General features: G+C 38.1%; 3 protein-coding genes across 4 annotated transcripts; 1 reads left to right on the forward strand and 2 right to left on the reverse strand.

The window, feature by feature from the left end:
• Positions 1-26,166: 26,166 nt before the first annotated feature.
• Positions 26,167-47,929, reverse strand: ROBO3_1 (Roundabout, axon guidance receptor). Its single transcript, XM_051212842.1, has 4 exons — positions 45,029-47,929; positions 41,519-42,425; positions 33,364-33,957; positions 26,167-27,103 (listed from the first exon to the last, which is right to left on the reverse strand). The coding sequence occupies exons 1-4, from the start codon at positions 47,711-47,713 to the stop codon at positions 27,048-27,050; spliced, it is 4,242 nt and encodes a 1,413-aa protein (XP_051068763.1). The 5' UTR covers positions 47,714-47,929; the 3' UTR covers positions 26,167-27,047.
• A 9,259-nt stretch (positions 47,930-57,188) lies between these two features.
• On the forward strand, positions 57,189-71,275 carry LANCL1_1 (Glutathione S-transferase lancl1). Its single transcript, XM_051212843.1, has 9 exons — positions 57,189-57,221; positions 57,893-58,070; positions 58,106-58,214; positions 59,299-59,684; positions 60,593-60,784; positions 64,590-64,790; positions 65,942-66,118; positions 67,179-67,251; positions 68,587-71,275. The coding sequence occupies exons 2-9, from the start codon at positions 57,999-58,001 to the stop codon at positions 68,664-68,666; spliced, it is 1,290 nt and encodes a 429-aa protein (XP_051068764.1). The 5' UTR covers positions 57,189-57,221; positions 57,893-57,998; the 3' UTR covers positions 68,667-71,275.
• Positions 71,276-80,915: 9,640 nt separating this feature from the next.
• LANCL1_2 (Glutathione S-transferase lancl1) lies at positions 80,916-103,956 on the reverse strand. Of its 2 annotated transcripts, XM_051212844.1 has the most exons (9): positions 103,332-103,956; positions 98,927-99,104; positions 98,783-98,891; positions 97,313-97,698; positions 93,724-93,915; positions 90,845-91,045; positions 85,595-85,771; positions 84,462-84,534; positions 80,916-83,127 (listed from the first exon to the last, which is right to left on the reverse strand). In XM_051212844.1, the coding sequence occupies exons 2-9, from the start codon at positions 98,996-98,998 to the stop codon at positions 83,048-83,050; spliced, it is 1,290 nt and encodes a 429-aa protein (XP_051068765.1). In that variant the 5' UTR covers positions 98,999-99,104; positions 103,332-103,956; the 3' UTR covers positions 80,916-83,047. The 2 variants fall into 2 exon arrangements, with proteins under 2 accessions (XP_051068765.1, XP_051068766.1); XM_051212845.1 differs by having other exon boundaries at positions 82,765-83,127; positions 98,783-99,104.
• Positions 103,957-117,093: the final 13,137 nt, after the last annotated feature.

Genomic DNA, 117,093 nt, shown 5'->3' on the forward strand with positions numbered 1-117,093 from the left:
GTTGTATGCACGTGGCTATGTGACAGCATTTGGAGAAGGAGAGCTGACTTCCCTCACTCTCAGCCTTAACAGGGCGTTTGGGGGCTAATAATAGGGATAGGAGAGTATATAACTCACCTAGTACCTGTCAAACTATCTGCAAGTCTAGCTAAGCAACAAACTAATAATTATCATCCTCACCCACACATCAACTATATCGTTAGTATTTGATTTGAATAGAAATGAAATTTCTTCAATAGTTATTCTTTTACTATTAGTCTATTGTGATAACGTCGTTAGTAGTTGACTGTCTTCATAAATTCTGTTATCTTCATATGATCTTTTGTTCCATTTTACTGTATTTCTTCTGCTTGGCATTTATACACGTATCAGAAGGGGTTTTGTGGAGATTGTAATAATTTCAATAGTTGAGATCATGAGCCAGTTGGTGCTAGACCAACACGGAAAACCTGAAAGCAATGGACGGCCACTTCGTCCTATCGTGGGACTCTTCAGTAACGCATATCCACGATCCCGCCTCGTGGGATTCGAGCCCAGGACCTATCAGTCTCGTGCGCGAGCACTTAACCACTAGACCACTGAGCCGACCGGTATCCAATGGTGTTAATGTCTAACTTCAAATATGATTGATGCATTCATAAATTTATTGTATGTCAATATGTCTATTGATTTCAGGGTGATTCGAATAGCTTGCAAATGTTCTGATTTAACGTCCTTGGTCCAATCTAAAAAAAGCCCATGTCTTCTCGAAGCAAACAACGTTGCTATCAAGAAAGATACTAAAAGCTTTACAATTGAACTATTCAACTCACAAAAGGCAACAACATCAAAACCATTTATATAAGCTACAATATCATGGCCGCTTTATCCCAGTATAGAACAGCTCAGCAATGAGCATCCACGATCCTACTCACGGGATTCGAACGAATGGCATTCAATCTTTTGTGCAAGCGTTTAATCATTAGATCACTAAGTCAATGATTGACTTGTCCATCAAACTTTCATATTATCAATTAATGTATCTATGTTTTCATGAATCATTCATCAGTATGTTCATAACGTATGGTTGACATCTTAGGGTTCATAACTATTCATAACTATTAGTTGATTATAAAAAAAATAATAATTAACCTTACATGAATTTTCTAACTAATAAATAGTGAACTGACAATGGTCTTAAGTTAAATAACAACCTTAATAACTTTAAACAAAGAACAATATCAAACTTGTTTCAACTTGATTACAATGTGTTTTAACTACTGTACTTGTTCATAACTTTAACCAATCAATGATAAGGAATACAAATGTATATTCATTTCTATGAATCATTTTTGGGAAGGTAAGTTTGTTCAATTTAGAGAATCATTTACAATCAGTTGAATCTTGGAAAAAGTACTCACTTACACTTACACTTACCCCTCATGGAGGAGTATAGGCCGCTTAACAGTAGTATTCTTTATTCTGTAGAAAACAACCTTGCTAAGAGAAAAAAATGTTAACCAGAATAAAAAAGTATTTATTGTATAAATATCAAAGTTAGAATCTTCAATACAAACGTCAAGGCAGTTCTACTGTACGGAACTGTAACATGGAGAACTACCACAACCATCATCAAGAAGGTACAGATATTTAAAAACAGTTGTCTACATAAGATATTCAATATCCGTTGGTCGCATACTAACAGCAACAGCCTTCTGTGGGAGAGAACAAACCAGCTTCCAGTTGAAGAGGAAATTAGGAAAAGACGATGAAAATGGATAAGACATACATTAGGCAAATAATCGAACTGTATCATGAGGCAACCCCTAACTTGGAATCTTGAATTGGGATGTAAAAGTGGAAGGCCTAAAGACACATACCGTCAGGAATAGGAAGCAGATATGAAAATGATGAATAACAACTGAATGGAACTGGTAAGGATTGCCCAGGACAGAGTTGGATTGAGAGTGCTGGTGGGTAGCCTATGCTCCTGGACGAGGGGTAACAAGCGTAAGTAAGTAAGTATAAATAATGATGATTGTTATTCAGTTATTCAAACAATCAAAATAATAATTCGATGTCAATTTCTTTTAACAAATTTATTTAACTGTGAAGGAAGCAAACAAATATAATGAATTCATTTGGTATTGGTTAGTTTATTCTTCCCATTGATGTTTCGGACTACAATTGATCAGGCCCTTATTGGCATATGTGCATACTGTATGCGTTGCCTTAATTCACTAGCATTATAAGCAAAGATCGATAGTGGTTAGCAGATGAATCTAGGACGTGTGTTTCGTCCTATTTGAAACTCGTCAGCTTTATCTACCTGCATCTCAGATTTGATGTTCACTCTAGGACTTGAACGCAGTACTATTCACTTCAAACCTCATCACATTATCCACTTAGTTACTAAATCCTGATAGCCACTTACTTTTCCATCTTTACCTATAAAGATAATGAATTCTTTAAAGCGACTAATCACATACACTTATTAGAATCAACTAACTTAACATTTATAGAAAAATTCGTTTCTGCTTGATGTAGATGCCTATAATTTTGTCCAGAATAACGATAAACTTCTTATAGTTAAGTTATCTAGAACAACAACAACTACTATTACTACATCTAAATACACTTACTTGATGAACTAAGTAATATCGATTTAACCTATTTATGGAAAAACTGGATAGAAAATAATTAAGACCCAGTGCTTGATTTAATCTTTTAAAAAAAATTGTCACATCTTTATGATATCTATAAGATTAGCCTGAAAGTAGTTATCAAATGATGTCTAACAGTGGAATCGAGGACGTACGTTTCATTCTATTTGGAATTCGTCAACTAGATGTACCCGAATTTCAGAGTTGATGTCCACTCCGTTCGCTTCAAACGCCATCGCATCATCCACTTAGTTACTGAGTCCTGACAGACACTTGCTTGTGCAATAGGGTGAAATTTAAATTCACTTGGTGTTGTTTTACTTGCATCTTCCCATTGTTATTTAGGACTGCAATTGATCAGTCTCATGTTGGCATATATGCATGCTGTGTGGACTGCCTCCATACTTGCCGCCTTAAGTCTTAAATAGGATGAAACGAGCGTCCTGGATTCTATTGCTAGCCACTAATCATATTCGCTTATCATGTTTGTAACTTAAGGCATTCCGTACAGGATGAAAACATATACCAACAAGTGGCTGATCAATTACAGTCCTAAACTATAATGGGAAGATAGAAGTGAATTTAGTTTAATCTAATTTAAGGATACTTTATGTATAAACTATTGAATGTCGATTAAAAATCATTCGAATTTGAACTAATTACCAACATAATTTAACTTGCAAACAACACTCTAATCCATTCTTTGGTGTTATTCAAAGACGATGTTCAATCATTTATGTTTATTCATTTGACAAGTTCTTACTTAAAATCTAATTAATTTATTGAATATAATATGACATTTAACTGTTCATAAACAATTGTTTATTAATAGGTTCATATTAGTTTATTTATATTACTAATAAATCATTCGTCTATTAGAGGGTACATCAGATTTAATGACTGATTCATGGACATTTATTTCAACAGAAAACTTACTTACTTACACTTGTTACCCCCCGTCCAGGAGCATAGGCCACCACCCACCAGCACTCTCCATCCAACCTTGCCCTGGGCAATCCTTTCCAGTTCCATTCAGTTGTTATTCATCCTTCTCATATTTGTTTCTATTTCCCAACGTAGTGTATTCTTTGACCTTCCACTACTTCGTTTCCCTTTAGGATTCCAAGATAGGGCTTACCTTGTGATGCAATTTGGTGATTTGCGTAATGTATGTCTTATCCATTTCTATCGTCTTTTTCTAATTTCCTCTTCAACTGGAAGCTGGTTTGTAGACAACTGTTTTTAAATATTTGTACCTTCTTGATGATGGTTGTGGTAGTTCTCCAAGTTTCAGTTCCGTACCGTAGAATTGTTTTGACGTTCGTATTGAAGATTCTGACTATGATATTGGTTGATACTTGTTTTGAATTCCATATGTTCTTCAATTGTAGGAATGCTGTCCTTGATTTGCCAGTCCTCGCCTTTACATCTTCATCTGATGCTCCTTGTTCATCAATGATGCTTTCCAGGTACATGAAGGATTCTGCGTCTTCCAGAGTTTCTCCATCAAGTTTGATTGGATTGCTGTTCTCCGTGTTGTACTTGAGGATCTTGGTTTATCCTTTGTGTATGCTGAGGTCTACTTGCTAAAGAAACACTAACCAGAAAAAAATAATTCAAACCATTTGAACACAACAGAGGATAATCATTACAAATTGGATAAATTAAATAGAACTAAACGACTGTCCAATCCTTCTTGGTCATTAATAATTGTTTAACTATGGTGAGCTGGTGATGTAGCGGTAAATAAATTTCCGAAATCAGTAGTTTTTGACATTTGAAGCTGACCATATCAGTTTTAATCGACTCACCTAGCTAAAGGCGCTTGGTCATGCATATCCTCTCCAGAGCACGAATAAGAACGCTGTGCTCAACTTCACTTGCAACTGCTAGTCAGTTTAAATTGGTTACTTTTTGATATATTGATAACTTATCAAATATACCTTTGAACCTCCTGGCTTCTGACTTTTGATTTCACTATGTCGGCATGATTCAATTATAGGTGTTACTGGCTAAAGTGTTGTCAAACTTTAAATACTTGTAGCACTTTCAGTGATGTACAACTAAAAGATTAACCAACATTTGTAATCTACTTTGCTAAAAAAATTATCATATGCCTACTAATTACCAACTCTGAGAGGTACTTGTCAAGGTGCAAGTGAGAAATCGTGATCGGTGGAGTTTCATAATGTCGTGTATAGGACAAATATCATTATTGACAGTGGATGTTGGTAGAGGAATGTGGAGAATTTAATGAAGATAAAAATATAACCCATTGTATCCAAACTCAGTAATCGTAAAGTTAAATACTAGATTCTGGATTCAGCTCCTGATATGGACGTGGGTTCACACCACCAGTTGGGAGTTTCATACTAGGGCCAAAACTTTCTGACTATCAATGATGTTTTAACAATTATCAGCTTGTAGTGCAAAACTGTCTTCAGTATAACCAGGTTATTAAAATTCATAGACGAGGAAGGCTTTAGTTACTTCTATCTGAAGTTCGTGCTGATGTCGTTCAGAAGAACGATGAAAGCTCCACGACCAAACCATCCAGCTCAGAGAACAAAACTCCACCAAAGTCAGTCATTCAGCTACAATGTAGGACCAGGCACATATATGCATCAGTCCAAGTTGCCATACCTTACTAGCACAGCAATATGAACGCCGGATTCTTAGAAGTAGTTAATTCAGTGGTGGTAATATATAAAAGAAAGATTGTAATAAGGATATAGTACAGGAAGAAAGAATTAGTTGGTTGGAAGAAAGATATGAAGCGATTTTAATCTAATAGTCTAAGGGAAGACAAAGAGTGTATAATACCTACGCCATCGTGATCGATTTTGAGCCATGTCACCTAGTCTTCAACCATTGATTACGATAGTCACGCGGACCCCAACCAAGTAGTCTGCATCTACCAGCATGGCTCAGACCAGAAGTCAGTGACTTCAAGCACTGATGCCACATTTTGGTTCGGCAGCCCCTAACTTTCTTTCAGCCATCCCCAACACTAGTCAACATTGTGTGTCGTAGTAATCGGAGTTCAGTTGTGCGTAACACGTGACCCAACCATCTCAGTCGATGTAGATTCATAACCTCATCAACTGGTTTACCATAGTTCCGTAATACCTTGCGTGGTAGGTAGCATATAGTGAAACGAACTAATGAATACATCATTCGTTTCATGATGTAAATATATAATCATTTAACTCCGTTGGCGGCATCTACCATAATCCTGGCATTAGCTGACTTATACAATTAAAACTGTTGTATATCTCAACTTATGTGATATAAGTAAAGTATGAAATACCTTATTTGGCGAGACTATAATTTATGGACGAACCAATCAGATTTAAAACAACAAGTCTTGTAGTTCGGCACGAAATTCATTCACCCGTTTGTCTAAATAGAGTCTTGGTATTAGAGCTAATGTCAGTTCGTGATGAAAACCCTAAATATAATTCCGAACTCTAACCATCAACTGTAAATCGTAATCCTTATTCTTCAAACTGCTTTAAATCCCTCTTTAGCCCTAGTATGTAGGTGGACACTCTCAAGGTTACTTTAGTGTCGCCAAAAGGTCGTCCATAAACTATAGTCTCATCCCTTGTTTAGCTTAAAACTGAAACTTTGGACCTAGGTTTCATACTTTTTGACATGCATCAATGAGCCGTATCTAATGTCCTCAGGAAATTGACACTAAAATATATCAGAAGGGGCTTTGTGCAGATTGTAGTAATTTCAATAGTTAAGATCATGAATCAATTGCAGTTAGACCAACATGGGAAACCTAGAAGCACTAGACGGCCGTTTCGTCCTACTGTGGGACTCCTCAGCAGCACGTACCCACGACCCCGCCTCGTGGAATTCGAGCAGAAGACCTATCAGTCTCGCACGCGAGCGGTTAACCACTAGACCACTAAGCCGGCCGGTATCCAATGGTGTTAATGTCTAACTTCAACTAATTCACAAAATTGAGCGACACATCCACCATAGCTATCAGTGAGTTACTATCTCATAACTGACCCAGTTGAACTCCACTGGTCACTGTTTCTCATTAAAATTCCAGGAAATACCTCTTGGATACCGTCACTAGTGAGCGTATGTTGAAAAATGTCGGTTATTTGTCCATTTCAATCCTAGGTTTACTACCGATTGACCCCAGCCCCAGTCAATTAACATCATACAAGGTACTATGTAAGTCACTTAGCCTAATTATCATAATGTAAATTGATCGACAGTAATCAGTTAGTTCTGTCAATTTGACATAGTACTTAAGTGAATAATCAATGTAGATCTTTGTAATTAACTAGTTGATTAATTATTTTTCCGAATTGGTACAAATCATTAAATGAACAGAGTTGACACAAACCCTAAAATAGGGTAACAAAACAATAATAATAATAAACATTCGAGATTTTCGATTTCTCCGGAACATTTACTTCTTTACCTACACCTTTTACCCCTCGTCAAGGAGTATAGGTCATCCACCAGTATTTTCCACTCAACTCTGTCATGGGCAATTCTTTCCAGTTGCTATTCATCCTTTTGATGTCTGTTTGCAATTCTTGACGAAGTGTGTTATTTGGCCTTCCACTTTTCCGTTTCCCTTCAGGAATCCAAGTAAGCGATTGTCTCGTGATACATTTTAGTGATTTCCGTAATGTATGTTCTATCCAATTCCATCGTCTTTTCCTAATTTTCGCTGCAGATGGAAGCTGGTTTGTCCTTTCTCATAGCAGGCTGTTTCTGTTCACTAAACTCATCAATAGTAATTTCATATAAATGGTTCTCGAAGATGCATTACTGTTTCTTTTAAAATACATAGATCTGATTTTAGATGTTTAATCGCTATCGTCTTAGCGAATTTCAGAAGATTTGAGTTTGATTGTTTATTAATCACCTTGAAAGACTTCAGTGTATCGACTTGATGTCCTGTGTCGAGCAGATGTCTTGAGATGGCACTACTGAATGCTTTAAATACATTTGACCTTAGAATTTCTGGGATATGTCATTTGAATCGAACGTAAATCGTCCTTTCTGTTTTAACAATGTAACTTCTTTAGAAAAAGCATGCGAATTCACATACACAGTTGGTGGTCGATAGGATTCCATCTGCACTAATAAGGACCTGATAGCTCAGTGGTAACTGTGAAGCTGGGTGACATGAGATCGAATTCGTCAGGGAGCATCAATTCCCTCTAGATTTCAGGTACACCTTGCTGAAGAGTGCCAAGTGGCAGGAAACCTAAATCAATAGTTATGTAACAATTTCACGTATCATTAAGTGATAAATATTTTAATTGATGAAAAATTCCCATTATATTCAAAACACAATTGTATGAACGAAGAATATTCTTTTCAATAATTTCTCATCAGGTTCTACAATTATAAATCCAGATTAATAATCCATAAAATTGGTCAGATTTAAGGCAGAGAGTACATCATCATTTGGAAATGGTAATATGTGAATCAGGAATTGTTTGTTATATAAAAATAAAATCGTTAATGTTGGGGCTGACTAATATGAAGTGTTAACTTGAATCAGTTTATAAGCGAAATGAAATTGTGAGATAAATTATCAGAATAAATATGGTCAACATGGGGTAAGAGAGAGAGAGAGAGAGCTAGAGAATATTGTGATTACAAAATGGAAATTGCGTAATATGTAAAATAATCAGGTCAAATATAGTAGGTTCAGGGGTGGATATTGAATAAATTCCTCAAAAAGGGTTTATCAAGTGTAAAGACAATAATAGTAATAATAATAGTAACAATAACAGTAATAATAATAATAAGTTTGGGACATAAAACGAACATTAATCAGATCACGTCACCATATTATAAGATTGATTATTAGCTAGTTGGCCAGGGTAAAAGGAGAGGCTGAACATACTTCTTTTGGATACAAAGCTCTGGCTTTTTGATCCGAATAGCAATTGCTTCAGCCGTCTGTAGGATTCGCAGTCTGACGGAATTAGGTAGACTGCTGTTGACACGATAAACTATTGCAAAAGATTGCTCCATGTTTGCTGTATGTCCTGTTTGGACTAAATGGTCAAAGATGGAGCTGTTAACAGTTTTGACAACACCTTTGCTTAACCACACGGGTAGGTGCTCACCAGCCCGAATGTACAAATTCCTAGAACATCTGCCAATATAACTTGCTCCACAGGAGCAGTTGAATTGATAGATACAGAAGGAGGTGGCTAGTCTAGGTAATTTATCTTTCAACCTCGGAGTGATTATTGGTCGTGTGGAGAATACTAGTTGTAGTTTAGCTGCGTTAAAAGTCCTTTGAATTGATCTACTTAACTTAAGTCTTAACATTTCACTCGGCGCGTCTCCTCTGAATTGTAAGCGTATATATATAGGCTTTCTATTTACTGTTGGACATTCTCTACGCTGTCTTTTATTGGCTAAGTTTTTATTTATAAATTTCTCTGGATATCCATTTTCTTTCAGGGTTGTAAACAATCTCTTTGTTTCATCTTCAATCGTATCCGTAGTGCATATAGTCTTGATTCTATGATGTAGTGTCTTGATAAGGTTCCTTTTTTGTTGTAGAGGAACGAAACTGAAAAAGTTAGTATATTGACCCGTCCAGGTCATTTTCCTGTTTATGTTTCTTTTTAGAGATCCATCTTTTCTCCTTGTAAGCAGAACATCTAGGAAGATTATTTTACCCCCATTTTCTCTCTCACATGTGAATTTTATGGACGGGTGGGCTGTATTGAATTGCTCGAGTGTTCTTATCAAGTCCGTACGCTCGTTACAAAGGATAAATGTATCATCCATATATCGACAGTACAATGGAAACTTATCGATCTCTTGTGCCAGTGGGCCGTTTTCTAGTTTAGAAAGGAAAATGTCTGCCAATATGGGACCCAGGGGTGAACCCATCGCGACGCCATCTATTTGTCTGTAGATTTCACCATTGAATTTAAAATGTACATTCATAGTGCATTTTAGTAATAACTCTTTGATCTCCATAGGGATCGTCGTTTCTAGTTCCTGCTTTCTAAGTTGTTCACAAATATATTCTACAGTTTCTCCGAGTGGGACATTTGTGAACAGTGATGCTACGTCAAAGGAAATCATCGTCTGATCTTTCATGTTTATGTTTTGAATCCTGCCAACGAATTGGAATACGTCCTTAATACCATGTTTTACCAGGCGATTATGGAGTGGTTTCAAAACAGTTACTAGCCACTTTGCTACAGTATGATATGGGGAATCATACATGTCCAAAATTGGCCTTAATGGGATATCCGGTTTATGTATCTTTGGCAGTCCGTATAACCTAGGTAAATGTGTACCTATTGAAAAGAATATTCTTCGTTCATACAATTGTGTTTTTGATAAATATTTTACCGATTCCTTGACTGTCACTCATTAAAATTAACAAATACTAACTGTCATGCTTAATTATAAATAATTGTTTATTATTAATAATGTTTTTTTGGTTAGCCAACCAAATAAGTACATTAAGTATAGTTTATATAGTAGAAATGGATGATAGATAGCAGTAGAATCCAGGAGGTGAGTTTTGTATTATTTGTGACCCTTCAGTTGAATGCACTTGCATCTCAGAGTTAATGTTCACTCTAGGACTCCAACACAGTACCGTCCGCTTCAAACGTCATCAAGTTATACACCTAGCAATTGAGTCCAGATAGCCACTAGCTTGTGCGATAAGGTAAAGTTTAATTCATCTGTATAAGTTATTTTAATCCTTTCATTAATGTTTACTATTGCAATTGATCAATCTCTCATTGGCATATGTATATCCTGTACAGATTACCTCAATATTTACAAACAATATAATCAGAGATGAATGATAGTGATAAGTCTTGCAGATTGGACGCTATATTCGTCTCTTAAGCTATTCTGTAACCCCCAAGCTAGAACTATACAGTGACCTGAACACGAGAGAGAAGACTCAAAGTATGCGAGAAGTAGTTTACTACAAGGTTTTTTATAATGTTTTAAATGTCCTTGGGTTGCTAGAAGATTCCGGAATGCTACTAAACATAGTAGCAGTGTAGCAGCCAACCAATCAAAGCCTCTGCATGTGACGTTCCGCTTCCTTGATATTTTTGGCCAAGTGAACGTTGATTGGATGAAACGCTTCTAGGTGCTTCCTGATCCTTGCTTGTCTTTAGCAAGCAATTTTCTGGATCACCTCAACAGATAGCTAACAGTGAAACCCACGACATCCATTTCTTTCAACTTCAGTCCTAAATGTTAATGGGAACATTCAAACAACCAATACAGAAATCAATCATATATAGTTTCTTTTTCATAGATAACTCTTTTAAATTACTTCCCTGTTTCACAATTACCTCTTAACTTCATTAATTTCAAGTGGTTATTCAATTTTATTTTATTTCTAACGCATCGGTTACATGTAGCTGATGTATAACTGTGAAGTAGAAGCCCTTCTTGGTTATCAAAATAAAGAGTATACAGTTCTACATTATTGATTAGATTATCCGTTTTTCAGTCATACAACAAATGACAATCACATCATATAGATATATTGAGAATGATTACATAATACGCATCGAATGACAGATACCATAAGGTCAATATTCAATAAAAGGCAATGTTTTAAAAATAATAATAAGGGTACATTATTTGAAATCATCTTCATGAAACATTTGTCACAAAGAGTTTTAATAACCTGAAACAAGTGAAATGCATACATGACAACATAATAGAGTACAAACAAAGATGGATAGTGGCTAGCAGTGGAATTCAAGACGCGCATTTCTTCCTATTTGAGGCTCGTCAACTGGATGTACATGCATCTCAGAGTTGAAAGTCACCCTGGGACTCGGACCCAGTACTGTTCGCTTCAAACACCATCGTGTTATTCACTTAACTACTGATTCCTGATAGAGTACACTATTGTTATCTGAGCTTACATTGTAGTAATCATCAGTTTTTTTAAATTGAATAGTGTTCATTATATTCAATGGAGGAAGAAAATTCGGCGTAACTATAATTTATGGACGAACCAAACACGTATAAGACAATAGGTCTTAGATTTTGGCGCAAAACTCATTCATACATTTGTGTAAACAGAGTTTCGGTATTATAGCTGATGTCAGTTCGTGATGAAAACCCTAAATATAATTCGTAATCCTAACCATCAGCTGTAAATCGTAATCCTTATTCTTCAAACGGCTTTGTAACCCTCACTGAGCCCTAGTAAGTAGGTAGACACTCTCAAGGTTATTTTAGCGTTGCCGAAAGGTCGTCCATAAATTATAGTCTCAACATTTAATCGCTTATTAACACTGACTTTTTTTATATGATTGTATGTATGTTAATTGCTCACCTTATTCATGATGTGTCTATAACTTATTTTTGGTCTGAATATCAATATCCAGTCATGCTTGATTAAAATGGGTTGGTTCACTCACCTTCTCCAATCCATTCTGTTTCGCTTCGACTTCTCCACGAAATTCATTCTCATATTTGACTTAGTTAATTAATTTTGTTATTCACCAATACCATTTAAGTCGATGAAAACATACGACGACCAGAGGCATGTATGTTTCGATAACAATCAGAAACGATCTAACTTGAGCCAGATATAGAGCCACTGAAAAGCCTATATATTCTCAGTGCAAGTACATTGTTAATAACTTTAAATGTATTTTGTCAATATTTTTTTTAACTGTTCCATGTCGAAGCCAAACTATTCATTCTTTTGTTTACAACTAAAGCTTCATGAATATGTATATCAGTAATTACCATCAAAGTATATGCTGTGACTTTAGTATCTCATTCGTTATACCAAACAGTATAGCATCAACCGCTACACTATTTTGTTGTTAAAATGTTTAATATAGCTTGTAATTTTTCATGTCCAAGTTTGATTGAGAATACTTATACACACTTAAATACAGATGGGAAGGATTGCCCACAACAGGGTTGGATGGAGAGTGTTGGTGGGTGGTCTATGCTCGTGAACGAGGGGTAACAAGTATCAAAAAGTAAAGTACTAACTATTCTACAGTTATTACTAGACAAATACATCACATGTTTCGTTGGTATACTTTGTGTTTTATTCCACACACAGAACCGCATCTATAACATGAAATGGATGAAGAAGTTTAAAATTTCCTTTTTAGTTAATAGTTATGCCCTTGACCTCTTTACACTAACGAAATCGATTTTTTTGTAGATAAGAGGTTAATACGTGGAAACTAATCAAGTTACTTGCTCTCAATATAACTTTCCAAATGACCTGATGAATTGTTGAAATAAAGGCGACTAGCTACGCATTTCTTTTTAATTGCAAAATAAATACTATGGGAGACTTTATGTCAAGAAATAGTTCAGAATTAAATAAATTTCTTCTGACAGTTCGCTTCATAAAATATAGTTGAAACTATAATTACATGAGTCAATTAAAGCTAGACCACCATGGACAACCTAGAAGTACTGGATGGCTCTTTCATCCTAATTTGGGACTCCTCCGCAGTGCGCATCCACGATCCCGCCTCGCTAGACGTTTGAATTAATTAGTGTATATTACCTGATGGTATACTAACATAACAGGTAACAAGCAGTATATGATTATCTAGACTGTAATGCAAAAACTTCATTACTTCCAATGTAGTGTAGTGAGAAAACTCTCAAATATTCTAATCACCCGTAAATGTTTTACAATGGGAATAAGATACTTGTTCATAACACGTCAAGATATAATAAACTGAACAAAGGTGCATAGGGGTTAGCAGTATAATCCAGAGTGAACATCAACTCTGAGATACAGGTACATCCAGCTGACGAGTCTCGGATAGGACGAAACGCGCGTCCTGAATTCCACTGCTAGCCACCATCCATCTTTACTTAGAATCATAACTTAATCTGAAGCTTTCAATAAATGTAACATCACACAAGCTTGCTATACATATCTTTAGTATAATGTAACTATATATATAATGTAACTATAAAACAAATATCCTATGAAAGCGAGAGCTTCCAAATTTTACAGTATAACTCGAATGATAAAAACTTAATGGATTCTTAATAAAACATTGATAAGTTACATAACAAGATAGTTTATAAAGATTCTATTACATCCAATACAAAAGTGGAAGAAAGAAATCTTTATCATATCATTTGAAGAACTATTGAATAATTTCAATGATTAATATCATGAGTCAGTTGAAGCTAGATCACCATGGAAAACCTGGAAGTACTGGACGGCCGTTTCGTTCTATTGTGGGACTCCTCAGCAGTGCGCATCCACGATCTCGCCCCCTGCGAAATTTAAACCCACCGCCTACTGGTTTCGCGCGTGAGCACTTAACCACTAGACCAATGAGCCAGCCGGCATCCAACGGTGTTAATGTTTAACTTCAACTAATCCACCAAATTGAGCAACACATTCACCATTGCCTTCAGTGAGTTACTATCTCACAACAGACCTGGTTGAACTCCACTGGTCACTACTTCTCACTAGAACTCCAGGACATACCTCTTGAAGCCAGTCACTAGTGAGCATATGTTGATTAATATCAGATGGGTTTTGTGGATATTATAGTAATTTCAATGGTTGAGATCATGAGTAAGTTGAAGCTAGACCATCATGGGAAACCTGGAAGCACTGGACGGCCGTTTCGTCCTATTGTGGGACTCCTCAGCAGTGCGCATCCACGACCTCGCCCCCTGCGAGGTTCGAACCCAAGACCTATTATATAAGAATCAATTCAGAACCAATTACATTATCAGAAGGGGTTTTGTAGAGATTTTAGTAATTCAATAATTGAATTCATGAATCAATTGTGAAGCTAGACCACCATAAAAAACCTGGATCGTGGATGTGCACTGCTGAGGAGTCTCACACTAGGATGAACCAGCCGTCCAATGCTTCCAGGCAATTACATTATCTTTAAACTAAACTTTCCTATGAATATTCCATTTTTTTGTAATGAAATACAATCAATAATTCATGTCTTATTCAGGTTTTCTATTGATTAATCTAAGAAAATTAGTTCATATGAGAAAAGCAAATTTTCTTTTTAGATTGAATATAAATCAATAAAGGTTAGAAGAAAATTACCCGTTAACCGTTTATCATATGCTCAAATTATGATCAATTGAAGTCCTTAAATATCAATGAAAAGATTCAAGTAAAACAATATCAAGTGAATTTAAACTTCATTCTATTGTACAAACAAGTGATTATCAAAATTCAGTAGCTAAATGAATAATATGATAAAGTTTGTAGTGAATAGTACTGGGTTCGAGTCCCATAGTGAACATTAACTCTGAGATATAGGTACATCTAATTGATGAGTCCCTAAATAGGAAGAAACATGTGTTTTCTAAATTCCAATGTTAGTCACTATCTAACTTTGCTAATAATTAAAAAGGTTTGTTTTTTCTTTCTTTTTTTTTTCTTTTAATCTATCAATAAATATAGGAGATTTTATTGATTGATTCTTGTTACAGAGAGGTTTATGTATATAATTATCGATTTTACTTTCATGGGTAGAAGTAATCTTAAACAAAAACAACAAAAAAGAATATTGTTTCTAGTATAGATCTTTCATAAGGTTTTTTTAATAATGATAAATATTCTGACTTAAATGAGAAGTTAAACTTGGATTCATAGATTAAAATGTAAACCATAACTTTTAGATGTAGTAAAGTATTTAGTTGCTTAAATATAAATATCAGAAGTGTTTTTGTGGATATTATAGTGATTTCGATGGTTGAGATCATGAGTTAGTTGAAGCTAGACCATCATGAGAAACCTGGAAGCACTAGACAACCGTTTCGTCCTATGGTGTGATTCCTCAGTAGTGCGCATCCACGACCCCGCCTCGTGGGGTTCGAACCCAGGATCTACCAGTCTTACGCGCGAGTGCATAATCACTGGACCGGCCGGCATCGAACGGTGTTAATTTCTAACTTCAACTAATCCACGAAATTGAGCGACATATCCACCATTGTCTTCAATGAGTTACTATCTCAAAAACAGACCCGGCCATTCAGTGCTTCCAGGTTTTTCATGGTGGTCTAGCTTCAATTGACTCATGATATCAACCAGTAAAATTACTATAATATCCACAAAACCCCATCTGATACTAATGAACATATGCTCACTAGTGACGGTCTGCAAGAGATATTTCCTGGAGTTCTAGTGAGAAGCAGTGACAATTGGAATTCAACCGGGTCTGTTGTAAGATAGTAACTGACTGATGACAATGGAGACTGATAAGTCCTGGGTTCGAATCTCGTGGGGTGGGATCGTACATTCACACTACTGGGGAGTCCCACAATGGGACGAAACGACCGTCTAGTGCTTCCAGTTTTTCCTTAGTGCTCTGGCTGCAATTAATTCATGATCTCAACCGTTGAGATAAATATAAATAGTTGACACAAAATTTGAACATATAACTCAATGGATAGGTTGAGGTTAATTATGTAATCCAAGATTCGTATTTGGTATTCGTCAGTTGGAAATATTTACGCCGGCATTGTTGGTGCTCATATTAGATCTTGATCCTAGCCACTGAGTCGAAATACTAATATTGTAACAATGCACAAAAATGTACATATTTTAACAAAGGTTGATCGAAATTCAATCCTGAATATCAAAGGCAGAATAGCTCACTTATTGATACTAATAATATCTAACTTCTCAATGGTTTGAAGTAGAATTCTTTAACCACTGAACTAATTTTCCATTACACATATATGTGTACTACTTACTTACTTATGCCTGTTACGCCTCGTCCAGGAGCATAGGCCACCACCCACCAGCACTCTCCATCCAACCTTGCCCTGGGCAATCCTTTCCAGTTCCATTCAGTTGTTATTCATCCTTCTCATATTTGCTTCTATTTCCCAACGTAGTGTATTCTTTGGCCTTCCACTACCCTGTTTCCTTTTAGGATTCCAAGTTAGGGCTTACCTCGTGATGCAATTTGGTGATTTGCGTAATGTATGTCTTATCCATTTCTATCGTCTTTTTCTAATTTCCTCTTCAACTGGAAGCTGGTTTGTTCTCTCCCACAGAAGGCTGTTGCTATTGGTATCCGACCAACGGATATTGAGTATCTTATGTAGACAACTATTTATAAATACTTGTACCTTCTTGATGATTGTTTTAGTAGTTCTCAAAGTTTCAGCTCCGTACCGTAGGACGGTCTTGACGTTTGTATTGAAGATTCTGACTATGATATTGGTTGATAGTTGTTTTGAGTCCCATATTTGCATATGCTCTTCTAGACTTTAAATGAACAATTGACTATTTTTTCACAATGAAAATATTATATACATTACATAGTCTATTGTACAGTAGTCCTAGTAATTATTTTTCATTATAAAGAAAACTCGTTTAAACCTTGGCGCCAATCAAACAAATGTATAATTAGTTAAATAAATGAATAAGTAAACAAATATAGTCATGAAAAATATATAAACAATAGTCATTTATATTCACTTGGTATTGTTCAGCTTGTATCTTCCCATTGAGGTTTAAGACTGCAATTAATCAGTCTGTTATTGACATAGATGCATTATGTAGGTATGTCTCGATATTGCCTTTATTCACAAGCAAGTGGCTATCAGGACTCAGTGACTGAGTGGATAACGCGATGGCGTTTGAAGTGAATGGTACTGGGTTCGAGTCCCAGAGTGAACGTCAACCTTTTGAGATGCAGGTACATCCAACTGACGAGTGCCAAATAGGACGAAACGCGCGTCAAACTGCATTCCACTGCTAGCCACTATTCATCATTGCTTACAAATAGTCATTTATATTTATTGTTAAGTAGAATAATAATAATAATAATCATTAAATAGTATGATACAATGGATGATTTAAATCATTCTTTCTCCAGTATTACTATACTATGTTAGATTGGATACTTAAATAGTACACAATACAGAGGTCAGATCATATTCTATCTGATATATAGTACACTACAAAGAATAGAGAACTTGAATTACACTAGATAATACTTCATTCAAACACAATGATAAGCAGTTACATTAAGCGAGTCCAAAGTAGAAATCAATAATCAGGAAAGGAAATCATATATTTAATAGTTAATAGGTTAAATACCTGTTTGTCCACATTCAATGACCAGTTTATATTTCAATCTCACTATTACATATGACAATATCATTAATATCTACTAACTTTATAGGTAGTAATACTGTTACATAAACAAGTACCGATTCATGCATTTCATTATAAGCAACATTATTGATAGAATAACTAATGATGTTGTGGTGTATGCTACTTATATAGACATAAGTAATATATAACAATAGTCAGGTTTAGAATGTCTGGTATCAGAAAGTCGAGAAAGAAAGAACGGGAGTACAAAGTGATTGGTATGGAAATGAAGGAACAGTGAAGTCTGAGACGACTGATTGATATTTTGCAAATTAAGTATTTACTATTTGGTTCTCAGATTTTACTAAGAGTTTCTGTAATTTTGTGTTCAATTACATTCGATTGTCCCCATGTGTGTTCTCGTTCATTAAAATGTTATCAAATTTCTTGAAGTAGACGAAACGAATTATAATGGTTGAAAGTTGACTATTTAAACTTATTCATATTTGAACACATGAGCAATGGTACAAGGGAACACAAAATACATATGCATCACACAATGAGGTCAATAGTAGTTATCATTGATATGTGTGATGCATGTGATACTTCCCAGGTGCCCAAACTGAAGCAGGTGGTATTCTTAGGAGGCTACACCAAGAGCTTTTGACCTAGAAGTCTAAACCACAAAGCAGTGAAACAACTTTGGGAGAGCAGTCCTATCATAGCTGGTGACCAACAATTGGTTCATACGCCATTTGTTACCTCAGGATCCTGGAGCCCATGTGCACCATTGGTTTGGAACCAGGGTTTCTCAACTCCCCTAGGTGAATCCTCTGTATCCACCGACCCGGTTGAAGCGCCGGACATTCGCTTTTCGTCCTGTCAATTTTGTAAACAACAGTAATGCTATGCTGCGAGAAGGCAGTGATTATGACTTCCCTGACATTGGTTGTACATGCGTGTACATGTAAGAGCACTTTGAGAGGGAGAGCTGACTCTCCCTGCTCTCGGCCGTACCAGAGCATTTGGGGGTAAAATATGTGTCGGGGGTGGGATCCCGGCTCACGCTCACTTCGCGAACTGGGACTTGAGCCTGGCATTTTTAACCGCTCAGCCAGTCCAACGTAAGCCAGAAGCCCATCACTGTACAAATAGATTCAGTTTTTTTAGTTTTAAGTTGTACCACCTTGTTTGTAGTTTTAATCACACTACCTGATTATCCAAATCAAAGCAAGCACAACCGTATCCAAACTCAGAAACCAATCGTTAAGATTTGAATAAGGTATTGGAAAACAAAACTTTTACCTTGCAGTACAAACATTATTCGGTTATTTACTGAATAATTAATTTTAGAACTAATTAACAGAACTCCAGAAGCTTTACAAGTCATAATTGTCCCATTAAGTGAGGACTGAACAGTCACTATTTTCTGACGTTATCCACGTTAGTAATATTCCATCATGAAGAAAGGCAAAATATTAATTGTTGAATTTTAACCTAACTAATCAGTTTTGTGCTGTTTATCGCCATGATAAACTTAGGTTCCTACAGAGGTCTATGGTACATAACGATAAACACGATCGAATAGAGGGAATTCGTATTTTACAGTACAGATTGATTAGAGTTAGATAACTACTGAGATCAACCAATCAGTGGAAGGATGTTTCATTCTAGTACGAGACTTATCATTGGTAGTGAACATCCACGATCCCATTGGATATTGAACCGAACACCTTCGGGTTTGGTGGCAAGAGATTGACCTTTATACCATTGAGCCGACAATTGATGGTTTACGTGCCTAATTTCTAGACGTACTTCCCAAAGTTTTGATAAGAAATCGTCCCATTCTAGAATAAAACAACTGGTTTTCAACAGTTGGCTAACTAAGATCAGTTTGTTACGTCAACTATAAAATTCAAAAGTCTCTACAAACCCTTTATAGGAAACTTTCATTCTATTCTCCTTAGGCTTTATCAAATTTTTTGTCGATTTAAACACCATATTGTGGATTGGTTGAATTTAGACATGAACATCGTCAGATACCGGCCAGCTCAGTGGTCTAGAGGTTAGGCATTCACGCGTGAGACCGATAAGTCCTGGGTTCGAATCCCACACACAGGATAGTAGATGTGCACTGTTGAGTAGTCCGATACTAGAATGAAACAGTCATCCAGTGCTTCCAAGTTTTCCATGGTGGTCTAGCTTCAATTGACTTATAAATTCAACTGTTAAATATACATCTATTTCTCTAAGATTCTTTATTTTGTAATAGACTCAGCCAAAAAAACAACAGGAATAAATACCCCCCAACCTATCTACCTACTTAGTGATAGTATTCCACAGTAAAAAAATATATATATGTAAAACAGATAAATAAACTTATTGCTTATCAGTTGCTATGGTTCACATGATGAAAAACAAAAGTTCCATTTATATTCTATCAACAACAAAAAAAAAACAAGAATAAAATTCAATCTTATATGTTCATTGATTTACAATTTGTCAGACTAAACATTGAAAATTTTTAGGAAAATAAACCATAAATAGACAAAACAAAAATTTGTAACTAACTAAAATTTAAATCTAAGTAATGTGTTTAATAATTATTTCATCAATTCATTAATAGTTTAGATTATAGACTAATCTTAATTGGCAAACCTATCATACGCTCATTGATAACTGGCTTCAAGATGAGTATTCTTCGAGTTCTAGCAGAAATTCTTAGCCAGTGAAGTTTAACTGTGTCTATTGTAGAGGCAGTTATTCACTGAAGACAATAGTGGACAGTTACATCAATCAGCTACAACGTAGGACCAGACACATATATGCATCGGTCCAAGTTGCCATACCTCATTAACACAACAAGATGAACACGGGATTCATAAAAGTAGTTAATTCAGTGGTGGTAATGTATAAAAGAAAGATTGCATATAAGGATATTGTACAGGAAGAAAGAATTAGTTCGTAGAAAGAAATATATGGAGCGATTTTAAACTTATAGTTTAAGGGAAGACAAAGAGTGTATAATACCTACGCCATTGTGATCGATTCTGAGCCATGTCACCCAGAGTCTCCGACAGTTACGTAATATATCATAGATTGGCTGAATTTAGACAATAACACCGTTGGATGCTGACCGGCTCAGTGATTTACAAGTTAAGCGTTCAAGTCTCTTTAGTGTGGGATCGTGGATGCGCAAAGCTGAGGAGTCCCATACTAGAGTGAAACGGTCATTCAGTGCTTCGATGTTTTCCATGATGGTCTAATATTCATGATATCAATTGAAACTCAGTGATCTCCATAATCCTATACTGATATATCAGTAAATACTAGCCAACTATTTCGTGCTATTACCGTTTCAATAGTTAGTTTTATGAAAACAAATAACGATTTTGTGGTTTAATTTCTTAGATCTATCATCTATCAATATACAGAAGATAACTCATCACTAAATTGTTTCCGCTTCAAGAACTACTAGTATCAGTTAAACTGTGGTGCATGCTACTTATATTGATATAAGTAGTATATGATGCGAGTCAGGAATGTAATGTCCGGCGGCAGAAGATAGGGAAGATCAAGAAAGGAAGAGCGGGAATAGAAAGCAATTAGTATGGAAATGTAAGAACAATGAAGTTCGAGACAATTATTGAACATTTTGCAAATTAAGTATTACAGTGTGGTTTTTCTGTTTTACCAAGTAACCCTGTAATTTTGTGCTAAATATAATTGGGTTGTCCTCTTCTATGTTCACCTTAACTACAAAACAACATTTGATACTGATAAGTGAACAGAGAAATCATTGAAGTTCTGTAGACCACATATAAACTAACAGGATATTGAAACTTAAACGAATTATTCTGTAATTCAGTTATGTATTCAAAATATATGGAAATCGCTTTTAATTACTGTTAACAACAATCCTTATCATGAAACGAAACTCTTCTAATACTAACCCATCGTTTTAGACTCAATAATGTTTATAAGAGTATTTAAAGTAGAAATGAAACCAAATCAATACAAGAACTACTTTAATTTTATTCAATGATATTCCATACAATACAAGGAGGATCTGATGCAGACGTAAACGTAAAGATTGGTAAAGCAACAACAGCATTCCTACAGTTGAAGAACATATGAAACTCAAAACAAATGTCAACCAATATGATATTCAGAGTCTTCAATACGAAAAAACGCTAATTAAAATGCAAAAATACTTAATGTAATTTTTATGAAGTATAAATATCAAAGTTAGAATGTTCAATACCAATGTCAAGACAGTGCTACGGAACGGAGCAGAAAATTTGAGAACTACTAAAACCATCATCGAAATGCACAAGTATTTATAAACAATTGTCTACGCAAAATAATCAACATCCATTGGCCGGATACTATCAACAACAGCCTTCTGTGGGAGAGAACAAACCAGCTTCCATCTGAAGAGAAAATTAGGAAAAGACGTTGGAAGTGGATAGGACATACATTACGGATATCATCAAACTGCATCACGAGGCAAGCCCCAACTCGGGATTCTGAAGGGAAGCGGAGAGAATGGAAGGCCAAAGAATACTGCTTCAGAATTGGAAACAGACATAAATAGGATGGATAGTAACTGGGAAGGATTGCCCGGTACAGAGTTGGATGGAGAATGCTGGTTGGTGGCCTATGTGAAAAAGTCAGCTTTTTAGAAATACTACATAAAAAATAATAACAATTCGAAGAGGATTAGTAAATGTATAGTGAATACAGTATTAAGGAACTACTTGGTTGTGAAATATTTTCTCTTTAACTACAGTACTGACTAACTAGCCTAGACTAGAGAAAGTCATGATATATATATATATATATATATATATATATATATATATATATATATATATATATATATATATATATATATATAAACCTTTACTAATGAAATAACTGGTCACTTGCCAAGCAACGAGATTATCCTAGTGTAACGTATTTGAAATTTTACCACACTCAAGCCTCCATTGGCTGAGCGTCTTATTTTCACGTTAACTTTGTCATCGTTGTATTATTCTGGATTGCTTCATTAATTAAAATCAGTGGATCTTAAGTACTCACTGAGTTGTTGATTAGCTGTTTCTCTTATTCTTCCCTGTTCCAGATTCTCATAGATGTTAATCTGCGGATACTTCTTCAGAATAAAGGAAACCTCCAGATTAAACAATCTACCACAGTCTAAACGACACATGTCTAACAAGCTTTCTCATACTACTCTTCTACTTTATAATGGTCTACTTATTTAGTGGAATCGATTAAAAACACTACATAAAGAAATGAAGTATTCAGTGTCCAAAAATTTCCGATATGTTATAACTTGTCAGTCGAATGCTACTTTTTATATCTGATCATCGCTGATTGGTATGTCGGAAACTTATCACTTATACTCGAAACGAGGGACCTCTGCAATACCCACGACACGAAGACTGGTATAAGTGAAGATTTATTAACGCCCAAACACGATGACGACGACTCGAGTCGAAAATACACTCATTTATATATTGATTGTACACCCATTTTGATTAATAATTAGGATGAAATCACATATATAAACAATACTTACTTACTCATTTAGGCCTCTTACCCTGTTACATAGTTCATGTCAATTAAATACAAGAATATCGTATATTATTCCGAATCAAATGTCATATGGGGAAACAAAACCGAATAATACTACACTAGATTGAATCAAAACGGAAGTAATGTTGAACCAAAACTCATAATGAGTAAATCAATCGAATCTTGACTTTTCTTCCCGTCATATCACGATACAAGTAAACATTCGAGTTAGGTTAGTTTCCTTATTTAACATATAGAGTAAGATCAGGTATATTGCATAATAATTCTCAGTTTAAAAGACAAAACTATATTCACCATATTTATCTATTACTATGACTAATATTGCGATCATTCCTATTCCTCTAATTCTCACATTGTGGAATCCCTCAACTACTGCTCATATGAAATGTGGTTAGAATGGGGGATCGTGGAGATCTAAAGTGGACCGCATGTGGGACTCGAACCCAGGACCTTTGGTGACTCGCGCGAACGCTTAACTTGAAATGTAAAAATGTCAATTTATGCCAAATCTTATGATCCTTACCACTAATTGACATGTCTGAGTCTAATCTCATCAGTAGCACATACAAACCACTTCATATATCACACACTGTAATTATTATATTTACTACGATCACTAATACTTGTCTATCAGTAAACTTGATAGTAGTAAAGCAGTTTCAAAACAGACGACACATTTTAACCCAGCTATGTTAAAGCTCACAGAAGACTATGAAATATTGAAAACTAACTGCATAAAACTAGAATTAATATACCATAAATTTCAACAGAGTCCCACAATAGGATGAAACAGGCGTCCAGTGCTTCCAAATTTTCCATAGTGGTCTAACCTTCAATTGACTCATGAACTCAACCATTGAAATTACTATAATATCCACAAAAATCCCTCTGAGATATAAAATGGTCTATGATTACCACACACACACACACACACAAAAATACACTTTATCCTAGAAGTCGTCTAGTACATATAAACAACTTCAGCGAGAACAATCAATAGATATTGAACATAATCGTCCAATGTGTCCATTACGTGAAAATCATCATACAATATTACCAATGAAATCAAAACATATAACTAATGAACAACGAATGACTTCTATAATAATAACCCACTCTTCATCGATCTTAGTACACTTGAAATACTATAGGGATAAAAAGAAGAGAACACAATGACAACTCTAATTTGCAGTAAATTAATGCATGTATATTTATCCAGATATATATATATATATATATATATATATATATAGAGAGAGAGAGAGAGAGAGATTCATTATACAATTGGCTTGTTGTGTTCATGTATTCGCCATTCAAATCAAATGTCATCGGTGAATTGAAAATTAAAGAAAAAGCATACAATATTAAATAGAGTAATAATAATAATAATAATAATAATAATAATAATAATAATAATAATAACTATTATTATCCATATGATTTGGAGCATTTAAGTAGTAATAGCAATAATAAATGTTATTATAATGCACTAAATTGATAGAAATAGTTTATTTATCCATAGTAATTATAAGCTTGACTGATTGTTCACTAAAAATGAAGTGTAAAGCATTGTTCAATTCAACCCTATTTAATAATAATAGTAATAATAAGAAGAATTAAGATAGAGATAGAGGGAATATGAGGTTAAAGGTATCAGGAAAGAAAACAAACAAACAATTAAGAAAAGTATTAGAAAAATAAATATACAACATGTACATATACGGTTATTTCATTGTCACATTCATGTGCACACATACAGCTGTGTGTGGTAGGTACGCAAAGGTATATATATATATATATATATATATATATATATATATATATACCAGTTACCATGTTGAACTAATAACACTCTATTTGTGCATGATCTAATGACAATAAAATAACACAGAAGACAGTAAGAATTTCATTGAAAAATCAAAGTATAGTAGAAGAAAACAAGGATGTAATATTGTTATATATGTGTGTATATATAAGGATAAAACGAAGACAGTAAACATCATTAGGAGAGGTATGGTTTCACACAAACACAAACACACACACACACACACACGAAGTAATGATCAAAAGAACACAACAAAACAAATATAAGATAAAATTTCATTTTTCCTATACAAAAATATATGGATAATATATAAGTGTAATGAGCAATTTAAGAATAAGCAAAACGAGAACAACATATATAAACATTCCAATTGAATAGATTCATAGAATATTCAATGAATTAATGGAATGTACCAATACTTGGTTATAGTTTATTATTATTATTGTATAATTTGTATAATATGTATCAGCAGTACAAACAATATACATGAATAAAACAAATATGCATTCACAATACAACAAAACATTGTATAGAAATTAAAACCAAAGAGAGGGGGGGAGAAAGGGAGGGAGAGAGAGAGGGAGGGAGGAAAACAATACGAGATCATAAACATAATAATCCAAGCATAGATACATTTATATGAATTGGATAAATATTAAACGAAAATAACCATTCACCAAAACCGAAAAGAAAATATATCATAAATGTGAATACATCATTGAATAAAAAAAACGAAAAAAAAGAAAGAAAAAAAAAGAATCAAAACACTATTCCATTACATCATCGACAACAAAAAAAGAAAACAAAAAGAAAAGGAAAGAAGAAATCTTGTCAACAAAAAAAAATTCAGAGATTTACATATCATTCTACTTGTTTCATATTACATACTATAACATAATAGAAAATGAATCAATAATTGATTCAATTAATTGAATAAACACACATTCATTTATGAATTGGATTCAGGGAAACAATCAGTTAAAAAAAAGAGAAGAAATCATTTGAAACCGGTAACAATAGAACAACATTGACAATTGAATGAATAAATGAAGTAAAAATAATTAAAAAATAAAGTTTATTTTTTCTCTGTTTTTTTTTCTGTTTTCTCTCAAAATAATAATAGAAACTAAGCGAATCATCATCTTCCACACACACACACACAAACACAAAATAATAATAATAATACTAATTACAGTAATGGTAATAATATTTGTTTATTTATTCATCCATCTAATGACGACAAAATTATCATTATTATTATTATTATTATAGTTATATCGGAAATGCCTAAAGAAGTTACAAAACCACAAAAAAAAAACAAAGAAAACAAGCAGTAAACAATGTCTGAAAGCCTTAGACACACGCACACGCACTATAAATATATAGTCGTTATTTTTGTTGTTAGTCTCCTGTTTTTCTTGTCCCCCGCGTCACAATCCCCACGTAATTTACAATACAAATGACATGTAGTCTACAAACCTATATGTCTATACCCGTACAATCTTTAATGATAGCAATAATAATAATAATAACAATAATAATAATAATAATAACGTATACATGTACATATGTGGATATCTCAATATGAAATCTAATCACCATATTATTTTAATCAAACATTATAAATCAACCACAAAATGACTAACTTAAATCCACAACATTTAATGATGACGCTGATGTTGGTGATAATGATACAAGAAAAGAAAAAAAACAACATGAACAAAAACAGAAGAAAGAAGAAAAAAGGGACAAGAAGGAGAAAACTAATGATTGAACATAGAGTATCGGATTAAAGAGTAATAAAGATGCATAGGAATAGGAAGTGTAACATACCTTCCTTTAAAGAAAAAAGTATATGATTATCTATCAGTCAATTTTGTTAACATGCCACATGTGAAGGTTGTATCGTTGATAATGATGTTGAAGGATTATGAGCTACAAAAAAATTGATTGTAAAATTATAAAGAGAGAAAAGAAAATAATTAAAATAATATGGTATTTTCATTGATAGATCATTACTGAATAGTAAATGAAGAATGTCATATTTGTATCTAGCTATTATTACTTGTTTTAAAGAGTGTTAACCGATTTCTACTGACCAGTTATAACGTGGTGGGTTGAAGATGCTCGACTAGCTTTTGCCAAATTGCATCATTTATGGAGTAGGGGAGAAATCCGTCTACCAACCAAAGGATATTTTCACTGAGCAGCAGTTCGTTACGTCCTACTTTATGGCTGTAAAACATGACCGATAAGAGTAGAGGATATTCGTAGGTTACCATTATTAGATCATAGGTGTCTTCAACACATTGCTCGTATATCCTGGGATCACCGAATAATTAATGCAGTTGTTAGGAAACGGGTATTGGGTGAGGATGGCAAATCAATTGATAAATTAGTGAAACTTCATCAGTTGAGATCAGTCAGTCAGCTACAACGTAGGACCAGACACATATATGCATCGGTCCAAGTTGCCATAACTCATCAACACAACAAGATGAACACCGGATTCATAAAAGTAGTTAATTCAGAGGTGGTAATATATAAAAGAAAGATTGCAATAAAGATATGGTACGAGAAGAAATAATTAGTTCGTAGAAAGAAAGATATGAAGCAATTTTAATCTCCTAGTTTAAGGGAAGATAGAGAGTGTATACACCTACGCCATTGTGATCGATTCTGAGCCATGTCACCTACAGTCTCCAACCATTGGTTACGATAGTCACGCGGACCCCAACCAAGTAGTCTGCATCTACCAACATGGCTCAGACTAGAAGTTAGTGAATTCAAGCACTGATGCCACGTTTTGATTTGGCCGACCCTAACTTTCTTTCAACCATCCCGAACACCGGTTAGCATTGCACGTCGTGGTAATCGGTGTTCGGGCATAAGTAACACATGGCCCAACCATCTCAGTCGATGAAGATTCATAACCTCATCAACTGATTTACCATCATTACCTAATACCCTGCGTCTAACCTCACTATTACTTACCCGGTGATCCCAGCAGACGCCAGCAATATTTCTAAGGCATCTGTGGTCAAATACTAGTAGTTTACGAGTGTCTCCTACTCTTAATGGCCATGTTTCGCTGCCGTAAATTAAAACAGAATGGACTGCCGCGCAGTATACTCGTCCTTTTATCGAGATGGCTGGGACACGTGTTACGTACGCCCAACCACCGACCGCCCCGACGTGCGTTGTTTTATGGTGTACGAGTAGGTTAGGAGAAAGCTAGGGACGGGCAGACCAAAACATGGCACAAACCCATGAAGTCACTGACAAGTGGACTGAGTCATGTAGGTAGGTGTAGACTACCTGGTTAGGATCCGGGAGACGATAGCAGCTGAAGGTTAGAAACCTTGAATGACATGGCTTAAAATCGTTTGCAATGGCGCAGGTGCATCCACTCTTTGTGTTCCCCCAAGTTCTAGTCTTCTGAATTCTTCATGTCCTTTATTTTCTTTTCAAATATATTTCACTGAATTATACTTCTTGAATAACATATTCAAACTCAAATCTTTCCGATTACTGCTTATACTTTAACTACCTCTACCACTATGGGATTTGAATCGACAATTGTATCTGTGTGCTAATGTGGTATGGCAACTCGAACTGATGTACGTACGTACGTACGAAGTTCTACGTTGTTGCTGACTGACTGGGTTGGAGATAGTTGATAGGAAATCCTGAACTTAGATTTCGTGTTATTTGGTACTACTCAGAAATGTGTACTAGTAATTTTTTTGGGGGGGGGTTGAATGGGTGCTACCTGGCAAATTCGATTCCAAAGCACTGAGCTTTAAGTTTAGAGATGTTACAATTGAGCTATCCAGGTTGCAACTGATCTCCTATATGACTGAGATGTACACACAATTAATCGATCACTGAATAATGATAAATGCCATGTATGTCAAGCCTATTTTAGTGCAAATCAAATTCTATCAATCAAGTTGCAATGTGACTACCAATCGCGGCCCGTATAGTTCAGTGGTAACGTCCCTGACTACAAAGCTGGGTGACACGGGGTCGAATTCGCTAAGGAGCATCAGTTTCTTCAAAATTACTGGTACAACTTGCTGACTATCACCAAATAGCATGAAACCTAAGTTAAGGATATCCGGTCGACTACCTCCAACCACCACATTACATATTAACATGGTGTATGCGATATCGAGTCACCTATCTATTTGAAATAAGAAGGATCTGACATACATGACATTGATCACTACCCTGTGATCAACCAATTGTAAAAAAATTAATTAACTTGTCTAAGAGGCTAAACATCACATTCACTGTTGATGTAAAATGATTGGAGCTAGTAACTAGAAAAAACCAGTATTTAGGTTTCGTATTAGTATCAGTAATGCATACCTATATCGTCCCAGACTTTGGAGCTAGATGAAATAAATTCGAATCTCAGAGGGACAGTTGAGATTCCCGGTACTGCTCCCCGGCAAGTACCATATAACACAAAATCTAAATAAATGATTTCTTCCCAACTACCTTCAATCGCCCGACAATTGTCATTTCATGTAGCCGTAGCTCAGTGGTTATAGCATTCAAATTTTAGCCACCAATATTTAGATTCAAACCCTGCTCCATTTGCTTCGGTTCGGGCAACCAGGTAATACCACTAACCCCCATACTTAGAAAATGGTTAAAAGAATATGTATGTGATCACTGACTTATCGTTTAAATTATCATTACTACTTCCAAGTTGATCAATTAGGAATTTATCTGTTACATTAAAGGGTTCCAGATTCACATTTCAATTCACTTATATAGACTTTTCCAACTGGGTAGGTATCATTATTAGCTTTGATACATAAAAATACGACCCAAAATCGAGTGCATGTACGCGTATATAACAGGAGATTTGTTAGTTTACTCAGAAATCGAAAATCAAAGGAATCGGTGTACAAAAAACATCAGTCAGTAAAACTAATAAAAATAATTGCATATCTAAATTGCCATAGATCTATGTATGCTCAAGAAACAAAAAATCGAATAACACATCTCATATACCATCAGTTAACAGTAAGTACTGAAATCTTAGGTACAAGCTAATCTATTTAGCTTTGAGTAACACTGTTTTGTGTGAGGGCTATTGGTACTAATATTCCAACCTCAATGATTCGATATTTTGTAATAAATATCAAATGGAGCAGTGACTTAATGATTAAAGTGGTGAAATTAAATTATACTTGAAATATTGAGAGACTTCAGGAAGTGACCTTAAGAAATTTTACCCATTTATTAGCTGAGTAGAAGGCAAATGTTATAGAGGAGTAACCGGTTGATGGGATTCAAAATCAAATTATATCCTATACAAAAGAACTCGTTTATATGACTCTAGATTGTTTTAACTTTACAGCATTTAAAATGGGGGGAAAAATTGTTCTTTAGATATGACTATATTGCTTCAATATTATTAGTGTAGATACCAGTTATAGAGTCACACAATTAACTAATTATTATGATCATATATCGGGAAGCACCTATACGTTATTCAATTATCTGTATACATGGTAGTCCTCCATTGCACACGTCATACATAAATGAATAATTTTTCTGTATCGGTTAGGCTATAACAAATAGACAACCTTGAAAGATCTAACAAACACTCTTGACTAAGTCCCGAGTTACACTAAGTACACCCTTACAAATACAATCTGCGTCAGAAGTAGACTTTTCTTGGAATTTAGCATTTACCGTAGTTACACTATATATATATCAATTTTGAGCAAAAATTTGAAACACAGCTATCTTACATCTAATTGATTCGTCAGTATAGTATATTTCTGTCATTAAAACATTCAGGTTTTACCAGTAGGTCGAAGGTTTCAATGCTTCTCTACTTTGGTTTGAGGATCCAGGTAGCAGATCATAAATATAAAGTGTAACTCAATCTACGTTATATAAACATGTACTTACTAAGTTAGTTAAATCTGTTCAGTAAATATCGAATTTACTATTTCTGAGCACACATAGAAATATAACAGTAACTTGTGTCTATCAATAGATAACAATTATTTGTAATTGGGTCATCACGTCAACCAGGCATATATGTTGGTATATGTTCATCCTGTGCGGATTGCCTTGATATTACCATCTTATTTATTTATTTATTTAAACACATAAACACTGGTACAAGGAGGCATCAAATACATATGCACCAAATAAATCATTCGGTTTGTTTGAGGGCTGGGATACTGCCCGGGTGCCCTAATCGAAACAGGTGGTTTTTTAGGGGCAACACCCGGAGCCTTTGACCTAAAAGTCTAATCCACAAGGCAGTGGAGCAACGTCTGGAGATGCAGTCCCATGGTATCCGGCGACCAACAATTGGTTCATACGCCTATTTTTCCCTCACGATCCTGTAGTCCATGTGCACTATTGGTTTGGAATTGTGGTTTTCCAACTCCCATAGGTGGACTATCCGTGTCCACCAAACCGGTTAAAGCGCCGTACATTAGCTTTTCGTCCTCTCAGTTTCGTCAACAACGCCCTCGTCGCGAGATGACAGTGAGTAGGACTTCTCTGGCGGTGGTTATATGTACGTGGCCATGTGAGAGCAATTCAATAGGGAGAGCTGACTCTCCCTATCAAGTTACAAGCATTATAAGCAGAGATGAATAGTGGCTAGCAGCGGAATTCAAGACGCGACTTTTTGTCCTATTCGGAACTCGTCAAATGGATGTACCTGCATCTCAGAGTTGATGTCCAGTCTGGGACTCCAACCCAGTACCGTCCACTTTAAACGCCATCATGTTACCTACTTAGCTACTGAGTCCAGACAACTACTAGCTTGTGCAATTGGGTGAAGTTTTAATTCATTGATGTTAACGACGACAATTGATCAGTCTTCATAGCTCATTCAAATGAAATTTGTGATTTTTAAATAAAGATTTTAAAAAAAAACACGAATGGGGATTATATGTCAAATAAAGATTTTTAATAGTTGAATCCAAGAGTCGATCTATGCTTAAAAAAAAGTTACTATAATCTCCACAAAACGCCACTGTAATAAAATAAAGATTTCATATATTCTCTGTCTGTTTCTATGTGTCTCCTTCTCTCATGTATTGACTACTTTCAAAATAACGACAATATGACCTTTGTCTCTTTCTTGTTTTGTTTCATTAGGTCAACTTAAAACAAATATCATAGAAAAATGTGCGTATATATATATATATATATTCAACGGAAGAAATGAGAATAACATAAGGAAATAATTCAGATATCAGCAAGCCTATAAGCACATACACACACACACACACAATGTGTGATTCAACAGGACATAAAAACGATAGCCAAAACAACAACAAATAAATAAATAAATAAATAATGATCAAATAAATGATAAGAAATTCTTGTATACATTTGTAATATTGCTTGATTTGTAATGTCGCTAGTTCCACAATTAGTCATTTACAACTAAATGGGGAAATCAAAAGACTTAGTCAGTCATACAAGGATTAACGTTATTAGTAACGTTTCAATTTCAATAATTGTGTTGTATCGAACACATTATTTTCATCTAGTGACCGAGTGTTGTATGTTGGAATGTTATTTTTACTAAACATTCTATTTCGAGTCTCTGAAATTATCGGCAACTATTTGCTATAAACATAATAGCGTGACGCAGTCCTACATGTCGAATGGAAAACACACATATGTTGCAAAAATTAGGGTTTGAAATGGGATCTCGGATGAAAATTACACGATAACAGCTAGCATCAGCCCGATTAATGAACAGAACAGAGGTCAAATGTGCTGGATATATTCATTAATAGGTATCCGCTCAGTAGTTGAAAGGTGATGTCTTAGCTGAGACACTTGGAGCTCAATCCCTAGTGTGGTCCTGAATGTGTAGTGTTGCTGAGGAGTAACATACCAGGACGAAACAACTGTTCGTTACTTTCAAGTTTTTAATGATCCTCCGACTGAAATCAATCCATAACTGTTGAATATAAAATGCTCAAATCAACTACATAAACCATAATACAATATTTTTCAATCAGCTTTTACAGTAGTTTCTATTATTATAAGGGCTAACCTGTACGAAAAAAATTTAAAAAATTACTGTGGGCAGAGCAGCATACAATTACAATGAGAAAACATGAAATCATGAGTCAAATTAAATCGGTGTTAAAAAAAAGGTAGATTTGAACAAAAAAGACAACACTTACCAAATATATGTTGATCTGTAGAATGAGGTGTTGACAGACTTTCATGATTAGGCCACTCTGATGAGAGACCACTGGTTTTTGATAGAGAATGTGAAGATGTTGGAAGAGCACTATTACTTTCATGTTGTGATGTTAACCAGTTGTGATTTGAAGAAGAAACAGGCGGACCACTACCACCATTAACGTCACAACCACCTTGATGTTGAGATGATGATTGTCGAAAATCACTATAGGCTGAATCCTCACCGCTACCCGAACAAGGTGCGTCACCTAGAGACCAACTTGTAAAATGATGTGGAACCGGAGAGAAAGACGGAAGTGACGGGGGTGGGTAGTCTGGAGGAGGAGGTATAATCTCTGCAAGTGACAGTTGTCTACCACGTGACGCCTGTTGCATAACACCATAATCCATAGGTGCATGATCAAATATTACAGGTTGAATCACTGATACACTAGCATACGGTGTAGCATGATCTTCTGATGATGGATTACGTGAACTATGAGTAGGAGGCAAAGGTAAACATCCATTCGGTAATAAATGAGTTGTACCATTGTGCATAAGCTCTGATGGACAATGAGTGCCTCCAGATAACACTAAAAAGTAACGATGAAAGAAATCGACTAAAATCACAAACGATAATAGTTAATTGTCAACAGTGAAATTATTAATATTTAGACAAACTTACTGACTTAAATCAAAAAAAGTTTTACCACATAAACCTTAATTTATAATGCTTCATACGATGTTATTTATTTATTTATTTGAACACATAAATATTGGTACAAAGGGGCAATATATATATATATATATATATATATATATATATATATATATATATATATATATATATATATATATATATGTATATATATATATGCGCCACACAATAACAATGAGAATGTGAAGTTCAAATAGCAAAAGTACAGTCACAAAGAATTCTTCCACTTAAGGAGATTACGTCTTCTTTTATAAAAAAAAAAGTAAAATAAGGTTACAGCAGGATACACAAACTTCTCGACTACGTCTATCTGCTCACCATCCAGAGTGAGTACAGGATTGGAATCCTGCCAGCCTTGTAGAAGTACTTTGCACTTCGAAGGTGCAAAGCACATACCGTACTTACGGACATTGATTGCCAACTGATTAAGTGCGGATTGCATGCCTTGGGCGTTATCATACAGTAAGACAATATCGTCCGCATACTCAAGGTCAAGAAGTCTTTCTCCAGGCAACAGATCCACACCACCATTACTTACATCCATCAGAGCTGTTTCCAGAATGTCATCGACGGCAAAGTTGAAGAGGAATGGTGAGATTGGGCAACCCTGTCTGACTGCACTGCTCCAATGGAACAAGGGAGAGAGGTGGTTGTATGCCATCATTCTGCCTGAGGTGTTTTTATATAGGGCTTTTAGGATGTTAATAAACTTCTCAGGCACACCCTTCTTCAATAGACAATCCCAGAGAACAGTCTTATCCAACGAATCGAAGGCAGCCCTGATGTCCAGAAACACTACGATTGTTGGTCTTTGATAAGTATGACGGTGTTCTACCGTTTGGCGTAGGGTGAAGATATGATCAATACATCCTCGACTGGAACGAAAACCAGCCTGCTCCTCGCGAGTCAATGTTTCTCACGTTTTGAACAACCTACGAAGTATGACGGAAGCCAACAGTTTGGATGCAATCGGAAGTAGACTTATCTCCCGATAGTTCTTACAGGAACGACGTGAACCCGTTTTAAAGATAGGGACAACTATCAACTCATTCCATGACGTTGGTACACTCTCTAGTTCCAAAACCTTTGTAAACAACGTCGTCATTTTCTTAGCCAGAAAGTCACCATCATCTTTAAAAAGGGTCAGAGGTGAGTTATCTGGGCTCGGTGATTTGTAGCGCTTCAAGAGCTGGAGTTCCTTGTGGACTTCCGTCTCATTTGGTGGATCAGTCGTCACGGACCATGGAGGGAAGGACAGACTGATTGATATTGTCGGGGCAGCAGACCATTTGAACTGCCCTTCGAAAAATTCTGCTTATCGTCCAAGACGTCGATGGATGTTAGTGATTGGCATCCGGTCATATTCATAGATTATTCCGCTCACACCAGACTTCTTGCTGCCAATGGCTCGGATGACTTGAAAAAGCTTCCGGTAGTTACCACATGCAGCTGCTACTTCCAACTAGTTAACGCGCTCCGGACCACCAGGTTTCTCGGTCCTTACGCACGCTTTGCCCAATTTCATTACGTAACAGTTGTCGTTTGTGGGCTTCAATTATTTGTAAGGAGCCTGAAGAAGCCCAGTGCTTATAAGCGGGACGTTTCGCGAAGCCGCATGTGACTTTACTCGCCATTATCATGGCGTCGTGCAATTGCAACCAATGCTCATCTATACTTTTTGGTGGAATGGAAGCTAGCCTAGAACCTAGCTCGGTTCGATACTTACAACAGAAATTGCAACCAATTTACTAACACATCAATCCGTTTAGGACGATGAATTTATTGGCCACTGAAAAGTAAGGTAAGATTGGACGAAAAAGGGTATGATCAGAGTCCAGATAGGTACTCCAAAAAAAGCGGCAGTCTTGTACACAACCACGTCAGCGGTAGCTGGTTGCGATGTGATCATTTTGAGTCCAGGCTTGAGATGCAGATGGAGGACTCCAGGTGGCACATAGGCGATGACTGTGCCGGTAGTTAGTGCTAGCCAGAAATAGGTTGTGGTCCGTGCACAGTTGCAGTAGACGGTCCCCGTTATCTGTCCTGTGACCAACAAGTTCCCATCGGCCACCTAAACGACTCTCTTCTGTGCCTGGACACCCGACCTGAGCATTCAAGTCTCCGGCTAGTACTACAATATCTATCGAACGCACTTTCTGGAGAAGAACAGTTGCATCCGGGCTGCAATCTGTTGGAGCATAGGTGGAGATGACGAAAAGATATCATTTCTCACACCAACTTCTTCTACTTTGATGGAGGTTCCTAATCTAACAGCACATAACCGACTGTTAATGGGGATTCAATCAATTAGTGCTGCTCAGCTCTAGAGCTTAGTGCGACAACAACGCCTGCAAGACAAGACGAAGATGCCACAGGGTCCCCGGATAAACGCACATAAAACAAGCTTTTCGAAGCGAAAGATGGGGAGCGAATTTATAGTACTTTACTAGAGTCTTGAGTACGGGTCTCGGATAGACAACAGACGTCGATATTAAAACTTTCTAAAGATATAGCCAAGCCTGTCTGTTGTCCGATCTGCGTTAGTGTGTGAACGTTGAAGGAGGCCAGTTTGAATGGTTTACGTGGTTTCAGAAAGACTGTTTCAATATTCGTAGTCGGTGGTAGCATCCAACTTCCAACCAATCAGTGTCTTGAGGTTGTTTAGATAGGACAGGATTTCCACCATAGGCGAGCTGCTGTATAAGTCGAAAAGTAAAATACGCAAAACGAGAATAAAGGAAAATACATGAGTGACGTAGTATAAAAGAAATAAAAGCGAATGCTATCAAATGATTGTGATTGAGATCTGTCTAAATGCGAATTGAAGCGAGAATATTTTTTCCAGTAGTAGTCATCATTTGGTTTGTGTGAGGGCTGTGATACTGCTCGGGTTCCCAAACTGAAGCAAGTGGTTTCCTTAGGGGGCCCCACACCCAGAGGCTTCGACGTAAAGGTCTGATCCACAAGGCGGTGGAGCATCGTAAGGAGGTGCAGTCCCATGGTAGCCGGTGACCAACGACTGGTTCATATGCCATTTTCTCCCTATGGATACTGGGGCCCATGTGCACCATTGGTTTGGAATCAGCATTTTCCAACTCCCCTAGGCGAACTCTCCATGTCCACCAACACTGTTAAAGCGCCGGACATTCGCTTTTTGTACGATGTTGGAAAACGGTTACACTTATATGCATGACAGTTTTTTAGACCGATCCGAAAAAGAACAAACGCACTAATCGACGAAATTTACGAATTTGTGAGTGATGTAAAATGGACGAAATTTTGAAAAATGTTACAAAGACGAATAGCATTAAACAAGTTGGACTTATATAGATACATTTAAATATTAACTGAGAATGAAAATGACAGTATTAGCTTTTGCAACATAATGTATGTGAAACATTATGCTATCACTTACGATCACAAAACGAGGAATTAAAATAGCGCTAACTTTTACAAAACACTTAATGAATACTTAATCAATTGGTTAATGAGAGTATGGTTTCATCTTAAAGGGAAGTTAAATAAGCTGAAAAATCATTTAAGAAACGATGACTCAGAGACTAACTCATTTAATTTCCAGCCATAATGTCGTACATTTGATCTCGCCCCACCTAGTTCGTTATGGTCAATCGTGGATAGTATTAGTAGCCACCCATACTTGCAGTGCAGTCTGAATGTGATGGAAGAGTTGAACTACGAGAATCACTAAAACCAGCGATCGATGAGACTAGCCGTTTCGTCTTATTTCAGGAACATCTTTCACAGAGTATAATTTAGGGACCTGAATAGGATAGCCCAACCGTTGCTGCTACCTTGACGTGGCGGTCGGGCTTGCTTACTGTGATGAATCAATCGAGCTATACTGGCTGGGACAATCATTCTTCAAGACCATACCAAGACAGACAGGTCGGTTGAAGACCAAAAGCACCAAACCGAAGGTCCGAAGGCGAAGTCGTACTGCTGACTGTACAGAGGTGTGACGGCAGTGAGATGTTTCCTTCAGACAACCAGCATAACAGCGATACTGCCTTCCCACAAGGAGGGGTGGAGTTAGAAAAGGTCGACACTAAAAAATGTACATCTCGCCTTATCCCACGGATATCCGTTTCCGGCGGGAAGGTTCCAATAAGTACGGAGCTAACACGAAAATTACTCATAAAAAGGTCGTATGTGGCCGACCTCAAGCAGTTGTCCCTCGGGCATTGTGGTCACGCTCTCAGGTCACCAAGACCAACTCTAACCCAATTTCCTTTTCAGGTACCTCTAGAAGAACTGTTCCACAGTGTGGACAACCATGAAGTGATAACCACCCTCATACATCCAACAGCACTCAAGATCACTATATTCATAATCAATCTCCCTCTTCGATTCCTATTATTCCTCCTTCTTTGACTTTTAACTCTAAGCTTGCTCTTTTGACTTCCTCCTCAAGTGTCACCATAGCCAACGATTCTAGTGCTCAAAACACTGTCCCAGGTCTACTGAAACCTCGCTCCAAACTACACATTGGAGCCTTCGACTCACGCGCACTATGTCAAATCAGTCAACAGGCTTCCTTGGCTAGAACCCTGAAATCTCGTACCATTGATCTATGTTGTGTCTCTGAAACACGCATACAGGATCCTAGTGTGGTCATCATCCATCTGAACTTCTTCAGAAAGCTAAACATTCAGACATAGTACTCTTAGCAGGTGACTTTAATGCTCAGGTAGGTAGCTTAAACCAAGCAGAAAGACATTTAGGTGGGCATTTTAGTATTCCGGCTCAGCGAACAGATAATGGTGATCGTCTGCTGCAAATGTGCTCAGACAATCGTTTATTTTTAGCAAGCACTAATTTTAAGCATAAGGAGAGACATCGTCTAACATGGCGACCCCCTGCACCAAACTAGCGATAGACTTAAATAGACCATATTGCCATCAGTCATCGCTGAAGAGGCTCAACAGAAAACTGTCGTTCGTTCTGGAACACCTGTTTGGACTCCGATCATGTTCTAATACGAGCACGGGTTTACTTGCACCTCAATGGACGCAAAGAAACCACATTAAGAAAACCCAATAGTCTAACTCAGTGACGAGGAAGCCAAAAGTAGATTTCAGGAACAACCAGGGTCACAGGTAGTTCTGAAAACGAGGTTGACCCAAATGTTGCTTGGAAAGATATGCGAACAGGTGTGGAAACAGAATTTACATCTATTAATGATTTGAACCAGAGGGTTACGAAAAACCAATCGATCTCTACTGAGTTTATTGCACTGATAGATTCTCGAACACTCATCCCATCAGGCTCTGAACACGATGAAGAGCGAAAACAAGACAGATATAGGTTAAACAAAAGTCTGTGGAACGACCGTGAGCGGTGGTGGGCAACGAAAGCAAAAGAGATGAAAAAGGCAGCGACTGTAGGTAACACCAGACGGCTTTTCAGACAAATAAAAGAAATTGGAATTAATAAGTCAAGTGTAAGTCAGACTATTTCGGAAAAAGACGACACTCTCATCTGCTCTCAGTCCAGACGTTTAGAACGATGGGCAGAACATTTTAGAGAACAGTTCAACTGGCCTTCAGCTACTCTACAACTACCCTCCATTCCCAGACAGTGTGAATACAACATTGAAGTAGGTCCCCCAACTCTAGCTGAAGTCCAAGACTATAGCTAATCTGAAACGAGGAAGAGCAGTTGGTCCAGATGGGTTGGCTCCAGAGGTCTTTAAGGATGGTGGTCCAATTTTAGCGATTAGGTTGACTAGTACTTTAGCTAAAATCTGGGAGTTAGACGCTATCCCATCTGACTGGTCACAATCACTGATTGTCCCAATATGTAAGAAAGGGTCAAGATCATCCTGTGATAACCATAGAGGGATTAGTTTGACTAACATAGCATCTAGAATAATAGCCTCAATAACGATCGGGCGCCAAACTAAGACTCGTGAACTGCAAACACGAGAAAATCAGGCTGTAGTTAAACTTGATCGTGGCTGCATCGACCACATATTCACCATTCGTCATGTTCCAGAACATAGGCATACTTATCGGCGTCCGACAATGGTGGTCTTTTTTGACTTAAAAGCAGCATTTGACTCGGTAGACCGCGAGATTCTGTGGCAGTGTCTGTCATTGAAAGGCATACCTCAGATGTACATAAACTTTGTGAGTGCACTCAACTCTAACAATACTAGTCGAGTCAGAGCTTATGGCGAACTGTCATCTACTTTTGCAACCTCAAGTGGTGTCCGTCAAGGCTGTCCACTTTCCCCATTTTTGTTTAACTTCATCATAGATTTACTGATGGAAATAACTTTCTCGTCGACTGAGTTCTCGGGCATTGATCTCCATCCAGGAGGTCCACTTATCGACTTAGAATACGCAGATGACATAGTCCTGTTTGGTGAAGACGCTGACAAAATGCAGAGTCTTTTGGTAGCACTGAGCAACAATGCCAGAATGTTTGGAATGCGCTTCTCTCCCTCTAAATGCAAGTTGTTGCTTCAGGACTGGTCTGCGTCAACACCTGAACTAAGGATAGGGAATGAAGTAGTGGAACGCGTTGACAACTTCACTTATCTTGGAAGTCTGATCAGCCCTAATGGGTTGGTGTCTGACGAAATCTCAGCAAGGATTCGAAAAGCTCGTTTGGCTTTTGCCAAATTACGTCACCGATGGTGAATGCGAGATATCCGTCTATCAATTAAGGGACGAGTATACTGCGCAGTAGTTCGTTCTGTTCTACTTTATATCTGCGAAACGTGCCCATTAAGAGAAGATACTCGTAAGTTACTAGTATTTGATCACCGATGTCCTAGAAATATTGCTCGCATCTGCTGGGATCAACGAGTAAGTCATAGTGAGGTTAGACACAGGGTATTAGGGAATGATGGTAAATCAGTTGATGAGGTTGTGAATCTTCATCGACTGAGATGGTTGGGTCACGTGTTATGTATACCTGAACACCGATTACCACGACACATAGTGCTGACTAGTGTTGGTTGGAATTAAGTTAGGGTCGGCCAAACCAAAACGTGGCATCAGTGCTTGAAGTCACTAACTTCTGGTCACAATTAAGGCGCGTGACCACCACTGATATCCAGAACGCTAATCAGTAAAGGCTTTAACATAACCAAACTTAAACTCAATGACCAGATGAAGATTTATATACATCAAGATACAATGTAAACCTATTTTCAATGTAAAAATGCATAATCTAGTTCATAAAACCCTAATAAACCGACTAGTTTATCCGTTGGTTTATACGTTTCATACAACAGACTGATCTCAGTTGGGATACCAGTGAAAAATAAGAAGATCTATTCCTATTATTACATATAGTTTTAATAAAATCTCTTTATAAGACTGGATGATTAATAAAACACTGAAATTCGTTAATATACATCGCATGATAATAATGAAACTTGAATAATTTTAAAATAATAAACTTACATTGAGCACTACCAACTGGGATATTTGGAACTATGACAGCCGGATTATTGAATGAATGATTCTTTAAATTATCTATAGGCAACACTGGATTACCAAGAGGGTACTGTGGTAAATATGTTGGCACTGACTGTAAACTCCCATCATTTGTTAAGGAAAATCCATTGGCCATAGACACAGAGTATGATGGGTCCATTGGACGAGTAAAACCATTTCCGTAAGATTTCTCACAAAATATAGGATCGCACAATTTTGGTGCATGGTTTCTGTCAGATATCATAGATGCATTTACAGAGAGAGGTTCCACCAAAGTAAGAGATGTAGCTTCTGTCTCCGTGGAAGTAGAAAAATTACCCATGTAAATCGGAGGCGAAGCTGTACCCGCTCCCTGTGTGGAATCAACAACGCCAAGACGTCCATTTTTGGCAATTATTTCAGCATCCATCACATCTAAAACAGCATGTCGGCGCCTTTGTCGCTCGCTTCTGTGTCGTCCATATATGATAAGAGCGAGACAAATGATTACCCAAAGTACACTAAACATAACTGCACTAACAATGAACCACGGTTCTCTGGTAAGGCTACCCTTTTCTTCGTGAATATTGGTAGTTTTAGAATTCATTTGTTCACTAAGCCCCTGTGGTGATGGACTTCCTGGATATAGGCTCCTTCCGTCATACAAAACCCTTCGGAAAATATTTCCAGATTCATACAGATTCGGATTCATTACTGAGAACTTTGATGGTGCTACACCTAATTCTGGAAAATGACCTCGTGTAGGATATGCAAAAATGTAAACTGGTAGTGATCTAACCCCTTCACCATGACAAGTAACTGCAGATAGATAAAGTGTATAATTAGACCATGGATCGAGATCATAAATGTGAAAAGATGACTGTTCAATCCCCATCTAAAATACATGAGTAATAAAATAATTTGGATATTTTCTACAAAAAATTTTAAACGGATATTAGTACTATAATTTGATATAAATCAAATCGTTTAATTTTTTTTGAAACGATAGAAAGAAATTAGAGGAAAGTTATTAAAGACTATTTATTTTACACTATTATGGACCTCAAAAGATGCTCTAAGCAAAGACAAGAATTACTCCAGATTTGCTATATTCACAAAATTCAAGCACGAAATTAGTATGAAAATCAATTTCCAATAGTAAGAATTAAGACTGTTGAACAGTTTGAAAGAAAATAGACCACTATAAATCCGAAATGAATTCAGAACAATTTAGCTTATTATTCAGAGTGATGAGGTTTTAATTTCTTTTCACATTATTTCTTTATTATCCTCGTCTCCTCTTACCTTCCATTTCTAGTCTAGTTGACCTTTTATTTTTATGTATAAATGTTCTTAACAAGTATATTATGCGTGATCAGACTGTTCGAAATGTACTGTGCTAATACATAACATAGTTCTGATAATTTTTGTCTTCTTATTACACTATCGAAATTTGTCAAATGAACTAAATTATGAATAACAGTAAAAAGGACAAAACTAAATAATAGTCTATTTTGATGAATAAACACAGCTTCAGAAAAATAGTAAATGAAAGTCAGTTACTAAGTATAGATTATGTTTATTTATTTATTTTAACACATTGATATTGGTACAAGGAGGCACCAAATGCATATGCGCCACACAAATCTCATTTGATATATGTGAGTGCTGTGATACTGCCCAGGTGCCCAAACCGAAGCAGGATAGATTGTGTAGACAACTTTAAACAACACTGTGACTGTTAATGGCACTATTCGGTTGCAGAAACCGAAGTTGGATGGGGTTTGGACCTGTGACCTACTAATTGGAAGCCCAATACTTTAACCAGTCAGTAAGGGTAAACTTTATATTAACTCCAAAAACGGACAAAAGCTGGGAGACTGTAAGTAGCTAATCACACAATTATTAGCACTGTGTTGTTATTTTTGAAAGAAATAAAAACTGCTGCTCATAATTAAATTAACTCGAAATAACATTGTCAAATAGAACGTTCGATAACAAATAAATAATTAATTTGTCAAAGCAGAATGTCGAAAAACCTGAACGTTACTAAACGGTCAATTAATTCTTACCATTCCTTATAAGGTTACCTTTCCTATCATCATGAAACACTATGATCAAAAAATTGCATTCTTTTCATAGCAACGTTCCTAGGAGCTCTGATATGTAGTATTTCTTCATATCTCTTGTATATCTCATGTATTGTTTCCGTTATTGTTTACTATCGCTGCTAAATAGTATACAATTATTACATTTTGAGATGACTTACTGATGCTATATAAACTCAGTATTCAGTAATTATAGCTTGTGTAGTGGTGGGTTAGTGATTAAGTTATCTGAATCTCATCCACGAAGTAGCAGTTTCAAAATCCACCCCACCTAATTCGATTTTAGTAACCTGATAGTATCAACAGTCCTCACAATTAGTATAGAGCGAGCGAAACCAAACACATGAATCTGTACCTGATGGTAAACGAGTATATGAACTAATAAAATAAAAACATTGATCCCAGAAATAATGCAGGCATGAAGTGCCAGGCAGTAAATGCCAGCTTTTCGTGTTTTTTTTTGGTTAATTGGAATATGGTAATAAGAAAATATCCAAATAATTGATAGTTCATGATTTTAAATAACAATTACTATAATTTAAGTTTTATCTGGATAATGAAATAAAGTTTAGCGGCTGAAAGCGTTAAACTTTATGTCGTAGGCTCGAAACTCAGTTGATCTATTACACTGCGCAGCCAATTATTATTAGCCCAGATATCAGAACTATGACTTAAAGTCAAGTATATAATTCTCTGCTTGATGAAGTTAAACTGATTTTTCATGCAACAAAAGTTATGTATATACAAACAGTTAAATTTAAACTGATACTGATATGCATTTACTAATATTTATGCGACGAGATTTATCGTAGGAAAACTCCAAATCAACATAAAAAAGTTGTTTCTCGTACACCACCAATCAAATATTCAAAAGCAACTTCGAAACTGGTACAAATGTGCATGGGCCCGAGCTACTACAGTACATGACCACAGCTTTAACTGTATGTGGGATTAATCGATATTTTGAGGGTCTAAGTTTATGGCGCGAGGCAATAAAACATATATTTTCCAATCTTATGAAGATTGTTAATGATAAAAGTTATTGTATACCGTTATATGCCTCTGCAGCTTGACCCGAAGCATAGATTTATGTTCCCAGAATATACATCTAAGCGTTAATCGTATAAAATCTAGGCTAATACTTCCAGAAATTAGTTATTAACTATCATTATAGGTTATAAATCTACATGTAATATTACAATTTTATCACATAAACAGGTGACTTATAACTAAGCCTCTGTACATATGTATGTGATGATTGAGTGTCTGATCTATTGAATATGCACAGTGTTACCCTTATATTTCAAAATTAAAACTAAAACCACTGATACATGAAAATCCGGAAAATTTTATATTTAAATTAAGTAAAAATATAAGTAAAGTAACTTACATTGACAGTACGACTAAGTTTTAGTGCAGTACTTAATATTTTTAAAGAATATCCCGTTAAAATACCTCCACGCTCCCATTCATTTGGTGGATTCCAATCAAGTTGAAGTACAGTTCCATTTTTAAGCCAACGGACATTTGTTATTTGTGGTGCACCTGTTGGTGTGCTGTCATATGTAAGAGCAACTGAAACCTGACTTTTCTGTGAGAAAACCCTGCTATGATCTGGATGGTCAACAAATGTTTCAATACGAATAGCGTAGCATATGAAAGGTCGTAAATTACTAATCGCCATTTTTATACTTGTAGTAGTCACACCTACATGGATGTAGTAATCAACCTTTTCACCATTTAGAAAACTGGGTGGGTTCCAGTCAAGCGACTGCTGTTTTGAAATCCTTGGTAAACTGCACGGAGTTAGGTCATCTTCATAAGAGTCTAATAGATTTTCCATAGATTCGTCTTTAAAGGCACATGAATTGTGGTCTGCTTTAGGATAATGCGTGATGCCCTCTTTGATGTAATATCCATTATTATTGCTGTTAGAATTTATGCACCTAGACATTGGTACACTTCGGTAAGTTGCTTTAAAGCCGGTAATAAGAACCAAAACATCTGATGGACCACATAGGAACCACTCTGCCAACAACTCAGAAGGTGAAATCGCTCTAACATGTAGAGGACTAAAGTCTACAGACTGCAATTTTACGACCAACTCAGTTGGGAGATAGTTACGTGTTGATTCAGAAATTTTAGTAAACACCAATTTATTCAGAATGAAAGGTTTACCCACTCCATAATGATTTATGTAGCGGACAAGAATGTGGTAACCAGTCTGTGGTAACAAACCGTTTACACGAACCGGATTATATGGACCAGATGATTCCACAACACGCCAACCATTAGAAGTGTTGAACTCTGTTACTTCCACTTGCACACCTGTTATAAATACATTTTCACCAAGGCTACGCTTCTTTATAACGTCCCCGACAGAATAATCGTTAATTAAATTCAGCACAACCCATGTATCACCAATATTAGTGACTTTAACATCTTTTGGGGGATCCGGCAACAACAGATCACCTTCATCTCCAGGCAACAGGTACGTGCTACTTCCAGATGAACCCCCTTGAATTACTTGCACGAAAGAAGTCCGTGATGTAGAGCGTCTTGAAAAAGATGAAGAATCTTGAACTTCAACTTCACAGGTGTAAAAACCAGTGTCTGATACACGAAGAGCATTGATCTGAAGAGATCCGGAATTTAATATCACAACTCGAGGATTAGAGCTAGTGGAAACAGCAGAATTATTAACTAACCACTGTGTTACAATAGGTGTGAATGTATCAATGTTGGAATGCACTAATGAGTTTGAAACCTGTAAAGTATACTGGAGAACAGTTGAGTGGCACGGTAAAGTTGCAACCATCCCTTGAAAAAATGTCCGATTTTGGGGTCCGATTTCGATAAGCGGTAGGGATATCACAACAGACTCGATGAAAAGCTGAGCTGTTGACTTGACAATACCGGCTTTTTGTGATGCTTTGCATTCAAATAATCCTGCATCAGATAGCATAGTTGAGTTTATGAAGAGTGTCCCATTAGGAAATACCGAGTACCTGCCTGCTTGTAGTGGTTTCTCACTCGGCTTTGGTATCCAGAATGAGAATTTATCATGTAACCATCTGACGCTAGGAGGTGGGGACCCAGAAGTTAGACAATCAAATGAAACATGTCCACCAAGTGGTACTGTCTTATCCTCTGGTGTGATCACGAATATTGGTGGTGAAACTACAGATAAATGTGCGACAGCCTCTACATTACCGGCAACATTTTTCGCCTCGCATATATAATCACCGGCGTCGGATAACTGAACATGCTCTATACGCAGTGTCTTTCTATCAATTAAAGATGCTTGAATAATCTTGTTGCCTTCTCGTCTCCATAAAATTGTAGAATTGGGATCTTCAGAAGCCAAACACTGAAATTCTACAGAATCCCCAACAACAGCTTGCTTGCTCATCGGCGTAAATTTAAAACGAGGTTTACGACGAATAGTGAGTGTAGCTAACTTACTTTCCCAATGACCAGCAGAATTCTCAGAAAGACACTGATATGTCCCAGAATCTTGACGTTTAGCGCCATCAATTCTCAAGCCCCCGCTTTCCATAACCCTAGTCCGTGAACTATCAACTATTTTCTGATTATTATGTTTCCAGTACACCGTAGGGGATGGTGATCCGATGGGTGGGATGCACTCCAATAAAACTGTCTGACCGAAATGGGCAGACTTACTTTCAGGACCAGATGCACTACTGGCATCAAAAAATGCAGCTTTCACAAGAGCGGAAGGTGAACTAGTCCAGCCATGGACATTCGATGCATTGCAATAGTAGTGACCCTCATCCTCTTCACTGAATGAAAGGAAAAGAAGCTCGCCAGCATTTGTAATTCTGTTAGATGTACCTGGTTTGTGCCGTTGAGTTTCAACAACTTTCCCGTCTTTATACCAAGTGATGGAGACTATAGGTTCACCCTCAGCACGACAAAACAACCTAAGTTGTTGACGATGAAGCGGAAATGCATCTCTAGGATATTCAGTGAATAAAGGCTTTCGAGGTTCATCTATGCAATCTACAGTCCACAGAATTACGATGAGCACGTAACTCAACAGTATAAAGTACATTAATTGAAATTATCCTGACCAGATATTATACCTGGTTAGTAAGGAAGGAAAAATGAAGAGCGAAATAATTCCATGTACATGTCCACGTACAAAAAGCTTAATTAAGTTCATTTAAGATCCACTAGTAATGAATTATATTCAACATCATAATTAGACGAAAACAAATACTTCCCGCGTTTATTTTAAGTCCAACACTGCGCTTCAGTTGCTACTTTTGCTAAATGCTGTGAACAAACAAACGTCACTAAAAAGCCTACATCTTTATACAACTGTTGATCATTAGGTTAAAAAATTGGAAGCAACTCACAAAACGTCTCAGTAATACTATAAAGTGAATGAAAAAGCAGTCACAGTAATTCAGTAGTCCTAGTAAATGTAAGACGATAAATCAGTTTCAGATCAGAAAGGACAGGAGGTAAGATGGTCTATGTTAGACTTGGTAATGGTGGTCTCTTAGTTGGTTAATTTTTCAACTGTTGAAAGATAGAGTTTTAAACAAGTGCTGAGTTGATGAATTCAATTCGTTGATTATTCCATTGGAAAGTCGGTATTCAGCTGACAAGTATTTTGTTCTGGGCTCATGAACTTTTATACAATGTCCTCAAAAATTCTCCGTTTGGAGAGCAAGAAAATCGGGGGCACATCAGACTCGAGTTTATCACTAAGTTACTTAAAAATTGTGGTCAAGTCGCTTCTGGTTTTTCTATATGACATGGGAAATAAATTAAGCCAGTCTGTCATCATATGGGAGCTAAGTGATTCCATTAATCAAGTTGGTTGAGATTCTTTGAACATGTTCTTGTGGCTCATTGTCTCTTTTTATGCAGGGGCTAGCTGCTTGTATCCAATACTCCAGTTTAGGGCAAACGAATACTGAGTACAAAGTTACAAATGTTTCGGCGTCGACATATCTAGAGGTTCAACGTATTGACCTTAAGGTTAAAAACTTTTGACGGCTATCATATGGCAACGAGCAATAATTTTTAAGTCTTGCCCGACAATGACTCCTAGGTCATCGTTTGTCTGGAAAACAAACAGCTCAATGTTATTCACTGCGTGTGTATTTGTACCGTGGTGACAAATATTCATCATACTATACTTGGAAGTATTTACCGAAAACTGCCGAATTCTGAGCTATTCGGATAATTTCCACAGATCATTTTGAAGCTCTTAATTGTCAGAGTCACTTTTACTCACCTTCCATATCCTAACATCGTCAGGAAAACCAATTATCATGAGAGACTAAGAAGGTCATTTATATACAGGATGAACAACAGTGGCGCTCAAACTGCACCCCTGAACACTCCAATGAGCATTTTTTTCAGCTAGACAACTTTAAGTCCGCCCTCACATTTTTGACGCCCAATTAAGAAGTCTGTTGAATTATGGTCTATTTCGATATAAGTAATAGTGTAATAATAGACCTAATCCCGAAATTATAGATATGTTGCAATGTGACTGCCTAATCTTACGTGGAAGTAACATCATTTTCTACACTGACTCATCGTATCGTAAAAATCACCAATATATGATGGAGAACACATCTCGACTGGAAACTGAAAAGGTATGGGCTACACAAGAATACAAGGCCGAGCCATGCCATTCAGTGGTGTAAATCATCAGCGTAGATGATTTATGTTGAAGACTGGAGGCCTACTCAATTTAGACGGGAATTGTGTGACAAACCAGCTAACTTCGAAGTCACAACTCGCGGTCAGTATCCAACGTGAATTACTCCTTCGTCGTACTATGGATGCCTCGAAGACCGTACAACGCAAAGGACGCTATTACGAAAATATATTAGTAAGAATGAGTACAGAGAAGATAGCAGGCCAGTTCATGACATACGATTAATTGATGCGCGTTGGTTGTTCTTAACCTTGACAGCAACTGATAATCTGTTCGATATTCAGTGATTCATCTGCCGGCTGATTTGGCTTGGGCTCAGTGACATTGCACTGGCCCTACAATACTCCCCCACCAGATTGAACGGCTGCTTGACTCGACACCAAACATATTGGGAGCAGTCGCGCGCCGGAGGTCACCGAACGATTATTATGAATCCTCCGGGTATTGCCGAGCTGCATGACAAGTGGAAAGGAGGCGGCATGATCGGGAAACAGTGATTAATAATATGTTAGTGGGACGTTGGTAGAATATAATGCGATAAGCCATAGAAATAATAGAAAAAACATAAAGCTTTAAAGTCATGTAACGGTATTGGGCGCTAAGCACACAATCCTCACAGCTGAACACGAGACATCTGGAAAAATATATATTCAGCATTTAATGCATAGAAAAACCCAACGATGGAGAGAGCGGGAAGAAGGAATTCAATTAGTCCGAGTTGGTTAAGCGGCGTAGCTCGGCTTTGCAGGCACGGTCATACTCATGCAACAATTTTTATACATGTCAAATATGTTGTTCTATCACCAGTCTAAATGTGTTTTTCATCACACTGATAATTGTTACAATACGATGAGTCAGAATAGACAATGATGTGACTTATACATAAGATCTTATAGATTAGGCAATCATATCATGACAAATCTACAATTTTAAGATTATGTCTATTATTATTGCAGTACTAACAACGAAGTAAACCGGAATTCTACATTTGTAAGCGCGACTAAAGAAACGCAACGTATTATTACTAATCCTTATTTCCAGTTTATTTTTCTCGATCGATTTTTACCTATGTAAACCCATAATTCTATTAGCCCCCTGATTATTGTTCACATGCACTATCGTATTGTAAGGTTGATCGGTACTCATAACTTACTAGTTCAATTGATACTAATAACAGGTCATTTATATTAATTACCAGCTACCATGATTTAATAGCAATTACATGTTTCAGCGAAATAAACTTTTTTAAACATCAAGCTCTAGCAAATATGGCCTTTAAGTGACATAAATAGACATTGGCTAGCAAAGCGAGCAAGAACTGAATGGTTATCTAGTTCTAATTCTAAATATTGTTCCTTCACACTTCTAAACTATGGACTATCCTGTAATATAAATTTTCGACCACTGCCTGCTTAATTTCCAATTTTCAAGTTCCATTGCCAAACAACAAGGATAACATCGTAGGAAATTACGATGAAACACAATTGTATGAACGAAGAATATTCTTTTCAATAATTTCTCATCAGGTTCTACAATTATAAATCCAGATTAATAATCCATAAAATTGGCCAGATTAAAGGCAAAACACATAATTTGGAAATTGTAATATGTGAATCAGGAATTGTTTGTTATATAAATAAAACCGTTAATGATAGGGCTGACCAATATAAAGTGTTAACTTGAATCAGTTTATAAGGGAAATAAAATTGTGAGATAAATTATCAGAATAAATATGGTCAACATGGGGTAAGAGAGAGAATATTGTGATTACAAAATGGAAATTACGTAATATGTAAAGCAACTAGGTCAAATATAGTAGATTCAGGGGTGAATATTTAATAAAATCCCCAAAAAGGGGTTATCAAGTGTAAAGACAATAATAGTAATAATAATAGTAACAATAACAGTAATAATAATAATAAGTTTGGGACATAAAACGAACATTAATCAGATCACGTCACCATATTATAAGATTGATTATTAGCTAGTTGGCCAGGGTAAAAGGAGAGGCTGAACATACTTCTTTTGGATACAAAGCTCTGGCTTTTTGATCCGAATAGCAATTGCTTCAGCCGTCTGTAGGATTCGCAGTCTGACGGAATTAGGTAGACTGCTGTTGACACGATAAACTATTGCAAAAGATTGCTCCATGTTTGCTGTATGTCCTGTTTGGACTAAATGGTCAAAGATGGAGCTGTTAACAGTTTTGACAACACCTTTGCTTAACCACACGGGTAGGTGCTCACCAGCCCGATTGTACAAATTCCTAGAACATCTGCCAATATAATTCGCTCCACAGGAGCAGTTGAATTGATAGATACAGAAGGAGGTGGCTAGTCTAGGTAATTTATCTTTCAACCTCGGAGTGATTATTGGTCGTGTGGAGAATACTAGTTGTAGTTTAGCTGCGTTGAAAGTCCTTTGAATTGATCTACTTAACTTAAGTCTTAACATTTCACTCGGCGCGTCTCCTCTGAATTGTAAGCGTATATATATAGGCTTTCTATTTACTGTTGGACATTCTCTACGCTGTCTTTTATTGGCTAAGTTTTTATTTATAAATTTCTCTGGATATCCATTTTCTTTCAGGGTTGTAAACAATCTCTTTGTTTCATCTTCAATCGTATCCATAGTGCATATAGTCTTGATTCTATGATGTAGTGTCTTGATAAGGTTCCTTTTTTGTTGTAGAGGAACGAAACTGAAAAAGTTAGTATATTGACCCGTCCAGGTCATTTTCCTGTTTATGTTTCTTTTTAGAGATCCATCTTTTCTCCTTGTAAGCAGAACATCTAGGAAGATTATTTTACCCCCATTTTCTCTCTCACATGTGAATTTTATGGACGGGTGGGCTGTATTGAATTGCTCGAGTGTTCTTATCAAGTCCGTACGCTCGTTACAAAGGATAAATGTATCATCCATATATCGACAGTACAATGGAAACTTATCGATCTCTTGTGCCAGTGGGCCGTTTTCTAGTTTAGAAAGGAAAATGTCTGCCAATATGGGACCCAGGGGTGAACCCATCGCGACGCCATCTATTTGTCTGTAGATTTCCCCATTGAATTTGAAATGTACATTCATAGTGCATTTTAGTAATAACTCTTTGATCTCCATAGGGATCGTCGTTTCTAGTTCCTGCTTTCTAAGTTGTTCACAAATATATTCTACAGTTTCTCCGAGTGGGACATTTGTGAACAGTGATGCTACGTCAAAGGAAATCATCGTCTGATCTTTCATGTTTATGTTTTGAATCCTGCCAACGAATTGGAATACGTCCTTAATACCATGTTTTACCAGGCGATTATGGAGTGATTTCAAAACAGTTACTAGCCACTTTGCTACAGTATGATATGGGGAATCACACATGTCCTAAATTGGCCCTAATGGGATATCCGGTTTATGTATCTTTGGCAGTCCGTATAACCTAGGTAAACGTGTACCCCATAAAGGAACAGGAACCGTCTTACTTAACAAAAAAGATTACATTGACAAGATGAATAACATCTTGAATGATCTTCAAAAATTTCAGAAACTGAATAACCGAAAAGATGTCAATAATAAGATAGATAATGAACTGACCCGGACCTTAAAAAAAGCTCAGAGATCAACAGATTCAAGTTAACACGTTATATTAGTCAGCCCTAACAATTCCTGATTCACATATTACAATTTCCAAATTATGTGTTTTGCCTTTAATCTGGCCAATTTTATGGATTATTAATCTGGATTTATAATTGTAGAACCTGATGAGAAATTATTGAAAAGAATATTCTTCGTTCATACAATTGTGTTTTAATATAATGGGAGTTTTTCAGCGATTAAAATTACGATGAGTTTAAGCTGCAAACTTTATGCAATCATAAGGTCAATTTAGACGGTTCAGAATTATCTGGACTCGTTCATTTGACAAAATTGTTGACAGAACCAATCACTTTGGAATTTGTTGCCATACTTCGTATTTCAATCTGGTAGCTTTTGGATCATTACAAATTGTCATAACTGGTCTCATATACGTCAAATCTATTGGATGATCTAATTCCTGAAAATAATCCAGGCGAATTTAACTATTTCGCTGGATAATTTGCTGTTTTTGTACGCAACATTTATATATTTTCACTCAGAATGTCCGTATACATTTTATCCAACCACTTCCAAGAAGTTTTCGGCATAAGATGCATCTAGTAACTTTATACTGAATCATGCTACAATGAAAAATCATGTTGTTTACAGACAAAGCTTATTCCATTCCGAAAAATTATTTGACATTTCTTAGTTCCAAATGCCTTTACCACATATTTGTAAATGTCACTAGGCTAACTGCAATAACTTCTTATGGAGAGTTCATAACTCTTTATATTCCTTAATGAAGTTCCATAAGTTGCCCCAACTTATTTTTGCCAAGTTTATCATTTTCAAGCTGTCATATACCTCACAAACCGCCATGTTAACCTGGTCCGTACATACGTTGTATTATTTCATCTCTGTGTCGTTTGAATTTATTAATTAGCAGAACTGCCTTTAACATTTTTCACCAAACTCATCATAGTCCTCATTGCTATACGTATTTCGGTTTATAAATTGATCTATCATATTAGTTGCCTAATAAGACGAACATAGTTCACCGGATTTAAGTAGTCTCATATTACCCTAGCATAATAACAAGAGTATCAGGTAGTTTTTGACCAGACAAATATTTTACATTGAAACTCCGAAGCCTACTATTAGGATTAACAGTTTGTAGATAAATATTTCCATGTTAATATCCTGTTTAGGTTTATATAAATATTAGGCAACTGAAAGCTAGCAGGGGACCAGTCAAACTGTTCTTCAAGGCGTCCCACACATCGTTCTAATCCTCCTGATCTAAGAGTGGATCACTATCTCACACTTTGTAGAATTAATCTCACTACCGCTTGAATTTTTGGTCTTTGTCAGTGTGATAAGCCTGATAATTCGTATATTGTACCAATTACCTCTGCCTTTCCTATCTATTGTGCCTTCGCTGCTCATTAATTTGTCGCAGCAATTATGGTATAAAAACACTACAACCCACTACAAAATTAATGATATGTAGACGAATATTTTCGGATCGCAAATTATAATATAATCAGGTAGCTTGCATCAGGTGGTGCTACAAACTTCTGCTACCTCAGAATCACCTTAAAACAACAACACTTATTTCTCACTGGCTAATCAACAATCAACAATGCACCTAGTTATTCACATTGGTTCCAGGATATCGTCATAAAGCATTGTCATGACTTACCAATCACCTAATATGACTGATGACACTGATGAAACTATCGACAAAGTCGGTCAACAAATTGACATGCAATTATCACTGAATAGTGTTGCCTTCTCGCTAACTTCATCTATTACAAATCATTTCAGCATGTTAATCTATCAGTTGCTCATTCAGTAAGTTAAAACCTTGGTGGTTTGATTGTTGGTTCAGCGACAAAAACACGCATGCGAACCATCAGTATAAGCAGCCGAGCAAGCCTCCTACAATCTGAAAATATTGCTATTGAATTTATTACAACACCGACTACAGTTCATATCATTATCAGAGACATGAACTGGTAGTTGTAGTTCCTTTGGGTACAACTTATGTTCTCCATTATAATCACATGAGCATCGCTCTCTATCGATCATCTTGTAAAGACTTATTTAGCCAAGAGCATCGCACAACAACATGTCACCTTTATTTGTGGCACATAGGCATCGTCGATTTCAATGATTACTAATCAACATCGACAGAACATGGATTCATTTTCTATTTCTAAACACAAAATAGTTGTACTGCCTACAAGTTAAGTTATTACCACACATTTTACTGCGACTTATTAAAATACCTTCACACGAAATCATTCCTAATTATTATAATCCCACTTTGCATAGCTCTTAAGTAATCTCCACCAAAATTTCCATTTTGCGCGCGTTAAGAACTAAACCAAACAGTTTGAAATGATAACGTGTATTTCCCGACCAGTTGCTGCAAGCTTTTTTCTGATTTATCTTTCGGCTCATCAACAACCGAAGGATTCTTATTATTCTTTGTAACTCCCGGTGCGCGACAATCCCATTCGATATGGCATCGAAACAACATCATTCTGATTCTGGTGGGAACGTGGTGTAGTGGCACTGGTTCTTAACTACGCGACCTTTAAAGCTGAGCATATAAATACTGAAAAGAATTAGTTTCAACGACTGACACGAAGAGAAGCCTAACTATGGAGAACGCGGAAACATTAGTTCAATTCTATCGGATGACATGGCTCAGCCTTGCAGACATGGTCATTCTTGTGTGACTTATCTCTTATTCGTATTGGATATATATTATTCTATTTTCAGCCTAAATGTATTCTTCAGAAATATTAGACCTAATATTGCTGATTCTTATGATATAGTGTAGGAAATGGTGTGACCTCCGCATAAGATGTTACATATTGGATGGTCACATCTTGACAAATCTGTGTTGTAAGGATTAGATCCATCATTGCAGAAGCATTAATAACGAACTTACACAATAATTCTACGTATAAACCTCACACAACAACTTCAGACAGTATATTACGTAGCACTCGTAATACTTTATCTTGCCTGAAAACTGACATCCTTCACGTAACAAATCGTAAGTTAGAAACGAGTAATCAATATTATTCATACTAATACTGTTTAGCAATCGAAACGCTAGTCACTTTTACTTGAAAATTCAGTGATGTACACTCGATGGAACAGTCGTGACTAGTTTGGCTAAGTGGTTAGCAGCTCAGTGCAGAAATTGATCAATCTGTATTCATTGGGCTCAGATAATTATGAATCTAGTGTCCTGAAATGCAAAAAATAAAGATAAAATTAAAAGATCCCCAAGCAGTCTAAGCTATGATTGTCTTGAACTGTAGCCATATATGTATGAAGTTCATTCAAGTTTAATTAAATTAACCTCAAGCGTAGAAACTATGGACGTAATTTGTTGCACTTGGTGGCAATTTAACTAAATACTCTATCATTCATGATGAGTCAACCGCCATCGCACAGTAGCCAGACTTAGAGCACACAAGCTTTTTACAGAGAATAACCATTGGATAGCCTCTGATTACCTAGAACCCTCTACAATTCACTTGAAACTCAATAATCAAGACAGGTAGAGCATCTGCTTAGCCCTCGCTCCTTGTCACAAACCAATGGAATTTATAAAAGCTCGATTGACCACATGTCTTTCTGCTTGATGAGAAACACAAAGCATGTTGAAATCACGACAAACGTATACATAAAATGATTCAAGACGTGGGGAACCATTTTTTGGGCCATTTATTTAACACTGTAGACTGCATTGAAGACAAACGTTGAACGGTAGGAAGTGAAAGGGAAAAACTCCAAACACGTAGCAGCTGTTTTGTGTCCCTAAATCAGCCATAATCACAACAGCACTACGAAGCGAAATGATTAAAAACCAGCAAATAACATCAATAACATGGAATTACAATTTTAGAACATTTGAAGGATGGAGATATACAACACAATAAGGACACTATCTCTGGTCCGCCGTGGAAAACCAGGATGAGCTTGATCCAGATCATATGAAATAAATGAGCAACATGAATGCGATTATAAGGAGAACATTCAAATCGATCCCAACAACGGCATTTGCAATGAGAATTTAAACCAAGCGAAGCCAAACACAAAGCAATATATGCCATTCACTAAAGCTTACAATGATGGTAGAAGTGTTGCAAATGCTGCCATTGGCAAGCGAATTTTTCGCTCGTTATCATAATTGTCAGAAACATGTTGATTACACCTAGACCTTGTTATAGATTTATTGAGCATTAAAGTAATTAGGGTGGCGCGCTGTGGAAGGTTATTCATTACAGTGAGTTTCTCCCAAAGTTGTCCTATATTTGCTAATTACTACAGAAAGCGACTACTCAAGTCAAGGAAGGCTTTTTGCATCTTCGTGGTACGTAATCTTGACAAATATGATAGTTCTTCACTACGCTGTGATAACGTTCGTTAGGGCTTGAAATATGCTGCAACCGCCCAATCTCAAGATTGGGATAGGGGTCCCCATTTTGGGGAAAGTTTTATCCGTTTTGGGGAAATTTTAAAGAATCTGCTATATGAAACTCCGGGGAAATGGCACAACAATCCCAAAATTTCCCTTGATCTGAGAAATTCCCCAAAATTGGGAGATTGGGCAGGATTGCTATCAATTTATCAAAAAGATGTCTTGGTTAAAATCAAAGTTAAGCTGTAAGCTTTATTGCTTTACAAAAAAGTCACAATACTTATAATGTTTACATCACGAACTGTCGTGCTACCAAAGATCTATCTTAAATCTTATCGGTTCGTCAGTCTCGTCGAAATTTCAGACGATAATACTTTATAGGTCTCGAATATAAATCATTTTTTATCGGTATTTGATAAAGCCGTACCAAATGTATAATGATCTTGTGTAACAGTTCGCCCTCTTTGTCTGATTCTGATATTAGTTGGTATTTATATTGTTACTCTCCCATTAAATCTACCTGTCATTGTTTTAAGATTCCGGCATTTAGCACAGAAGATTCCAATCTAATCTCGACAAACTCAACTTAACCCTATCCTTTCAAGGATCCATTCGTGAGTAAAATCCAAACGCGTAAAGAAGATGGTTGAGGTTAACGATGGTCGCCATTTTAAAAATCCTTACCAGGATTATATGCCTGGAGACCAGCTTAAAGTACTTTCAGTATTTACTTGTGCACCACGTTCCAGGTGGGAGATACAAACATCCCAAACAAAATTGTCGAACTGTTAAATGTTCTGAATTCGAATTTCGAGAAGTTATCGTCGTCTGACGTATCAATGTACACGGGCTTGTCAGGTGAGTGTTATGTGTTTTATCATCCTCAGTCAGTGAATCAGTCATATGCAACGTCAAACCTGACATATTTATGAATCGGTTCAAGCTGAAACATACCATCAGAACAGCGAAACGAGACTGTCAGGGCATGTCTCAGAAAGGTAGATATAGTAACAGTATTAGTGGTAATGGGAGAGATTATGTGTGGAAAGTACAATTCGAGAAAATATGAATTTGTAGAATGAAAATATGTAAAACAGTTTAGAGATTTCATATCTAAAGAAATACACCTGTGACATTGCGAACGATTTTGAGCCACGTCACCCAAAGTCTCTAACAATCGGTCAAGACAATCACGCGGACTTAACCAGACAGTCTGAACCTAGTAACATGGCCCATTGCAGTGTCTTAATGTATTTGAACTAAGCCATGGTTTCAGATTGAATTAAATGACTAACCAGAAATGTGAAGACTTTTATGTGTGTATAATGAATTTTATGTTTTCCTTTGTTTACGCATACAGGTATTGTATTTTTGTAAGACAGTAGGTGTGGCCCACCATGTCACATCAGTATATACGTGCTTCCACCACATCTATTCCAACTTATTAATCATTGAAAGTCAAGTGACTGACTGGCTAATTCTATCAAGTGTTGATTCATATACCACATATCTAGTCATGTCATTTGAATAAATGTATCAGGATATGCCCTTCAATTTGAAGTAACAAGTCATAATCAGATTCTCGGAGAAATCCACCTATTTATATTCTGTACTTCTACTGATGAGCTACACTAAGTGTGAAAGAAATATAATATATGAACCACTGAGTCGACCAGTGAAATCCGTCACTGATCGTTGTTAGTGTAGTTGAACTAACGATGTTCATTTGTAAAACCTTTCATTGAATGTTGTTAGTATTGTGTTCCAGATTGGTCGTCTCCCATTGTTTTGATATCGTTAGCAATTTATTTGGGACCATTCAAACCCACAAACAGACGTTGTCTATACATTGAGGTGTAAGAAATGTAGTTGTGTACTTTAGAATTTGTGAATAGTATGCAAACCACTCGATCAACTTGTGTTTCTTTCTATTTGTTTGTAGGTGTTGGACTATTCTACAATTTCCTATCACAATGCAAATGTGAATTATTAGACAGAAAGATACGTGAAAATGGTGTTGTATGTACTGAGAAGTTGTTAAATCGATGTCTACGTCATATGGACTTGAAGAAGTTATCTAAAAATATCAGTGTTTACACTAGCCCGATCGGTCCACTGTGTTTAGGTGCTTTATCATCAGTCAAGCATGGAAGTGAGAATACAGAGGCAAAGAAGTTCGTAGAAGACATTTTGTCGGCGAGTAAATATGGCTTGGATGTGGACTGTGGGATGCCTGATGAAGCGTTATATGGACGTACTGGCTATCTAAATTGTTTGATAACACTTCGAGAAAATAATTTCGACATCCCTGTTTCTGTTGTCTCGTCGGTATGTGTTTGTGTATTTGTTACTGCTTTTGAAGTGTTTATTAATGAATTGTTTGTGCTTGATTGTGCAGAGGTGAATTACTAGAGAAGTGAATGGAAAGGTTTATTGCTCCAGTGTTGTTCTAGATAATTTGTCGGTTTATGAAACTGGTTCAGTTGAATAATCCTTACAATGATGTGTTTGTGACCACAACACCACAGGCGAGTTATTGCAATGCATGGTATAAATTCGATTCTCATGACCAATACTAATCGTTAAAGTACAATCATCCGTTTTACGACCCATGAAAATATTCAAGTGACTCATACTGTAACGTTTTACTCATCTTTTCAAGTATTATCTCTTGTGATTGTTTGTGCATAAAGTTACGGCCAAACCAAAACGTGGCATCAGTGCTTGAAGTCACTAACTTCTAGTCTGAGCCATGTTGGTAGATGCAGACTACTTGGTTGGGGAACGCGTGACTATCGTAACCAATGGTTGGAGACTCTTGGTAACATGGCTCAGAATCGATCACAATGGCGTCGGTGTATACACTCTCTATCTTCCCTTAAACTAGGAGATTAAAATTGCTTCATATCTTTCTTTCTACGAACTAATTATTTCTTCTCGTACCATATCTTTATTGCAATCTTTCTTTTATATATTACCACCTCTGAATGAACTACTTTTATGAATCCCGTGTTCATCTTGTTGTGTTAATGAGGTATGGCAACTTGGACCGATGCATATATGTGCCTGGTCCTACGTTGTAGCTGACTGACTGACTGTTTTACTCATCTCTTCAAGAATTATCTCTTGTGATTGTTTGTGCATAAAGTTGCGGCATTTCACTATCTGATTTATGAATTTATGTGTTTTTCCGTGATATGAAAGTAGTAACATTAATGATAACAGTTTTACTTTAGATAACAGATGCTATATTGAAGTCTGGTCAGAAAACAGCTGGTGCTTACAAATCGAATGGTTTTTATAATCGATTGATGTATCAGTCATCGAAACGAGATTTGTGCATGCCACCGTTAATATTTGAATGGTGTAATGAATGTTATCTTGGGGCGGCGCATGGTTTTGCTGGTATCTTGACTACTCTACTGAAGGTAAGTTATTTGAACATGATATTTTTTGGTTGGTTTCTAATAGAAATCATTGGATAACTCAGGTGCTTATGGGAAGATTGTTGATGAACATAAGTTAAATAAGCTTCACCAGTGAACTGGCTACCAGTAACCCATAGAATTTGATTTTGTGGAAAGTATGTCTTGTAACTAATTCATAGCTACTAAAATAAAGAAGTTTGACATTCTGCTCTTAGCTTACTAGGGCTTGGATTGTGTTTGTTGATTAACTTTGTCTTCGTTTTATTCATCTTAGTTTTGATATCGAGCATTCATGTAAACTTATCAGACATAAGACAAAATAATAATGTTATATACTAGTATATTATCTATGGTGGTCATTATCTTCACTAGAGAAAATTAGGACTACTAGGATTCAGTCAGTCAGTCAGTAACAACGTAGAACTTCGTACGTACGTACATCAGTTCGAGTTGCCACACCACATTGGCACAGAGATGCAGTTGTCGATTCAAATCCCGTAGTGGTAGAGGTAATAAGAGTATAAGCAGTAATCGGGAAGATTAGGGTTTGGAGATGTTATTTAAAGAGTATAATCCAGTGAAATATATTTGGAAAGAGGAAAAAAGGGACATGAAGGATTCAGAAGATTAGAATTTGGGAGAACACAGAGAGTGGATGCACCTGCGCCATTGCAAACGATTTTGAGCCATGTCATTCAGGGTCTCTAACCATCGGTTGCTATCATCTCGCGGTCCCCAACCAGGTAGTCTACACCTACCAACATGACTCAGACCACTTGTCAGTGACTTCATGGACTTGTGCCATGTTTTGGTTTGGCCGCCCCTAGCTTTCTTCCAACCTACTCCTATACCACTGAACATAGCACGTCGAGGCAGTCGGTGGTTGGGCATACGTAACACGTGTCCCAGCCATCTCAACTGATGAAGTTTCACTACTTCATCAATTGATTTGCCATCCTTACCTAGTACCCGTTTCCTAACAACTGCATTACTTACTCGATGGTCCCAGGACATACGAGCAATGTTTCGAAGACACCTATGATCAAATACTAGTAGCCTACGGATATCCTCTACTCTTACCGGCCATGTTTCACTGCCATAAAGTAGGACGGAACGAACTGCTGCGCAGTAAACACGTCCTTTGGTTGATAGACGGATATCTCGCCTACGCCATAAATGACGCAAGTTGGCAAAAGCTAGTCGAGCCTTCTGTATCCGTGCTGAGATTTCGTCACACACTAAACCACAAGGGCTGATGAGACTTCCAAGATAAGTGAAGCGATCGACACGCTCAATTACTTCACTCCCTATCACTAGTTCGGGTGTCGATGTAACCCAATCCTGAAGCAACATTTTGCATTTCGAGGGAGAGAATCGCATCCCGAACATGCTTGCATTGTTGCTTAGAGTGGTCAGAAGACTCTGCATTTTGTCAGCGTCTTCACCAAATAAAACTATGTCATCTGCATATTCTAAGTCAACAAGTGAACCTCCCGGTAGAATTTCAACCCCTGGAAATTTAGATGAGGAGAGTGTTATCTCTAAAAGTACGTCGACCACAAAGTTGAACAAGAATGGGGAGAGTGGACAGCCCTGACGAACACCACTTGAGGTAATCAATTCTGATGACCTCTCGCCATAAGCTCTCACTCTACCAGTTGTGTTCGAGTAGAGAGCCTTTATAAGGTTAATGTACTTCTTTGGTACTCCTTTCAGTGACAAACACTGCCATAGAACCTCACGATCAACAGAGTCAAATGCCGCCTTAAGGTCGAGAAATACTACCATTGTGGGGCGTCTGAATGTGTGTCTGTGTTCTAGAACCTGACGTAGTGTGAATATCTGATCTATACAACCACGTCCAGGTCGAAAACCGGCCTGGTTTTCTCTAATCTGCTCTTCACGAGCTTTGATTAGGCGTCGAAGTGTTATTGAAGCTAATATTTTAGACACTATATTAGTCAAACTGATTCCTCTGTGATTGTCACAAGAGGACTTTTGTCCTTTCTTATAGACAGGCACAATCAGTGATTGAGACCAGTCAGATGGGATTACTTCCAGTTCCCAAATTCTACCTAAGACCTCGGTTAATCTCATTGCTAATACTGGACCACCATCCTTAAAAATCTCAGGAGTAAACCTGTCAGGGCCTGCTGCTCTCCCTCGTTTCAGATTTCCTATGGCTTTTTCAACTTCGTAAAGGGACGGAGGACCTACATTAACTTGCCATTCAGGTTGACTAGAGATCGTGGGAAACCGAAGTGTGGCTGAAGGCCAGTTGAACTGATCCCTAAAGTGTTCTGCCCATCGATCCAATTTCCTGGATTGAGAATGAATAATATGTCCATCTTTTTCTGAGATTGTTTCGCTAACGGTCGCGTTCCTAATTCCGGTTTCCTTAACGAGTCTGAACAATTGTCTGCTATTACGTATTGCCGCTGCCTTTTCCATCTCTCTTGCATTCGCTACCCACCACTGTTCACGATCATTGCGTAGACTTCTTGTCAGCTTGCGCTTAAGCTGACTCCGCGCTTCATTATGTTCAGAGCCAGGTGGAATGAGTTTCCGAGCATCTATCAGTGCGATAGATGCTGCTGAGATCCAGTGTTGCTCCCTAACCTTCTGGTTTACCTTACTAGCAGATATCACTGCTGTTTCCACAGCTTTTCGGATATCATTCCATGCTGCCTCGGGGTGGGCATCACATACATGGCTGCCTAACTGTTTTCCTAGTTGTTCCTGAAATATACTCTTAGCTTGACTATCATTAAGTAGGCCCCTAAGAGGTTTCCTTGCAGCGTCTTTCCTACGTCCAGTAAGACGCAGACAGATACGTGCTCGTACTAGAGCATGATCTGAATCTAGGCATGTGCTCCAGAATGAGCGACAGTCTTCTATCGAGCCCCTCCATCGGTGGCTGATAGCTATGTGATCTATTTGGGTCCAACGTTGGGACGAATTCGGGGGTCGCCATGTTAAAATATGTCTTTCCTTATGCTTAAAGTTAGTATTTGCAAGGAACAGGCGGTTATCTGAGCATAGCTGAAACAGACGGTCTCCATTATCTGTTCTTTGAGCCACGACACCATAAGATCCACCTAGGTATCTTTCCCTATCGATAAGTTTACCTACTTGAGCATTAAAGTCACCGGCCACTATTACTACATCCGAGCGCTTAGCTTTTCGGAGAAGGTCCGAAAGCTTTCTGTAAAACTCATCTTTTACATCATCTGCGCTGCAGTCAGCGGGAGAATAGGCAGAGACGACGAAGAGGCAACGACGAGTGTCCCTATCTTTCCGGATTCTCACTGTTCCGTTCAGTCGGACAGCGCACAAACGACTGTCTACTGGGATCCACTCTAAGAAAGCTAGTTCTGCCCTAGGACTCAATGCTATACTTACGCCGGCGAGGCCACGGGAAGCAGAATCAGGGCTTCCAGATACACGACGTGTGAATCGAGTCGGTTCTTTATTTTGGCATGGTGAGGTCAAATGAATGACGCTACTTGGATCCTGTATGCGCGTTTCGTAGACGCAGCACACATCGATGGCGCGGGATTCTAAAGTCCTAGCTAAGGAAGCCTGTTGTCCTATTTGGCAAAGTGTTCGTACGTTAAAAGCTCCTACGTGTAGTTTAGAGCGTGGTTTCAGGAGACCAGGAATGGCGTTCCACGTACTCGTACTAGGATTAGTAGAACAGTTTTCTAGAACTCTGCTGTCTACTTAGGCAAAGTACGAATTACTATTTATATTATTGTTGTTGAGTCTTGTATCATTTCAGTTTCGATTTTCTTTTCTTTTGAAGGTATATCGTTTGTTTCCTGGTAGTATATCATCACATTCCTTAAATCAGTTAATTCTACCTACTGTCGATTGGATGAGTCAACTTCAGCTATCCAACGGAAATTGGTCTCCTAGTTTAGGTGATAGCGAAAGTCATGACATATTGGTTCATTGGTGTCATGGTGCAACGGGTGTTATTCCACTTATGCTCTCAGCTTACAAGGTAGGCTATAATATTTTAGTGAATGATTTAATTATCGTCAAATAGTACATCCTATTGCAAAAAAAGCATCTTAGACGTTTAAATATATAACTATCATTTTCAAAAAAGTATGAAAATCGGATTCGCAATATGTAGTGTACATGAACTCAATGATTTCAACGAGATAACTAGTATATAAACTGAATCTAATCATCATTTGCTATCGGAATGCATGTGCTGACGTTTCTTATTCGCCTCATGATTAAGTGATTATCCAAGAAGGCCATTTATCTTGAACATTCATTTATTATTACCAAATACATATGCGCCATACAAATTTCATTTGATATTTGCGAGAGCTGTGATACTGCCCGGGTGCCCAGAGTGAAACAGGTGGTTTTCTTAGGGGGCCACACCCAGAGCCTTCGACGTAAAGGTCTGATCCACAAGGCGGTGGAGCAATGTCAGGAGATGCATTCTCATGGTAGCCGGTGACCAACGACTGGTTCATACGCCATTTTCCCCCTCAGGATACTGGGGCACATGTGCACCATTGGTTTGGAATCAGCATTTCCCAACTTCCCTAAACGGACTCTCCATGTCTACCAACCCTGTTAAAGCGCCGGACATTCGCTTTTCGTCCTCTGAATTTCGTAAACAACACCCCTGGTGTGAGAATGCAATGAGTAGGACTTGTGTGGCAGAGGCTATATACGCGTGGCCATGTGATGATAGCATTTGGAGAGGGTGAGCGGACTCTCCGTACTCTCGGCCGTACCAGGGAATTTGGGGGCAATCGTGAACCATATAACCGGGTAGTATTGCGTCTTACATAAAATGCTGGATTTTTCGAAAGTACTCTTAATACACAAAATAAATCATAATGCATAAAAACCTATATGTACTGTCTCGTGACAAAACGTTTTGTGGAAACGTTGTTAGACGAGAGTTTCCTGAGCAAGGCTATGAGAACAAACATTTCGTGTCCAATCTGTAATAGGATTATTATTATCAACCACCAGTGAGTCAATGAAGTGGCGAAATAGGAGTTAGAAACTAATCAAACTGCACTTAAAATATTCTCCTTTTATTTAGATAGATATGTATGATGTTTAAAGTTCATCGGTAGTTTGTTTACTGTTATTTAACCTCTGTGTTGTTACATTCTATAGATTACAGGTGAAAATAAGTATTTGAAGTGTGCATTAGATGGAGGAGAAGCTGTATGGACTCGTGGTCTACTTCACAAAGGCTGTGGTCTATGTCACGGTTCAGCTGGTAGTGGTTTCGCTCTATTAGAGATTTATCAAACAACTCAAGATCCCAAATATTTGTATAGAGCTATAAAGGTTGGTGTCAGTTCAGTGACAGTGGTAGTTCAATGCATTTAAAGTATATGTATTTTTTCTTTTGTTTTCTGAATATGTGTGTATTACAAACTTTACAATGTGTCATTATATTTGTTCTGTATACTGTGTATAGTTTGAAGTACAACATTGTAGTGTTTCACTTGAAATCCTCATTTTTCTGTTCACTATTACGTGTTTTGAGTGGACGGTGTCTGAATCCACTTACCTTTACTCTGGTTTGTAATGATATTGTAAGTTGGTGAGGTACTGGTGTATTTTCACGTTACTCCATAATTATCATACTGTTATATTTTATAGTGTGAATGAATGTATTTTGTTAGGTTATTTGTGTATAGTTGTGGGTAGATGATTTATGTTATGATCTGTTGAGTCAGGGGTTGAAAACCATTGAACTGTTCTATGTTTATGTAGAACTGTATTACAGTCATAACAAATATGTATCATAGATGCAGTTTGTGGCTGAACTTACGTGTGGTCACTGTGTTTTTCAATCATTAGATAGACGCAAAGCTAGTTGTATTTGTACCGGATTCTATGGAAATACCGGTTCCCCAATGTGTACCGTTTAATTTGTGTCCAAATAAAGTGAGTTCCTTGCCTGGATTCCTTATTTACCGTCTTCAAGGTTCTCGTTTCCCTGTTGAACACTACCTGTCATAGGTCTCACATGTTTTCATAAGCTCGTGTTGTATTTAAATGGTCGTCACCTATCGAGGCGTTCGACATTGGAGCAATTGGTCGCCACTCAGTTATTTGTCATTAAGAACTGTTTATCGACCCATTGATTTGAACTGACTGCTTCGATGATGATGTTAAGTCAGCTGTTTAACTGGTTCCATAATCATAATAGCGGTTACCTTTGAGTGATTGTTTAGTCAACATCTCGATGATCAGGTCGATGAACATAATATTCATTTGGCATGATATTTTTCTGTCTTAACCATCTGCGAAGATTTATGTGGCTTTTAGAATAGTCAACCGGACAATTTAAATCAAAAGAAACTCATGATTGTTCAATGTTTTTACATTTGCTTTCCAGTTCGCTGAATGGTGTACCGACTGTTTTAAAAATGCTACTCGCGTTGCTGATCGTCCGTACTCACTTATGGAAGGTTTGTTTAGTGTGCTTTTCCATTTGTAACTAAGATTAATCCCTCTTGTTGCTAATATAGTTTTACACTAATATTACACGTTAGTCCTCACTTAAATGGTACCCACCAGGAGTTTGTGGAGTGTTGTGGAAGAAACTAACTTCGCATTGATGTGTCTACTTTTGAGTAGTGATATTGTGATAGGAAAGTCACATCTTTTCATCGATTAATTGACAGTGACTCGCATCCAGTTGTTAAAGTGATGATAGCCTACTGATCGGAATATGAATGGTCGATGTATTTTCGGTGTGCGGATAGGTGATATATCGGAATATCTAGAGAGTGTGAACACAGAATGAATGTATGGAAATAGACCTAGAATTGTGTTGAGTTTTGCAGTTGTTAGCAATTAGTAGTGTATTGCTCAATTGAAACTACTCACTTTTCTGATCTGTTAGGATTTTCAGTTGAAATGATTGAATAGGGAACTACTTCCAATTTCCATCTCCGTACGTAATGTTTTCTAGTGCGTAATCAAGTATCACTGTTCCATTCATGCCGTGTGAATTTGTCATAGAGAAGGGTGTTAGTGATTTGATTGGATCGAATTTTCGACTGTTAAATCAATGAATAGAATGCTAATCGACGGATGGACACGATGATGGCGAGTGTGACCGAGTGGTTTGCTAACGTGACTGTATTACCGACGGAAGCCGCCAAGTGATTATAAATCAGAGAGAAAACGACTAGTCGGATGAATATCTTCCATATGTGATAAAATAACATGGTTATGTAGAGACTATGAACACACAATAAGCACGACAAACTGTCGCAACCAATTGGAGTTAATTAACATGTAGGTCGTCGATTCCGCAATCAATTAAGGTTTGACTGTTAATCCTAGTCTTTGTGCATTGTAAGAGAAGTGTAGATGTATGATGGATTGTAAAATGTTATGTGTTAACAATGAAGTCATGTGTGAGACAGGTGTCCACCACAGGCAATGAATAATGGGGGTTGTGCGACATTGTGAATTGGTTGAAGTTAATCATTCACACTGTTGGATGACTGCTGGTTTCGATTTCCGTGTTTTGAGTTGTGGATGTGCATTCGTGAGGAGTAGTCTCTAAGTAGAGTGAATAATGGATGCCATCGTCACAGTGTATTCTCCTCCTTCCCTTGTCATGAATACTATTCTATCGTAAAACAACAAACTATTCGATCTTCTCATTTCCAGTTTGTTATGTGGGAAGTTGACTATTATTTATCGGTTTGACTGAATTGTATTTATTATTTTGAAGTGATAGTTAGTTCAGTGTAACAGTTTGTTTTTGTGTTCATATTGTGTGTGTTTAGGTCTTGCTGGGACACTGTACTTCCTTGTTGGTATTTTGGATCCAGTTAATTCGAAGTTTCCTCTACTAAGTGGATTGTGAATAGAAAGAAACAATGATTTTATTTATATCTATTCAATTAACTTTGTCTGTCATTTTGTACTCACATCTATTTGTTCATCATTCACTTAGTTTATGAGAAAATGTTATTTGAGTTTCATGTCTGCCGAATAGTTCACATTTGTTTTAACGATATTATATTCAGTGTATTTTGTGTTGTATACTCTGTTTAGTCTAAACCCGTGTGTGAAAATGCCAGTTTAAGGCATACTGTGTATATTTAATGGTGTTGATTGTTTGAATATTTGATGAGCATCGTACTGTGTTTGCGTTTGTTTTCTTTAAAGTTGATAGGAGAAGTGAGTAGTCTGACAAGTAATGGATATGTAGAAGAGACGTGGATGAGTGTATACATATGGTGAAAACATTGTTAACTGTAATGATGTGTCATGTTTTTGTAATTGCACTCACAGTATATTTAGAATTGCGATTTTTGTTGGACGTTGAGAGCTAGATCATAGGAGCGAATTTTTGTTAGTGTTGAAAGATAGTTGTTCGACCAACATGGTGTGTGTATAGGTATGATGATATGAGATTTGTTTTGCCTCCGGATCAACATTTCGACAAACTAAGTCAACACTTAACAACTCATGGTTTGTAGTTTAAAAGTCATTTTAATATTTCATACATGTATTGTTTGGACGTATTTTACAATGAAACATGCCCCTCGAAAAGTCATTAAGTGCCCAGTAAACTCTTGGGAACATTTTTTCGAATCAGGATTGAATGAGCATTTCTTCGGAATATTTTAAAGGAAAGTCATGGTCAACGTAATAAATATAGTGTGGTGTGTGCTACTTATACGGACAGATATAGGTAGTATGTGGTGGTTATGGGAAGTTAATTCCTTGCTGGGAGAAGAAGAGAATGATGAGGAAAAAAAGAAAAACAGAGCACTGGTAGTAGCAACAAGAATGGAGGCACGATTGGGTTTGTAAAGGTCAACTGAAGGAAGATGTGCAAATGGTGTGTTGGATGTATTGTCTTTATATTTTACGAATTCAGTATGTAATTAAAGACAGTGCATTTAGTTCACACCTTCCCATGTCTTTGTACTTAATAATCGGTGTCGCTGTCACTACGCAGGATGAAGATTCCGTGGTCACTGGAGTTCGAGGAAGGAGATGTACGGAGTGTGTTGAGAGAGTTTGGGACTGGTGCGTAGATGGCAGGTGTGCAGAAGCCTAAGGTGAAGGTGTTGGTGCTGGAGACGTTACTGCGAGGCAACGGAATGGGTGTATGACAGCGTGGATAATGCCGGCGGGAAGACGGCATGGGAGGTAGTCACGGAGCGGTTGCTATAGACTTTGGCAGTCAAGTTTACTGGAAGAAGGCACTGAAGAAATTTACGGTGAATTTCGATCTGCTAGTGTTTCCAGCGTGTCTAATCTTATTGTTACTTCGTGAGCCATCGATTTTGTATGAGTTGTCTGGCTTGCTGGCGTCGAAGTTTATTGAGGACTACAGCATGAGTTAGCTGCAATACGAATAAACAAGTACAGAAATAATATATTTTAATCTTGTGAGGGAACAGGCCATTAGAAGAGAGACTGAAAGCCGAAACACACTGTTTGCATATTTTCCTTGAGTTGACCATTACAAACACTACTGTTCTTTCATTCCTGTTGCTAGCACCATTGCTTTCTGTTTTTCTCCTCTCTTTATTATCCCCTTTTTCCAGAAAGAGATTAGCTTCCTGTATCTGTCCGTATAAGTAGCACGTACCACAGTATTTATCATGATTGTTTGACTCTACATGATCAAAGTATGATAATTAGAAGTATTCGAAATAATGTAATAACTAAGGACTTTTGAAATAGAGCTATATAATGCAGGTAGATCTAGTTTAGCACAAGTGTAAATCTGATCCCCCCAATGCCCTGGTACGGCCTAGGGTGGGAAGTCTTTCTCGTGGCGGCGGTGTTTGAGAAGTAGAGAGGACAAAAAGCGGTTTATCGATGCACTAACTGGCTTGTTGGTCACGGAGGGTCCACCTGGTGGTGTTGAAAAACCCTTATTCTAAGCCAATGATGCGCATGGGCCACAGGATCCTGAGAGAGCAAATGGCGTATGAACCTCTCTTTGGACACCGGCTACCATGGGACCGCACCTAAGTTTGTTCCACTGCCTTATTGATTAGACCGCTAGGTCAAGGGCTCGGGGAGTATACCCCTTAGAAAACTATCTGCTATGATTTGTCCGCCCAGGCAGTATTCCAGCTCTCACAAATCGAATGACATATATATTTAGTGCCTGCCTGTACCGATGTTCATGTGTTTAAATAAATTAACATTTGATAACAGGACGAAAGGCGAATGTCCGGCGCTTTAACCGGATCACAAACCAATGGTGCACATGGGCTCCAGTATCCTGCGAGAACAAATGGCGTATGAACCAATCGTTGGTCACCGGCTACCATGGGACTGCATCTCCTGACGATGCTCCACTGCCTTGTGGATCAGACCTTCAGGTCGAAGGCTCAGGGAGTGGCCCGCTAAGGAAACCACCTGCTTCAGTTTGGGCACTCGGGCAGTATCACAGCCCACACACTAATGATGAACTCTCTATGTCTATGGAAATTACTTCTCTCGCTTCGAAAAACAATCAGTTGATTCAAATTATTATCATTACAATTATTGTCATTATTATGACTATTATTATTATTATTATTACTATTATTGTCATTATTATTATTATTATTTTCCACATTATTCACCTTCTTTTACACTTATACAGCGGCTCGTCTTTGGTGGAAATTTCGACTGTATCTAAACGTTCTCGAGTCACTGTCCGGTTGAAAATTGTATGCTACCACCGAATATGAGTACTGAAGCAGTTTTTCTGAAATCACGTGCGCCATTCAAACTGGCTGCCTTCAACGTTCGCACACTCATGCAGATCGGACAACAGATAGGGCTGGCTATGTCTTTCGAAAGTCTTCATATCGACGTTTGTTGTCTATCCGAGACCCGTATTCAAGACTCTGGTGAAGTACTACAAATTCGCTCTTCATCTGTCGCTTCGAAAAGCTTGTTTTACGTGCGTTTATCCGGAGACCCTGTGGCATCTTCGTCTGGTCTTGCTGGCGTTGGTGTCGCACTAAACGCTAGTGCTGAGGTAGCACTAATAGATTGGACCCCCATTAGCAGTCGGTTATGTGCTGTTAGAATAGAAAGTTCCATCAAAGTGAGAAGAAATCGGCGGGAGAAACGATGTCTTCTCGTCATCTCCGCCTATGCTCCGACAGATTGCAGCCCGGATTCAATCAAGGATGAGTTTTACCACCAGTTATCTGTTCACCAGAAAGTGCGTTCGACAGATATTGTAGCACTGGCCGAAGACTTGAATGCTCAGGTCGGGCGTCTAGGCACAGAAGAGAGTCGTTTAGGTGGCCGATGGGGACTCGTTGGTCGCAGGTCAGATAACGGGGACTGTCTACTGCAACTGTGCACAGACCACAACCTGTTTCTGGCTAGCACTAACTACCGACACAGTCATCGCCGACGTTCCACCTGGCGTCCTCCATCTGCATCTCAAGCCTGGACTCAGATTAATCAAGTCGCGACCAGCTACCGCTGACGTGGTTGTGTACAAGACTGCCGCTTTTTTTGGAGTACCTATCTGGACTCTGACCATGCCTTGGTCTGCGCCAATCTCACCTTACTTTTCAGTGGTCAACGAAGTGACCGCCATCAAAGGATTGATGCTAGCAAGCTGGTTGCAACTTCTGTTGCAAGTAAGTATCGAACCGAGCTAGCTTCTAGGCTAGCTACCATTCCACCGAAAAGTATAGATGAGCATTGGTTGGCGAGTAAAATCAGTTGTGGGTTCGCGAAACGTCTCGCTTATAAGCACTGGGTTTCTTCAGGCTCCTTACAGCTCATTGAAGCCCGTCGGTCTACTCCGGGTGACCGTGAGTTTGACCATAAACGAAGGCTGTTACGTAATGAAATTGGGCAAAGCTTGCGTAAGGACCGAGAAGCCTGGTGATCGAAGCGTGCTAATGAGCTGGAAGCAGCAGCTGCATCTGGTAACTACCGGAAGCTCTTCCAACTCATCCGAGCTACTGGCAGCAAGAAGTCTGGTGTGAGTGAAACAATCTGCGAGGATGATAGGATGCCAACCACTAACATCCATCGACGTCTTGGACGATGGGCAGAATTTTTCGAAGGCAGTTCAACTGGCCTGCTGCTCCGGCAACATCGGTCAGACTGTCCTGCCCTCTATGGCCGGTGACGACTGATCCACCAAACGAGGCGGAAGTTCGCAAGGAACTCCAACTCTTGAAGCGTTACAAATCACCTGGCCCAGATGACTTACCTCCGATCCTTTCTAAACGTGTTGATGACTTTTTGACTAAGGAATTGACGACGTTGTTTACAAAGGTTTGGGAACTAGAGAGTGTACCAACGTCATGGAATGAGTCGATAGTTGTCCCTATCTTTAAAAAGGGTTCACGTCGTTCCTGTAACAACTATCGGGGGATAAGTCTACTTCCGATTGCATCCAAACTGTTGGCTTCCGTCATACTTCGTAGGTTGTTCAAAACGTGAGAAACATTGACTCGCGAGGAGCAGGCTGGGTTTCGTTCCAGTCGAGGATGTATTGATCATATCTTCACCCTCCGCCAAATGTTAGAACACCGCCATACTTATCAAAAGCCAACAATCGTAGTGTTTCTTGACATTAGGGCTGCCTTCGATTCGTTAGATAGGACTGTTCTCTGGGATTGTCTATTGAAGAAGGGTGTGCCTGAGAAGTTTATTAACATCCTAAAAGCCCTATATAAAAACACCTCAGGCAGAATGATGGCATACAACCACCTCTCTCCCTTGTTCCATTGGAGCAGTGCAGTCAGACAGGGTTGCCCAATCTCACCATTCCTCTTCAACTTTGCCGTCGATGACATTCTGGAAACAGCTCTGATGGATGTAAGTAATGGTGGTGTGGATCTGTTGCCTGGAGAAAGACTTCTTGACCTTGAGTATGCGGATGATATTGTCTTACTGTATGATAATGCACAAGGCATGCAATCCGCACTTAATCAGTTGGCAGTCAGTGTCCGTAGGTATGGTATGTGCTTTGCACCTTCGAAGTGCAAAGTACTTCTACAAGACTGGCAGGATTCCAATCCTGTACTCACCCTGGATGGTGAGCAGATAGACGTAGTCGAGAAGTTCGTGTATCTGGGTAGCTGCATAAGTGCTGGTGGGGGTGTGAGTGATGAGATCAATGCACGTATAGTGAAAGCCAGAGCGGCTTATGCCAATCTGGGCCACCTCTGGCGCCTTCATGATGTTAGTCTGGCTGTAAAAGGTCGGATCTACAACGCGTCGGTGAGAGCGGTTTTGCTCTATGCTTGTGAAACGCGGCCTCTCCGAGTTGAGGATGTTAGACGACTCTATGTTCGATCATCGTTGTCTCCGAAGGATTGCAGACATTCAGTGTCAACACCATGTCAGTAATGCAGAGGTTCGGCATCGTGTGTTCATGCACATAGATGATAATCCAACTGGTGTCACCATCTTGAAACACCGACTTCGGTGGCTAGGACATGTTCTACGAATGTCGTCCCAGAGAATTCCACGTCGTGCATTATTTGCCGACTCTGGGACTGGTTGGAAGAAGCGGAGAGGTGGTCAGTGCATGACATGGTGTCGTGGCATGAAAGAAAGCTGCAAAGGACTGGCTTGTGTTGGTCCTTCACGACTCCCTGGTTGGGGTCTGAGAGATGGTGCTACACAGTGGCTAGAGACGTTATCAGATATGGTTCAGAATAGAAGCCAGTGGCGATCCTGCTGTAACCTTGTTGGGATATTCAGGAAAATATCCCAAAAATTATCCTGTTAAGCCTAATGCTATCCTTGGACATGAAATGGTATCATCTTATTGGTCGATATTTACTTAACGTGTCATCTTCCTGTTGGCCAATATTGTACAATGTTATTTTCTATTTTATGGTACGTTGTGGTCTGCTTGACTGGTATATAAACAAAGTATGTTTGAAATATAATGATTCATATATCTGAGGCTGAAACTTGTGTTCTGGACTCAACTGGCTGGGTTAGACAGGGAAGCAGGATCAATCAGAACCCTAGGCCGTTCTACGTGTTTGTGCGTCTTTGGTCCGATCAATAATTCGCTACCCCTTAATCAGCATCATTTTCACAGTCATAACAAACCTTCTTTTACTTTCTTCATAAAAAGTGGTTGTGTCTCCCTTACCTGAAAGATTTCTTCTGATTGTACCTTTGCGTCCCCTCATTACTACCACACTACCTTACACCAATCTCTTCGTTATTGTTCTTTATTTTGCGCTCCTTAGCTTTTTTTTCTATTTCTCTTCGAATTCTCATTGTTTTGTGTGGCGCATATATATTGGCGCTCTCTTGTACCAATATTCATGTGTTCAAATAAATAAATAAAACAGAATTATGAATTCTGTTAAGAAACACTTAGTGGCAACATTCTGTCAATCCTAATTAGTTAATCATATTTATTTAGGCTATCTTTGTTATGACGTCAACTATTATGTATGCGTCGCCAATTGTTACGTCGTTAAAACCAACCCTAATCCAACTGCATTTTCAGGTTATCCAAAAAATACCCTTCCACGGTTTGGGCAGTCCTCATATCCATAACAGCTCACGAGACTATGTTGGTCACATTCAAATCCTTCCTACACATAACACTCTTTTCTTTACTCCTAACCCTTCTCACATTCCTTTATCAACTCGCGCTGCTAATGCAAACGATTCGAGTACGTGGAACGCTATTCCTGGTCTCCTGAAACCACGCTCTAAAGTACATTTAGCAGCTTTTAACGTCCGAACACTGTCAAATAGGACAACAGGCTTCCTTAGCTAGGACTTTAGAATCCCGCGCCATCGATGTGTGCTGCGTCTACGAAACGCGCATACAGGATCCAAGTAGCGTCATTCATTTGACCTCACCATGCCAAAATAAAGAACCGACTCGATTCACACGTCGTGTATCTGGAAGCCCTGATTCTGCTTCCCGTGGCCTCGCCGGCGTAAGTATAGCATTGAGTCCTAGGGCAGAACTAGCTTTCTTAGAGTGGATCCCAGTAGACAGTCGTTTGTGCGCTGTCCGACTGAACGGAACAGTGAGAATCCGGAAAGATAGGGACACTCGTCGTTGCCTCTTCGTCGTCTCTGCCTATTCTCCCGCTGACTGCAGCGCAGATGATGTAAAAGATGAGTTTTACAGAAAGCTTTCGGACCTTCTCCGAAAAGCTAAGCGCTCGGATGTAGTAATAGTGGCCGGTGACTTTAATGCTCAAGTAGGTAAACTTATCGATAGGGAAAGATACCTAGGTGGATCTTATGGTGTCGTGGCTCAAAGAACAGATAATGGAGACCGTCTGTTTCAGCTATGCTCAGATAACCGCCTGTTCCTTGCAAATACTAACTTTAAGCATAAGGAAAGACATATTTTAACATGGCGACCCCCGAATTCGTCCCAACGTTGGACCCAAATAGATCACATAGCTATCAGCCACCGATGGAGGGGCTCGATAGAAGACTGTCGCTCATTCTGGAGCACATGCCTAGATTCAGATCATGCTCTAGTACGAGCACGTATCTGTCTGCGTCTTACTGGACGTAGGAAAGACGCTGCAAGGAAACCTCTTAGGGGCCTACTTAATGATAGTCAAGCTAAGAGTATATTTCAGGAACAACTAGGAAAACAGTTAGGCAGCCATGTATGTGATGCCCACCCCGAGGCAGCATGGAATGATATCCGAAAAGCTGTGGAAACAGCAGTGATATCTGCTAGTAAGGTAAACCAGAAGGTTAGGGAGCAACACTGGATCTCAGCAGCATCTATCGCACTGATAGATGCTCGGAAACTCATTCCACCTGGCTCTGAACATAATGAAGCGCGGAGTCAGCTTAAGCGCAAGCTGACAAGAAGTCTACGCAATGATCGTGAACAGTGGTGGGTAGCGAATGCAAGAGAGATGGAAAAGGCAGTGGGAATAGGTAACATCAGACAACTGTCCAGACTTGTCAAGGGAACCGGTATTAGGAACCCGACTGTTAGTGAAACTATCTCTGGAGAAGATGGGTATATTATTCACTCTCAGTGCAGGAGATGGGATCGATGGCAAGAACACTTTAGCAACCAGTTCAACTGGGGTTTCCCCGCATGGGTTCGAATCCCACCCCTGTCGCCAATTGTTGTAACGTGTGGACTGCAGGTTAGATGCGCAGCGTTTTATTGATCGATTCAGTGACACGTAATGAACGGCCTAGAGTCTCAATTGGTCCCGCTTCCCTGTCTAGCCCAGCCACTTGTGTCCAGAACGCAAGTCTTAGCCTCTGAGATACGAATCATTATATTTCAAACATACTCTATTTATATACCAATCAACCAGACCACATCGTACCATAAAATAGAAAACAACATTTGTACAGTATTTAACAAGTGAAATAAATATCGACCAATAGGGAGTGTAAATTTAAAGTCCAAGGCCACCATTAGACTTAACATGATAATTATTGGTATATTTTTCTGCAAATCCCAATACCTTCAGCCACACTTCGGTTTCCCACGATCTCCAATTGACCTAAATGGCAAGTTAATGTAAGTCTCCCACACCTTTACGAAGTTGTAAAAGCTACAGGAATCTTCAAGCTAGGGAGAGCAGTAGGCTCTGACAGATTTACCCTGGATACTGTAGAAGATGGCGGCCCAGTATTAACGGTGAGATTGACGGATGTCTTAGGTAAAATCTGGGAACTGGATGCAATCCCATCTGACTGGGCTCAACCACTGATTGTGCCAGTCCACAAGAAAGGACAAAAGTCCTCTTGTGACAATCACAGAGGAATCAGTTCGACTAATATAGTATCTAAAATATTAGCTTCAATAACACTTCGACGCCTAACTAAGGCTCGTGGAGAGCAAACTAGAGAAAACTAGGCTGGTTTTCGACCTGGACACGGCTGTATAGACCAGATATTCACACTACATCAGGTCCTAGAAAATTGAAACACATCTAGACGTCCCACAATTGTTATATTTCTCGACCTTAAGGTGGCATTCGACTCTGTTGATAGTGAAGTTCTGTGGCAGTGTTTGTCACTGAAAGGAGTACCAAAGAAGTACATTAACCTTATAAAGACTCTCTACTCGAACACAACTGGTAGAGTGAGAGCTTATGGCGAGAGGTCATCAGAATTGATTACCTCAAGTGGTGTTCGTCAGGGCTGTCCACTCTCCCCATTCTTGTTCAACTTTGTGGTCGACGTACTTTTAGAGATAACACTCTCCTCATCTAAATTTCCAGGGGTTGAAATTCTACTTGGAGATTCACTTGTTGACCTAGAATATGCCGATGACATAGTTTTATTTGGTGAAGACGCTGACAAAATGCAGAGTCTTTTGACCACAGTAAGCAACAATGCAAACATGTTCGGAATGCGCCCCCCCCCTCGAGATGCAAAATGTTGCTTCAGGATCGGGTTGCATCGGCACTTGAACTAATGATAAAGGGTGACGTAGTTGGGCGAGTCAACCACTTCACTTATGTTGATTCTCATAAGCCTTTGTGGTTTGGTGTGTGACGAACTAACTTTTGCCAACTTGCGTCATTTATAGCGTAAGAGAGATATCAGTCTGCCAATCAAAGGACGGGTTTACTGCGCAGCAGTTCGTTCCGTCCTACTTTAATGGCAGTGAAGCATGGCCGGTAAGAGTAGAGGATATTCGTAGGTTACCATTATTAGATCACAGATGCCTTCGAAGCACTGCACGCATATCCTGGTACCGCCGACTAATTAATACAATTGTTAGGAAACGGGTACTAGTGAAGATGGCACAGGTATTCACTGTTTGACAACGCTTTAACCAGTAACGCCTTCTAATATAACTCGTACCCACCAAGAGAAATCAAAAGGCAGAATCGAGGAGATCGGAAGATATATTTGATGTGATATCAATATATCTAGAATCGTCTGATCTAACCTGGCTAGCGATTGTAGTAGATGTTGAGCACGGCGTTCCCACACGTGATCTGGTGCGGATGCATGACCGAGCACCTTCAGCTAGGTGGGTCCATTAAAAAATGTGGTCAGCATCCAATGTCGAAAACTTACAGAGCTATTTATTTTGGGGACTTATTTACCGCTACACTAGGTAAGGCTGGCAAATCAATTGATAAAGTAGAGAAACTTCATCAGTTGAGATGGCTGAGACACGTGTTACGTACGCTCGACCACCGACTGTCCTCTCGAATTCTAGTCTTTCGAATTTTTCATATTCCTTTTTGCTCTTTCCAAATTTATTCCACTGGATTATACTCCTTGTTAGGAAACGGGTACTAGGTAAGGATGGCAAATCAATTGATGAAGTAGTGAAACTTCATCAGTTGAGATGCATGGGAAACGTATTACGTATGCCCAACCACCGACTGCCTCGACGTGCTATGTTCAGTGGTATAGGAGTAGGTTGGAAGAAAGCTAGCGGCGGCCAGATCAAAACATGACAAAAGTCCATGAAGTCACTGAGAAGTGGACTGAGTCATGTTGGTAGGTGTAGACTACCTGGTTGGGGACCACGAGATGATAGCAACCGATGGTTAGAGACCCTGAATGACATGGCTCAAAATCGTTTGTAATGGAGCAGGTGTGTCCTCTCAAATTCTAGTCTTTCGAATTTTTCATATTCCTTTTTGCTCTTTCCAAATTTATTTCACTGGATTATACTCCTTGAATAACATCTTCAAACCTTAATCTTTCCGATTACTGCTTATACTCTTACTACCTCTACCACTACGGGATTTGAATCGATAACTCCATCTCTGTACTAATGTGGTATGGGAACTCGAACTGATGCACGTAAGTAAGAATTTCTACATTGTTGCTAACTAACAACTATTATGAATGCGTCGCATATTGTTAGGTTGGAATCGTTTATTACTTATACTCGTAAAACGAAGAGCAACTGCATTTTTCACAACGCGATGTAAAGACATCAAGACTGGCACAAGCGATGATTTATTAACGCCCAAAACACGACGACCACCCTAGTCGGGATGAGGCTCGGTACCTGCTATGTTAGAAATGAGGATAGTCTAAGATGAAAGCGGCCATACTAGACGTTGACTCAAAACTCCATACCTATCTCAGGAAGCTGAGACCAAACGAAGAAAACAAGCGAACGAATCCCATCTCGCCAAAAGTGTTAAATACGAACAATTTACACAAAGTACTGGAAAATTGAGCAGCCATCAAATTCCAATATGTTATAGCTATATACAAATATCCAACGAATCCGATGAAATCTATCTTGTTTATTCGGACAGAGTGGATTTCACATGCAGAAAAAGTATACACTGTTTCAATAATTCAATGTCAGTCCGATTGCAATATACCTGTATGTAGAATGCAATTACATACTGATCCTAACGAGTATGATCCAGAAACAATGTCCCGTTCAAATGCTTTGGAGACAAACCGAGCCTACATGAATCACATGCACTTTTACTGACAAATCGGAATGTAAAATGTACTTAGTCGTATTGTGAATTGAATAATTGCATTGATTTTTTGTAATGAAATGCAGAGAAATCACCATAAATAATATTACCCATACAGACCGAGATCTTACACAAGGATCCTTCAACCTTCATGTATACCTACACATCTTAATACTCTATTATAATGAAGATGTGAGTAGTGTTAAGACAGTTCAGGTCAATAAAGTCACATTATATGTGACGTGTGTACATAAAGATCCAACGTTGTTTCGTAGGGGAGAGAGAATCGTGTATGCATTGAACGAAGGAGCAGTACATAAAAATCAGAAAGTTAATTAAATTTTTTTCTCTAAAATGAAGACGAAAAACCAACTGGAGGCTGAAATACGATCACATGATCAGCCACGTTCACTGGAAATAGGAAAAAGAACAAAAACCATTCAAATAGACTCCTCTCCATAGAAAACTCATTTCTTCGCATTCCATTAGAAAGAAGGGGAAGTGATATGATGGAATTAAGAAGCGAAATTGCATTCTTTCATTCATTGTAATTTTTTGTACAATATTACTTCTGTATTTTTAATTCAATGTGATAACTACACAATGTAGTATTTTGTTTTCGTTTTCCAGTATGATATATTATTCAGCATAACAATGATTTATCTGAGTGTAATGTTTGTTCAGCATACGATATTCCTTTATTGAATCCACATGAAATATGTTCAGCATAAAATGCAGAATGTAATTCATTATAACTTGGGGTATTTTTTTAAAAAAATATGTGATTTCACCCTTATTCATAATCAAAATGGGTGTACAGTCAATATATGTAACAAGTGTATTTTCGACTACAGTCGTTGTCGTGTTTTGGGCGTTAATAAGTCTTCACTTGTGCCAGTGTTGATGTTCTTACATCGCGTTGTGGAAACTGCAGTGGTTCTTCATTTTAAAAGTATAAGCGATTCCAACAAAACAATTGGCGATGCATACATAATAGTAGATGACCAGTCATGAAACAGCTAATATAATTACATATTATTAATTTTTTGTGGTCATTATTCAATATAATCATACTTTGATCATGTAGAGTCAAACAATCATGATAAATACTGTGGTACGTGCTACTTATACGGACAGATACAGGAAGCTAATCTCTTTCTGGAAAAAGGGGATAATAAAGAGAGGAGAAAAACAGAAAGCAATGGTGCTAGCAACAGGAATGAAAGAACAGTAGTGTTTGTGATGGTCAACTCAAGGAAAATATGCAAACAGTGTGTTTCGGCTTTCAGTCTCTCTTCTAATGGCCTGTTCCCTCACAAGATTAAAATATATTATTTCTGTACTTGTTTATTCGTATTGCAGCTAACTCATGCTGTAGTCCTCAATAAACTTCGACGCCAGCAAGCCAGACAACTCATTCAAAATCGATGGCTCACGAAGTAACAATAAGATTAGACACGCTGGAAACACTAGCAGATCGAAATTCACCGTAAATTTCTTCAGTGCCTTCTTCCAGTAAACTTGACTGCCAAAGTCTATAACAACCGCTCCGTGACTACCTCCCATGCCGTCTTCCCGCCGGCATTATCCACGCTGTCATACACCCATTCCGTTGCCTCGCAGTAACGTCTCCAGCACCAACACCTTCACCTTAGGCTTCTACACACCTGCCATCTACGCACCAGTCCCAAACTCTCTCAACACACTCCGTACATCTCCTTCCTCGAACTCCAGTGACCACGGAATCTTCATCCTGCGTAGTGACAGCGACACCGATTATTAAGTACAAAGACATGGGAAGGTGTGAACTAAATGCACTGTCTTTAATTACATACTGAATTCGTAAAATATAAAGACAATACATCCAACACACCATTTGCACATCTTCCTTCAGTTGACCTTTACAAACCCAATCGTGCCTCCATTCTTGTTGCTACTACCAGTGCTCTGTTTTTCTTTTTTTCCTCATCATTCTCTTCTTCTCCCAGCAAGGAATTAACTTCCCATAACCACCACATACTACCTATATCTGTCCGTATAAGTAGCACACACCACACTATATTTATTACGTTGACCATGACTTTCCTTTAAAATATTCCGAAGAAATGCTCATTCAATCCTGATTCGAAAAAATGTTCCCAAGAGTTTACTGGGCACTTAATGACTTTTCGAGGGGCATGTTTCATTGTAAAATACGTCCAAACAATACATGTATGAAATATTAAAATGACTTTTAAACTACAAACCATGAGTTGTTAAGTGTTGACTTAGTTTGTCGAAATGTTGATCCGGAGGCAAAACAAATCTCATATCATCATACCTATACACACACCATGTTGGTCGAACAACTATCTTTCAACACTAACAAAAATTCGCTCCTATGATCTAGCTCTCAACGTCCAACAAAAATCGCAATTCTAAATATACTGTGAGTGCAATTACAAAAACATGACACATCATTACAGTTAACAATGTTTTCACCATATGTATACACTCATCCACGTCTCTTCTACATATCCATTACTTGTCAGACTACTCACTTCTCCTATCAACTTTAAAGAAAACAAACGCAAACACAGTACGATGCTCATCAAATATTCAAACAATCAACACCATTAAATATACACAGTATGCCTTAAACTGGCATTTTCACACACGGGTTTAGACTAAACAGAGTATACAACACAAAATACACTGAATATAATATCGTTAAAACAAATGTGAACTATTCGGCAGACATGAAACTCAAATAACATTTTCTCATAAACTAAGTGAATGATGAACAAATAGATGTGAGTACAAAATGACAGACAAAGTTAATTGAATAGATATAAATAAAATCATTGTTTCTTTCTATTCACAATCCACTTAGTAGAGGAAACTTCGAATTAACTGGATCCAAAATACCAACAAGGAAGTACAGTGTCCCAGCAAGACCTAAACACACACAATATGAACACAAAAACAAACTGTTACACTGAACTAACTATCACTTCAAAATAATAAATACAATTCAGTCAAACCGATAAATAATAGTCAACTTCCCACATAACAAACTGGAAATGAGAAGATCGAATAGTTTGTTGTTTTACGATAGAATAGTATTCATGACAAGGGAAGGAGGAGAATACACTGTGACGATGGCATCCATTATTCACTCTACTTAGAGACTACTCCTCACGAATGCACATCCACAACTCAAAACACGGAAATCGAAACCAGCAGTCATCCAACAGTGTGAATGATTAACTTCAACCAATTCACAATGTCGCACAACCCCATTATTCATTGCCTGTGGTGGACACCTGTCTCACACATGACTTCATTGTTAACACATAACATTTTACAATCCATCATACATCTACACTTCTCTTACAATGCACAAAGACTAGGATTAACAGTCAAACCTTAATTGATTGCGGAATCGACGACCTACATGTTAATTAACTCCAATTGGTTGCGACAGTTTGTCGTGCTTATTGTGTGTTCATAGTCTCTACATAACCATGTTATTTTATCACATATGGAAGATATTCATCCGACTAGTCGTTTTCTCTCTGATTTATAATCACTTGGCGGCTTCCGTCGGTAATACAGTCACGTTAGCAAACCACTCGGTCACACTCGCCATCATCGTGTCCATCCGTCGATTAGCATTCTATTCATTGATTTAACAGTCGAAAATTCGATCCAATCAAATCACTAACACCCTTCTCTATGACAAATTCACACGGCATGAATGGAACAGTGATACTTGATTACGCACTAGAAAACATTACGTACGGAGATGGAAATTGGAAGTAGTTCCCTATTCAATCATTTCAACTGAAAATCCTAACAGATCAGAAAAGTGAGTAGTTTCAATTGAGCAATACACTACTAATTGCTAACAACTGCAAAACTCAACACAATTCTAGGTCTATTTCCATACATTCATTCTGTGTTCACACTCTCTAGATATTCCGATATATCACCTATCCGCACACCGAAAATACATCGACCATTCATATTCCGATCAGTAGGCTATCATCACTTTAACAACTGGATGCGAGTCACTGTCAATTAATCGATGAAAAGATGTGACTTTCCTATCACAATATCACTACTCAAAAGTAGACACATCAATGCGAAGTTAGTTTCTTCCACAACACTCCACAAACTCCTGGTGGGTACCATTTAAGTGAGGACTAACGTGTAATATTAGTGTAAAACTATATTAGCAACAAGAGGGATTAATCTTAGTTACAAATGGAAAAGCACACTAAACAAACCTTCCATAAGTGAGTACGGACGATCAGCAACGCGAGTAGCATTTTTAAAACAGTCGGTACACCATTCAGCGAACTGGAAAGCAAATGTAAAAACATTGAACAATCATGAGTTTCTTTTGATTTAAATTGTCCGGTTGACTATTCTAAAAGCCACATAAATCTTCGCAGATGGTTAAGACAGAAAAATATCATGCCAAATGAATATTATGTTCATCGACCTGATCATCGAGATGTTGACTAAACAATCACTCAAAGGTAACCGCTATTATGATTATGGAACCAGTTAAACAGCTGACTTAACATCATCATCGAAGCAGTCAGTTCAAATCAATGGGTCGATAAACAGTTCTTAATGACAAATAACTGAGTGGCGACCAATTGCTCCAATGTCGAACGCCTCGATAGGTGACGACCATTTAAATACAACACGAGCTTATGAAAACATGTGAGACCTATGACAGGTAGTGTTCAACAGGGAAACGAGAACCTTGAAGACGGTAAATAAGGAATCCAGGCAAGGAACTCACTTTATTTGGACACAAATTAAACGGTACACATTGGGGAACCGGTATTTCCATAGAATCCGGTACAAATACAACTAGCTTTGCGTCTATCTAATGATTGAAAAACACAGTGACCACACGTAAGTTCAGCCACAAACTGCATCTATGATACATATTTGTTATGACTGTAATACAGTTCTACATAAACATAGAACAGTTCAATGGTTTTCAACCCCTGACTCAACAGATCATAACATAAATCATCTACCCACAACTATACACAAATAACCTAACAAAATACATTCATTCACACTATAAAATATAACAGTATGATAATTATGGAGTAACGTGAAAATACACCAGTACCTCACCAACTTACAATATCATTACAAACCAGAGTAAAGGTAAGTGGATTCAGACACCGTCCACTCAAAACACGTAATAGTGAACAGAAAAATGAGGATTTCAAGTGAAACACTACAATGTTGTACTTCAAACTATACACAGTATACAGAACAAATATAATGACACATTGTAAAGTTTGCAATACACACATATTCAGAAAACAAAAGAAAAAATACATATACTTTAAATGCATTGAACTACCACTGTCACTGAACTGACACCAACCTTTATAGCTCTATACAAATATTTGGGATCTTGAGTTGTTTGATAAATCTCTAATAGAGCGAAACCACTACCAGCTGAACCGTGACATAGACCACAGCCTTTGTGAAGTAGACCACGAGTCCATACAGCTTCTCCTCCATCTAATGCACACTTCAAATACTTATTTTCACCTGTAATCTATAGAATGTAACAACACAGAGGTTAAATAACAGTAAACAAACTACCGATGAACTTTAAACATCATACATATCTATCTAAATAAAAGGAGAATATTTTAAGTGCAGTTTGATTAGTTTCTAACTCCTATTTCGCCACTTCATTGACTCACTGGTGGTTGATAATAATAATCCTATTACAGATTGGACACGAAATGTTTGTTCTCATAGCCTTGCTCAGGAAACTCTCGTCTAACAACGTTTCCACAAAACGTTTTGTCACGAGACAGTACATATAGGTTTTTATGCATTATGATTTATTTTGTGTATTAAGAGTAATTTCGAAAAATCCAGCATTTTATGTAAGACGCAATACTACCCGGTTATATGGTTCACGATTGCCCCCAAATTCCCTGGTACGGCCGAGAGTACGGAGAGTCCGCTCACCCTCTCCAAATGCTATCATCACATGGCCACGCGTATATAGCCTCTGCCACACAAGTCCTACTCATTGCATTCTCACACCAGGGGTGTTGTTTACGAAATTCAGAGGACGAAAAGCGAATGTCCGGCGCTTTAACAGGGTTGGTAGACATGGAGAGTCCGTTTAGGGAAGTTGGGAAATGCTGATTCCAAACCAATGGTGCACATGTGCCCCAGTATCCTGAGGGGGAAAATGGCGTATGAACCAGTCGTTGGTCACCGGCTACCATGAGAATGCATCTCCTGACATTGCTCCACCGCCTTGTGGATCAGACCTTTACGTCGAAGGCTCTGGGTGTGGCCCCCTAAGAAAACCACCTGTTTCACTCTGGGCACCCGGGCAGTATCACAGCTCTCGCAAATATCAAATGAAATTTGTATGGCGCATATGTATTTGGTAATAATAAATGAATGTTCAAGATAAATGGCCTTCTTAGATAATCACTTAATCATGAGGCGAATAAGAAACGTCAGCATATGCATTCCGATAGCAAATGATGATTAGATTCAGTTTATATACTAGTTATCTCGTTGAAATCATTGAGTTCATGTACACTACATATTGCGAATCCGATTTTCATACTTTTTTTGAAAATGATAGTTATATATTTAATGATCTAAAATTTCTTTATTCATCTTTAAATAAAGTCTTTTGTTTTCATGTATTAATTTTACAGGATGATAATAATACTGATAATAACCTTCTGTTAAGCATGTTGACAGTGAGGTTAAATAAACAAGGTTATTGAAAGAAAATTCTTTTAAAAACAAGGAACGTTTAATAATCGTTTGATTTTTAATGGCATAAGTATTCATCAAAAGATAGATAGTGAAACGTTCAGCTCAACATGATAAGATAAATGTTGAAATTGAGATTAAATACAATGAGGATGATCGTGGAAACAAAATGAACCAGTTTTGAGCAGAAAATTTAAGGGGAAGATGGAGGATGAAGCAGATGGCTGTAAAAGAAGAAGAGTGTGAAGAAAGAGAGAAATTAAAGATAAAACATCAGGACCATGGTAGAAGAAGTTGTACCAGTCGTTTTTGCACACACAATTCTGGTTTTTCCAGATGTATGGCTAATGCTTCGGCAATGTAAAGAAGATGAAGTCTAATTGTCTTTGGAAGACTTCTACATACCTTGTAGATGACTTTGAACGCAGAGTCTGTCTTGATTGAGTGACCTGTGTTTACAGGGTGTTCAATTACTGAGCTTCTTATTAGGCCGCTTCCTCCTCTTTTTAGCCATGCCGGACAATGTTCTTGAATTCTTTTGGATAAAGTACGCATTGAACGACCTATATACCTAGCTCCACATGAGCAGGTGAACACTCGCAACAAGAATACGACGAATTTGTAGTCACGACGTCATAGAGGATGAATTCGGCCACCTGAAGGAGATACTTATGAAAAACGGATGTCCTTCGATTTTCATTGATAAGAACATAAAGCCGAAAACACAGATAACTATAGTAGAGAAGAAAATTTTATACATCGACATCGAATTCAAGGGCGACAGAGCCACACACATCCTAATGAGAATTTCCAATTCTTTAAAAATAACATTCCCCGCAGCAACATTGCGAATAGTATTCTCCAGCCGATCATTGTTCACCAATAATCTTAAAGATAAATTATCGCATCTGACCAACTCAATGTGCACTTTTTTATTGGGATCATGAACCGATTGGTGTTAGAACACCATTGAAAACCTGGAAGCACTGGACGGTTATTTCGTCCTATTATGGGACTCCTCAGCAGTACGCATCCACAATCCCGCTCGCGAGATCAGTGGAGCTAATCCGTGTCGAGTGGAAACACGTGTCTGCCTCAGTACAATGGAAGATGGTCGCGCAACTTCGTGAATTGGTTGAGGTTAGGTATTAACACCAATGAATTTCGGCTCAGTGGTCCAATAAGTTAAGCGTTCGCGAGCGAGACTGAAGGCCCTGGTTTCGAATCCCGCGAGCGGGACCATGGATGAGCACTGCTGAGTAGTCCCACAATAGAAAGAAACAACCGTCCAGTACTTCCAGGTTTTCAATGGTCGTCATGGTCACCCGCAGTAGACCGACGGGCTTCAATGAGTTGTAAGGAGCCTGAAGAAACCCAGTGCTTATAAGCGAGACGTTTCGCGAACCCACAACTGATTTTACTCGCCAACCAATGCTCATCTATACTTTTCGGTGGAATGGTAGCTAGCCTAGAAGCTAGCTCGGTTCGATACTTACTTGCAACAGAAGTTGCAACCAGCTTGCTAGCATCAATCCTTTGGTGGCGGTCACTTCGTTGACCACTGAAAAGTAAGGTGAGATTGGCGCAGACCAAGGCATGGTCAGAGTCCAGATAGGTACTCCAAAAAAAGCGGCAGTCTTGTACACAACCACGTCAGCGGTAGCTGGTTGCGATGTGATCAGTCTGAGTCCAGGCCTGAGATGCAGAGGGAGGACGCCAGGTGGAACGTCGGCGATGACTGTGTCGGTAGTTAGTGCTAGCCAGAAACAGGTTGTGGTCTGTGCACAGTTGCAGTAGACGGTCCCCGTTATCTGACCTGCGACCGACAAGTCCTCATCGGCCACCTAAATGACTCTCTTCTGTGCCTAGACGCCCGACCTGAGCATTCAAGTCTTCGGCTAGTACTACAATATTTGTATTTCTGGAGAAGAACAGTTAACTGGTGGTAAAATTCATCCTTGATTGCATCCGGGCTGCAATCTGTCGGGGCATAGGCGGAGATGACGAAAAGACATCGTTTCTCACGCCGATTTCTTCTCACTTTGATGGAACTTCCTAATCTAACAGCACATAAGCGACTGTTAATGGGGAATTAATCGATTAGTATTGTCTCAGCTCTAGCGCTTAGTGCGACACCAACGCCAGCAAGATCAGACGAAGATGCCACAGGGTCCCCGGATAAGCGCACGTAAAACAAGCTTTTTGAAGTGACAGATGTAGAGCGAATTTGTAGTACTTCACTGGAGTCTTTAATACGGGTCTCGGATAGACAAGAGACGTCGATATTAAGACTTTCCAAAGACATAGCCAGCCCTATCTGTTGTCCGATCTGCATAAGTGTGCGAACGTTGAAGGCGGCCAGTTTGAATAATGCACGTGGATTCAGAAAAACTGCTTCAGTATTCGTATTTGGTGGTAGCATACAATTTTCAACCAGGCAGCAACTAGAGAACGTTTAGATAGAACCGAGTTCCCACTATAGGCGAGCTGCTGTATAATTCGGAAAATAAGGATATACAGAGTGGGAATAAAAGAGAGTGAATAAATGACGTACAAAATAATAATAATAATAATAATAATAATAATAATAATAATAATAATAATAATAATAATAATAATGTAAATCGTTTGACTGTTAATCGAAGCAAGACAAGTATTTTCCATAAATATAGACATTTTATCATATTTGTGTGTGGGCTGTGATACTGCCCGGGTGCCCAAACCGAAGCAGTTGGTTTTTTTAGGGGGCCGCACCCCGAGCCTTTGACCTAAAGGTCTGAACCCACATGGCAGTGGAGCATCGTGAGGAGATGCAGTTCTATGGTAGCCGGTGACCAACGATTGGATACTGGAACCCATGTGCACCATTATAGGTTACAGTAACTGAATTATGTGAATGAAATGGTTACCTAAATTTCCTATCTCGAGTGTCAAGCGCTATAAATATGGAGGTACAGATTTTATGCAAACTAATGTATATCTCCTTTTGTATAGAGTACTTTGGGTAAATATTAAGTAAAGTTTGATTCTCAGAACTTTCATTGGTACTAGATAGACAGTATAGGCGGATTAATCAATACTCGGACTAGACTAATACAAATACACACAAGCTTCAACATAACCTGAGCATCTGTTTTTTTTTTCATTATATTATAAGTCTCCTGTGGAAACCCATTAATCTGTTAAGTCAAACAAAATTTGATTCAAGCAAACCTATCCATACAGGCGGCCACGCAACATGTACTACTAAGAGATGGTTTATGATATAACCCACTTACTTAATTTCATGATACCGATCTAAATTTTACCTAGAATACTTGAATAAGCTCCAAACAGGATGAGTCAATGAGCAAAATCCTCAATGGAATTAAAAGACCCGGACTTATAGGAATTAAGGAAGTTGCATTTGCAATAGTTTTATACGTTTTAAAGTTAGCTGGAGTATAAAGCTAAATAAACTTCCTTAGTGCAATTGGGGTACCAGATTTACTTTATATAAAAGGCACAGGACACATACTGCAAGCCGACTGAAATAATTAGTTTTTTTTCAGACATCCAATCATTCACTTGAACTAAGGATCTAATTCGTGAAGTAGTAGGATAACGTCGGTGAATATATTCCCATAGGTATTTGGCTGTGTATAGGTCTATATTAAAGTATAATACGCAGAAGTATAACAGTTTTAAATGCATTCTAATCATGTATAGCATTTATTCTGAATCTGATTTTCAGTGAAGCCGTCGATGTGTACAACTGAGGGGTTCCATACTGGGACGAAACAGCTAACTAATGCTTCTTGGTCTTAAATAGCTGTCCTGTGAAGTGAACTGCAAAATAATTAAATCATTTACTAAAATAAGATTGCTAACCTACCTTATGAGCTGAGAGCATAAGTGGAATAACACCCGTTGCACCATGACACCAATGAACTAATACATCACGATTTAAGCTATCCCCTAAACTAGAAGGCCAATTTCCGCTGATTATCTGAAGTTGACTCATCCAATCAACAGTAGGTAGAATTAACTGGTTTAAGGAATGTGATGATATGCTACCAGGAAACAAACGATATACCTTTGAAGCAAAACATGATGGAAAATGACTAAACACGACTAATTTATTACAATGATCAAAGTATCAATTCATAACGAGATGGGTCATCATTTCCCATATTAACTCGAAAAAAATTTAAACAAGGGTTCTTTTTACCCTATTCTCTTTGTAAACGTGGTAGGTTTTAACAATGGTCAACTCGTTGATCAGATACAGATACATGTATTTGGCCTTGAGTCATACTCTAAATGAAGGCTTGTAACGTTAGCTGGTTGCCTAAACTGAAATCTACAAAATCACTAAACAGTTTGATATAAACACAATAGACGACACAGTAGAAATGTAGATCAAAAAACACTGAAAGTTATATCCTTGTGACTATTTGTATACAAATAGTGAATAAGAACCAACTAGACTAAACAATTAGATGACTGAAGTCTTTTACTATTTGAAGGATATTTCAGAACAAGTTCTACTGTTGCTTCAGTTAATAAGTTATACAACCAACTCACAATATATTACGTTTCTAATTGTTTTACTCCCCTTTACGCTAAACGACCAGATCACCTGTTAAATAAGTAGATAACACGTGAGTAAAACATATAACTAGTATTGCTTAACGGTGGAAAATTTCCCATTTCCTTAATGAAGAGTGTAACGAGCCTGATAGATAGAAATACACACTGATGTAAACACCGTGCAAACTAGAAAAAATATACAGCCCTTCAAGCTGACTTAATTTATATCACTACATCATCGAGTGCTCGCTTAGTAATCAAGGTGATCAACTTTCAACCAGTAGGTTGTAAGTTCAAATTAGCAGTTCATCAACTATTCTTTCAGCTTAGTAGTTGTTATGACGTGAAAATGCTGCGGATTAAGGGGTAGCGAATTATTGATCGGACCAAAGACGCGCAAACACGTAGAACAGCCTAGGGTTCTGATTGGTCCCGCCTACCCTGTCTAACCCAGCCAGTTGAGTCCAGAACACAAGTTTCAGCCTCGGATATATGAATCATTATATTTCAAACACACTCTGTTTATATACTAATCAAGCAGACCACATCGTGCCATAAAATAGAAAATAACATTGTACAATATTGACCAGTAGGAAAATGACACGTGAAATAAGCACTGACCAATAAGTAAATAATACCATGTCCAAGTCCAAGAATAGCATTAGACTTAATAGGATAATTTCTGGGATATTTTCCTGAATATCCCAACAGTAGTATCACTAACACTCAAATAAGTGAGGCTAAAAGATGACTTCATTGACTAGTATGTGGTGAGTTGTACTGACACTATTGGTTTGAGCTATGTAGAAAGGTGTATAGTTTTTTTCTAACAACCCATATAAATTGTAAACTATGGTTCCAGATGTAAAGTCAAAAAGGGAAAAACCGATGTCAGTGATGCAGTTGCATTTATTCTTTGTATTCCTACAAATATTAAGTCCGTAACTATTGATAAATTTTCGTTCTTCAAACTGTATTTCTATTTGAATTTTAGCTAGCAGTGGAATTCAGCATTCGCATTCTATCCTATTTGGAACTTATCAGCTGAAGTCTGAGATGCAAGTACATCCGACTGATGACTCCTGAATAGGATAAAACGAACCTACCGAACCAAATCCAAACACATTTAAACCTTGTAATGAAAAGACATTATCAACGATTCAGAATAGTATGGATGTATTTCAACAGATAATGATCGACTTCAATCTTAAAATTAAACGACAGATGAACACACATTCATAAAAATGCATTTCGCATGTTCAAAGTCTCATCGCAATTATTGTTTGATCCTCCATTCTGCTATAAGCTAACGTCTTAAGCTTGCCTGTCGTCTTCTCTCATTCAGACTCAAGATTGATGATAGAAAAGGTATGTATCAGCAGATTAGTAGGAGTTAAGACTGCTTTGACTTCAACTCCTATCAGACAAAGAGTATTATTAATCAAAGCTTAAGACGCCGGCTTATAAACGAAATAGAATGCGCGGAGTACAGAATTTATAACCAGGATTCTAATTAGCGAAGCTTCGCTAAATATCGATTAAAGTCTCACTTGTGATAAATCAAACCATCGGTAGTGAAAGTACTAAAGAAAGAAAAATGAATAAAGATGGACGAATGAACTCGAAGTAATGAGAGCCCCAGAATGACTCAATATTCAAGAATTATAAAAGTTTAAGAATCAATCCACCTGATTTATGAAAGAGGTGATTATTTTTAGAATAAAAAATTCATCTTGATGCTCGGTAAATCACACATATATGATTTACAATAAGATAGAGAAGTGTTAGCATTATTGAAACGATTTATAGTTGGGAATAAGGGAACAATTTTCTTTTTTTAGGAACAGAAGCAAAATAGATAGAGCAATTGGTATCGAAATTCGAAAGTTGATAAAATGAAATATGAACGGGAATCAGTTGCAAACACGTTACTAAACATAGTAGCTTGGGATTAAGATGATAATAACGGAGTGGTTAAATTTTTAATACATTAATCCCAAAAAAATAAGTTAACCAAACGTCATGTTTTCCACAAAATCAGATTCTGTGGGTTACTAGTAGCCAATTCACTTTTGGGGCTTATTTTACGTTCATTAACAATCTTCCCATAAGCAGCTGAGTTATTCAATGATTTGTGTTACAAACCAACCAAAAAAATATCATCATGTTTAAATAACTTACCTTCAGTAGAGTAGTCAAGATACCAGCAAAACCATGTGCTCCACCAAGATAACATTTATCATGCCATTCGAACATCAACGGTGGCATCCACAAATCTCGTTTCGATGACTGGTACATCAATCGATTATAAAAACCATTCGATTTGTAAGCACCAGCTGTTTTCTGACCAGACTTCAATATAGCATCTGTTATCTAAAGTAAAACTGTTATCATTAATGTTACTACTTTCATATCACGGAAAAACACATAAATTCATAAATCAGATAGTGAAATGCCGCAACTTTATGCACAAACAATCACAAGAGATAATTCTTGAAGAGATGAGTAAAACAGTCAGTCAGTCAGCTACAACGTAGGACCAGGCACATATATGCATCGGTCCAAGTTGCCATACCTCATTAACACAACAAGATGAACACGGGATTCATCAGTCAGTCAGTAACAACGTAAAACTTCGTACGTACGTACATCAGTTCGAGTTGCCACACCACATTAGCACAGAGATGCAGTTGTCGATTCAAATCCCAGCAGACGCCAGCAATATTTCTGAGGCATCTGTGGTCAAATACTAGTAGTTTACGAGTGTCTTCTACTCCTAATGACCATGTTTCGCTGCCGTAAAGTAAAACAGAACGGACTGCCGCGCAGTATACTCGTCCTTTTATTGATAGACGGATATCTCGCCTTCGCCATAGGTGATAAAAGTTGGCAAAAGCCAAACGAGCTTTTCGAATCCGTACTGAGATTTCGTCGGACACCAACACATTAGGGCTGATCAAACTTCCAAGGTAAGTGAAGTTGTCGACGCGTTCTACTACTTCACTCCCCATCCTTAGTTCAGATGTTGACGCATACCAGTCGTGAAGCGCATTCCAAACATTCTGGCATTGTTGCTTAGTGCTACCAGAAGACTACATTTTATCAGCGTCTTCACCAAACAGGACTATGTCATCTGCGTATTCTAAGTTGATAAGTGGACCTCATGGGAGGAGATCAATACCCGAGAATTCAGTAGACGAGAATGTTATTTGCATCAATAGGTCTATGATGAAGTTAAACAAAAACGGAGAAAGTGGACAGCCTTGTTGGACACGACTTGAGGTTGCGAAAGCAGATGACAGTTCGCCATAAGCTCTGACTCGACTAGTAGTGTTCGAGTAAAGAGCCTTCACAAGGTTTATGTACTTCTGAGGTAGACCTTTCAATGACAGACACTGCCACAGAATCTCGTGGTCTACAGAGTCAAATGCTGCTTTTAAGTCGAGAAAGACCACCATTGTCGGACGCCGATAAGTATGCCTGTGTTCTAGAACCTAACGAATGGTGAATATGTGGTTGATGCAGCCACGACCAGGTCTGAAGCCAGCTTGATTCTCTCGTATTTGCAGTTCACGAGTCTTTGTTAGGCGTCCGATAATTATCGAGGCTAGTATTTTAGATACTATATTAGTTAAACTAATCCCAGTCAGATGGGATAGCGTCTAACTCCCAGATCTTAGCTAAAGTATTAGTCAACCTAATCGATAAAATTGGACCACCATCCTTAAAGACCTCTAGAGCCAATCCATCTGGACCAGCTGCCCTTCCTCGTTTCAGATTAACTATAGTCTTTTGAACTTCTGCTAGAGTTGGGGGACCTACTTCAATGTTTCATTCACACTGTCTAGGAATGGAGGGTAGTTGTAGAGTAGCTGAAGGCCAGCCGAAATGTTCTCTGAAATGCTCCGCCCATCGTTCTAAACGTCTGGACTGAGAGCAGATGAGAATGTCGTCTTTTCCGAAATAGTCTGACTTACACTTGACTTCGTAGTTCCAGTTTCTTTTATTAGTCTGTAGAGCTGTCTTGTGTTTCCTATAACCGCCGCCTTTTCCATCTCTTTTGCTTTCGCTGCCCACCACTGCTCACGGTCGTGCTTAACCTAGATCTGATTTGTTGTCGCTCTTCATCGTGTGCAGAGGCTGATGGGATGAGTTTACGAGAATCCATCAGTGCAATAGACCTTGAAGAAATCCATTGGTTCTTTGTAACCTTGTGGTTTAAATCACTGATAGATGTCACTACTGTTTCCACAGCTGCTTGTATATCTTTTCAAGCAACATCTGGGTCAGCCTCATTTTCAGAACTACCTAAGTGTGACCTCAGTTGTTCCTGGAACCTACTTTTGGTTTTCTCGCTACTCAATTCAGTTCTAATGAGTCTTTTTACTGAGGCCTTTTTGCGTCTACTGAGTCTCAAGCAGATGCGTGACCGTGTTAGGGCATGGTTGGAGTCCAAGCAGGTACTCCAGAATGAACGACAGTCTTCTACCGACCCTCTTCAACGATGACTGATGGCAATATGGTCTATTTGAGTCCATCGTTGGTTTGGTGTAGGGGTCGCCATGTTAGACGATGTCTCTCCTTATGCTTAAAATTAGTGCTTGCTAAAAATAAACGATTGTCTGAGCACATTTGCAGCAGACGATCACCATTATCTGTTCGCTGAGCCGGAATACTAAAATGCCCACCTAAATGTCTTTCTGCTTGGTTTAAGCTACCTACCTGAGCATTAAAGTCACCTGCTAAGAGTACTATGTCTGAATGTTTAGCTTTCTGAAGAAGTTCAGATAGCTTTCTGTAAAATTCATCTTCCACATTATCTGAGCTGCAGTCGGTGGGAGCGTAGGCAGAAACGATAAAAAGGCAACGACGTGTGTCCCTATCCTTCCGGGTTCTTACAGAGCCGTTTAGCCGAACAGCACATAAACGACTGTTAACGGGGATCCACTCTAACAGTGCTTGTTCCGCCCTCATGCTTAGTGCTATACACACACCAGTCAGTCCACGAGAACTGGCCGTCGGGTCACCAGATACACGGAGGGTGTATCTCGTTGGCTCCGTTTTGCCGAGGTGAGTCGAGTGGATGATGACCACACTAGGATCCTGTATGCGTGTTTCGGAGACACAACATAGATCAATGGTACGAGATTTCAGGGTTCTAGCCAAGGAAGCCTGTTGACCGATTTGACATAGGGTGCGTACGTTGAAGGCTCCAACGTGTAGTTTGGAGCGAGGTTTCAGTAGACCTGGGACAGTGTTTTGGGCACTAGAATCGTTGGCTATGGTGACATTTGAGGAGGAAGCCGAAAAAGGAAGTTTAGAGGTGAAAGTCGATGTAGGAGGAATAATAGGAATTGAAGAGAGAGGTTGATTATGAATACAGTGGCCTTGAGTGTTGTTAGAGGTATGAGGGCGGTTATCACTTCCCGGTTGCCCACACCGTAGAAGGGTAAAACGTTACAGTATGAGTCACTTGAATATTTTCATGGGTCGTAAAACGGATGATTGTACTTTAACGATTAGTATTGGTCATGAGAATCGAATTTATACCATGCATTGCAATAACTCGCCTGTGGTGTTGTGGTCACAAACACATCATTGTAAGGATTATTCAACTGAACCAGTTTCATAAACCGACAAATTATCTAGAACAACACTGAAGCAATAAACCTTTCCATTCACTTCTCTAGTAATTCACCTCTGCACAATCAAGCACAAACAATTCATTAATAAACACTTCAAAAGCAGTAACAAATACACAAACACATACCGACGAGACAACAGAAACAGGGATGTCGAAATTATTTTCTCGAAGTGTTATCAAACAATTTAGATAGCCAGTACGTCCATATAACGCTTCATCAGGCATCCCACAGTCCACATCCAAGCCATATTTACTCGCCGACAAAATGTCTTCTACGAACTTCTTTGCCTCTGTATTCTCACTTCCATGCTTGACTGATGATAAAGCACCTAAACACAGTGGACCGATCGGGCTAGTGTAAACACTGATATTTTTAGATAACTTCTTCAAGTCCATATGACGTAGACATCGATTTAACAACTTCTCAGTACATACAACACCATTTTCACGTATCTTTCTGTCTAATAATTCACATTTGCATTGTGATAGGAAATTGTAGAATAGTCCAACACCTACAAACAAATAGAAAGAAACACAAGTTGATCGAGTGGTTTGCATACTATTCACAAATTCTAAAGTACACAACTACATTTCTTACACCTCAATGTATAGACAACGTCTGTTTGTGGGTTTGAATGGTCCCAAATAAATTGCTAACGATATCAAAACAATGGGAGACGACCAATCTGGAACACAATACTAACAACATTCAATGAAAGGTTTTACAAATGAACATCGTTAGTTCAACTACACTAACAACGATCAGTGACGGATTTCACTGGTCGACTCAGTGGTTCATATATTATATTTCTTTCACACTTAGTGTAGCTCATCAGTAGAAGTACAGAATATAAATAGGTGGATTTCTCCGAGAATCTGATTATGACTTGTTACTTCAAATTGAAGGGCATATCCTGATACATTTATTCAAATGACATGACTAGATATGTGGTATATGAATCAACACTTGATAGAATTAGCCAGTCAGTCACTTGACTTTCAATGATTAATAAGTTGGAATAGATGTGGTGGAAGCACGTATATACTGATGTGACATGGTGGGCCACACCTACTGTCTTACAAAAATACAATACCTGTATGCGTAAACAAAGGAAAACATAAAATTCATTATACACACATAAAAGTCTTCACATTTCTGGTTAGTCATTTAATTCAATCTGAAACCATGGCTTAGTTCAAATACATTAAGACACTGCAATGGGCCATGTTACTAGGTTCAGACTGTCTGGTTAAGTCCGCGTGATTGTCTTGACCGATTGTTAGAGACTTTGGGTGACGTGGCTCAAAATCGTTCGCAATGTCACAGGTGTATTTCTTTAGATATGAAATCTCTAAACTGTTTTACATATTTTCATTCTACAAATTCATATTTTCTCGAATTGTACTTTCCACACATAATCTCTCCCATTACCACTAATACTGTTACTATATCTACCTTTCTGAGACATGCCCTGACAGTCTCGTTTCGCTGTTCTGATGGTATGTTTCAGCTTGAACCGATTCATAAATATGTCAGGTTTGACGTTGCATATGACTGATTCACTGACTGAGGATGATAAAACACATAACACTCACCTGACAAGCCCGTGTACATTGATACGTCAGACGACGATAACTTCTCGAAATTCGAATTCAGAACATTTAACAGTTCGACAATTTTGTTTGGGATGTTTGTATCTCCCACCTGGAACGTGGTGCACAAGTAAATACTGAAAGTACTTTAAGCTGGTCTCCAGGCATATAATCCTGGTAAGGATTTTTAAAATGGCGACCATCGTTAACCTCAACCATCTTCTTTACGCGTTTGGATTTTACTCACGAATGGATCCTTGAAAGGATAGAGTTAAGTTGAATTTGTCGAGATTAGACTAGAATCTTCTGTGGTCAACACCAAAATCTTAAGACAAAATTGATAGATTAGTCAATGGGACAGTAAAAGCATAAAAATACATAGTAATACAAAACGAGGTAATTTGAAGAAGTGATTGGTAAATAATGAAGTCTTTATCACAAGTGTAATAAGTCAAACTAAAGAAATCATGTTGTGGGAAACTAAAACGTGTTTTAGAGAGGAACAAATAAAAAGAATGACATAATACAAATCCATGACATGCGAAATAAAACAGAAATATTGGGTGAATCCATTTGCCGCACATTACTTAACATCCAATGCTAGAGATCCCATTTTCCCTAGGAACTACAATGAAGGCCTCCACTACAAATGGATATTTAGTAACTTTATGGACTGATATTTTGGTCTGTTCACTTGCTCCAATCTAATCAACTCCTGCCAAATAGAGAACGTTGTTGCTAAAAGAGGGTTGATATCCCAAGCAACCAACAAAGAAGAAATAAAGGTGAACAAAGAGGAAATGAAGGGGTAAATGCTTTAGAAGAGAAAGGGGAAAACGCGCCAGAATGTCGCCTTTTTCGACTGTTTTCAATCCTAGATGGTAGTAAACATAATTTCTGAAATGAAAGAAATGATTGGCGTGGGTCTTTTCAGTGTCAAGTTTAATAAGTGCATAGCTATCCGGTTGGCGGCTGTTATATGTGACGCACCTGCTCGTTCTTCTGTTAGGTACACGGTGAATCATAACGGTAAGGCAGGTTTCGATAGGTGTACTGTTCTTGGGAGACGGCTGGAGAGTAAGACGACCTTTCCAAATGGGTTATATACTTTAAGAACAGACGACACCTTCCGTCGTCAGACTCAATCTATTCACAATCAAGGACATTCTATAATGGAAACGCTTTCTATTAATATGATTATAACTATTCCTCTAGATCCTATGCACATGGTGTACCTAGGTGTCACATAAAAGCTGGCTAATTTATGGATAGATTGAGCACACAGGAAACTGCTGAACTTGAACTCATGTGCAATTAGGGACATTAATAATTTAATATCAGGTTGCGTGGCAAGTACTCCTTCCGACTTTCCGCGTAAATGCCGTACACTAGACTTCGTATCGGCATGGAAAGCTTCTGAATGTAGGTTGTTTCTTCTGTATTTAAGCCCGTTGATTCTTGAAAAAACATTGCCACAACCTTTTTATCTTAATTTCCGGCGTTTAGCGTTATCCATTTATCTGCTTGCACATCCCAAATTACATAATACTGTTGTAGAAACCGCCAGGATAGGTTTACTAAACTTCCTGGAGGAATACGAATGGTGTTATGGGTCTGAAAACTTAGTTTACAATGCGCATTCGTTACAGCACCTCCCTGACGACGTTCGTGCACATGGACCTTTAGATAGTTTTTCAGCCTTTCCATTCCAATCTTATATCAGACAAATCAAGAATTCTGTGCACAATGGGCTTGCTGTAGCTAAGCAGGCAGCTCAGCGTTATGCTGAAAAAATGTCCTTCTACGATAGGCTTCAACTTAGCTGTTCAACAAATACTACCCCAATAGGCGCTGATGATGTCTCCAATAAACAAGTAATTATGTTTAACAATAGTAAAATAACTTCATTTAAGCCTGATAATGTAGTAGTAGTAGTAGTAGTAGTAGTAGTAGTAGTAAACGGGCAGCCTGGTTTAGTCACTGATATAAAGAAGGATGGACTACTGAGATTTAGGTCTTTTACTGACCCACGCAATTACTTGGAAGATCCTTTCCCATCTAGTGAGATAGGAATCTTTATGTGCTCCATAGTTAGCCATGAACACACATGGGTATCGGTTAAGGACATAGATTGTAAATGTATGGCCATAAATTGTAGGAATTATCTAGTTCTAATCCCATTGCTGCATACTTTACTGTAAATGCATTTTGTTTCACTAGTGTTTAATTAATGACGACAAATAATTTAATTACGTCTTATGTTATTTTCAGCCAACTAACAAGAAGTACGTCATTGTTGACGTCCTCAGCAAAAAACAACTGATGATAGCATCCAAGGAGTGGATAGTAGGCAATGACCTTTGCCTTCTTTCGAACGAGCTGGTCGATATACACCTGCAGAAGTGCGACCAACCGAATGAAAATTGGTCACTTATGAAATGTAAAGTTATTATGTTCACGAATTAGGTAGGTTACATACACAGAAAGTATAATTCACTATAGATTCTCTGCAGTCTGCCAAAGATCTGTTAGTTGCCCTACAGATACTGGAATCTCAACGTAAAAACACCTCAACGGATGAAAACACTTTGCCACAGAACACTGAGAAGCCAAAGAGGTCTGTACAATAATCTTACTTACATTTCCTAGAGGTGTAATAAAGCGTAAAGAAGATTTTCTTTACAATTCAGTCGACATGGATGTGGCTGAGATGCAGGCTGAGAATAGCCACGTTTAATATCGCAAATTCCGGGTGTTCGACAAATTCATCTCGCCAATCGCCAAGTAGGTCTTATTACTATTTAGATATTCACGAATTAGTTCGACACAATTAGAGATATCACCGTCCACATCGGAATCTAAGCATGTCGGTGGTGCTATAGCCGATCGGTAAGTCACCTGCATCATCTTGTGAACTTTTTCAGCTTTGAGAGGTTGTACAAGATTTTGCGGAACATATCCTCGGCCATTACTGACTTGAATAATAGTGTTAAGCAGTTACTATCTAAGTCTAACGAACGCGAACAACCGCATCAATTCGATTGCGGACTCTCCAGCCAGCAGTTCCCTTTGTCATCTGAAGAGGAACTGCAGATGCTGGACACTGGTTTGCAGCATCAAGAAACCAGGGACAGATTTTTAAGTCATCAACATTAATTTAATCATTTGTTCCTACTACAGATGGTAATGGTCACTAGGTTATCAAGTGACGATCCAAAAACGTCGACGTGGTTTGTTCTGTCGCATCTGTTGACACCTGAGGTTGCCAGTAAATTCACGTTACTTGGCACCTCTTCAAAACGAGCACTTCAGAAATGCAAGTTTTACGGCTGCATACGAAGTAACTCATATTTATTATTTAAACTTCAGGTGCCTTAACAAATCGCTTTCTGTCATCCGCTGTCAACGAAAAAGACCTTGGTAAGCTGTACGACATCGCGACACAAGGTTACTTTCACGACATCCGAGACAAAATGATAAAGCGCAATAGAAGGAAACAAGATCAGGTATGTACTAATTTAAAGTGATAACCTCCCTACGGCTCTATAGTTACAGTCAACAATATTAACGAACATAACCGTAAGTTCAGCTTTAAGTATTTGGCTGTGCCAAAGCATGTCATTGAGATATGGTTGTGACTTTTTTTTCTTTTTTTTAATTCAGAATTCACAGGACGACTACCTCAATTCTCAATAGCCGAACGAACGTGGCTGAAGGGAATAGTCCGTGCAATTGTTTTGATGTTCTACCTAGATTTCAACAAACATTATTTTTTCAAACAGCTTACTCTTTCGCTTACATGGGAAACTGTTGAAGTGTTGAGGATGTGTGTTTGAGTGTCAGTTAACTTATGGTTAAATGCATATTCCTTATAATACATTACCTGTTCTTTCTTTTGCAGATAATTTCAAATAACAATGAATTAGCAATTGCAATTGAAATGCAAAACAATCGATGCTGAAGCTTCTGCTCTACTGTTGTACAACAATACGCTTTTCCTTTTAAATAAATTTTTTAAATATACCGGTTTTCTAGTGTACTGCGGTTTTATTTGGATCTGTTGTTGAAAATAAAGGCGAACATAGGAGACCTTTGGGGTTTTGTCAATGGATCGAAAATAGGGGGTTATGCTGTATTTAGGCGAAAAGTCCGCGGAAATTTAGGCAAAAATTCGACAATTCAGCGGATATTTAGGCGGAAAGTAGGCAATCCAGCGGATATTTAGGTAAAAATGCGACAATTCAGCGGATATTTAGGCGATAAGTCGGTAATTTGTCGACAAAACGGCGAAAAAAGGGAAAATCCGCATTATTTCTCCCGGACAGGCGAAAAAGGCGACATTCTGGCGCGTTTTCCCGTTTATTTCCCCTTTCGCTACCAAAGCATTTACCCCTTTATTTCCCCTTTCTTCGCCTTTATTTCCTCTTTTTGGGTTGTCTGGGATGGCTCACACTTTTCTAGATACTTAACTGGTACCAAGCCTACGTAGGCCTCAAGTATGGAGACGACGTCGAGCAATCCCAAAAATGGCCGCGAAACCTTAGTCACCTACCCGGCTCAAAATAGGATTACGAGTTAATGTTGGTTGGGATAAGAAATTACGCGGTAAAGCTGTACGAACTACCTTGAGATCATACCCAAAATGACCAATCAGGAGACAGAGAAGATAAATGGGTTATTTAATACGCTAATCTGTCAGACTTCCACTTAAAGGACTCTTGGGGGTTTTGTTCACCACCCAGTATCATTCCAGTGGGTTAATTTAGGTTGACTGATCTCTTTCCATTCCCCTCATGGTGTTCAGTCAGTCTTCAGTCTTCAGTAATAAGAATAGTAGGTTGGTGAACCTGTATTAATCCTGACACATTGCTTTCCAGTGAAGGTCCAGCTTCTCCTTGAAAATATTCACTGATGAGGCTGATATCACTTGCTCGGGTAAGGCGTTCCAACCATTGACTACTCGATGAGAAGAACGGGACCCCACTTTAAGTTTATTAGATCGTGGTTTGTGAACCTTCTTGCTATGACCTCGGAGATTATTAGTGCTGGATGGAGCAAAAAGATAAGACATATTGACACCCAAATCATAATTAACGATATGAAATGCCAGTATAAGGTTACCTCGTCTCCTACGATACGACAAGGGGGAAAGGTTTAGGCGTTTTAAACGCTCATCGTTAGGGAGCTTAGAAAGACTCTTCATTAATTTTGTTCCCACACGCTGAACACGCTCAAGGGAGTTAGTATCCTTTACCAGACACAGGCTAGCTGCTTGGATACAGTACTCCAAATGTGGTCTTACATATATGGGATATAAAATTCGAAACGTTTCCTCGTCAAAAGATTTGAATGCTCGGCGAAGTGACCATAACGCACGAAAACCTTTGACAGCGGCTGCTTTGCAGTGCGTAGTTGTTTTTAAATCATGACTTATTACTGCTCCTAAGTCTTTATGTTCTTGAGCACATGGAAGAGGTTTACCCTCAATGGTATAACGGTAACTATTGCCGTGACCAATGTGTATTAGCACACTCTTCCTAGCATTGATTTCTAAGCCCAGCTCTCGAGCCCATCTAACTAAATCGTCCAAGCCAGCTTGAAGATTCAGATGATCAGCCTCACTTTTTATTGTTCTCCAGGTTTTTACATCATCCGCAAACAATAATGTCGACGACCCAAGCAACAGCGGTAACTGATTAACGTAGAGAAGGAAGAGCAAGGGGCTTAAGATGGTGCCTTGGGGTAAATCACTTTTGACCGGCTTCCAATCGGATGGCGTTCCGTTGACCCTCACTCTCTGTCTGCGGTCACATAAGAAGTTTCCTATCCACTCATGTACAGTATCTATTATTCCGAAGCTCGTGAGCTTCTGCATAAGACCTACGTGTGAAACCTTGTTCCAAGTCTTTCTAATACCCAGAATATAATATATTTGTGACAAGCATGTACAGACCGAACGAGCTTTTTTCACTTCCTTCTTGTTGTCTTGGCATGATTCCAGGTATTCGGCAACGTTCAATGGGCGGTAGTCTAGTCACTCAGCTGCACTGATTTTAGTCATTTTTATAGTTATTTGTGGGTTTGTATACCTTGTAGTCTGAATGCGTGTGTTTGTCTTCAAGCAATATGGTCTTTGAATGCCAGCAAATATCACCTGAACAAACAGGAGGATGGTTGTTTACAATGCGAAAAACAATAAAGTGGAAATTCGAATGCTAAGAAAAGACGAACGTCTCAAGAACAAAACAAGCAAATTAATTAATTAATTAATTGGCGATTCAGACAGAGTTAAGAGGCAGACTTGTAAGAATTAAAGGGGAAACGAAAATAATAAGCATAGGTTAATGTTTGATGATGATAATTGTAGATAATTTACTAGACATGCATCAGGCACAGCTAGTTTAAGGTGGAGACAGTAATCAGTGGGTGAGCGCGTGTGTTTCAACTCTCATCTCCACAGAAAGGGTTGTTGTCGACTCGGCTTAGAGAGGATTCCAAAATGAAGTAACTCTGAATGACAAAGAGTGGGAGCGTACTTTGTCGTCGGTTCTTTGACGTAATTTTCCAGGGATTACCTTGAAGCGTGTGATGGGGATGATCCGGTAGGATGCTCGTTTTAGGTCGTAGTAGTTAATATGTTGTATTGCATCATCAAGTAACGTCCTATCCTCCTGTATCACCTCGAGAATAGGTGCAAGTGTGTTTTTATAAAATTTATCACTAGCCCAGTCACACACTTGGTTCCCGTCTGTGTACTTTTTCTAGGAGTTTTACGTTTATTTTGTATTGGTGTGCGCGAAAACGGTGTGGACTTCAAAGGGAGGTCGTGATTAGGTATCAATCGGTGTCAGGAACAATTCGGAGGTGGTCGTTTTAATTTGCCTCTGCATCAAATGAAGAGCTGAGTTCGCCTTCGTTCCAACTGCCATGCAGTTTGAACCGGTGTCTAAGATCTCTTCTTACTAGTCCGAGTTGTGATCTGAGTAGAAAATATCGAGCAAAGTTTCGTGAAGGATATAAGTTCTTTGTATAAAGTGGAGCCAAAATTTTCTTGGTACAACACTCCGGCATACGGTGTATTAACCCATATTGTACACCACATTCCTATATTGTCGCCAGATAATTTTGAATCTCAAATGAATTCTTTTCGTTCTCTGTGAGCCTTCAGATACTCGCATAGCCCGCATAAACTAACGCTGCTAAGCTTGTTCTATTTAGAAGGTCATTAATAAATGTCAAGCACGTAATTGGATCTAAGAATTTTACTTGCGAAACTACAGAAGTCTAGACCATTCGACCCGAGTGGACTTTATTTATCTTGGAACGAATCGTCTTATCACTTAGGTAGTTAATAAGTCAAAATAGAAGTGCTCAGTGAAATTCATCTTCGCCATGAAGAGTACGTGCGGCGCCGCGTCAAACCTTTCTGAGAATCCAGCGAATAGAGAGAGAGTAGTTAAACAAGTGGACTGACGAGAGTACTAGCGATGCCAGTTACTGTTTTAATTGAGAAGAGAGGGTTGGATTACTTAAGTTACTAGCAGAAACATGGGTCTTTCAGTTGGTTCCTCTTTCTCTCGTTTTAGTCGACGGCTGAGATAAAGGGGTTCAGATGGTCGAAAACGTGACATGAAAGCCAGCCTTCGGTGGAGAATCACTCGTTCTGGTGTCTTTTGCTGCTTAAATGTTTTGTCTACCAGTATTATATCTACTGGTCAAGTCTACACTCGAAAAGAAGTATGTACGCTACTTTGTTTTCTTTGTGAATCATGATTGTTGTTTCACTTGGCATGGTGCATCTTTTGATTTTAGGGTTTGATTGCAGTCTTTGATGCCCCAGTTAATTTAAATATAATTACCTGAACTACGTTTGCTGTTAATGTTATTCTTAATAGCTACAGAGAATGTCTCTTTACTTATCATTTTAGAATATTAATGACATTTTAGCATCTACTGTCAACTTCAATATGATTTAACGATGATGCTTGTAAATCATGGCTTATTTAACTTCGTGTTGTCATCCAGATTAATTATATTAGTACAACGTGAAAATAAATGTCGAATGCGAGATGTCGCTAAGACACGTATTTCCAGATATTCATGTGAGGAGTTAGGCCCAATGAGTGAGTAATGAAATTGAATAGATTCAGATGCGACGAGTTGAACATAATAACTCAACGAATAATGAATCAATCACTCTTTACACACAAGTATGAACTACAGATGACCAACTGAATTTTAAATGCCCAAAGCATAAGGCAGTACAAATAAACATTAATTACAATGAACGGTGAACAATTAATTGGTGTGCATTTATGGAATTAAGCGAAGAGTAACAGGGATAGATATGCTGGCATCTCATATAGGTTATCCTGAAACGAAAACTCATAACCCTAAATATGGTTATACGAATATTCGTCAAGATTAGAACGAATAGTTTGACAGTAATTGAGCGCCGAGTATAGAGAAGTCATTATATGTGAAAATTATATTTCAATCGCTGAGAATATTTCAAATATAATTTTCACATATAATGACTAAATATGGTTAGTTTAACTTTCCTAACCATAATGCTCCTAGCCATAGCACTCGTAGCTCCAAATATTCTCGATCCTAAGCGCTTAAAACAACCTCATCTCCAGACTGCGTGTCTTCACTATATCATTTCTCGACTACAGCTGAGTAGTTCAAAATCCTGTGGGAGACCTACTACCATTATGCCAACTGAATTAACCAAAACGCGAATTCGCTTCGAAAACACGATATCCCGTACAAAGATATTATCCGCTATGTAGTAAGTGCTCTCATGCATACATAATTATAGCCCGGTTCAGAAGTCTCCTTGATAATTTTCTTTCCGAATGTGAATTGTGTTACCCATTAAATTTCAATGTGTTTAACAACGACTTACACAAACAAGGTCTATTATCTATCTGATTGACCGAAAAGCAAAGTATAACCTTTGAAACTTTTTCGTCTGTTTTCTTTGCTTTCTATTCATCATATTATCTGAAGTTTACTTATGTTCGTATTTATGATTATTATTATTTTTATTATCATCATGATTGTCCCCTCGACACATTAGGTATTCTTTTCGCCCCTTCTTTTCCTTTTAGATATATTTTATTCCTACGCATTAAAGGTCTATAGCTAAAAACAAATTGATTTCTCAGATTCATCTTATCTTCACCACACATAAATAACACATAGAAATTGATATTTGATTATCCTTTGCAATTAATTGTGACTTTCATAACATCATTCTAACTTATTATTGCATAAAAGTTTATACTAATATCAAGTTTTGCTTTGAATCCTATTACATTAATTAGCATATGTCCACCCGAGTGCAATAAGAAGTTAAAATATGGTTTGCTTTAGAGGTCGTTACTCATAACATTCTTATAATCTTGGTTGAATCCCGTCACTAGATGTTCATTTCTTTTTTCTATCACTCTTAAGTATCTGAAGTTTGTAACTAAGCTGACATCATGTGTTACGCTCAAGTAAATTGCTTTTTCAGGTTCGTCTTATTTTCACTATGTATATATGACTCGTACACATTGATATTTGATTATGCTTTGCAATTAATTAAGACTTTTATAGCATCACACCAAAATGTTACTGTACAAACACTTATTCTACCGTCACATCTTGCTGCAATAATAAGTTATTTTCTTATTTGTTTTTAATCCTTTTTTTATTCATTTAGCGATACATATATAATCGTCTATGCATGTTCTTTGTTCACAAGCATGTTTAATAAACTATTTAGGTATTCGCGTTTCCTTTATTTATTTTCCCTTGTTTTCTCTCTCTCTTCATAAATAACTCAATATTCTCAATAACGCAGAACCTGTTTTTTTAATGTGGCACATATTATGTTAACGTTACTGAAACTTTTGTGTTATTGCATTTCCGGAGAGACCCGAAATGGTTTCTTCACAACATCTATGTACCCGGAAGCTGTTTGTGAATAGCGATAATAATAATATGTTTTCAGTGCTTGACAATGCCGTTTTCTGTAACATTCAAATAATCTCGGATCCAAAAGTCAGGCAAATTAGAAGTTAGAAATCTAGGAGTTCGAAAACGTATTTAGATGATTGATGTGTCAAAAAGTATATAAACCAATTTGATTAGTTGTTGTGAGAGGTATGTAGCACGGCGTTTGTAATCGTAATCTGGCGCAGATGATTGACGAGGATGTGCCCAGTATAACTAATGAAGTAGGAAACAACGTCGAAGACCTACAGAACAAATAGTTCTGGATGTCTAATTTACCGCTGTAATAATACATGTTACACTCCAAAGACCATTGTCAAATAGTCTTTGATCTACCAGAGGACACGATAATCCGCTTGCAAATGACAAACTTACCCATATACTACCTTTTTTTAACATAACTTTGAGGCAGCAAATAAACGTTTTGTGACATCAGTAACCTGAAATTTTCTACCACAACCCATTTGACATCATTGTTCCATGGTGGAATAGAATGGCGACACCAACATATTTCATATAAAATATCATTAGTAACACAAGTATAGCATAGCTCAGTACATTTAGATCATTCAAAATACGCCAAAAACACCAAACCAAGTGAAAGAATACGAGGAACTTAGTACGCCGTGTTACACACCTCTCACAACAACTAGTCAGCTTGGTTCATATACTTCTTGGCACATTAATCATCCAAATATGTCACCGAACTCCGACATTTCCAACATCTAAGTTTCCTGACTTTAGAATCCCAGACTACTAACAACAGAATTGTCTAGAACCCAATATCCTTAATATTTTTAGGTCACTGATACTCACTGAGGAGGAACGTGTGACAGAATCACACATATACTGTAAATCGGAAACCAGGTCTACTAGAAATGTAGGCAGACGTATACTAACCCTTGATATCACATAAATTCCTCTTTAAAAATCGGCCGTGCATTCAGTGATTGCTACTTTTATTATGATCGATCGACCTCACTGGTTTAAAGAATGTCAGTAAAGTTTAGTTCTCCAACATTATTTGAAATGCACAACTTCTAAACTTCATATTTTATCGCAAGTCTTAGTCCAATAACTGATATATTTATCTTCTCTGTCGCATGATTGGTTAATCTCTAATAAAGGTGGCAATTGTAATTTCCCTTATCGAGTAAATCGTCCACTTTTGATTGCAATACATGATGTAGAAATCTCTTTTATATTTATTCAAGTTGGATTTATCAGTTACAATAACATAGAGGTTTCAGCCTTTTGTGTTCAGTGCATATCACCTTTGGAACTTTAAAAACACATTCTACAAAGCAGCTGTTGATATTTTCCTTTGCTCTTCAAGAGATTATTTGTGTTGTTCTTTCTTTGAGACCACCTAACAATTTCAATGGAGAAAACAAAACACTGTTTTGGTAGATTCACGTGCTTCCCTTCGGTCGAGTAGGGAATGCGACATGACAACTACGACAAGTGGTACCACGTGACCACCGGACATACACCGGCCACATATAGTGTCGCAAGCCGCTGTCACGTCGGCTGTGCGAATCATTCTGCCCCACGCGTTCCCTACTGAATCTTAAGGTGATTACGATGCTAAACATAGCTAGAAAAACGCCCTCAGATAAACATTCAGAAGCAGTGGCTGTCAATCTTGGCAGAAGAAGAGAGCATTATCGTAAGTCCAGATTTATGTTTAAATGAAACCATCAAGGTGAACCCACATAATGTAGCAGATAACAAATACACAGATTAAGTCATGGTTACAAGGAAAAAATAAAAAGCAAGCTAATAAGAAACAAATCGCAAGAAGCTGTAAAATATATTAGTCGACAGCTTCAACTGCATATTCCCATATCAGCGTAAAACAGACTGTAGTGGGTAGAAATCTGTGTGGCGTAGTTGGTTTTTTCAAGAGACAAAATGGAGTCAGTGACTGCCTTACACTTGTACCTAGAAAATTGAGGAAACAGAGTGAAACCTACACGTTTAACGTAAAGTCTTACTTTAGGGATGAGAAAGAATTTTGAAACAAACTCCACAATTTATCAAGACGGATCTCGCTGGGAGGTCAGTCATTTTTTCATAATTTAAGACAGTCTTCCAAGAAGGAACCAAAGGCTAGATTTGAACGCGACTCAAGCCACATCAAGTCCTTAATAAGCAAGCTGCTTTCAGAAACAAAGGGGGGAGTTAACATTCATAGAATAAAACGAAACATACTCTGGCAAGTCGCCTTTTAAAAGTTACTTTGGCATCCGCAGAAGAAAGAAACCTAGTACCAAAAAACCTCACACAACCTGACTGAATCTGGAATATATGTCTACGACGATCTCGTATTAAGAGACAACAGACAGAAGTAATGATACATGAAAGCTGCCTTAACAGTGAAAATCCTTTCACTTAGGAGTTTTCGCATACTAGAAGTTTGGAGCAAAACTATCCACAAACCATTATCTGTAGTACCGAAAAGTTCTTCAAAGAACTAACGGTGCGTTACACAAATACTCGAAGCCTACCAAATCAAGTGCCGGAGCCCAGAAATACGGTATATGTCAGATGTGTACGATAATGAAACTCATTTGCTTGACTTCTCGCTTTGTAGGGTTGACAGACCTAACCGTTGAGAAGGTGGGGTTATCCTGTACATGAGGATAACCTTAACCACACGAGCCGCAGAGATAGTGGAACATGGTGATGATGTCAGCTAAATAACGTGCCCCTCATTTTTAGAGAGAAATGATCATACGGTCATCTTATTCAAGTTCATCAATGAAATAGTTTGTAAAGCAGATGCTCCGGTCCATCCTAACATATGGAAGGCAGACCTGAAGGTGACCAACCCCACAGTATCAGCTGAAAACCGGAAAGCTGACTCAGATGCACTAATAGGAGAGACATGGATTCATTATCAGCGGTTATACAATCAAGCAACTCAACGATTTGTATCATGGACTATCCCAAAGAAGAAGAAGCACGCCCATCCCTGGATAGATCAAAATTTTCGACGTTTACTATGGCAAAAGAAGAAACGTCGGAACTATTCCAAGGCAGTTTTTACTCAGGAGTCTCTTCTGGGCTAAGGAATAAACTCAAATGCAAAGTTGCCTGCTCACTGTGAACTTCGATCAAGACGACTTACGTAAGGCTCTTAGCACTTTAAACAGAAAAATCAACGGGACCAGATGATCTACACTCTGAACTCTTGGAACAAACTGCACAATATACTGATGTTCTACTAAATATGATACTCAATATGTCACATGGCCAAGGTGAGTTACCTGCGGACTGGAAGGACGCAATTGCCACACACATAAAACAGGATCAAGACAATTTCTACCAAACTATAGACCTATCGACTTAACCGGTGTTGTGGCTAAAATACTGGAAAGGATAATCAAAAAAGCGATGACGACATTCATGGAAGCCAGCAACTTGCTAAACAGAGAACGACATGGTTTCGAGAAAGGATTACCTTACACAACAAATCTTCTTATAGCAGGAGAGCTAGGTAATAAAAAATCAGAGGACATCGTCTACATATACTTCAGCAAAGCATCTGATAAGATGCCCAAAAATAGACTATTATTGAAGCTGAAAATCTAGGAGTCGTCGGACTTCTAAAGTCAGTCGAGGATGTTTAGTTATGTCGTAGACAGAAAGTATGAATAAATTTGAAATTCGAAACAAGTACTTAGTGGAACAACACTATGTTCTGTCCTAGGTCCTCTACTTTTTATGCTATATATAATTGAACTCCCAAGCATAGTTGAGTTCTCAATGCCACTGTACTCTGATGATGTAAATATCTGGTGGAAAATGACAAGAAACGCAGATGCATGTACATGTAAATGTATCCTCTATATCTGACTCCAATGAAAGATATCCCGTTAACTGGGTAGAGATATTTTATTGTTAAAGATTAATAAAATCCGCAAGCGTACAGCAAGCAAGCACACAGAGCAACCAAGAGAGTGTGTGTGAGTTGAAAATTCATATATATTTATTAATGTTAATCAAGTGTGGACAAATAATTGATTATCTATGTGTCACAACCAATGGGAGAATAGATTAAGGATTGATATGCAGACACGCGCTCAAGCATACACACGCAGAAATTAACATAGTGAATTAAGTGTATAAATTACAGTGAGTAGACAAATAATACAATAGTTGAATGTGCTTACTGCATAAGCTTCCATCCAGAACATTGATATTTTTATCTACAAAGAATATTTTTATTAACATCTATGTTCGACAAAGAGTTCAAAAACGAAATCGTTTTTGAAATAAATGTACAACTTGGTATGATGGGTAAGCGTTAAGTTGCAATAACAGCTTGTGTGTTGAAATGTTTTATATTATGTATGTATAAATGTACATTTAACATCGACAAATTGCATCAAGTTAAAATGTAAGTATAATGAAGATCCGTGAGGCCGATAAAAGAATAATTTTTGTGTTATAAGAGCAATCTCGGGACTTGGTCTAGATAAGTATGATGGTTGATACATACTTATCTGGCCAGTGTATTCTTCTTCCTGACCTCGTAATTTCTGTTGCTACTGAACTTTGACGTGAGGTATTGTTTGTTGCAGGTAGTTTGTATGATGCTTGCTCTGCTGCGAGTTTAGACGGTTTTACAGTTGTCTGTTTTTCAGTGTTCTCTAAAAGCGCTGGTATTACTCTGGTGATGCTAACAGTATCATGTTTACCTGCTCTTACCACCGTAACCATTTTACTGTCCTTTCGGATGATTTTAAAAGGGCCGACGTAACAATTCTGTAACGACTGTCGTACTTTATCATTTCTGACGAATATATGTGAGCATTTGTTTAGTTCATCGGGTACGAATGACCTCACCTTTTGGGTTCATGGTTCAACGGACCTAATGGATTCCATCTGCTGTTTTACTTGTTGCACGTAGTTGGTTATATGTGCTGGAATATCTGTTGCACGGTCAAAAAAATTCACCAGGCAAACGTAACGTTGTTCCATAAACCAACTCAGCAGCACAACAACCGATGTCTTGTTTGATAGTTGAGCGAATACCTAGTAGTACCAAATGAAGCTTGACATCCCATTTGTAATCTCCTCCTGCGGACATCAAAGAGGCTTTTAACTGCCTGTTGAACCTTTCTATCATTCCATTAGCAGTCGGATGTTAAGCAGTGGTTCTAATCCTCTTTATTCCGAAAGTACCTGTAAGTTGCTGAAATAGTTTGCTTTCAAACTGAGCTCCACGGTCGGTCGTAATTGTTGTAGGGACACCGAAGTTTGTAATCCAGTGTTTCACTGGTTTCTTCCCCACTGTTGATGCCGACGTGTCTTTTAACGGAACAGCTATGTGCCATCTCGTGAACCTATCTATACATGTTAATATATGCGTGTAACCATTAGAAATAGGTAACGGTTCAACAACGTCAATGCGAATGGGGTCAAACCTAGCTCTGGCGGCGGGAAAAATTCCTGTAGAAGATATGATATATCTATGTACTTTTGACTTCTGGCATCGGATGCATTCCCGTGACCATTGTCGTACATCTTTCTTTATGTTTGGCCATACAAACCTATCTGTGATAAGCTTTACAGCGGCTTTTATACCTGGATGAGATATGTTATGTAATTTCTCATATGATCAGGAAAAAAAGGGTGAGTTTTACCTGTTGAGGTATCACAAGTTAAGGTGTCCTTGTTGTTTATGGGGATGTTTTGGAATAATGGTTTTGGTCCCTTAGACTGAAAAAGATTCTCTAGCCCCCTATCGAGCTTTTGATGTTTCGTCATGTCTTGATAGTTTATATCAGGGATCGAGAAGGTATTGATATTTAATCTCGATAGTTTATCCTCTGCATCGGAAGAGTTTTTCTTGTGTACCATATGGAGCAGTGATGACAATGGACTATCGGAGGAGCATATTATGCCCAACTCTATCACTGTAAAATTTGCTCTTTGCGAGAGCTAGACGAGAGGATTCAAGGCGCCTTGAACGTGTGAACACTGGTGGACATTCTGTCTTTATGTGGTGTACGACTGTATGTGTCCGTTTGCCCTGTTTGAAACTCGGTCGTAATAAGTCTGGAAACTGGTCAAGTAAATCAACGTACTTGTCATTCTCGCGATGAGGTTTGATCAATAAATATATGGAAGTCTCATTAGATATGATTCCGCTGATTTCATTACTCTGATCGGCAAGGACAGGTTTCCGATTTCTAACTTCTACCAGTATTTTATGGAATTGCAGAAAGTCAATGTCGATTATAGGAACAAGGACGTCAGGTATGGTGAAGCCCCATGAAAAATTGGATTTGGGACCGAAGTTTAATTGTAACTGCCTTTTGCCGTATGTCTTGACCTCAGATCTGTTTGCGGCTTGTAGTTTTAGTTTGGGGTCAGGCGTGTTTTCCTCAAATGCAGTGGGCGGTACTACACTAACCTCTGTCCGGTGTCGACTAAGAACTGTGTTCCGGTTCTTTTGTCAGTAACATATAGCAAACAACTGTTTTGAGAGTTGTGGCCAGCGACTGCAGTCGTCACTAACCGACGGCCTTGACGTCCCCTTTGCTATGTGCTTGCGAAGTTACAGGGGAGAGTACATTTTTTTTTACTTGTTCACCATACGTTCTATGGTACCAACAGATGTTATGTCTTGGTAGTGATAGGACTACGACGTCTACGGCTTCTGGATCTTCTCCTACACATGCTTTGAAGGTATTCAGAAACTGGAGCCGGGTTATCTGTTGAGTGAGGACGTCAACTCTTCATCGTAACTCGACAATCTCGTCAGTTGAGCTCGATCGTATGTGAGATACAGAGTGAGTCCTAGTCCGCTCGTAAATTCTATCAACTATGTCCGCTAGCCTATCAAAATTGACATCTTCGTCTCCAACTGCTAGTATCTGTTGGACGTTTTGTGGGGGACGTCTGAGCCACAATTGATATAATAGACGTTTATGTACTGTACGATTCCCTACTAAATTTGTCATGTGGTGTTTTAATTCAGAGGGTGTACCGTCACCTAGCTCTGCATTAGCTAAAATTTGATCGATTGTCTGCTGGTCGGGGGGAGGTGTAACACGAATGACCTCTCTTTTCAGACAATCGTATGGTGAATCTAGGTCCGGCTTAAAAATGACGTCAGGCACTTGTTCAATAACGTCGTCCGGCAGCAACGAATTCGCGTAACTAAATTTCGTGCTCTGACTTGTGATTCTGTTTGCAACAAAATAGCTCTCTAACTGTGCAAACCATAGTTCAGCTTTTCGGGGATTAAAGACAGGCAAAGGTACAGAGATGGCACCCACGAAAATAGACTTAGATGAAAGGCTTGGTGAATTATCAAGTGACATGATACGAAGAAATAATAATAGTAGGCTGAGAACTGAAATATACAATATGAGGAAATCAAAGATAACAACAAGAAATATATATGAGACTCACCGAAAAAAACTGTCACTGGGTTTAAATAGGCGAATATACAGCAATAATTCCAAAGGAACAATGTTATGGGTGAATTTATTGACTGTCAATGAATTGTTAATAACCGTAATAGTAATTCCAATATGAAGTTCTTTATGATTGGAGAATATGCAGCAGACTTTGTAGTGAGATAGTGCGTGTTCTAGATGCGGCTCACCAAGTTTGTAGAGGCTATTATCCTCTATATCTGACTCCGATAAGAGATATCCCGTTAACTGAGTATTTAATGCCGGCTCAAGGTCCTAGTAGAGTTATGAGTTTACTCGAGATTATTCAGAAGCCCGAATACCAGTTGTAGAGATATTTTATTGTTAAAGATTAATAAAATCCGCAAGCGTACAGCAAGCAAGCACACAGAGCAACCAAGAGAGTGTGTGTGAGTTGAAAATTCATATATATTTATTAATGTTAATCAAGTGTAGACAAATAATTGATTATCTATGTGTCACAACCAATGGGAGAATAGATTAAGGATTGATATGCAGACACGCGCTCAATCAGTGAGTAGACAAATAATGCAATAGTTGAATGGGCTTACTACATGCGCTTCGGGCGAACTTAGATGTTCTGACTTGCAGGTCTGAAAAATGGGTGATGTCTATCAACGCGGCCCCGTTTGTCTACATGCACATTAGAGATAGAAAGGTAGCTAGGTACGGTGTGGGGGAAGACTCAGTGCCCATGGCTTGAGCTCACAAGAAACCTGGGGTGACAGTAAGCCATGACCTTAAGACCACAGGTCACTGTCACGAGGTCACAGCTAGGGGGTATGGGTCCCTATGGGCTTTACCAATTTATTTGCGCCTGTTACTCCCAATGGTGCATCGGCCACCGGCTAG

This window comes from Schistosoma haematobium, chromosome 3 (assembly GCF_000699445.3).
Source record: "Schistosoma haematobium chromosome 3, whole genome shotgun sequence".
Lineage (NCBI taxonomy): Eukaryota > Metazoa > Platyhelminthes > Trematoda > Strigeidida > Schistosomatidae > Schistosoma > Schistosoma haematobium.

Bases quoted from the DNA above. Each gene is read 5' to 3' on its own strand.
- LANCL1_1 (XM_051212843.1), top strand. From the start codon at position 57,999: ATGGTTGAGGTTAACGATGGTCGCCATTTTAAAAATCCTTACCAGGAT. The intron at 66,119-67,178 runs GTTGGTGTCAGT...TTTGCTTTCCAG, and splicing joins ATTTGTATAGAGCTATAAAG to TTCGCTGAATGGTGTACCGA. The intron at 67,252-68,586 runs GTTTGTTTAGTG...GTGTGTGTTTAG, and splicing joins TCCGTACTCACTTATGGAAG to GTCTTGCTGGGACACTGTAC.
- ROBO3_1 (XM_051212842.1), bottom strand. From the start codon at position 47,713: ATGTACTTTATACTGTTGAGTTACGTGCTCATCGTAATTCTGTGGACT. The intron at 42,426-45,028 runs GTAAGTTACTTT...CATGTATTTTAG, and splicing joins AACTTAGTCGTACTGTCAAT to ATGGGGATTGAACAGTCATC. The intron at 27,104-33,363 runs GTAAGTGTTGTC...ATTTTTTTGTAG, and splicing joins TACAGATCAACATATATTTG to CTCATAATCCTTCAACATCA.
- LANCL1_2 (XM_051212844.1), bottom strand. From the start codon at position 98,998: ATGGTTGAGGTTAACGATGGTCGCCATTTTAAAAATCCTTACCAGGAT. The intron at 97,699-98,782 runs GTGAGTGTTATG...ATTTGTTTGTAG, and splicing joins AATGTACACGGGCTTGTCAG to GTGTTGGACTATTCTACAAT. The intron at 83,128-84,461 runs GTTTGTTTAGTG...GTGTGTGTTTAG, and splicing joins TCCGTACTCACTTATGGAAG to GTCTTGCTGGGACACTGTAC.